The sequence below is a fragment of the Amblyraja radiata genome, chromosome 18 (genome assembly GCF_010909765.2).
Source record: "Amblyraja radiata isolate CabotCenter1 chromosome 18, sAmbRad1.1.pri, whole genome shotgun sequence".
Taxonomy (NCBI): domain Eukaryota; kingdom Metazoa; phylum Chordata; class Chondrichthyes; order Rajiformes; family Rajidae; genus Amblyraja; species Amblyraja radiata.
The window spans coordinates 36,641,143-36,756,293 of NC_045973.1; the positions used below are offsets into that span (position 1 = coordinate 36,641,143).

At 42.3% G+C, this 115,151-nt stretch overlaps 3 protein-coding genes across 6 annotated transcripts; 1 reads left to right on the forward strand and 2 right to left on the reverse strand.

The window, feature by feature from the left end:
* Positions 1-4,129: 4,129 nt before the first annotated feature.
* LOC116983406 (tubulin monoglycylase TTLL3-like) lies at positions 4,130-69,858 on the reverse strand. The gene is made up of 17 exons (XM_033037165.1): positions 69,264-69,858; positions 58,581-58,733; positions 57,593-57,682; positions 53,385-53,448; positions 50,306-50,366; positions 48,559-48,663; positions 44,731-44,840; positions 42,234-42,417; positions 41,458-41,516; positions 40,305-40,424; positions 34,274-34,388; positions 30,279-30,404; positions 17,685-17,874; positions 15,711-15,859; positions 13,226-13,469; positions 8,551-8,986; positions 4,130-6,704 (listed from the first exon to the last, which is right to left on the reverse strand). Exons 3-17 carry the CDS (start codon positions 57,655-57,657, stop codon positions 5,037-5,039), a joined length of 3,696 nt encoding a protein of 1,231 aa, XP_032893056.1. The 5' UTR covers positions 57,658-57,682; positions 58,581-58,733; positions 69,264-69,858; the 3' UTR covers positions 4,130-5,036.
* Positions 69,859-71,435: 1,577 nt separating this feature from the next.
* Positions 71,436-89,776, reverse strand: arpc4 (actin related protein 2/3 complex subunit 4). Of its 3 annotated transcripts, none has more exons than XM_033037168.1 (6): positions 89,708-89,776; positions 87,279-87,394; positions 85,937-86,048; positions 82,942-83,037; positions 80,831-81,001; positions 71,436-72,956 (listed from the first exon to the last, which is right to left on the reverse strand). In XM_033037168.1, the coding sequence occupies exons 1-6, from the start codon at positions 89,759-89,761 to the stop codon at positions 72,951-72,953; spliced, it is 555 nt and encodes a 184-aa protein (XP_032893059.1). In that variant the 5' UTR covers positions 89,762-89,776; the 3' UTR covers positions 71,436-72,950. The 3 variants fall into 3 exon arrangements, with proteins under 3 accessions (XP_032893059.1, XP_032893060.1, XP_032893061.1); XM_033037169.1 differs by lacking the exon at positions 89,708-89,776 and adding an exon at positions 89,429-89,555 and having other exon boundaries at positions 72,632-72,956; XM_033037170.1 differs by lacking the exon at positions 89,708-89,776 and adding an exon at positions 89,066-89,434 and having other exon boundaries at positions 72,632-72,956.
* Positions 89,777-89,894: 118 nt separating this feature from the next.
* On the forward strand, positions 89,895-113,457 carry tada3 (transcriptional adaptor 3). Of its 2 annotated transcripts, none has more exons than XM_033037167.1 (9): positions 89,895-90,050; positions 93,092-93,326; positions 96,500-96,750; positions 102,238-102,343; positions 103,599-103,740; positions 105,216-105,313; positions 107,841-107,950; positions 109,980-110,165; positions 111,488-113,457. In XM_033037167.1, the coding sequence occupies exons 2-9, from the start codon at positions 93,120-93,122 to the stop codon at positions 111,678-111,680; spliced, it is 1,293 nt and encodes a 430-aa protein (XP_032893058.1). In that variant the 5' UTR covers positions 89,895-90,050; positions 93,092-93,119; the 3' UTR covers positions 111,681-113,457. The 2 variants fall into 2 exon arrangements, with proteins under 2 accessions (XP_032893058.1, XP_032893057.1); XM_033037166.1 differs by lacking the exon at positions 89,895-90,050 and adding an exon at positions 90,060-90,290.
* The last annotated feature ends 1,694 nt before the right edge of the window (positions 113,458-115,151 follow it).

Below are 115,151 nucleotides of genomic sequence, written 5' to 3' on the forward strand. Positions count from 1 at the left end.
TAAGGGGTAGTCCATTTAGGATTGAGATGAGGACATTTTTTTCTGTGGAATTCTTTGTCACATAAGGCAGTGGAGGCCAATTCACTGGATGGTTTCAAGAGGGAGTTAGATTTAGTTCTTAGGGCTAACGGAATCAATGGATATGGGGAAGAAAGCAGGAACGGGGTACTGATATTGAATGGCGGTGCTGGCTCAAAGGGCAGAATGGCCTACTCCTGCACCTATTTTCTATGTCTATGTTTCTATGTAACACTTTCTGGGGGTGGGAAGTTCAGATGCCTCCAGCACTGGCTGCAGGAGGTGCCCCCGAGATACAAAGGCGGGAGAGGGACATCGGTTCGCGGGCAGAGCCGGTGAAGGGCGACGGAGGCGGCCCCTCAGTTGCCTGGAGCTTACCTGGGTCAGGAGCTGCTCCAGTACATCTAGCGTGTGGACCTTTTGTAAATGCTGCCAAAATATGGCGACTTATGCATGTGTGATCAATGCAAAAAAGAATTTCACTGTGCAGTGCACGTGACAATAAAGCACATCATAAAGGATTACATCACTGATGATGTGTTCAGGAGCATCAATAGATGTATTTTTAGCAATCTATTGAACCATTGTGTCCTGTCTACCAGGGTCAAATGGAGCTCGTTTGCTGGCCACTTCAATTCCCCTTTCCATTCCTGTACTGACCTCTCTGTCAGCCTTCTCCAATGCCACAGTGAGGCTACATGCAAACTGGAAGAAGAGCTCCTCATATTCCACTTGTGCAGTAAACAACCCAATGGTATAATATAACCATATAACCATATAACAATTACAGCACGGAAACAGGCCATCTCGACCCCTCTAGTCCGTGCCGAACACATAATCTCCCCTAGTCCCATATACCTGCGCTCAGACCACAACCCTCCATTCCTTTCCCATCCATATAACTATATAACCATAACCATATGAACATTGATAGACTCAAAGTGCTGAAGTAACTCAGCATGTCGGGCAGCATCTTTGGAGAAATAGGATGGATGATGTTTTGGGTCAGGACCCTTCCTTAGACTCATTATGAACATTGAATTCTTCAGTTTCAGGTAACCCCACCATCTGCCCACAGCTTTATTTCCATCTCCCCTGCTCACTTATCCATCAGTACCTTTCCCTCCTCTACCTCCCCCATCCGCACATCACCCATCCATCCTTGCTCACCCCATTTTACTCATTTCATGCCATGCCATTGGCATCCTCTGGTTTTCATTTCACTGCATACCTTTTCTTATCAGGTTCCACCAGTTGCATCTTGTTGGCCACTGACAATCTATACTTCAAACCAACCAACAGTATTACTAAGGATAAATCTCTCGCTCAATGATGACAAACTAAAACATGGTTTATGCATGCTTTATCTGAAATTGTTGACCTCCAAGTCAAACTCCAAGTTGACAAATAACATATTGACAATTAATGGTTAATTGCAAATAATCTGAATGTTTATTATCAATTATCAAAGTAATAATTATACCTAATAATGTCCTTGGTGCACAGAGATTACATTAAATAACACATTATTCTTATTCTTTTAATCGTCTATTTTCTGTGAGTTGAATACATTCAGCCGATCTACAACCGAGGTGTCAATAAAAGTACAAAAACATATACAAGTTCTCCCTTTGTAAATGAACACCACCCTTCAAAAACAGTGCAGGGGAGAGTCAGACAGTTTTAAAACAATGCAGGGATTTGATTAAGAGGATACAAGGATCAAAAAACAAGCAGGAGAAATGTGCATTGAAAAGAGCATCAAGTAAAAGGCTTATTGTAAAGAATAAGAAAGGCAAGAGACTGAAGGTAAAAAGTGAGAGAGCCAGAGTTCACAGTAAGGACAATGAGAGAATGCACTAGAGACAGTAGATGCTGGAGTCATGAGCACCAAACAGACTGCTGAAGGAACTCAGCAAGTCAGACAGCATCAGGTCACTTCTACAGACTTAGTCATATCTTTCCACTTCATTCCACATATACTGCCTGATTCGCTGAGGTCCTTCAGCAGCCTGTTTTGAGCACTAAGGGAATACACCTGCAGCTGTTCTTTGGCAAGATTGTTCTGAGTAAGATTGTCCGGTCTTTGGAACTGGGTCAGTCATGAATCTTTGCCTAAAGTTCACAGAGCTGCAGTGTTAATTGGGGACTGACATAAAGAGAGACAAGGAGAATAGAGTGTGCAATGTCAGTTTAACAAAGGTAACAAAATCCCGGCTAAAACCTCAACTACAATACTTTGTTTCCTCATTAAAGCTTTTTCCGCTTTCAATTAAGAAAGACAGTGGCAAATTTAATTTTAAGTGTTGCCGCAAACAGAATTCCATCTTTGTTTTACGTATTCTCTGCAATGATATGCAAGCTATGATTTTAACCAATAGGTCGACCGTGGACCCAGATATAGATCAAGGAATATTTTCATTCTTCTGTGGTGCTATGTTGCATCTCACCTCTAACATGCTCTCCACTGGAATGGAGCAACTCTACACATTGAGAAGATAAATGTTCTCCCTTCATGGTCTCCACCTGAGCACCTAATCGTTAATGTAACCAATGAGGCCGCATGGATCCTGTTCATACTTGGAGTATGAGCTCCAAATGATCATTGGCTTATTTACTGAAGCATATGAAGAAATTGGCCCTTGCTCTAAACCAACATCTTCTGTCCTTTGGCATACTGTTCTCAACAACAGAGATCGCATTAAAACAGGTAAAAATGTCCACATTATGGAAGCTGTGAGTGTAGATAGATATCAATTCACTGTTGCGTTCAGTACACCAGCACTGTCTTTAGTTGTATGAGGAACGGAATTTGAAAATCGGGGCCTGAAGATGGGTACTAAGCTTGTGGTCCGCTGTGCGCAGTGGTCTATGCCCTTCTGTGTGTGTGAAAATATGAACTATTGATCACAGGCACTTCAAAGCTATTTGGCCCCTCAAACCTAGATCTGCAAATAAACCCCAAAGCCGTTAGCAGAATAAGTGAACGGATATCACCTACCTCTTCCAAGCCAACACCCCCAATATAACAGCTCTAATTACACTCAGCCAATTCTGTGGGTGGCCAACATTGTTCCAACAAGCCCAACACCAGATTTGTAGCTCCCTCTGGAACTCTTTTCCTTGAAGGTCACTGACCAGGGGTTTTTGAATGTTTTAAGAGGGATACTTGATAAGGAACAAAGTGAAAGGTGACTGCAGGTAGACAGTAATGTGAAGATGAATTCGCCCATGGCCTTTATCTAAATAGTGGCATCTTTCAATGACAACCATTTTGTGCAAGGTGCAAGGTCAGCCAATGTCTTGGTTTTCTGTGTTTCCCATTAACTAGCCAGGGCTGTCATGCCATTCAACGTGAACATCTACCTTAATGCCAAGAGCACTCACTCTGGATTTGGGGTCTTTTGTCCTTGGTTGGACAATGGCTGCACTGAGGTCTTGTGGCAAATAATTCTGGCAGAACCCAACTGAAAATCAGTGGATAATTTGGTGACCCCACTATCACTTGAGTAATAATGGGTGCGGCCTCATTGGGTTACATTAACTATTAACATTTTCAATTATCTGGGAACAGTATGCACCTTGAATTTTTCAATTTTGGTACTTAAATGTTATTGCTATACTGGCTTCCACTATTAGCTGGGAGGTTGTTGGGCCATGGACCCTTTCCAATGTGCTTAGCCATTTCTTTATGTCACATGGACTAATTGAAAAGTCAAATCTAAAATGTTCGGGACATTGGAAGGAAACTAAGATGGATGACTTGTTCAGCACTTGTAGCTGAAGAATGTTGCAAATGCTTCAGGTTTTTTTCATATCATTTGCTCCGTCGGGTTGTGGTGCAATAACATTCCACTACAAATGATTCACAGGTTCTCATGATAATCGTTGCGGGTTACGAGATCTCTTCTGTATCAATCCCATTTGACCACTACGATGCATTGCCAAGAAAGCACATCAGTGCCTCTACTTTCACAGAAGGCTAAGGAAATTCGGCATGTTTCTGCAGATGCACCATAGAAAGCAACCCACCCAGTTGCATCACAGCTTGGTTTGAGAACAGCTCTGCCCAAGACCAGAAGAAACTACAAAGAGTTGTGAACACAGCCCAGTTCATCAAATGTAATAAGGTCCAGAGTCAAAGTTGAGCACTCCCGCAAATTGGCAGGGATGCTGATAGATATGTGATAACACTGGCTGAAACACTTGATTCTGTGATTATGAGCACATCAGTGTTTTATAACTGTGGTTACAATAGTTTACCATGGCGAATGTTGGGACGGTGCTATGACAGTAACCAATCAACAGATATTGTAGTTTTGAAAACAGAAAATAGAAAATATTAATAGATGGTGTCAGGTCCATACACATTTTACCACATGGAACAGTATTTGATTCCTTCTTATCTGTTATATTAAGTATCTTTCATACCTAATTATTTACATATATTTTGTTATTTTTCGTTGCATATTTCAATTTATTTGCAACATTTTCAGTTTAGCTGGCCGATTACTATATGTAAAAGGAGGTAGAACTTTAATAAGACAAAAACAATAGTCTATAACATACCAATGATAATAACAAAATGTCTGATTCATTCATTATTAAAATGACTTACAATTTCCTAGATACAACTATATCACCTGAGATGAGCACAGTTGTCTTTTAAACTATTACAAAACATTATCTTTTAAAAGAAACAAATTGCTTTAGAATATGCAAGTGCTGTCTACTAGCGTCAATGTTCAACAAGATAAAAGCGTTTTATACATAAAAATGATCTTCCAGGGCATAAATATCCGAAGAGAACTTGCAAGAAAAAGCATCACTCTTTTTCTGGTGAATGACCTGGAAAGAATCGATCCGCAAAGATGGCCTCTTATGGAAGCAGTGCAAAGGGTCTACTGGGATGGACCTCAAAATACTGGAAGGGCTGCAGAGGACCTGCCAGCAAATACTCAAATGATTGAAGAAGCCCAGTCCTTATAATGAAACCAATAGATAAGACAACAATTGTGTTACTGAAAGAGTGGGAAGTAGCTTGTCAGCAGATGTCTGTTCATCAGATTGATGGTTGCGTTCTGTTGGGTTTCTATATACTTGTTGTTGATGTCGCTTGATGCCTTAAACTGAGGATGCAAACCAGTAATATGAAGCTGTGGAATATTAGTGTCCGTCAATTGTAACCGTGGTGTATTGTACGAGTAACGCAATGGAATAGACTTTTCGTGAAGAGCCCTGATTTTGTTTGCATCTGTGGTACTTGAAGCTCTTGGGTGCTGCGAATCTTTAAAATGCAACAGGTCTAAGCTTAGATAGTTCAACTTCACCCGGAAGGGGTCTCTGAGTAACTGTTGACCAGGCAAGAGGAGGTTCCTCACAGATGTGCTCACCTGTGAAAATTTGGTCTTAGGTGGCAATTGCAGTTTTCCAGTTCCTTTGTTTCCACCTGCCTTGCTAAGCTTTGACATTTCATTTTGCTGCTCCACTTTGTCACAAGACTCATCCTTGGTAACGTTTTCAGTTGCACCTTCCTGAGCTGTGTCAACAGTGTTATTTTTGGTTTCTTCCAGATCATCCAAAGCCTTTGCAGAACTTGAGTCCAGAGCACTGCCGTCACTTAAATCACTTGCCGTCTTATCGGAGTGAGCACCACGATTTCTTATTTTGTGGATATTTTTGGAAACATGTGAATTCTTTGCCCTGTGGTTTTTGGAAATGTTGTGTGTTTTACATTTGCCATAATGATTGGGACCATTGTGATCTTGGAGGATATTGTTGGAATCCTGAGAAAGGGTGGAACTCTTTGAAGTAATGGGATTGGGCAATGTGTTATTTACATTACTAGAATTATTGAAAAAGAAAGGATATTTTTTGTTGGTCTTAATGGGAAATGGAGAATTGTTTGTAATGGTAACGTTACTGGTTTGTAACTGACTGTTTGTGTTGGTGGGATCAGTGGCATTTAATGTAGTTTCTGTATTTCTGGAAATGTTTGGATTTAAAGGATTGTTTGCAGTATTGGAGTTTTTGGAATTCAATTTTTCTGTTGTGATACTGGAATTAACAACATTCAGTGAATCCTTTTTAATGCTGGAATCATTAGAATATGATGCAATCTCTGCAACGCCACAATTATCACCGCTTGATGTATTTGTAGTGCTACAGTTACTGGGAGTTAAATGTTTAGTGTTGTTCGAATTTTGCGGGATTGGGCAATGGTTTGTGTTAGATTTATTGGGGGCTGAAGAATCATTTGCATTGCTGGAATGAGTGAGTTTCAATGGCATTTTTCCAACATTGTAAGGACTGGGAATTAAATGATTTTTTCCATTGCCAGAATTAAGCATAAAAGGATTCTTTGCATTAATGAAATTATTGGGATTGAGCAGATGGTTTGCAAGTTCATGTTTTCTGCTAATAAAGGAATGTTTTGGTTTGCTTGGGTTGATGGACACTTTTGAAGCGTCTTTATTTTTGGCATTTTCAGTTTTGGCTGATCTGTTTTCGTCGAGGTTCAGAGAATTTTGGTGGTTCAGAACTTTGGCAGCAATAGGTCTTTGCGCAATTTGAGAGAGGTGCATCCCTGAGCTATTATTCCTCTGAGTCAACAGGGATGGTTTCTTGATGTTTGATCCTTCAACCAGCAAATTTATTCCAAGGTACAGAGGAATGTTTGTTGTATTCTGTTTAAAAGGGAGAGTAAATCAAATTAGAAAACCAAATATGGCAAAACATAATTCTTATGGTTATTGCAAATTATTTAAATTATTTAGAATACCACCACAGAGTTGCAAGGTCAGAAGTCTGACTAATTGGCACAAAACATAGGATGGTCTTCTTCAACCATAAGCGGGTGACTTTCTCTCACCATGAAAATCATATAAAACTCAGAAGAAATGCAATCAACTTTGAGATGGAGAGTGGCGGGAAGAGGGCACAGAATAAAGACATGAAAGGCACGACTGGACAGAAATTTAATGCAGAAAAGTTAAACGGACATCTTTGACAGGAAGAATGAGATACACCATGAAGTAAACCACGCAACTTTAAAGAGGTTGCAGAAGAGAAACTCTGATTTTTTTTTTGTCTAAACTTTAATGGTGAAAGTTAAAATGTTACGTTGGATCCTGGACTTTATCAAAGAAGGGTCAAAATACAAAAAGAAGGAAGCTTTGCTAAATCTTTATGAAAAACTCTTTAAGCATCACCTGCAATACATTGGGGACACAAGAGACTGTAGATGCTGGAATATTGAGGAAAAAACAGACTGCTGGAGGAGCTCAGTATTTGCACAAGGAAAAGAACAGATGATGTTTTGTGTTGGGACCCTTCTATTGACTGTTGGAGTCTGAAGAAGGGTTCCAACCTGAAACATTGTTTGTCCATTTACTTCCACAGAGGCTGCCTGACCCACTGAGTTCCTCCAGCAGTTCGTTTTTAGCTCTTTAGAGACATGCCAAAGCCTTGAGGAGTATACGGAAATGTAATTAAATAGTACCTCGAATGTGGAGATGTTCACCTTAGAGAAGGATAAGATAACATTTTATGGAGTTGGCCAAGGTCATGAACATTCAGTAGATTATGAAGGAAAAAAGATTTCGGAAACAGATGAAGCAGTAAACAGAGGCTGAGATTTAAGAAGATGGGTGAAAGAAACAAAAGGAACAAGGGGATTGTTTTTAATATCCTAATGAGTCATTGTAATCTGAAATGCAGTGCTGAAAAGATTAGTGGAAGCAGATTAAACAGTTTCACTTAAAATGACATGGATTAGTAATTGAAGGCAAAATAATAACATAGCTGTGGAATTCTCTGCCTCAGAGGGTGGTGGAGGCAGGTTCTCTGGATGCTTTCAAGAGAGAGCTAGATAGGACTTAAAAATAGTGGAGTCAGGGGATATGGGGAGAAGGTGGGAACGGGGTACTGATGCAATGTAGCAAAATACATCCTCTCTCTCTCTCTCTCTCTTTTTCTCTGTTGTAAATATCTGGGATTCTGAGTGGCAAACATTGCGTTTTTTATTTTCCTAATAAAAATTGAAAATGGCAGACATACTCAGCACATCAGGAAGTATCAGTGGAAGGAGAAAAATAGTTAAAGCTTTAAGTCCGCTATTTTCATCACATCTTTTCCTTGTTCTAAAGAAAGGACATCAACGTCAAATGTGACTGCTTTTCTCTCTCCACGGATGTTGTCCGACATACTAAGTATTATGGAGTCATAGCACCATAGAGTGATACAGTGTGGAAACAGGCCCTTCGGCCCAACTTGCCCACACCGGCCAACATGTCCCAGCTACACTAGTCCCACCTGCCTGCGTTTCGTCCATATTCCTCCAAACCTGTCCTATCCATGTACCTATCTAACTGTTTCTTAAATGTTGGGATAGTCCCTTCTTCAACTACTTTCTCTGGCAGCTTGTTCCAGACACCCACCACCCTTTGTGCAAAAAAATGTTACCCCTTAGATTCTTATTATATCTTTTCCCCTTCACCTTAAACCTATGTCCGCTGTCCTTTACTGCATTACCTGTTTATATAAGAGCTCGAACTGGCCTGTGTCACACGTCTTCTCATTCTTCCGATCAATAACTACTTTGATGGTGTCCTCTTGAACGCTGCTGCACAAAGCGGCGGTGACTGGTGTAGAGGCTGACATGGTGGGACTACAATTAATCTCAATCAGCCATGGTTTGAAGTCCTCTCCCAACAGGAAATCAGCTCCATACAATTCAAAACTGTTCTTGCGTGGTTTCACAACATCCTGCATAATCTGCATGGTATTTACAATTGCCTTCTTCATGCCTGGGGAGATTACATCCTCATAGGTATTTGTGAAGCCATTTTTGCTCAAATATTCCTTGAACTGATTGCTGGACCACATGTTATCTTTAGGAACTAATGGGTGGCGGCTGGGGGAGGTCACATAATGTTTCTGGATTGAATTGTTACACAAGTGAATTGCTCTAAAGGATGCAAAGAGAACAATGTTAGTTGTTTTCAGATGGATTACAGTTATATTTTAACATTTGTATTCTGTTATCTGCAAGGAATCACACCATACCACTTTATCATGTAACATTTGCTATTTGCTTTTCTTATTAATTAAGTATGCATGGAAGACAGATTATTTACCTGATAGAATTATATAAAATTATGAGAGGCATGAAATGGTAGATAGTTAGAACCTATTTCCCAGGATGGAAAGAAATATCAATTACAAGAGGCCATAGCTTTGAGGTGAGAGAGACAAAGTTTAAAGGAGAAGTGAGAGGTAAGTTTTTTTTTTACACAGATGGTGGTGAGTACCTGGAATGCATTGTTATGGGTGGTGGTTGAGGCAGATACAATGGTGGCATTTAAGAGACTTTTCATGTCATAGGAGTGGAATTAAGCCATTCGGCTTAATCAAGTCTACTTTACCATTCAATCATGGCTGATCTATCTTTCCCTCTCAATCTCATTTTCCTGCCTTCTCCCCATAACCTTTGACACCATTACTAATCAAGAACTTGTAATTCTCCAATTTAAAAATACCAAATGACTTGGCCACCACAACCGTCTGTGGTAATGAATTCCACAGATTCACCACCCTCTGACTAAAGAAATTCCTCCTCATCTCCTATCTAACGATACGTCCTGGTATTCTGAAGTTGTGTCCTCTGATCCGAGACTCTCCTACTAGTGGAAATATCCTTGCTACATGCACTCTATCCAGGCCTTTCGCTATTCAGTAAGTTTCAACGAGGACCCACCACCTATTCTTCTAAACTCTGGCGAGTACAGGCCCGCTGTCGTCAAATGCTCATCATACATTAATCCAATCATCCCCCGGATCATTCTCTGGACTCTCGCCAACGCCATCACTTCTCTCCACAGTTATGGGGCCCAAAACTGTACACACTACTCCACATACGGTTTGACCAGTGCCTTATAAACCTCAGTGTTACATACCTGTTTTTCATATTCTATTAATTTTGAAATAAATACTAACATTGCACTTGCCTTCCCTACTACCGATTCAACTTGCAAATTATGCTTTTGGGAATCCTGCACCACCATCCCTTTGCATCTCCAACTTCTGCATCCCAGATAAGCACATGGATATGCACAGAATGGAGGATATGGATTATGTGCAGGCAGATAAGGGTTGGGCTTGGCATCATGTTCAGCACAGACATTGTGGGCCAAAGGGCCTGTTCCTGTGCTGTACTATTCTATGTGCATATCAAGCTTACACTTTAAGTCAATTGGTTTTCCATCCGTCTCTGGTCTGGGAAAGGTTCTGACCTCTCACTCGCCCCACTTTTGCAAGGTAGTTTTGGAAGGTAGTTTTATGAAAGAAACAGCTTCTGTGGAATGCAGAGTTTTTTTGGAAACATCTATAGGGATGAAGAAAAGGTTCTGTCTCTGTGGTTGAATGCTGCAGAGGTGCAACAATGATTTACACTGAAAGTGATTGGTTTCGGAGCAGTTGAGAACAGAATGGAAGTGCTATTAATTGGAGAAACAAGGAACTGCCGATGCTGGTTTATACCAAAGATAGATGCAAAGTGCTGGAGAAATTCAGCGGGTCAGGCAGCATCTCTGGATAAAAAGGTTCGGGAATATTTCCGGTCAGAACCCTTCTTTGAGTAAAAGTCAAAACGTCACCCAAGCCTTTTCTCCAGAGATTCTACCTGACCCACTGAATTGCTATTGATTTGAGTTTAATTTAAATGAAAGTTCCATAAAAAATAACCAGAAAGAAAAAGCTCAATTGGCCACTTCAATCTGAGACATAATCTAACACATTTTGACAGACTATATCAACACAATCCATGTTGCACACATTAACACCGACAGGACACAAAATGTAATTTTGCTGTAGAAGATCATGAATTTAAAGCATAGGTTTAGGTTTATTATTGTCACATGTACCATGGTACAATGAAAAGCTTTATTTTACATATTATCCTGTCAGATCAGGTAACACTCTTCATAAATACAATGAAGTCGAACTCAAGTACAATAGAAAGTGCAAAGGACAAAGAGTGCACAATATCGTTCTCAGCCTTGTAGAGAATCAGTTCCATAGACAATGTCCACAATGGAGTAGAGGTGAATCGGACAGTACCCTAGCTTATGGAATGACTGTTCAGAAGCCTGATAACAGCGGGGAAAAATGCTGTTCCTGTGCCTGGTGTTGCGGCTTTCAAGCCTCTGTACCTTCAGCCCGACAGGAGCAGGGGGACGACAGAATGACCAGGGGTGGGACAACTCTTTGATTATGTTGGCTGCTTCTCAGAGGCAAACCTTTTACTGCAGAATCGCAGAGACATTTTTCAATTTATATAAATGTGGAACTGACTAAATATCATGCGGCTGATATGAAAGTTATTTAACAAGCCTCTTCAAAATGGGTAAACAAGAAGCAGAAACTGCATCACAGGTCACATTTCTTTTTTTTTTAAATTGAGTTCCCTCTTAATGGTGTGTAGGGTTTGATTTTAAGTCCGGGTGCAACATGTTACAAAGCACACGGTGTGTCTACTGACGGGTAACACCAGTCTCTATAGTATACAATTAGCCAATTATAATAGTTGGGATGGCAACAAGAAAACAGCTACAGTACATCTATCTATATAATATTAAAACTCTGTGGCTGGCTGGTTGTGTGTGTGTGTGTGTGTGTGTGTGTGTGTGTGTGTGTGTGTGTGTGTGTGTGTGTGTGTGTGTGTGTGTGTGTGTCTGCCTGACTTGTGGGTGCCAGCCTTTGATTCGTTGCTACGCCAACACCAGACCTAGAAACGCCGAAATGTTTTCCATTTCGGTAGAGATTTCACTTTTCATTCCAAATATCCACTCCTCATTAAATTTTGTCGTGTTTAATAAAATTCTTCTCCCCCCCCCTCCCCCCCCCCCCCCCCCCCCACTCACTCATTTTGTCATCTCCTGCTGGCCAGCGACCATAACGGCTGCTGGTGCCCGCCTCTCGCCTCAAAGACGCCATTTAAAAACAGCCGCACTGCTGAGTGCTGGAATCTTATGTTCGGGAACGGCTTGTTGGAGGACCACGTCTCCCGTGGGAGCTACGGGTAGGGAACGGCTGCGTTGGGGGAGCAGACCCAACGGGTCTGCACTTGGTCTAGTAACCATTAAAATCAGGTTACCAGAGGTGAGAACTGATTCTAGGGGTGTAGACCCCTGTGCAAGATGAATGGGAGATTGGTTAATCCCAGGGCAGAGGAAGCTTTGAGTTTTTCTCCTGAGACCCAGAGGTGCACTTGTGTTTCTCTTGGCCCCTGTTTAGGAAACCAGGAAAGTTTTTGAAAAACGTAACTTACTTTGGATCCAATCTGGTATGTTAATCTTTGACAGCAATAGACCCAATCTGTTTATTCACAGTGTATTCCGGCAAGTTAGGCCAGGTAGCTGCACCCTCATTTTAAAATTTTACTCATTCAAACTGGGCCAGGAATAAAGAGGCCAAGTCCCACAATTAATTTTAACTGCCTCTAAATGCCAAATCACAATTTTATGGAATTGATGCTGAAAGAAACGAAGTAGTGGCAATGCGTTGAATTGCTAAATAATTGCATTGTTATATCTGTCTGTTTTACATGTCTGTCAGCATTTTCAAGAGTAAATCAAAAGACCATATAAAGTGCCATGATCTCTAAGACCATGGATCAAAAGCTGGGAAGTAAGATTAACCTCAAATCCATCAGGCAACGGAATCATCCTACAACAGCCAGAGAGCGGTGCTGAATAACTACCTACCTCTTTGATGACCCTCGGACTATCCTTGATCCAACTTCACTGGCTTTATCTTGCACTAAACATGATTCCCTTGTCATGTGCCTATACGCTGCAAATGGATCGATTGTAATCATGCATTGTCTTTCTGCTGACTGGTTAGCATGCAAAGCTTTTCACTGTTCCTCAGTACACGCGACAACAAACTAAACTGAACCGAACATCTCTGGCCTAAGCAGAGATGTGTGTGGTTGCCTTTCGTGTTGTTTCTGATAAGTTTCTGATTAGTGATCATTGCAGTAACTTTTGCAGGAAAAAAGAATGAAATGTATTCCCTGCATTCATTGGGCTAATTGATCAACATACCAACTCTGGCACTTGATAATTGGTTAATTCTTGCAGTTAAAATGATATTCTAAGATAGATAATAATTCTGAAATGCTTGAGATGATGGAACAGATACATACGTGTCTAGATTCTCCAAGGAGAATGCTTGAGTTGAGAAGCGCAGGTAACAGTCCTTATAGAACCAGATGGTCACAGGGTTCCAGTCTGTCACCAGGAACCATTGGCGCAGGTCAAATTTTGTCCCATAAATTAGTAGCGGATGTTCAATGTATTTCTGCACTACCCATTTGCCATCTGTAAAGAGAGTTGGGTGGCCGTAAACTAGCTTCATGATCTGCTCCAATCGGTCCATACAAGTGATTCCTGCGGAGATAGGCAAACAATGATCAGTCTTTGCAGCCCACTGTTACAATTCCATCAGCTTATGGTGTCACAGTTTGAGAGCAGTAGGGAATCAAGCACACTGATGTATTGAGGAGTCCACTGGTAATACTAACTTGAATAACATACTGAGAAACGTAACTGATGTCTGTCAAAGAGCACTGGGACCTTTGGGCCAGTGCGTCTATGCTGGATACGTTTTTGAGTTATTCAATTAATTCCACTCCCCTGTTCTTCCCTATAAACCTGCAATTTTTTTCCTTTTAGATAATTATTGAATTTAAAAAAAAATTACAATTGAATCTGCTTCCACCACCTTTCCGGCAATACATTCCAGAGCCCAATAAATGGTATTAAAAAGAAACAAACTATCTCATGTTGCCTCAATTCATTTGCCTTAAATTTGTACCATAGGAAACAATTTATTTTTATTTATTATATAAAAAACATTCAATTGAACACCTCTTTTCTCTGAATCTCTGTTTTTGTAAGATCAACGCCAAGGTTCCCCCGTTTCTCATGCTGTTGTAATAAAATAACTTCTGCACTTTCTTTAAGGACTTATTGTTATTAGAAAAGTCTGGTGTATAAATTAAATATAATGGATGGATGCATTGTAATCTTCAAGTCTGAGTGGAGTGGCTTTTTAAACAATGAATACCTCAATTTTAATCCTGTTTTTAAAGGAAGTGAATTGGAGGAGGTTAATTTCCCTGCTCCACCCATCCCTGACAATGACATAAAAAGTGATATGAAACCCCATATCTTCATGGCTCCTTCCAGAACTTCATATCACATTATTCCCAGACCCTTCCAATCTCCATTCGACTCTATGACTATGGAACACAGGTACAATCTATCTATTACGAAGTAGGGGCAAAACAAGGTTAATCATGTTCTGCAACTAAGTTCACTAGACTCAAGAGAACCATGTTCTCAAGGGTTTCCTAACATTGAATCAGTCTCCCCATCTTTGAGCTAACAGTGCCCAAAAATTCAGTTGAAGGATGACCAGTATTTGTAAACGATTCACATAACTTTTTGCTTTTACACTCTTTATATAGAGAGCTAAGTATCCCATCTTTTATCAAACAGCCTTCCTGCCACCAGCTATGTTTGGTTTATGTATATCCACGGTCTTTCTGTCCATGCACTCCCTAACATTGTACCATTTAGTTTATATTGTCAAATCTCATTCTACTTAACAAAATATATCATCTTAGTTGTGCTGTAACACCTATCCCTCCAAGAAAATCTTGTGCAGTTAAATCAGACAGTCACCTGTACAGAATAGCTTTGAGCAGGTGAATGGAATGAAGATGGTGGATCCTGTCAGGCAGTTCCATGAACAAACAGTCAGAGTCTTTTGACTTCAGAATGCCTCTGCACCGGAACTTTCAAACAAGCACCAAGATCTTTCTTGTGTAGGAAGGAACTGCTGATGCTGGTTTATACAGAGCGATTACTCTGTCTGCCTTGGCCTACGCAATCTCCCGGTTGCCAAACATTTTAATCCACCCTTCCCATTCCTAAATTGACCTTCCTGTCCTGGGACACCTCCACTGTCAGAGTGAGGTCGCACGCAAATTGGAGGAACAGCACCTCATATTTCATTTGGGCAGCTTACAACCCTGTTAACATTGTATGAACATTAACCCTTGCATTCCCACTCTCCTCCACCCTAGTCGTCCTAGTTCCACTGTTCGCATCCTTGTATCCCTTCGTCGTCACCTCTTCCCCAGCCAACAATGGGCCATTATGGGCTCCACCCTTCCTTGGTCATCTGTTCCCGGCCCTGGTTTGTTCTAGCCTTTTTCTACCTCCAGTTCCCCACCGTCTACTTTCAGTCTGAAGAAGGGTTCCGACCATAAATGCCACCCATCCTTTTTCTCCAGAGACGCTGCCTGACCCACTGAGTTACTCCAGCACTTTGTATCTTTCTTGATTGGTGGTGAGAAAGACCCTCCATAACATATGCTTCATGCATGGTTTCAGTCTCAGCGCCACTGCATGTTGCGTTGGAGGTGGCTGCAGTGGGGTGAGACCATCATCTATTTCTGTCCAGAATATATTTGAAGTACATTGATAACCTGGCAGAGCTTAATTTTAAAACTTACTTGTTTTCTCATGTTCAAATCTTAACAGAAAGCACAACAAACTATTTTTTTCTAACTTTATTTCTAGCTGTCCAAGTTCTTTGGATCACTGACATTGTTCCCATACCTCGACCACGAGATTGGGCTCCAGGTTTCACTATCCAGATGTTACGCATTCCTTCGATCTTCAGCTGGGCGTTCACCTTCTGTAGTTGCTGCAGCATTTGTTCACACATATCAGCATAAATATTCCAATTTTGAATTGTTGCTCCATCACTAAGACAAAGGCACATGACAATACAATACAAAGGTACAATTATCACAAACCAGTTCAGGTACACTACCAAGACATGCTGGGGTACAGAATTCGTTGTTTTTAAACTGCACATATCTTGAAAGAAACGACGTTATTTATCTTAAAAGTAAATCAGATCAAAGACGAGGAATTGTTTTTAACTTAGTGAGTGGTTAGGATCTGGAATGCACTGCTAAAGGCAGAGGTGGAGGCAGATTTAATTGTCCCACCCAAAAGGGTGATAAGTATCTCAATGTAAAGAATATTCAGAACGGGAGAGTGTCCTTTTGTAATGTGCCCTGAAATGGCAAAATGAGATTCATTCTTGCAGCAGCAGCAGCATGACAGAGTTGTACACACAGTACTCAATAATTAACACAGCAAACAAACAAAAAGTTAAATACATTTTAAAAACAGCGCAATCCAGGCAGTTTGTAATTCAGAGTTTAATTGGAGTTCATTGTGTTCAATAGCCTGATAGTTATGGGAAACTGGTACTGGCATTTATATAGATGTATAAGAAGGAACTGCTGAAGCTGGTTTAAACCGAAGATAGACACAATAAGCTGGAGTAACTCAGCGGGTCAGACAGCATCTCTGGAGAAAAGTATTAGGTGATGTTTCGGGTCAAGTTGAAGAAGGGTCTCGACCCGAAATGTCACCAATTCCTTTTCTCCAGAGATGCTGTCTGAGCCACTTACTCCAGCTTTTTGTATCTATCTTGCATTTATATAGAGCCAGTACTGACATGATGGGCCAAACAGCCTCTTACTTATTGTAACTATTCTTGGATTTTATGAATTTTATACGCAGGATGGAATGTGATGTTCTATTAATTGCATGTTTTGAAGACTTAATATGCACAAACGTTTTGAAAGACTCTGTTGTCTTTTCCTTAAAACAAATAGTATGTGGTTTGGAATTCTTGCCTGGTTAACCCGAGTGCTAGGTTGGGTAGAGTTTATTTTATACTACATAATCATATTATACTAAATATACATAAATATACAACATGGGAGTTAATGTCACAGTGCTCTTACTCTTACTTGAATCCTGGTTTAAATTCATCAATGTCATGTCTGCACCAATCTCACTGATTTCCTACGCCCTACAAACACCACCAACGTCTCAGGTCTCCCAGTCCTCCCTTTCTTTCTCAAATTATCCTCTGAACATTAATATATGATTTATTAAGAGGTTAATAGGCATCCACCCGATGTAACAGAAGTAATATGTAGGAAAGAACTGCAGATGCTGGTTTAAACCGAAGATAGACACAAAATGCTGGAGTAACTCAGCGGGACAGGCAGCATCTCGGGAGAGCAGGAATGGGTGATGTTTCAGGTCGAGACCCTTCTTCAGACTCGTCAGAAGTAATGTATCTTGGATTGCTAGTCGTGGCTGAAATCCTCTAGGAATGCTGAAAGTTGTGAATTTTACTCTGAGCAGTTAGATCAAATCTCTAAGAACGGGATTGGCAACTTGGAATTTCATGCTCACATTAATCGTTTTATAGCCTATTGGAGATATCATGTTTGAATCAAAAGCGCGATGGGATGGCACATTGGGTAGAAGATTGCAACAGGGTTGGCAGCAATGTACTGCACTGAAATTCAATCTCTGCATTATATTATAATGACAAAATTAGAGTATTGACAGTTGTTTGTTGCCAACGTATTCAAACTCCATCCCAATAGAAGCACCATAAATTTCCAAAGTTAGTCTGAAAATTTGTATTAACATCAATAAATTAATTTATCTGACATTGAACACACTGACCCAGATGGATGAATCAATAGTACTTACTGAATAACCCTGTAGTACTGCTGTATAGCTTCTTCCCAGCATTTTTCTGTGACTGCTGGTGGCGTGTCAAGACTCACATCAATATCCTTGTGTTCCATGGTGTTTAAATACTCTTCACAGGCACGGAGTGCTGTCTCAATCAGCGTGACAGAAACAATCCCACGTTTTCTTTGCGGCTCTCTTTGAAAAGCTGAGATAAAAAGTCCACATATCATTCTGTGTGATATGAGCCACTAGTTTGAGAATTATATTTACTTTAAGTTTTCTTTTCCAAATATACATCAAATTTCCTATCCTCCTTCCTTTATGTTGGGAAACAATTTCATAAGCACCAAAGCCATGCTCTAAATACTTAATTAAGGCAATCATTCTTGAGTAACCTATACCGTTTACACTGTGAAGCTGTTACAGATACCACTGTTGAACTCAATCTTCTGTTTGTCGAACATCCTCATGAGAGAATTTGCAATCGGGAGTCAGTGGCAGCTCAGCAGTGTTCTGTATTCTGTATTTATAACACTGCCAATTATAGTAGGGATTGTAATATCAAGTCCTATTAGCTTAACTATAGGTTAACTAGCTTCACAATATTGTTTAGATTGTTTTTAGTTTAATTTATTACTGTCACGTGTACTGAGGTACAGTGAAAAGCTTTTGTTGGCGTGCTATCTAGTCAAAGAAAGAAAGGACTAAGCACGAATGCAATCAAGTCATCCAAAGTGCACAGATAAAGGGTACAACATTTATGGCAAGATAAAGTCAGATTGAAGATAGTTGAAAGGTCTCCAGAGGAGTAGTTGGGAGGTCAGGACTGCACTCTGGCTGATGAGAGGACCAACCAGTTGCCTGATAAGCAACGCTGCGGGAGTGGACATCACTACATCGCTTGGCCAGGACGACCCCTGCAACTCTGACCCTGTGCCACCACCAGGATAGCGGGCCTTTACGGTAAAGCTAAGCCTGCAATGTTTTTTTTAAAAATTTTCCACTTGCAGGTTATAAGATGGCACCTAAAACATGGTGGCTCTTGTGCACTGACAGTGTGGTTTACTGTCTTACACTCTTACACTTGGTATTATTGCGCCTAAAGTATTTTAGGATTGTGACTGAACTCTATGCTAAAAAAGAATGTCACTGTACTTAGGTACATACGACAATAGCATACTGTAGAACCAGTGTTCTCTACTGTAAATGTAAGAGGAAAAATAAATAGAAACCATGGAGGATTGGATGTTTGAAGTTTTAGGGTTCAATTAATTTTCTTCAATTAATTTCAAGCAATATTTAAGTGCTTTGAGATAAAGTAAACCATGAGCTTTCAACATCGGATGAACAACACCTCACATTCTGTGAGGGTAGCTTATAACTCAATGATATGAACATTGAATTCTCTAATTTTAAGTAATACCCTCTCTACTGCCTTTCTTTTTTCTGCACCCCATCCCAGCGGCACCCATTTCTCCCATGATCTCCTACTCTTCCAGTCACCTTGAACCTTTCCTTGTCTTCGTACATGCATCTCCCATACCTAGGCCCTATATTTCCCCTTTATTCTCCCTCGATCCCCTCCCCTCATCCCCTTCCACCTTCATCCTTCCCTCTGGCATTAGTGCAAATTCCATCATCAAGTTCGCCGACAACACCACCGTTGTTGGGCAAATTACAGATAGTGATGAGTCAGAGTATAGAAGTGAGATTGACCGATTGACCAAATGGTGCCAGCACAACAACCTGGCTCTCAATATCAGTAAAACCAAGGAATCAATTGGAAGAGGAAAGATGAGGACCCACAATCCTATTTATATCAATGGGACAATGGTGGAGAGTCAAAAACTTCAAATTCCTGGGCATGCATATTTCCTGGATCCAGCACACTGATACAATGATAAAGAAAGCACATCAGCGCCTCTACTTCCTGAGAAGATTATGGAGATTCGGTATGTCAAAGAGGATTCTCCTGAACTTCTACAGGTGCACAGTAAAGAGCATATTGACTGGTTGCATCATGGCCATCTTTGGCTGGAATCATTTGATCAACATGAACACTTTTGATCCTATCCCCAACTTCAACTAAGTACCTTTTTGTTCCACACACTTCCACTATTTTCCCAACGTCCCATTTGTCTTGACTGGACTTGTTGGAAGGACTGAGTGACGAAGTATCACTACTAGTGGCTTGTGATCAGTCACTAGGTTGAATGGTCTGCCGAGAAGAAACTAATGGAATTTCTTAATTCCGAACACGATGCTGCATGCTTCCTTTTCTATCTGCGCATGGTTGCGTTCACTCGGTGACAGGGTGCGGGATGCAAAAGCAAATCGGCCTTTCCTGTTCGTCATTCATTACTTGGGAGATCACTGCACCTACACCATAACTTGAAGCATCACAAGCAAGTTTCATCTCACGTGTCGTATCTTAGTGAACAAGCAGTTTATCACTTGTCAAGTTTTCCTTGCAAATGTCATATGCACATTGCTGTTCCTGTCCCCACGTCCATTTCACATCTTTTTGTAGCAGATGATGTTGTGGCTTTAGCACAGTTGCTAAATCTGGGAGGAATCGTGCATAGAACTGCACCATCCCAAGGAATGATCATAGCTCTAACACATTGTTGGGTTTTCTAGCATGCACTATTGCTTCAACTTTCGCCTTCAAAGGGCGAAGTCCGTTGGCGTCTATTTTGAATCCAAGGTAGACCACCTCTGACTGCACAAATGCACATTAACTTTGTCACAATTTGACATTGTGGCAGTTCAATCGTATGAGAACTTGCTCAAGAATTTCCAGATGTTCTACCATGCCCTCTGTGAATATCAGTAGATCATCCTGGTTGCACACACAGTGCGGAATGCCTTGTAACATTTTGTCCATGACAGACTGGAAAATTTTAGGGTAGGATTTCACACCATAGGGCAGCTTTTTATATGAATACAGGCCCTTATGTGTGTTGCTAGTCAAGTACTGCTGACTTTTCTTATCGACATGGAGTTGGGCGTAAGCGTGAGACAAATCCAGTTTAGTGAAGACTCTAAGTTCTGCATATAGATCTTACAAGGTTGGTAACGGATATTGTTCGTCATCAACAGCTTGGTTGATTGTGACTTTGTAGTCACCACATAGGCAAACAGTTTTGTCGGCCTTGGGTACAGCCACAATTGACGTTGCCCAGTTACTCTGGTCTGTCTTCAAGAATACTCCATTCAGCTCAAACCTGTCGAGTTTTACCTCCACTTATTGCTTTAGTGCATATGGTACAGGTCTTGGTCGACAATAGACAGGTCTCACATCTTGCTTAAGTCGAATGTGTGCAGAGTACCCTGATATTCCCGTGTAACTGTCAGCAAAAATGTTTGTTTGTTTGCTTATGACGTTTTCCAGACGTGATTTAGACAAATCGACGCTGAAAATGTTCTTCCAGTCTAACACTATTCTACTCAGCCAAACATTTCCAAAGAGGGTTACTTTATTTCAGTAGCTGGCCACTATGATGGGCTGTGTTACTGACTGCCCATTATGCTGAAATTTACAGTTCATTTGTCCACGTCTCCAAAACTTTTCCCGAGTAGGTTCTCAGCTTGACCTTACTCTCAAACAATGGTATCTGTGGGAACTTTGTTTCTTTCTTTGTTGCCATCTCCATTGTGGTAGCAATCTTGCATGCTTTGCTCATGACCGAACAATCTGCTGCCGTGTCAATACACATATCGATTAACTGTTCATTTATCGATAGTTTAGTTCGAAAGCCCTTGCCTTGGCTGGTTGTAGGCTTATCGATGTTGGTTGCTTAAATGATGTACAACCCAAGTTCATTTCCATCTGGGTTCATCTCCAAATTGCGAACTCCTCTCTGGTGTTGTCGCTTGATTCCCGCAGATTGTTGGTTTCCTGTTTTAAGCTTGGCCCGCCATGCTGAGGCGATATGGCCTTTCTTCTAGCAGTTATAGCACTTGGCCATTTTGAACTGACAAAATTGGGATGAGTGATTACCGTTGCAACGATGACAACTGGCTGAACTTGGCTACCTGCCATACTTTTGGTTTTGGTTTAGCGCCTCTTGGTTTGGCCATTGGTACTGTCTTGTGACTGTAAACGGCCACTGCAGTCCGTGTTGGAGGAAACTCGCGAGCATACTTTGATGCCATCTCCATTGTGGTAGCAATCTTGCATGCTTTCTCGAACGTGAGATCTTGAATGTTCATGAGTTTGGACTGAATTCGTTCATCCACTAGACCACAAACAAGTCTGTCGCGTAGTGCGCGTCCGAGAAAGGTTCCAAAGTTAAGTTTTTCAAGGCAACAATGTACTTATGATTGTCTCATTCTGCTTCTGGTTTCTAGTGCCAAATTTATAGCTTTCTGCAATTTCCAGAGGCTTTGGGTCGAAATGTTTCTCGAACTTCTTCCTAATGTCATTGAATGGCACGTCTTTTGCCTTTATGGGCACAAGGAGATTCACGAGTGTGCCGTACACTTCAGGACCGATCGCTGAATCGCTTTCATGCGTTCGCAAACGGCCTTATTTGTTTCAGTCACTATCTCTCCTTCACCACTAATCTCCATTATGTTGATTGCCGTGAAAAACATGTTTGCTCTCTCCATATAGGAGCTGAACCGCTCTCTACTCTTGTCAATAGCGCCAAGGTTTCTGATGTAGCCCATGGACGCTACCCATCATGTTGTTCTTTTTTTTTTAAAGTTCGTTCAAAAACCCCGATTTCCTGTCTGTTCTGGTGTAACAATTCACCTAAAACTTAACTGTACAAAGGCTATTCAGCTTGAGGAACTCGACAAAAAAAAAAATCTTATACAATCCCAAGGACGGCATCTTGCCATGTAGACACAACATAGAAATAGCCTGACAAACTCTCGACGATTTGTCCAGCTACTGTTTTAAAATACAGTCCCCTGCATAGAAGGATCTGTGGCCTATCTTGTCCAGCTCACGAACAACTGTGACGCAGCTCCGTATTTACTGATTAAAATAGTAAACAATATTGCATGTTGCAAAACAGTCCTGCACTGTATTTAAAGGATGAGTTCACAAACTCTATCCCATCATCGTCGCCAATTTTGTTATATTCCGGTCGGCAGAATGAATAACAACTTACATGCAGGTTGCCTGGATCACGAGCGAGAGATTTATTACACAACATTCCCTGCTTATATTGAACACCAACTCATTAACATACACATGAATATGTATGAATACATTACACCCTCCATCAAAGGGATTTATCGTAGTTGCCTCCTCAAAAAGGCAGCCAGCATCATCAGAGACCCGCACCATCCTGGCCACACACTCATTTCCCCACTGCCATCGGGAAGAAGGTACAGGAGCCTGAAAACTGTAAAGTCCTGGTTCAGGAACAGCTTCTTCTCCTCAGCCATCAGGCTATTAAACACGACAACAAATAAGCTCTGAACGACAACAATTATTATTGCACTATAATTGTTTGTTTTTTGAGTATGTGTGTATGTGTATATATATATATATATACACACTGAACTTTTTTTCTCTCGTTTATGTACTATGCTTACATATTCTGTTGTGCTGCAGCAAGTAAGATTGTCATTGTTCTATCTGGGACATATGACAATAAACCACTCTTGACTCTTGACATTTCACTCCTTTCCTTATCTGACGACATCCATTGTTTCCTCTTCACCTTTGTAACTTACTTCACACACCAGCCCATCAAAACGCCCGTCCCCTGTATCCACCTATCACTTACCAGGAATTGTCCCGCCCTCACCTCACTTTTCCAGCTTTCAACACCCCCCCCCCCCCTCCCCACACCCGCCACTACACTCAGTCTGAAGAAGACTGCCCACTTGAAACGTCACCTGTCCATTTCCTCCACAGATGCTGCCTGTCCCGCAGAGTTGCTCCTGTACTTTGTGCCTTGCTCAAGGTTCCAACATCTGTAGTCTTTTGTGTCTCAAGCACTCCTACATTAAATATTGTGCAGGTTAGAGACAATGTAAAACTGTATACTGCTCCCTCAATTATGTCTTTGGCCCAATCTGAGAACAACTGCTACTTTTGCTGATTTTACTCACTTAACAAAGAGTGTATTTTCCACAAAGTGCAATTATTACCAAGCTTAAAGAATGGGATTCTGATGATAAAGAATATTTGGTGAAAAAGATGGGAGGGGTGCTGGTTTTAAAAAAAAATGATTAAATTAATTAGAAAATAACAATTATTTCTTCACTTATTGAAATATACCTTTAATAGCAGAATAATAATTAAAGTAAGAATGGTGTTGTTTATTTAGGGGTAACAAATTAATAATAACCATAGCTAAAAAGGAAAATGGAGGGGGAAATACAATGTTTAGACACGTCAAATTTACTGCCTACAATTCCTGCACCATGAGAATCATGTGTGTAGAGAGCGCCTCCAACTGGTCACGCACATCTATCTATCTATACATGACTAAAACTCTGATCTTGTGCTAATCCAGTTTGCGGGATTTTTCTATTTGCGCAAAAACGGTACGTGATAGTGCTAGTTTTTTTGCCAGGTTACTCATCGTTCTCCTGTGCTGCGAGTGCAGCAAGTTTAGTTCAGATCGGTGGTATATTGTAAAAGTTATCGAGGTTTAAAAATCTTAAAAAACGCGCGTGCGCAGATTCCTTCAGTCAGTGCTACACAGATTGGTCTCTTCTCCTGTCAGTCAATGCCACGGCCTTCCTGCCCCACCGGCGGCAGCTTGTCCCGCCTCACTCACAAACTCCTCTCTCCCCTCCTCATAGCAACTTGTCTATCGTCTCCCCCCACAACCGGTGGCGGCCGCAGGGAGGGGGGGGGGTTCAGTGGAGGCCCAGTGGAGGCCTTGGTCCCGTCTCTCTCTCCCTCATCACTCACCCCATCCCCCGCTCACCCTCTGCGGCAATAGCGGTCCTATCTAGCTGACCCCCCCGGGTCCGTCGCCTCCACCGCCGCCATTGCGGTAACTCACCCTCACGGCCATCTCGGAGGAGATCTTCTCCACCAGCTCATTGAAACTCGTGGTGCCCAGCCTGACGACCACCGACTCCATCCCCCCCCCCCCCCCCCCCCCAGCGACAGCAGCGAGCAGCCTGGCAGATAGGCGGGTGGACAGGGCGGGGACGGGCCGAGCGTCTGAGCCGGAGTGGGCAGAGGGAGGGAAGGAGAGTCGGGTTGCAGGGTGGCCAAGCAGTTTTCACGGAGTTTGAGTAACTCACACACACACACAATGCAAACACGTCCAATCGTCAAGTCAACAGGATCTAAACCACAGCTAACAATGAATGACCTGTAGAGGAAGGAACTGCAGATGCTGCTTTTTATGGAGGGAGGGAGGGAGGGAGGGAGGGAGGGAGGGAGGGAGGGAGGGAGGGAGGGAGGGAGAGGGGAGGGAGGGAGGGAGGGAGGGAGAGGGAGGCATTGGGGGAGGGGAGGAGGAGAGGGGAAAATCCTGGGGAGGTAAGGAGGAAGAGTGGGGGGTTCGAGGGAGAGGAAGGGGTAGGGAAGAAAGGCGGAAAGTGGGGAAGGTAGTGGGGAGAGTGGAGGAGGAGGGGGAGGTGGGGGGAGAGGTGGGGGGAGTGGGGGAGGTAGGGAGTGGGGAATAGGAGAGGAGGGCAGTGGGGGAGACCAGGAGGGATAGTGGGTGGGTTAGGAGGAGGTGAGGAGTGGGGGATAGAGCGATAGGAGGAAGGTAGGGAGGGTAGAGAAGTGATGGAGGGAGGGAGGGTGTGACTGAGGGTAGGGGAAAGGAGAGGGAGGTGAGGGAGGGATTGGGGGAGGGGAGGAGGAGAGGGGAAAGAAGAGGGAGCATGAAGACGAGGGGGAGGGAGTGCTGGGGGATGAGGGGAAATGAGTCGTGCCTGCGCAGTTGGGGGCCATGCGTGAGTGGTGCAATATTGCATTGGGGGGATGGGTTGCATTGGGGGAACGGGTGAGTGGTGGAATATAGCATTGGGGAACGGATTGCGTTGGTGAACCAGGCCTCCCGTGTGACAGGGACCCAACGGGTACCACTTAGTCGAGTGTTTATGATAGTTCAGCTTAAAGAGCTACTAGACTGCTCACCCATAGCTCCCAACTGTGCAGGCGCGCGCAGCTAACGGGTTCCCGTTGTGACATAAAAGATGGAGACATTACTGTGCAGGCTAGATTCCACCACTCACCCGTTCCCCCAACGCAATATTGCACCACTCACACATAGCCCCGAACTGCACAGGCACGGCTCATTTGTCCTCATCCCCCAGCACTCCCTCCTCTTCCTCTTCCCCCTCCCTCTTCAATCCCCAGAGAGGGAGGGGGGGTAGAGAGGGAGAGAGAGGGGGGTAGAGATGGAGGGGTAGCGAGGGAGGGGAATAGAGAGGGAGTGTAGAGGGAAGAGAGGATGAGGGGCAGAGAGGGTGGGTGGTAGAGAGAGGGAGGGGGTAGAGGGTGAGGGAGGGCAGTAGAGGGAGAGGAAGGGGGCTAGAGTTTGGGGTAGGGAGGGTGGAGAGGGAGAGGGTGAGGGAGGGAGAGGGAGGGGGGTAAAGGGAGGGGATAGAGTGGGGGGAGGGAGAGGGAGGGGGATAAAGAGGGTGGGAGTGGGGACAGATAGGAAGGGGCATCTCCATCTCCCCCCCCATCTCCTTCTACCACCCCACTCCCCACCCCATCTCCCTCCTCCTCATTTCCCTCATCCTCCTCCCGTCTCGCCCCAGGACCTACCCAGGTCGTAGAGCAGCGCCAGGGCCTGGAACTCGGCCTGGTTCTCGTTGTCGGCCCAGCCCTGACTTGGTTTCAGAGCTGGCTTTTTTTTCGGCCCTGGGCTTGGCTCCCACTCCTGCTCGAGCACCGGGCTCGGGTCCAGCCAGGGCCCGCGGCTCCACCCTCGCCACCAGGTGTCGGGCGCCGCCAGTCGCCACCACGCGAGTGTGCTGAAATGCCCCTCCCTCCCGGAGTGTCCCGCCTCGTACAGGTTTGAATGTGGTGATTTGCAGCTTAGGAGGTCCCGGGGTGCTTATGTTTGGTCGCGAGTCCGGATGTTGCACGATTTGGACCGCGTCTCCCCCTTTTCCATGTCTCTGGAGAGTTCAGAGGCCTCTTTGGAGTGCTCTTTTACCGGGGGAGAGCATTGATCATAAACCAGCTGGTGGCCTCTATGTTGTGGTACCGGCTAACCACTCTGGTCTCGCCCTCTTTATGTCATCATGATCTAGAGGAGGTTGGTGAACTTCTTCTGGGAAGAGAGGAATCATTGGGTCTCTGCTGGGGTTCTGAGTCTCTCGTTGAGTTGCTTGCGGATGATGGCTCCTGTGTCACAGATCCAGAGAGCATCGGTGCCTCGGTTCGGTCTTTCTCCAGGACTCTGTTCTCCGTGGGTACATCTAGTGGGGATGCGCAGGGGGTTCTATGGGAGGGCTTACCCGTAGTGTGCAAAGAGGTGGCTGAGCGCCTTGATGATCCCTTAACTCTGGAGGAGCTGACTGCTACCCTGCATCAGCTCACGGAGGGCAAGTCTCCAGGACTGGATGGGCTGATGGTGGAGTTTCTGCGATGTCCTGGGGGGTGACTGTATGAAGGTCCTGGGGGAGAGCCTGGGGGAGATCCCTTCTAGTGGCGCAGGGCAGTCGTTGTCTTGCTAACCAAGAAGGGCGATCTCCGCCTTTTGAAGAACTGGTGCCTGGTCTCGGTCCTCAGCGCAGAATACAAAGTCTTTGCACGGGCAATGGCGAATAGCCTGGGTCCCGTGCTGTCCCAAGTGATCCACCCGGACCAGTCCGACACAGTTCCGGGCCGGTTCATCCAGGACAATATCCATCTGGTTCAGGACCTGATCCTTCTGTCCCAGGGGGCTGGACAGTCAGTAGCCTTTCTCTCCCTTGACCAGAAGGCATTTGACAGGTTGGATCATGACTTCCTTCTTGGGACTCTGCAGGCGTTTGAATTTGGACCGCACTTCATGGCCCGAGTCCAGCTTTTGTACGCTGCTGCGGAATGCCTTGTTATGGTCAACAGCTCTTTGTTGGCCCCCATTCACTTTAGGAGGGGGGTACGTCAGGGATGTCCCGTGTCTGGCCAGCTGTATTCCATCTGTGTAGAGCCATTCCTGTGCCTTCTCCAGAGGCGGTTGGGAGGCCTGGCTTTGCTGGGGCCAGGGGTGGAGGTGGTTCTCTCGGCCTACGCCGATGATGTCCTTCTGCTGTTCACCGACCCTGTTGCCCTGCGGAGGATGCGTGAGTGCCAGCAGGTTGCAACCTCCGCCAGGATCAACTGGGGGAAGTGTGCTGGTCTCTTGGTGGGTCAGTGGGAGTTGGACTCCCTGCTGGAGGAGATGGCAATTAATGCGTGGAGCATCATGCACCTCCTCTACCTGGGGGCTACCCGAGTCCCACTAAGAGCTCTTGGCTGGCAAACTGGCAGGAGCTAGAGGCGAATGTCGTCGCCCGGCTAGGGCGTTGGTCAGGCATCCTTGGAGTGCTCTCTTACCGGGGGGGAGAGCATTGGTCATAAATCAGCTGGTGGCCTCTATGTTGTGGTACCGGCTGGCCACTCTGGTCGAGTGTTTTGTTGATAAAGTTGCCGTTATATTAATTTGATGATCGTTTGTTTGCAAACTGTCAACATAGGCAGTCTTTGATTGTGTTAATACTCTATGTTTACTTTTATTTTTTGAATTAAACTATTTGTATAATGAAATCTTTTTTTAAAGGAGTGTCCCGTCCTGCCTTGCGAGTGTATTGTGACATCACTCGGGTGAGCTGGAGTGCCCCTCCCTCCCGGAGTGTCCTCTCCTGCCTTGCGAGTGTATTGTGACATCACTCGGGTTTTCTTACCGAAATGGGTGAGTTTTATGTGGGGTTTTTTTAACTTTAAACGATTAAAAAGTGCGGAAATATAGGTGTTAATGCGACGGGAAGATGTTTATCGCCTCAATGGGAAAATTGTGAGTAGAATGTGTGAAAATGGGAAGGCTGTGGCCAAGTTTGGAAGAAAATAGGACAATAGAAATTGGCACGCACACATACACACAGACAGCCACAAACAAGACAAAGCGTTTTAGTGATAGTATAGATAGATGGCGCTCATTGAAGGGTATCAGAGAAGCTGAACCCGGTCGGGGGAAAGGGAAACGAGAGATATAGATGGTGATGTAGAAAGACTTAGAACAAATAAATGAAAGATATGCAAAATAGTTATGATGATAAAGGAAAATGGCCATTGTTAGCTGTTTGCTAGGTGAGAACGAGAGGCTGGTGCAACTTGGGTGGGGGAGGGATGGAGAGAGAAGGAATGCAGGTGTTACTGAGATAAATCAATATTAATTGAATATTAATTGAATTAATTGAATGATTCCTGCGATGAGGATAGTTATTTTGATAGAATAGTGATGCTAATGTTGTTTTCCTAACAGACAGACATGAAGAGATCTAAACATATTTGAAATCACAAGGATCTAAATCTAAATAGATGGGGAGAAAGTAGAAGTAGAAGTAGAGAGCACAGTATGAAGGTGATTAGCAAAAGAACCAAAATGACATTAAGGAATCTTTTATGCACAATAAGAATTTGGAAAGGACTGCCAGGAAGATTAGTGGAAGAGATTACACCATGGCATTCAAATAGCAGTTGTAAGTCCTTAAAAAGGTAAAAACGGGTAGGCTTTGGCAAAATGGCACGGTATTGAGACTAACTAGATTGTTCTGGATGGACCAAATGACCTGTTTCCTTGTGATTCTGCTGCATAACATCTCTAACAGTCTTTATTAATGTTTATGATTTATGCCAAATTATGAGTAGTCTTTGTGTTCTAGGCAGTCCAGAGAAACTGGATTAAGGCTATTCAATCACCCTGGCGAAGAGAGGATGGAACTGAAGAAGCCCATCAAATTTTATTTTGCCTAACATTGCAGTATTTTGCCACTCTGAAGCTATGTTTGTAAGCAGCATTTTGTAAGCAGCTCCCTTTTATCGAAGATAGGCACAAAATGCTGGAGTAGCTCAGCGGGTTAGGCAGCATCTCTGGAGAATAGGATCGGAACTCTTCTTCAGACTGGAGAAGTCTGAAGAAGGTCCGAAGAAGGGTTCTAACCTGAAACATCACCTATTCCTTTTCTCCAGAGATGCTGTCTGACACGCTGAGTTAGTCCAGCATTTTGTGTCCATCTTAGGTATCGGCCAGCATCTGTAGATCCTTCCTACACATTTTGTCTGCTCGTTTTTATTTTCACCTCATAACATAATGTAGTTAACTTAGGGATTGCTCTGAAGACACAAGGAACTGCAAATGCTGGTTTACACAAAAAGACACCAAGTGCTGGAGGAACTCAGATGGTCAGGCAGCGTCTCTCGAGAACATGGATGGTGACATTTGGGGTCGGGACTGTGGAGAAGATAACGTTCTAAAATGGGTGGGTCTTGGTCGTTACCCTTCTGAAGGGTCCTGACCCACATTGTCACCTATCCATGTTCTCCGGAGATGCTGCTTGATCCGCTGCATTACTCCAGCACTTTTGTCTCTTTTTTTAAGGAATTCACTTATTTTCTACATTTGGCATGAAAGCAAAGGTGTTTTTCTGCAAAATATTTCGCATCACAGCATCTTATAGGATCCCTTTCTGTACTACCTTCATCAGCAGAGGTATTTGATGTCATCTCTTTGTTTTCTTGGTCCTTATGCATACTGTTAGTTGCCTTCTTCAGTTCCACAACCCACTTCAGAATATTTCGGGCTGCTGTCAGTCTGAAATCCTCTGAAGAAAACGGAAGGCAATAATTAAGGTCTTTCATTTCTTTAGAAGGAAACAATTGAATAGGGACAAAGGGTCACCTTACATCACACTGTACATTCAGTAAACCTCCATTATGCACAATTAAAAGATTACTATACATAAAAAGCATTGTTTTAAGATGCAATGCAGTGGAGAGGTCAGATCAGAAGGCTGTGATTTTTGTTCCAATATAAGGGGTTGAACATAAAATCTAGCCTGATATTCTAGTACTGTACTTAAGGGCATCAGAGGTGCAATCATTTTGGAGAAATGTTAAACCAACTCTGATTCATAGGGCGGTCAGACATAATCAAAGAGGAATAGGGGAGATATCCACAGTATCCCTCGATCTGCAATATTATCAAATCAGTAAAAGATGTGCTTACATCGATCTGACATCTGCTGGTCTTCCAGCACAAGGAGCTTTTCACAATGAAATGTCACAGACGGACAGATCCCAGGATCCAGAACTATGTGTTAAAGGGCACATTTAAATGTATTACAAAGTCTATATGGGGGAATGCCACGGTTTAATAAATTCCCACCATTAAACACTCAGAGCTGGAACCTAATAAATACCAACTGGTCATCAATCATTGAATTTTAGTTTAGTTTAGTTTAGTTTAGAGGTACAGCACAAAAACAGGCCCTTCAGCTCACCATGTCCACGCCAACCAGAGATCCCCATAAACTAGCACTACCCTACACACTAGGGACAATTTACAAATTTTACCAAAGCCAAATTAACCTACAAACCTGCACGGCTTTGGAATGTGGGAGGAAACCGGAGAACCCAGAGAAAACCCACGCGGTCATAGGGAGAACGTACAAACTCCGTACATACACCACCAGTGGTCTCTGGTGCCGTAAGGCATCAACTGTACCCCTGCGCCACCGTGCCGCCCAAAATGTGTGTAGAACAAAAAAATGTCATGCTAATATAACATAAATCTTGTAAGCAAACTTGAATTACCACTTTGTAATATGCTGTGTTATGTTTATTTGTACATTTAGAGAATATAGTGTACTTACAAGTGACTGACTTTTAAAAGTATATCATTGGCTGTGAAGTGCTTTGTGAGTTCCCGAGCTTGTATATCGTCTAATTCTTTTTTTATTGTTTGTTTATGAGTCATTTTGGTCAAGCATTGGGAAAATCATGAGTCAGGCTGCCTGTTCCTCAGCAGTTGCAACACTGGTTAGTCAGTCTGCTTTTTCCCAACCAATATTGTTCGCTTACATAAGTCCTCTCCCCAAAAATATGAGCATGTCATCTGCTGCCTGGCCTCCATCAACACTAATTTGTCAAAAGGAACAGCAAATGCTGGTTTACACCGAAGATGGACACAAAGTGCTGGAGTAGCTCAGTGGGTCAGCCAGCATCAGCTGTGTAAGAGGCTTTTAGATTGGCACGTGGATATGCAGGAAATGGAGGGATATGGATTGTGTGCGGGTAGAAGAGATTACTTTAGCTTGGCATCAGGTTTAACACACACATTGTGGGCTGAAGGGCCTGGTACTCTACTGTTTTATGTTTTACCTAATTAGGGTGCATGTAACTTTAACCCACAAGAAATGTTTGATTCCAAGGATGGAACTCGGGTCTCTGGCACCATAAGCCAGCAACTCTACCACTGCACCACCGTATCGTGTCTAGGTTTACAGTTAATGGCAAAACCGTTAACAACATTGAAGTACAGAGGGATCTTGGGATCCAAGTCCAAAGCTCCCTAAAAGTGCCAAGATAGAATGGTAAAGAAGATATATGGCTTAATTGGTCGGAGCATTGAGTGTAAGAGTCAGGAAGTCATGTTGCAGTTTTATAAAACTTTGGTTAGGCCCCATTTTAAATATTGTGTTCAGTTCCGATCGGCCCGATATAGATGTGGAGGCTTTGGAGAAGGTGCAGGAAAGGTTTACAAAGATGCTGCCCTGATGAGCGGGTATTAGCTATAAGGAGAGTTTGGACAAACCTGGATTGTTTTCTCTGGAGTATTGGAGGTTAAGGAGACACCCGATAGAAGTGGAAAAAAATCATGAGAAGCATATATAAGCTAGATAGTCTGAAACTTTTCCCCAGGGTGGAAATGTCAAGGACTAAAGGGCATAGCTTTAAGATGAGATGGCAATGCTTAAAACAATGTGCAGGGCAAGTTTTTTCTTAAAATGCAGATAGTAGTGTGTACCTGGAACAAGCTGCCAGTGGTGGTGGTAAATGCAAATGTATACTGGAGGAAAGGGTGGGTGACGTTTCGGGTCAGAAGAAGGGTTTTGACACAAAACGTTAGCAGTCCTTTTTCCCCAGAGATGCTGCCTGTCCCGCTGAGTTACTCCAGCACTTTGCATCTACCTTCCATCAATACTAGTTCAAGAATTTATTGTATCAATTTAGCTATTAGTTTTCAAAGAATCCTATGCCTCAGGAAGCCAGAAAATGGGAGCAGCCAAAGCTTATTTTGTTGTTTTAAAGACTGTTGCTTGCAGCCCAGTTATCAGCAATACATGCGGTTACTAGGAAGTGGAAAAGATTGCACTGAGGGTGATTTGCATGTGGGTCTCAAAATTCAGCCTAGATATTTGACAAAGACCAAAACGGTTCTGATTTGCAAGAATAAAAAATCGATATTATTAGTGATAGTACGGGGGAAAGGGATATGTAGGAAGGAACTGCAGTTGCTTGTTTAAACCGAAGATAGACATAAAATGCTGAAGTAACTCAGCGGGGCAGGCAGCATCTCTGGAGAGAAGGAATGGGTGACATTTTGGGTCGAGACCCTTCTTCAGACTCTGGATGAGACTGCACTGAGATACATAACAATTCTTACTGGAGAGTGAATTATGCTTGTTTTTATTAGTCCGCATGTCAAGTAGCAATGCACAGTGACTGCACTAAATCTTTTATGAAATGAACTAATGCATTAATAATGTACTATCAATAACAAAAATTCAAGGGATATGTGCAGGAAAGTGATGCACTGGTAAAATGCAGTGGTGCTGGTGAGGGAAGCAATGGCCTCCTCTGCTTCTATGCCTTATTTACTTTGGGTTTAGAAGCCATGTGAGACTTGTATACATAGTTACAATTATACAAACACCTGGCCAAACCACATCTGAAGTACATGGCATTACATCTCAAGAAGAATGCATTAACTTTGGAAAGGAGCAAGAAGTTATCCGAATAATTCCTGTACAACAGTAAAACCATGAAGAAAGATTAGGAAAAACAAAGCTTGTATTCCTTGCATTTTAGAAAGCCAGTCAATAACCTAAATAAAGTTTCTATATAATTAGGGGAACTGATAAAGTCACAAGATACTATTCCCAGCTCAAAGCCATCAGTCTTTGCTGCCTCATATTGAGGTTCACCATCGCAACTCTGTAACTTTTATATTCTTTAAGATATTACTACCTGTATCATAAATATTCTTCCCTGCTAATAAATAGCTTTCACAATGATAGAAGCAATTTACTAAATTGATCCAGGCATATTGTTAATTTTGGTTAAGGATTTTTTTTATTCTGTAAGTCAGGACAAATTACTGATAATGATTGAGGAAGATGTGGGTATAAATTCATTCAGGCAGAAATTCCATGTATTGCTGGAAAGGGATAAAATAATATTGGAGAAGGAGAAAAGTATTTATCCCTCAAGACTATTTCATCATTAAATGAAAACAAAAATCTATTTCTATCCTACTTTAATGATAAGGAAACAAATACTTGGTTCATTTAACCAAATGATTAACCTCAATGAATCTAACAAACTTTCATGTTTCTTAACAAAAATGAAGTTAATTACAGTGCTAATTTAGGAATATTCTGCATTGGAGCCAGTTGACTAAGTAACATACCAATAAATGATTGCTTTTCATCTTCCACTGCAATCCTGTAACATCGTGGGAAAAAATTGTCTGGATTCACCCCATGAAACCACTGAAAGTTTCTGAGATTTACACAAAGTCCAGCCTGGAAAGAAGTAGAAGTTCAACATGTTATTTCAAATGTACCATGTTTTATATGGTTTGGGTTGATGTAATTTTTTTCTCCTTACAAAGAATCTAATCAACATGTAGAAACACACAGACATAATGTGAACACTCTCCAGAACTGTGGTTGTTTATAGTAGATTGAAAAAGTACAACTATAACGCAAAATAGAACGGACTCAGCTTAGATCTTGCAGATTAAACTGTAAACCGCGGGACTGATACCATCGCCCAGTGGGGTATCGCCTCGGCGCAGAGGGAGAAGAGGAGGGAAGAGACAGTAACTCTAAGACTTTTGCCTCCATCACAGTGAGGAGGTGTTTGGTGAACTCACTGTGGTGGATGTTAATTTGTGTTTATTGTGTGTTGTTATTATTACATGTATGGCTGCAGGCAACAGCATTTCGTTCAGACCGAAAGGTCTGAATGACAATAAAGGAAATCTAATCTAATCTAATCTAATATCTATGAGATACTGTGGATAATCAACCAGTGCAAAAATGTACACAAGCATAATTTGTATTACTATCAAACCAAGGTATTAACCCTCCTTCAACGTGGAGTATGGATGAGCATGATGCTGGAATCAGCACCAGCCATAACTAATAGTTAGTGACTTGGTGAAGCTGCCACACAAGATAAAATCCATGCCCTTCTGCAAACCTAGCATGCAACAGATAGATCTAAGCACTGTTGCAACTAACACATCGATTCAATGCTCCACAGTCTGCTTCATCTGGTTGCGAATACATAATAAAACAGCTGATGAGAAAAGGAAGCTCCGAAAACATCCCCATCTTCAATGATATTGGGCACCAGCATGAGTGTCCAAGGCAAGACTGAGCCATTTGAAACCACATCAGAAGTGGCGAGTAAAAGATCAATCTTGGCTCTTCTCTACAATATCCACCATATAAAAGCATGTCTTCAGACAATTTAATTCACTCTATGTGATGTCGGGAAATGGCTGGGAGCAAAAGACACAGTAAATAACATCCTGGAGAGAGAGAGGGGAGAGAGAGGGGGGGGGAGAGAGAGGGGGAAGAGAGAGGGGGAGAGAGAGGGGGAGAGAGAGGGGGAGAGAGAGGTCAGAGAAGGGGGGGAGAGAGGGGGAGAGAGAGGGGGGAGGGGGAGAGGGGGAGAGAGAGAAGGGGAGAGAGAGAGAGAGAGAGAGAGAGAGAGAGAGAGAGAGAGAGAGAGAGAGAAAGTCCACTTCTGCACATTCATGTACCTATCTAAAAGCTTCTTACACACTATTGCACTGGCTTCCACTACCACAATAAATGAATATTTACTAAAATCTGAAGAATGACATTGGTGAGGAAAGGGATGTAGAATACATTTATAGTAAACTATAAAGGAACATAAAAAACAACCTTAAATGTTGCTATAGAAATGTGAAATTATTTTCTATGGTTTTATAGCTAAAATGACATTGGAGAAAAATAAATGGCATAGAATATTTTCTTAATACTTAAACAAGTATTTTCTGTTTGTCCACACAGAAGAAAACACAGAAAAAGACCTAGAATTAGTGGAGAGTCTAAGAGTCAATGGGGATACAATTAAATTAGTGTTGCTAAAAAAAATGAGTACTGGAGAATGTATAGCAACTGAAGTGCTGTAAGTCCCCAAGATTTCAGCATAGCATTGTGAAAGAATCGGCTATGAATATTGTGGATACATGCTTGTCCAAAATTCCTCACATTCCAGCCTCCAGAGAGGAACTCAAAGTTGTTTAATGTTCAAACACTGACTGCATTCCTTGGGAACGGATTGAGAAAAACATGATAAATGAACTGTGTAGAAAGGAAGCTACACAGAAATGCTGGAGAAAGTCAGCGGGTGCAGCAGCATCTATGGAGCGAAGGAAATGTGTAGAAAGGAACTCTGGATGCGGGTTTATATCGAAGATAGACACAAAGTGCTGGAGTAACTTTGCGGGTCAGGCGGCATCTCCGAAGAAAAAGGACGGATGACATTTCTGGTTGGGACCTTTCTTCAGACACTTCAAAGTCTGAAGAAGTGTCCCGGCCCAAAACATCACCCATCCTTTCAGGGCCGGCGTTAAGCCGATTTGACCGATTGCTCCCAATTGGGCCCCGCGCCTAATGGGGGCCCCGCACTAATGTTCAGTATTTCGTACGGAAATACGAATTCTCTTTGTTAAATAAAGATTTTTTTAAATTCGCCATCCGTATTTTTTTTTAACGAACATGCATAACAACCGCTGCACGGCCATCATACACAAACGATTTGTTAACTAGTGCTGTTAGCACTTCTTAACGGTAAGTAGTTAACACCTTGTTATGCGATGTCATGAACCTGCATCTATCCACATTCCTCAGTAAATGTTATAGTGTTTTGAACAAGTATTAATGACGCCGTGTTCAAAAGGGAACTGCAGATGCTGGAATATCGAAGGTACACAAAATTGCTGGGGAAACTCAGCGGGTGCAGCAGCATCTATGGAGCGAAGGAAATAGGCGACGTTTCGGGCCGAAACCCTTCTTCAGACTCATTTAATGACGCCGTGTTCCTTTGAATAAAATTCACGCGGCGTCATTAATACTTGTTTAAAACACAATTACATTACTGAGGAATGTAGATCGATGACACGTTGAGAATTTCATTTAACTCACCATCATGAGTGAGGGCCCCGGACCGCGAGAAGGGGTTCTTCCTGGTGTGCAGGTTAGTCATTCACCTATCGACCCACGTTGCTCCCTCCCTCCCTCTTTCTCTCGCGCTCTCTCTCCCGCTCCCCGTCTCGTCTCTCTCTAGCTCTCCTACTCCCTCTCTATCACCCTGTCCCCTCAGCATTCCCGGAATCATTGATGTTTAGCGGTAGACCAAAATGCTGGAGAAACTCAGCTGGTGAGGCATTCGCCTGACCCGCTGAGTTCCTCCAGCACTCTGTGTTTTTTGTTTGGCTCTGAAATTGAAGGTGGCTCAGCGGGACGGGCAGCGGCTCTGGGGAGAGGGTTGTGTTTCTGATCGAGACCCTTCTTCAGACAATCACAAGTACTCTCACCGACGCGAGTTCAGTTCAGTCTGAAGAAGGGTCTTCTCTCCAGAGTCGCTGCGCTGCCTGTCTGCTGAGTTACTCCAGCTTTATGTCTATCTTCAATTTCAGAGAAATACAATTTCTCACGGGGGGCTTATAACGTCTCTAAACCCCTCTGGGACCCTCTGAACACCTCTAAACCCCCTCTAGCCCCCCTCTTTCCCTCTATTCCCCTCTAAACAATTGTAAACACACCTGAACCCATCTGAAGCCCTCTAAACATCTCTAAACCGTTTAAACCCCCTAAGGCCGGCCATGCACGCACACACACAGACGCATACACACAAACACACACACTCAGTCACACAGACACAGAGACACAATCGCATACACTCATAAACACACACACACACATTCAATCTTTCAAAGTGCCGCTCATTTTATTAGATGTGTGACACTTTCATATAGTTTTTCAAAATTTTAGTATATCAAGCATTTAATGTTTTTTTTGGTTAAAGACGAGCATACTACACGAAATATAAACATACATAAATTTTTACTTTTCTAGAGTAGGGGCCCCTCCATCAATTTTCTAATTGGGCCCCGCAATTCCTAGCACTGGCTCTGCATCCTTTTTCTTCAGTGATATTGCCTGACCTGCTGGGTTACTTTAGCACTATTTGTCCATCATGATAAAAAGAACTAGTGGACAAAGGAGACATATGTTTACACAGTGAGTTGTGATCTGGGGCCCTATTTGAAGGGAGGGTGGATGCAATTTCAACAGGAACTCATGGCTCTGTGAAAGACATTACACTAATGCAGAAGACTCTGGACACAAATCTCCAGCTGTGTTAAGGCACAAGGCACAGGATTGCAGTTACTCATTGAGTCTTTTATAAAATGCCATTGTAGAACACTGCAAATAATGTGTTAAAGATTGGAATTGTCTCTTTCTAACCTACTGTAATTATTCATGTTCTTGGATTTGGATTTCTGAAATGCGAGAGTATTTAAAAGGTATTCGGGTGGGTGCTTGGAATGGAATGTGGGAGAGGCACACGAACATTATGCAGGGAAACGAGATAAGAATAGGTTAGCTTCATGGATGGAATGGGCAAATTAGCCAAAGGACCCGTTTCTGAGCTGTGCAAGTCAAGAGAGTTGAACTCTCATATGTCCAGGGAACGGAACAATGACTCGCTGCAGGTTTACAGGCACATTAATCACATTAATGAAACAACATAACAAATAAATATACAATAATGAATAGAGTCATACAGTCGTGCAGCACGGAAACATACCCTTCAGCCCAATTCATACCTGCCGATCAAGATGCCCCATTTAAGCTCGTTTCATTAACCCATGTTTGGCCTATATTCCTCTAAACTTTTCCGATGCATGCATGTGTCCATGTAACTCTTAAATGTTATTAGTACAGTGCTGACCTCAACTACCTCCTCTAGCAGCTCATTCCATAAACTCATCACCCTCCGACTGAAAATGATGCTCCCCAGGTCCGATTAAATGCTGCTTCTCTCACCTTAATCCTATGTCTTCTTGATTCCTCTAACCTGGGTAAAAGGCTCTGTGCATTCACCCTATCTATTCTCCTCGTGATTTTAAACACCACTATTAGGTCATCTCTCAGTCTCCTGCATTCCAAAGAATAAAATCCAAGCCTGCCCAACCTCTCCCTTTAGCTCAGGCCCTCGAATCCTGGTAACATCTTCATGAATCTTCACTGCACTCTTTCCAGTTTAATAACATCTTTCTTACAGAACTGAACATGGTACTGCAAAGGTGGCTTCACCAATATCTTGTGCAATTGTAAGTTCTATACTCAAATACCCTGACTGATGAAGGTCAGTGTATCAAAAGCCTTATTTGTCACCCTATTGTCCCTTTCAGGAAATTATGTTCCTCTACTACTAGATCCCTCTGCTCTACAAACTCCCCAGGGCCCTGCCCAGTTTTGAGTTCCCAAATATGGCACCTCACACCTATCTGCATTAAACTCCAAGAGCCATTTCTCAGCCCACTTGTCCAGCTGATCAAGATCCTACTGTAATGTTTGATAGCCATCTTCACTGTCTATGATACCACCTACTTTATTGTAAACTGCAAACTTACTCATCAAGCCTTGTACATTCTCATCCAAATCATTAATATAAACCAGTAACAGCAACGGGCCCAGGTGATCTCTAGTCCGCCTCTAGTCCGAAAAACACCCTTCCTCCACCCTCTGCTTCCATGAATACTACAACAAATTATCAGTAATACGAGGTAATCAGACAACAATAGTCCAAACAAAAATATGTAGTGCAACCTGACAAAGTCCATAGTAGATTGTTGCTGAGATAGGGTTGTGACTCTATGTCATTTAACCAGAGTTAGCGTTTTATGGCTCTACAGCATTCAAGAGGAGTTCCTAATCCCCTTGAGTGAATGCATGAACTGCCTTCCTCTCCTCCCCAGTCTTTGAATGCTCCTTGATAAGTATCATCAGCTAAATCTTACATATGTTCAAATAACTGTGATAAATGTTGTTGCATTGCTGTAACTTCAGCACATCTTACCTTCATTGGTGAAGCAACAAGCTGCAATGCAATTGGAACCTGACTTTCAATGTGAAGAAATTAAACCCTGTAGAGCAGGGATCACAGTTTATTGATAAAGTAGTGAGAGATAATATAATGAGGAGCCTTACCTTGCAAGCCTTCATCTTAATATACATTTATTGTGAAGTCAGCAATGTAACTGAGGTCCTGTGTTTGTGATGAAGGAGTCCTCCGTGTAATGGATTTTCTACTTTGGTACAAAACAGCACTTGCCACATATTGAAGACCACATTGTGAAGAAAGAGTGAGTCTCATGAAGCATAGCCTACCTTTGTGGTGAAGGAACCAGCCCCCAAAAAATGGTTGAAAATCTGATCTTTTAGCAGGTTCTGCCCATCAATTCCATTTGTCCAGAGAAAATGTGGCATTTCATTCTTCAATAGTCGAGACTGCAACATAAAATTAAATGTACAGACATTTCAATATAACGAGTACAAATGTAAATGGCTAACACAATTTCTTTGTAGTATGCGGCACATATTACACTAATGACTAATGGAATAGATGACAGATGATCATAAATGACATTGAAAATTATCACAAATAAAACAATGGTTCTCCCTTCTGTTGTCTCTTTCTACTTGGTCATAAAATGTTGCAATTCAGAAACGGGCCATCTAGCCCATTAGGTCTGCAAATTTATCCGCAATTATTTATAGTTCCTTTTCTTTCTAACTATTCTTTGTTTTTTTTTAAAGAATTAAAGGATTTTTAGCAACCTTTTCCTAATTCCAACTAGAGTAAAATGTTGTCTTTGATCCCTCCAGTTTAATTAAGTATAACCAAAGATCATCCTTTTCACCCGTCCTGTTATATTTTAATCTTCTTTATTCTCATGGAAAAGAAGCCACCTTGAAGTTCTTCGTTACTGAAACTTCTCAATTTTGTGATTAAATCCTATTCTGACCATGGTCACATCTAGATGAATCTTCATTGCAACCTTTCTGCATTTGATATCCTTTCACAAAGAACATGAAACTTAGTTTATTTGTTTTTTACCTCCTTATACACAATTTTGATTTCCCAAGCTCTATCCCGCCTTCCCCTTCAATACTCCCAAAACTACTGTGGCACAGAACTGCCAGCACAAAACGTTTCACCAAGTTAGCTTGCAACCTAAAACCAAGCTAGAATTGTGTATTTAGTCATTTATCTGAAGTTCCATCTTGCAGTCTGAGCCATTCCAAGATGGATACCTTTACTGATACATTGCATGCTTTTGGTAGTTCCCTCCAATCTAAGAAACATTGTTGTATAGGATTTTCTTTTGGTTTTATATGCATGCTGTTAAAACTGCATTAAATGATGCAGCCACTTCGAAACTGACCATTATATTGCCAGGTTTTATCCAGATGCTTCCATTCTTCAAAAAAATATTATTGACAGTAAACTTTAATAGATTAATAACTGTACAACACTAACCACAATGTCATGGATGCTATCTGGATCATCAGAGAGGTCTTTCTCATCACCCGCTTTGTCTGCATTGTTAAAGAAAACATCACAGCTTAAGGTCAATCACATTTAAACTCCAGGGTTTTGAACAAATCAATTAATGAGATGTAGGAAGAAACTGCAGATGCTGGTTTAAACTGAAGATAGACACAAAAAGCTGGAGTAACTCAGCGGGACAGGCAGCATCCCTGGAGGGAAGGAATGGGTGACGAGACCCTTCGTCAGACGTTCTGATGTAGAGTTACAGGAATATATTTACTAAAATGGGATTCGGGTGCACAGTTTAATATCGCTGTAAGCTCCTCTTTTATCCTGTTTTGTAGATTTTCCTATAACTATCATGATTCCCAGATCTTGGGGACAAACCTCTGGGTTCCCTGACCAAATGTAACCCTCCCAGCTATCTGTGCACCCCTACAAGGGACATTATGCTCAAAATGCATATAGGATATTGGATATGTGAAGCTTCGTGGTTTTGCATTGTGTTTACATCATGTTGTCTGCTAATGTGTTAATCATGCTGTGCCTACAAAAACTATTTATGACATCAAGTGTGAAATACTCACATGGTAATTGCATGAGTTAGTGCATAGATCTTCTTGTTAATGCCATTTACTTACAGAATGCTGTGAGAAAGCCCAAGATTGTGCAAAACAAAGGAAATATACTAAAATTTGTATCAATATAAATTGCTGAACCTACACGCACATACACATCTAGTTTAGGATTAAAAAACTGCGTACCGTCAGAATCACACCCATCAGAATCACCAATTCCATCATCTAGATCATTTTCCACAAACGTTATCTTCTCCCTTTTCTGAGGGCTTTTTGGTGGTTTCGACATCTTCTTCTCCAACCAGCCTCTGTGGCGTAGACACTGTCTGATTACTGGATATGGTCCAAAGACGGTAAATATCTTTTTTAGCTGAGGAATAAGGACGTTGATCAATTATTTATTATTTAGTAAAATTACTTTCAACATTTTTGCCGTTCAATAGAAAACAACAAACTAAATTCGAACAAGTCTCAACCATAACTTTGCCATCACAGATGATATTGAAAATCTTCCTGCTCCCTTCCCATCACAAGGTTCTATCTGCCCATTGTTTTTTTCATCATGTTTCCTTATCACCCACCACCCTGTCTCTTAACCCCTCCGCCCTTTCCCCACCCAGTTCCACCATACCTCACTTTCTTCCACCTATTTCTTACCAGCCCCTGTCTCACCATGTTGTGACTCCCAAAACCAATCAAGGAAAATGACAAAGTTGAAACAAGGAGCTGCATATGCTGGTTAACAGAAAAAGACACAAAGTGCTGGAGTAACTCAGCGGGTCAGGCAACATCTCTGGAAAACATGGATAGGTAATGTTTCGGGTCGGGACCATTTTTCAGACTGATTGTAGGTGTGGGGGTGAGCGGGGGAGAAATCTGGAGGAGAGGAGGGTCAGGACAAAGCCTGGCACATAATATGTAGGAAGGAACTGCAGATGTGGTTCATACTGAAAGTAGACACAAAGTGCTAGAGTAACTCAGCGGGTCAGGCAGCATCTCCGGAGAAAAAGAATGGGTGACATTTCGGGTCGGAACTTATAAATACTGTACTTATGAATAGTGTACCAAGCGCGGACTCAGCGACCATTTCGCTGAACATTTGCACTCAGAGCTTTCCTCCAGAGATGCTGCCTGACCCGCTGAGTTACTCCAGCACGTTGTGTCTATCTGGCACATAATAGGTTGATACAGGTGAAGGGGGGGGTGTTGATGGGCAGATGGTTGGAAATAGGCCAGAGATGAAAAGACAGAAGATGAGGCAAAAGGATTGTAGAGTTGCAAATTGTGAAGCTAGAGGAAGGAATGTAGAAGGAAGGGGAGAAATAGGTGCAAGTCTAGATGTGGCACAAGGGAGAGGGGGTGCAATGGGGTGGGGGGGGAGGCTTGAAGGAAGAAATGAGAGGAGGAGGTTTATGTGGTTACCTAAAATTGGGGTATTCAATGTTCATACAATTAGGTTGTAGGCTGCCAAGCAGAATATAAGGTGTTCCTCCAGTTTGTGTGTGGCCTTACTCTGACAATGGAGGAGCCAGGACAGAAAGGTCAATGTGAGAATGGGAAGAGGACCGGTTAGCAACCGGGGGGGGGGGGGGGGGGGGGGGGGTCGTTGAGTCTGCGCTTGGTCTCGCCGATATACTGTATTAAATTACAATATTAACCAAAGTCTAAAATTCACATTGCTCTGCATGGCTGGATTTCACCAATGATATTCCCATAATTTTAATAGTGTTGAAATGATGGGATTCTGTATTCCAGAAATTCAATCATGCATTTCTTTGGTTGGCTTCATGAGCTTTAAAGAAGAAGGGTCTCGGCCCGAAACATCACCTATTCCTTCACTCCATAGATGCTGCTTCACCCGCTGAGTTTCTCCAGCAATTTTGTCTACCTTAGATGCTTTAGAAAGTCATTTCTAATAGATAAAATGGAATATCAACTACACAGACACATTTTCAGCAAACCATAAAATGCACTAATATAAAAATATGGGTTCCGTTGACCTTGAAGCAGAGTGATGCTTATGATAGTGCAGGAGCAGAACCAATTTGGGACTTAACTATAGTGTTGCATATATTCTGCAGCTGTTTGTTCTGAGACGGGAAGCTGCAAGATGGATTCAAACCAAAGAGTATATTTTTCAGGCAGAGATAGATAGATTCTTGATTAGTACAGGTGTCAGAGGTTATGGGGAGAAGGCAGGAGAATGGGGTTAGGACGGAGAGATAGATCAGCCATGATTGAATGGCAGAGTAGACTTGATTGGCCGAATGGCCTTATTCTACTATTCCTTCTGACCTTATGAATACACCTTTAAACCTATCTGGCTAGTATTGTCATGGTTAGCCTTATGTGAAAAGAGCATGTAAGAGATAATGTAAGTTTATCACGTCTTCAGGTGAAGTAAGTTTATCTAGAGCATGTTCAGAAGGTACAATTAATGGAAGACTATCTAATTTGAGGAGATAAATACATCACTTCAACCCAGGCTCACGTTGAAAATAGATTATGTACAGTTTTTTTACCATCTTAGAATTGCAACAAAATAAAAACTGAAATTCCACTGTTGGTGTGCACCTGAAACCATGTGCGTTTCAAATCCTCTGACTCCAGCCCTTTACTTTAGGGTAAAGAATGCTCTACTCTGAACAAAAAGCAGCTTTAAATGTTTGATAAACATTTTCACCTTAATTGCTTTCTCCACGAGGAGTTTGCAGTTTCTCAGTCGGTCGGACTTTATCTCTGGTGCAATTGCTTGAGACCTGTGGAATTTTATATCCTTTATAACCCATGACTCTGTGGAATTAAAGAAATATACTTCTAAGACACATTTGCTTCCAATTGTGCCAGCAAATTGTTTGAATTAAAGTCAGTTATACATTCCTCTATGAATGAATAATCATAAATAATTTCTACATGTACTTCAAAATATCTGTCAATTTATAACCTCAGCTACATTATGCTGTTTTTAGCCACACTTTATACTATCTTTGTGAGATATATTAAAACATTGAATTGTGAAAGCTATTTGCAAGAGTAACTGCAAGATTATAAAATCTATACTATTACTAAAACTCTCATCTTGATCACTTCCAGTTTGCGTTGTTTTTAAATTTGCGCAAAAATGGTACCATATATCGCTAGGATTTTTTCGCCACCTTACTCACCATTCTCTGCTCCAGGGCACCAAGTTTTGTTCCGATCGGTGGCAGATTACTAAAGTTATGAAGGTTTAAAAAATTGTAAGATCAGCAGATTGGTCTTCTCGCCTGTCACTCACCATGAAGGTAACGCCCCTTCCGGCACCCTCTGGAGAATAAATCCCCGGAGGCGGGGCCGAGTCAGTGAGCCTGTCCAGGAGCCACCCTTCCAGGATCCACTCGCCCAGGAGCCGCCCGCCCAGAAGCCGCCAAGAATAAAGCTGAAGCAGCGGAGTGTGGGCTGTGTTCCGCGGGCGGGGGCTGTGAGCGCGACAGGCGCTGGGGACGGGAGCAGCTGAATGAGTCCGGAGCTGTCTCCTGGAGCCAGGAGTACGGTCGGAGCCGGGATCCGGTGAGCCCACACCCCCCCCCCCCCCCCTTCCCCCACATACACCCCCTCCCCCACACCCCCACACCCCCCCCCTCCCCCCCCCCCCCTCACCCCCCCCCCCCCACCAGCCCCTGACAGGCCCCACCCGAAGCCGTCCCACTCCCCCGGCTGCAGGACGCTTCCCGCCTGGTGGTACAGCTGGTAGAGCTGCCTCACAGCACCACATATCAGGGTTCGATCATGACCTTGGGTGCTGTCTGTGTGGAGTTTGCATGTTTTCCCTGTGTCCACATGGGTTTCCTCCGGGTGCTCTGGCTTCTTCCCACATCCCAAAGACATGTGGGTTTGTAGGTTAATTGGCCTACATTTGGTATATAGGGAGTAGATGTAAAAGTGCGCTAAAATGGAACTCATGCAAATTTACTGAAATAATTTCTTATCTCTGTGCTTAATTGGCAGTCCCTTATCCTGATACAATGTTTTGGTCATGTGGAAACCTTGACTTTAAAGATCATGCATATCCAAGGAACAATATTTTAGCCCACGCTCAAAACAACATCTGCAATTTAACTGCACAGACACTTCACCTATGCTTCCAAATAAGGAAGAAGTGGGGCACGATGCACAAATGAGATTTCTGGTTAATAATACTGTTAAGGATAATAAATTTATAAGACAAAGCTGAACTAGTGTGAATCGTATTGCCAATATATAGATATAAAATATGTGTAATGTGAGAATGATATTGGTGCAAACGATGAGAGTGAAATGTGCAGAGTGCATGAATGCATGTGGCCAATGTGGGAACACAAGTGCTGAGTACGAGAAGGAAAACAAACGATTGTTGTCAGCTACAGTACATAAGTAACATGAATTACTTCTGAAGAAACATCATTGACTTAAAATTTTAACTCTGTCTCTCCTTCCATTGATGCTGGTTATAGAGAGAGATTAAAACAGCATGGAAACAGGCCCTTTGGCCCGACTCACCCATGCTGACCAAGATGCTCAATTAAGCTAGTCCCAATTGCCCGTGTTTGACCCGTGGTCCTCGAACCTTCCCTATCCACATACCTATCCAAATGTCTTTCGCTATTGTTATGCCTGAACCACTTCCTCTGGTAGCTCATACAGGCTACATCCTTGTGAATCTTTTCTGCGCTTTCTTTCAGCTTCATGTGTCTTAAGTGACCAAAACTGAACTCAAAACCCCAAATGCGGCCTGACGCATGTCTTGTACAACTGTAACAGAACATCCCAACGTCTATACTCAATTCCCTGACTGATGAAGGCCAATGTGTCAAAAGCCGTCTTTATCACCCTATTAACCCGTGACACAATTTTCAGGAAACTGTGCACCTGTACTAGATCTCTCCGCCCTACAATATTTCATGTGTGGCCTTTCCGATGTCTTGTACAACAGCCACATAACATCCCAACTTCAATACTCAATGCCCTTACTGATGAAGACAGCTTCCCAAAATTCATCTTCACCACCTTGTCTACGTGTGATGTCATTTTACAAGGAGCCATGCACCTGTACTCCATGGTCCTCTGTTCAACACACTCCCCAAGGGCTTACTGTTCAATGTGAAAGTCCTACCCTGGTTTGATTTCCCAAAATGTAACACCTTGCACTTATCAGAATTTAACTCCATTTGCCATTCCTCATCCCACTTACGGAGCTGATCAAATGCTGCCATTATTCTTGGTAATCTTTTTCACTTTCTATGACATTTGGGCGGTACGGTGGCACAGCGGTAGAGTTGCTGCCTTACAGCACCAGAGACCTGGGCTCGATCCTGTCTACGGGTGCTGTCTGTAAGGAGTTTGTACGTTCTCCCAGTTGATTGTGTGGGTTTTCTTCGGGATCTCGGTTTCCTCCCACACTCCAAAGACATACATGTTTGGAGGTTAATTGGCTTTGGTAAAATTGTAAATTTCCCTAGAGTGTGGGGATCGCTGGACAGCGTGGACTCGGTCGGCCGAAGGGCCTATTTTAGCGCTGCACCTCTAAACTGAACTAAACTATTTTATTTATTTTTGTGTCATGTGCAAACTTAGTAAAACCATTCTCATCAAAATCATTCATATAGATGAGAGTCAACAATGGGCATAGCACTAATCACAGGTTTCCACTCTGAAAAACAACCTACCACCGTCACCCTCTATTTCCTACCATCAAGCCAATTATGTATCCAATTTTCAATTTTCTATCTCTTCCTGGCTCATAGGCGATTCAACCTTTTAGAGCAGCTTATCGACCAACCTACCTGTCCCTGCCCTTATTGACTTTCTTAGTTACTTCTGCCAAAAACTCAATCAAATTCATGAGACGCAATCTTCCTCGCACAAAGCTATGCTGTGTATCTCTTGCAATCCCATGTCTTCCTAAATGCATAATTTCTAAATTATCCCTCAGAATTCCATCCAGGAAGTTACTTACCACAGATATTAGGCTTACTGGTCCATTCTTCCCTTGTTTTTCTTTGCAACCCTTCTTAAATAAAGACATAATATTAACTACCTTGCAATCTTCTGGCCTCTCATCCCTGACTAACAATAATGCATAAGTCAACCAGGGCTCCTGCAATTTCTTCTCCAGCTTCCCACAATGGTTGACTTGAGTATTTGCAACTTTGTCTGTTTTTATTTATACATAAGGGTATCTTGTGCAATTATTTACATAGTGTTATCAATGGAATTATAAATGAGTGTGAGTAGTCCTCATTTACAGTTGGAGTGATGGCGGTTTGTTGCATTTATTGTTCGATTAATACAACCTTGAGTGGCACCATTTGAATTATAAACACACTGCAAGATATTTATGATACAACTTTGAATATCATAAAGTCTATGCATTTAAGATACCTTGTTAGTGCAATATATATACAATGTAAATCTTAAAAGTGCTAAGAATTAGATGCCCTGCAGATACCATAGTACAGCTGATAGACCTGTACATACAAATTTATTTTCTCACCTGGTGACTTGGTTATCTTTTTGGCTTCATAGTATTGGGATTTGAAATTATGTTTCAATCTGATTCCTTCCATACTCTGAACTGATTCATTCTGTTTCTCAGAAACTGGGTCAACAAAAGAGAAAATCTAATTATACCATGGGTTCCTAATTCTATAAATTCTAAATCAGCTAGAGAGGAATAAAACATAATTCCTCTGACTTTTTAATCTGTAGTACTTACTGGCAGGAGATTTTTATTTATGTGGGTTGAGAGAGGTATATTATTTTGGCAGACATGTTTGAAACCTGTGCCGTGACCTAATCAGAATTAACTTTTTTATTACTTACAGTGTGCATCCTATTATATTTGGTGCAAGAATAATCACACTATTTTTGCTGTATACTGGTTCAATAACAAATGGCAACAGAATGGACAGAAAAGGTGAGGTGTGTCTGTTCGGACTGTCCACTAAATATTTACGTGTGGCCAGCACTAAACTACTTCCTTTATTTGTCCCTGTTCTCTATTTATAAAGAAAAATGAATAGATTGCAGAAACAAGGAACTGCAGATGCTGATTCATATCAAAGATAGACACAAAGTGCTGGAGTAACTCAGCAGGTCGGTCAGCACCACTGGAGAAAAAGAATAGGAAATGGATCGGAGGAGTAGTAATAGATTGCAATTAGCAATTTAATTAAATCTGATTCAATTTAATTTGTCATTATGTCAACATGAAGTGGATCTAGTTTGTGACACTTTTTGGAATATAACATTAGCTGCCACATTGAATACTGGTAAAGCAACCAGTTCCCTGGCTCATGTCCAATAAGCACACATACTGGATTAGCCATCTGTGGAAACCTTGTCTTGACCAAATCCTCATGATTGCTTTTTTTTTAAATTTTTTTTTTTTTAATAATTTATTTTTGTTAGAAGTAAGCACAATAATGTGGTACCAAAGTACCTAATACATATTGACATGTTACATTTCATGTACAACATCTTATTTTTAATTTAACAATAAAACAGGAGTAAGGAAGGAAGTAGAAAAAGAGAAATTATCATAGAGCTTGGTGCGTGAGATAGTAAGGTAGTCCGAAAGAAGAGAAAAGTAAACAAAAAGGTACCGATGAATGGAGAGAAGAAAGAGAGAGAAAAGAAGAAATAGAGAATTTTTTAGACGATGTAATTAAAATCTACACAGCTGTCACTGGTTGACAGAAGAAACTGCAGATGCTGGTTTATGAAAAAAGACAAAGTGCTAGAGTAACTCAGCGAGTCAGCCAGTCTCTGCTAATCCACTGAGTTACTCCAGCACTCTGTGCCTTCATCAGCTGTCACTAGTGCTTATGGAAAGCTGTCATTATCACTGAAAATGTATAATGGGTTGATGGTAGAGTTAGCAAAATAATGCATAAACATTTCTCTCCCAAGAAAAAAGCAATGTTATATAAATATGGAGAGTGACAATACCTGCACTGCAACATAAGGTCATAAGGTGATGTGATAGGAGCAGAATTAGGCCATTCGGACCATCACGTCAACTCCGCCATTCAATCATGGCTGATCACCTAACCCCATTCTACTGCCTTCTCCCCATAACCTTTGACACTAGTACTAATCAAGAATCTATCTATCTCTGCCTTAAAAATATCCATTGACTTGGCCTCCACAGCCTTCTGCGGCAAAGAATTCCACAGATTCACCACCCTCTGACTAAAATAAAATCTAAAGCAATAATTCCACAATGCTTTACATCTTACCATTGCCCTTGGGACAACTGCCACCAGCCATTTTGTTCTTGATCCTGCAGGTATCTTTGCTCTATTGTAAGAGTAACATAACAGTTAGTCACAGTAATTAACTAACAGCAGTCAGATAGTATTAAAATGCATAATCTTGTGGCATTCAAAGTTTTGCCTTCAGCCAAAAAATAACTAAGGCTCCTTAGATGTAATTATTTTTTTCCCCTCATAGATCTAACTACTTTAAAATCCCTGTTTCAATATATAAATACTTGGGTAGTGCTCCAGATATTATTTTATTAATTGTAATGATTATGTTGCAAACCTATTTAATATTTGTAGATTCAGTTTTCAATTCATTATTTCACCATTGATGAAATCAAATCTATCCTCATAATCGAACTCCACAACTTCAAGTAACTCACTTTCTCTACATTAGGATGGGCCAGGTTATCCCTAGGTCTTCGCTTAATTTAACTTTTAACACGACCTGACCTGCTGGGAAAGACACACAATGCTGGAGAAACTCAGCGGGTCTCTGAAGAGGGGCATGTTATGAACTTTGCATTTTACAATAGTTACTTTCCTTTGTTTACGTTCCCACTCTCTAACTGCCTGCATTCCATCGGTTTAAAGAACAATGGTGCATCCTAGCCCACAGCTAACAATGGCCAGTTTCCTTGACCGTAACTTTTTTTGCATATCTTTCATTCATTTGTTCTATATTTCTCTATATCACCATCTATCTACATCTCTCATTTCCCTTTCCCCTGACTCTCAGTCTGAAGGGTCTCGACCTGAAACTTCACCTATTCCTTTTCAGCTGCTTGACCTACCGCAGCTTTGCGTCTATCTTCGGTTTAAACCAACATCTGCTGTTTCTTCCTACACAATGCTTCATGTTCTCTCTCTCTCGCTAACACATGTTTCCATTAACACATTGACCAAATAACTTAATTAACAATTATGCTTCGGGAAACCTCGGCCTCAACATATTCCCTATGTCCTATCCATATTGACATTACACACCCTTGTCCTATTCATGGGCCTTACACTCGCTGACAATGGGTCTTTAACCTGAACATTAACTCTGCTTCTCTGCCCACAGATGCTGACTTTATCTTTGTTTTTACTATAATTACATTCAAACATTTTATGATTTTGGCAGTAAATTATCTTGATTACCAACACTTAAAATCGAATAGTTTTAGTCTCTTTGTGGTATTTGTGTACATTTCTTCAGATTTGTCCAAGGTGCTTGCAGGGAATGTTTCCCAGATAATAACTTACTCATACGTTTTCTAGGAATGTAACATTTTAAAAGATTTAAACATAATGTGCTGGAGTAACTCAGTGGAGTAGGCAGCATTGTTGGAGAACATAGATAGGTGATGATAGACATAACATACTGGAGTATCTCAGTGGGTCAGGCAGCATCTCTGGAGAAAATGGATAGGTGATGTTTCTGGTCGGAACCGAAATACAGTGAAAAGCTGTTGTTGCGTTTTATCTAGTTGTAGTAGGGAGAGTGGGAGAAGAAACTGGATGTGAAGAAAAAAACAGGACAAATCGGGGCCGGCAACAGATGACCTCAGGCAAGGAGGTTTCCTGATAAGCTGACTGTTGGCTAAAGGCAGGTGTGAGCCCAGGAAGGATACATAATTGTGAAGAGTGGAGCTAGGGGATAAGGAGGAAATGAGGGACTTGGAGATGGGAGATGTGTACGAATTAGAGTAAATAAGCAAGGCGACAGAGTGGAGATAGTAGGAGAAATGAACATGTTCCAAACCAGGGCATCGGAGATGTCCTAATTCTTCACGGAACGGGGGTTCCCCTCTTCGACTATAGACGAGGCTCTCACCAGGGTCTCTTCTACATCCCGTAGCTCCGCTCTCACTCCCCCCCCACTCGTAACAAGGGCAGAGTCCCCCTTGTCCTCACCTTCCACCCTACCAGCCGTCACATACAACAGATAATCCTCCAACATTTTCGCTACCTCCAACTGAATCCCACCACTGGCCAGATCTTCCCATCTCCTCCTCTTTCGGCTTTCGGCAGAGACCGCTCCCTACGTAACTCCCTGGTCAATTTGTCCCTTCCCACCCAAACCACCCCCTCCCCTGGTACTTTCCCTTGCAACCGCAGGAAATGCTACACTTGTCGCTTTACCTCCCCCCTTGACGCCATCCAAGGACCCAAGCAGTTTTTCCAGGTGAGGCAGAGGTTCACCGGCACCTCCTCCAACCTTATCTATTGCATCTGCTCTAGGTGTCAACTGCTCTACATTGGTGAGAACAAGCGCAGGCTTGGTGATTGCTTCGCCCAACAACGCATTAACCAACCTGATCTCCCGGTGGCTCAGCACTTCAACTCCCCCTCTCATTCCGTATCCGACCTTTCTGTCCTGGGCCTCCTCCATGGCCAGAGTGAGTCTCACTGCAAATTGGAGGAGCAGCACCTCATATTTTGCTTGGGTAGTTTACACCCCAGCTGTATGAATATTGACTTCTCCAATTTCAGATAGTCCTTGCTTTCTCCCTTCTTCCCCTCCCCTTCCCAGCTCTCCAAGAGCCCACTGTATCCGCCTCTTTCTTTCTTCTTCCTGCACCCACCCCCCCCCCCCCCCCACTCCCACATCACTGAAGAAGGGTCTCGACCCGAAACGTCACCTATTCCTTCGCTTCATATATGCTGCCTCACCCACTGAGTTTTCCATCATTTTTGTCTACCATGTATTAAGGTGAGGGCGGGGCACAGGAAAGAGAGAGGGGATGGGGATATAATTCAACTGGTTGAGACCTTGTCTCTGTTTCCATCTCGGGTGTCATCGTTCATTGTTCCACATTAAGTTTCTGCCTGAAGATCGTCTAGCGAAGTCAATGGATGAACGCGTGTAAAAGATGAACAGACTGCAACATACATGTTTATAATGGCAGAAGAGAAAAGTGTGTGATTCAGGCAGCGGTTGTTGATAATCCTCTTGCTTCAAGGTCAGGAGGTCTGAGTCCTGAGTTCTACATTAAGTCCTGAGCACATTACCAAAAACAATGTTTCTGTGTGTTAGACAAGGAATTGTTGCATTTTCTGTGGCACTGACCTCAAGATTAAAGCCTCCCTCTGCCAGTTCCAATGTGTTAACTAGGCACAATGATGCCATGGCACTGTTTGAAGAATAAAGAGTTCCATAAGTACATTCTGTTTTGTTCCTCACGACTCAGTTAGCTTCAGTTAGTGTAGGGCTGGCCTGATTGGGATAGTACTACTTAAGCAAGTTAGAAGGAATTATCACGTTGACTGAGTTAAATATACCAACAATTGTATAAATGATTTATAATTAATAACATATCTGGGTAAATTAAGTAATAATTTACACAGAGTAGGGAAATCAAGAACCAGAGGACAAAGGTATAAGTTGGGAAGGGAAAGATGTTATAGGAACCTGTGGGGCCATTTTTTCACAGAGCTTGGTATGCGTATGGAATGAGCTGCAGGTGACGGTGGATGAGACAGTTACTATAACAGTTAAAAGACATTTTAACTCCTGATCCAAAATCACTCAAAATGGAGGCAAGGCACTCAGGATGGCAAGGAGAACATCTAATCCTCTCAAAGGTACACAAAATTGCTGGAGGAACTCAGCGGGTGCAGCAGCATCTATGGAGCGAAGGAAATAGGCGACGTTTCGGGCCGAAACCCTTCCTTCTGAAGAAGGGTTTCGGCCCGAAACGTCGCCTATTTCCTTCGCTCCATAGATGCTGCTGCACCCGCTGAGTTCCTCCAGCAATTTTGTGTACCTTCGATATTCCAGCATCTGCAGTTCCCTTTTGAACATCTAATCCTCTCAATTAGGAATATATGGGTGCCCAGCAAATTTTTTTAAAGAAGCGCAGTATCTTCCATATTACCCACCCGGTGGCTATCTAATTGAATCTATCTCCTTTCCTCAAGGTCGTTATGTTTCTGCTTGCATGCTCTTCTCTTTCAAGATGTGGGAAATGTGGCTCAGAATTTGTGAAAAAATTCCCTCATTTGCTGACTTATTTGTTGCATCGTATGAACGCCCCTTCTTACTGCTCTTTACTGAGGCTCATTGTGCGAGAGGAAGAGAATATTGTGATTTGTCATCCAGAAGTAAAATATACTCTGAGTCACACTAGTTTCAGGAGGCTGAGATGAGGGAAGTGAATAACCAGCCTCTTATGACCATGTTTGGCTCGAGGTTAAGGTCCAGTTTGCCTGTGGTTTGCTGATGTGCTGCAGCATTTGTTGTAATGAATTTGAATGTAACCAAATTGTTCACAGCTCTGGTTAAGTGCTAAAAAAAAGCACAGTACAAAGTGAAAATACGACAAAAATTACATAGAAAGAAATGGACACAGTTAGCAATCTAAATAGCAGCATGTAAGTGAGTTGAAATTAAGCACACCCCATCTCAGTAAGTAAGCTTATAATAGACCAAAATTTCCAGTCATACTCAACACAGTTTTGGGATAAATTACTACTTATCGGAGCCATCATGTTCTCCCATCACTTTTTGTGTAGGAAGGAACTGCAGATGCTGGTTTAAACCAAAGATAGACACAAAATGCTGGAGTAATTCAGCAGGATAGGCAGCATCTCTGGAGATAAGGAATGGGTGACGTTTTGTGTCAAGACCCTTCTTCAGACTGAAAGTCACAGGAAAGGGAAACGAGAGATATAGATATAGACGATAATGTAGATCATTGTCCATATCTCTCGTTTCCCTTTCCCGTCACTTTCAGTCTGAGGGGTCTCGACCCGAAAAGTCACTCTCTACATCATCGTCTATATCTCTCGTTTCCCTTTCCCGTCACTTTCAGTCTGAAGAAGGGTCTCAACCCGAAACGTCACCCATTCCTTCTCTCCAGAGATGCTGCCTGTCCCACTGAGTTACTCCTGCATTTTGTGACTATCTCCCTTCACTTCTTCCTCATTTAAAAACCCGGCTTCACATTAACTATTCCCCCACTCTCTTTCCATCTTGCTTCTACCCTAAACGTCAAGAAATGGGTGCAGAATTTAAGTCAATTTATGCGTTTTAACCAAAGTCTTATAAAGCTGCATCCTGACTTCCAAGACTCTTATAATGCCGCAGATGCATTCTTTATTACTCTATCTACCCATGTTGCCATTTTCAATGAGTTATGGAGAGACTGTTATGTTATGGAGTGCTGTTAAAGGTCTTGAAATGAATTGCATAATTTCATCTTGCATTTGACCTTCCAAAGTGCATCATCTCACACTTGCTCAGATTAATCTCCATCTGCCATTTTTCTGCCCATTTCTGTAGCTGATCTATATCCCTCTGTATACTTTGACTGCCTTCCTCACAGTCAGTGACCCCAACAATTTTGGTGTCATCTGCAAACTAACTAACCAACCCATCTACGTTTATGCTTAAGTTATACATATATATATCACCTGACTCCAAGCACAAATTCCCTCCTTTATCGGTCACCCTTTATCCACATGCTCTAGAGATGCTGCCTGACCCGCTGAGTTACTCCACCACTTTGTATCCGCATTTAAACGTCAGTTTCAAATCTTCTCAAGCAAGGAAGCCAGCTTAATTTATTTTATACACCAGGTCCAAAAGTTGTGTATGTTTAGAAGGGAATCTTCCCTCTGGGATTTAGTGCCATCAGAGAATTGTGATTAACCTCCAACAGCTTTTTGTTGTCATTAAATATATATTGTTCCTTTTATGAGGTGGTGGTACAGGATTTAATTGTTAAACCTTCCTGGCTGTGATCCTGGATGGGATGGAGCAGGTTTGAAAACACAGGACTGAAAACATTGGTGACACCATAATGCTAGTGGATAAACATGGATATGTGCCTGTTATTAACAGGCCTCCCTCATTTACTTTGCGATTTTATACTGTTAAAAAGGTGTTGATAACATCCACTAACCCAGCAGCAAAACCCCTATTTATTTGAGATATCCACTAGCCTTTTGGTCGTGCTTTTGGTGTTGTATAGCATGCAAGATTCTTTGCAGGAACATTATTTAACAAAATGTTTGACACCGAGACACACAATGAAACATTAGGATATGTTGCCAAAAGCTGATCAACAATAACATTAAAGAACATTAAGGCAATAAAGAAAAATGTGACGTCGGGAGAGGGCATTTCAAAATTTCAGGCTGCGGCAGCTCAGTCTATGACAATTAAAACCAGGCATGTGCTAGAGGCAGAGTGGAGGGGGCAGGGAATGGAGAGGACACAACTAAGTATCAGTTTCAATTATTGCCATTGATAGAAGATTCTTTAGGTTAAAAACAGAATGACATACAATATCGGTCCAATAAGCAAACTCAATTGACTACACTGCGTCGGTCGCCAAGGGCTACTGGATCTCCCAGTTGCTAACCATTTTAACTTCTCTTCCCTTTCTCATTCTGACCTTTCTGTCCTGGCCCTCCTCCATTGCCAGAGTGGATGAACAAGACCTCATATTCCGCTTTTGTAGCTTACAACTCAGTGGTATAAACATAAACCAATTTTAGGCAATTACATAAACCTCCCCTTTTATTTTCTTCCTTCCCCCCGCCTCCCTCCCTGCCCAGTGCCCCATTTTCTGCACCTATTTCTCCACTCCCCTTCCCCTCCCTCTCCACCTGCATTCCTTTCTCTAGCTTTTAGGGTAGAGTGGATGTGGAGAGGATGTTTCCACTCGTGGGAGAATCTAGGACTAGAGGTCATAGCCTCAGAATTAAAGGACGTTCTTTTTGGAAGGAGATGAGGAGGAATTTCTTTAGTCAGCGTGTGGTGAATCTGTGGAATTCTTTGCCACAGACGGATGTGGAGGCCAAGTCAGTGGATATATTTAAGGTAGAGATTGATAGATTCTTGATTAGTACGGGTGTCAGAGGTTATGAGGAGAAGGCAGGAGAATGTGATTAGGAGGGAGACACAAATCAGCCATGATTGAATGGCGGAGTAGACTTCATGGGCTTAATTCTACTCCTATCACATGATCTTATGACCTTCACAATTTTCAACTCTTTAATCGTTTTGTCCCATCCCCTTTGTCTTTTCATCCCTCGCCTTTTCATGCCCCGACCCAAAATCTCACCTATCGATGTTCTCCACAGATGCTGCCTGACCCATTGAATTACTCCAGAACTTTGTGTCTTATTTTTCCAATTTAAGAAATTCAAGAAACTTAAAGGAGTCTCCCAGTACCCAGTGGTGACTGTTATTCCTGGTTTAATGTCCCTTTTTATTCTAAGAACATTCTAAAAATTGTCAGCATACACAGTTTCCAAAACGAGTCTCACATTTTAGATTTTTGAAAGATTTGCTTCTGTGTGTCTGGTGGTGGTGTCCAAAATGGCTGCAGCATTTCATTTTATCTCCTCACTGGCATACTAAGTAAAAATATTAAAAGGTTTACGTTTTTAGAATTATAAAACTATTTCAGAGATAAAGCTTAATTTTTATTTAAAGATTACAACCAGTAAAATAATTTCATGACTGTCAACCTCTTAGTTTTTCTTTTGGCTTAATAAAAAAACAATTTAAACTCATCCTGAAATATTATAGGAGAATTGAAACAACATTAAAACCGGAAAATGAAGCACAAAACTGGTTCACTCAGAATGACAAGGTGGACATTGAGAATCTGGAATCGGGGTCAACATCTAAAAATGCATGTCATCCTTTTATGACTGAGACAAGGCAATTTATTTTCCCCTCAGAGGTTTACAAATCTTTGGAATACCTTTCCACAAGGTGTGGTGAAAGCAGAGTCCTGGCATATCTTTTTTAAGATAAGTAGATAGATTCATGATAAGCAAGGAGGTAAAATGTTATTGAATGTAGGTAGACAGATTGTGGTTACAATCAATTTAGTAGATGTGGCTGCAGATTTAAATTTTAAGAGGTCAGAATGTGTACATGGGTACTGCTGCATGCAGCTTGCAAAATGTCACAGTCACTGACACCATGTGTTAATTATCTTATTGAATGGTGGAGCAGAATCAAGGGGCCATCTGGGTTAAACCTGCTTCCTAATTCATTTCTTCCTCTCGCTTTACCCAGATGTATTGATGTTTGTTTAACACCTTGATCTATCTGATATCCTTATTTTCTTTTTGTTTTAAGTATTTCATACTGGTTGGCCAGTTTGAAATGATGACTGCCTTGACTAAAGGAGAATTCCCTCCCAGCCTTGATAAACGTCTGTTCCCGAAAAGTTTCACCCCTCCTGAAAGGAATGAGGAAAGAAAATACCAATGTCAATGAAAAGAAAGGAGGAAATTTTACCTGTGGTTGGAAATTAGCCAGAAAATTTACTCAGCAGGCAACCCGTTCAGACTTGATAGAAGATAAGCTCTTCAAACACTGACTCCAATAGATCCTCGTGAAGTTTCATCCTGAACGCTGATTCCAGGGGGTTTGTCTGCAGTTACTGTTCAACTAACAAAGGATTGAATGTATCAGTTTTGCTGCCTCCAGTATTCTTGTGTGCTATCTTGTTACATAATTTCCTATCCTGTTTCATTCTATATAACACATGTAAACGTGCCTCCTTTCCAAACGTAAAAGGCATCGGCGGGTATGGAGAGGGAGTGAAATTTTGGAACTGAGATGGAGAATTAGCCATGATCATATCGATTAGTGGTAGACAAAAATGCTGGAGAACCTCAGCGGGTGAGGCAACATCTATGGAGCGAAGGAATAGGTGACGTTTTGGGTCGAGACCCTTCTTCAGACTGATGTGGAGGTGGGGGAGGGGTGGGAAGAAGAAAGGAAGAGGCGGAGACAGTAAGCTGTGGGAGAACTGGAGGAGGGGAAGGAGGGAGAAAGCAAGGACTACCTGAAATTGGAGGTCAATGTTCATACCACTGGGGTGTAAACTGCCCAAATCTTAAACATATCGATTAGTAGAGTAGCTTGAAGAGCCAAGTAATTTAGTTTAGTTTAGTTTATTGTCATGCGTACCGAAGTACAGTGAAAAGCGTTTGTTGTGTGCTAACCAGTCACGGCCTGCTCCTACTTCTGTTTTTTTCATGTTCTTTTTGGGATTGCCGCGATGTCTCCACAATTTAACCTGAGTTTTGGGCCATTGTTGACTTTCCATTATCTCTCTGTTCTTAATTTTCCTTTTGCTTATTCCATGTTTTTATCATACAATATAGAACATAATAACACAGGAACAGGCCCTTCGGCCCATTAGGTCTGTGCTGACCATGGATACAAATACAACTAAACACCATCTACCTCCGCATGATCTATATCCCTCCAATATCCTACCTGTTCATGTGCCTGCTTAAATGCCTCTTCCATGCCATTATTATGGAAGGCTATGCAAACCAGACACTCACCACACTGTAAAAAAAAACTTGCTCTCCACATCTCATTCAAATTGTTCTCTTTTCACCTTAAAGCACTCTAGTCTTTGACATTTCCACCCTGGGAAAATTACATTATCTATGCGTCTAATAATTAGATAAACTTCTGTCAAATCTTACCTTAGCCTCTAATGGTGTAGAGAAAACAAAGTTGCCCAATCTCCCTTTTAGCTAATTCTCTCTAATTCAGGCACTCGCTCTCACTTCCTCTCCCACTCCACATCCTTCCTGTAATTGGATGGCCAGAACTGCACATAATACTCCAAATGGGGCCTAACCAAGTAAGAATTTATTTTTCTATATAAAACACTCTTGACTCTTGACCAGTTTTGTAAAGCTGCAGCTGGAAGAAGGTTCCTGTCCCAAAATATCATCAATCCATTTTCTCCAGAGATGCTGCATGACCTGCTGAGTTCAACCAGCATTTTATGTTTATCTTTTGTAAAGCTGGGCATGATTATCTGACCCTTGTACTCAATACTGCGACTCATCTCGGCAAACATGCCGTTGGCCTTCTTTGCCACTTTATCTACTTGTGTTGCCACTTTTAGGGAGCTATGGACTTCTGACCCCAAACCCCTCCATATATTAATGCTCTAAAAAGATCCTATATTTTACTGTATACTTTCCTGTTAAATTTGATTTCACAAAGTGCAATTGCCATTTCTCTGCCCAAATCTGCAACTGGTCAACCCCATTATATCCTTTGACAACCTTCTTCATTGTCCACAACATCACCTATTTTTATGTTGTCTGCAAACTTACTAATCTGCCCATCTTTGTTTTCCCCCCCAAGTCGTTTATAATTATTACAAACAACAGAGGTCCTAATACTGTGTAGGAAGGAACTGCAGATGCTGGTTTAAACTGAAGATAGACACAAACTGCTGGCGTAACTCAGCGGGACAGACAGAGAAGGAATGGATGGCGTTTCAGCTCGCGATCCTTCTTCACGTCCTATTACTGATCCTTGTGCAACACCACTGGACACAGACCTCCAGCCAGAATAACACCTCTCCACCACTACTATCCTCTGTCTGTATGAACAAGCCAATTTTGAATCCAATTGCTCAGTTACTAAGTATTATTTGCTACTTAATCTGGATCAGCCTCCCATGAGAGAACCTTATCAAATACCTTGTTAAAGTTGTCACTAATGTTTATTAGTTTTTGTTCCTTTTAAGATCTGTATTTACATTATTTTTCTAAATGCTACAAAAGAGGCAGCTTCTCACACCAAGGCCTTGTAGATATAAAGATGGCCATGTGGTTAATGAACTCACAGTCAGTGGTTTATTTGTCTGGGCTCTGGAATGTCCTGATCTGTGAATACCAGGGAAATTTATAACAGAGTGTTTCAGAGATCTCGGTTAAGCTACATGATGAGGGGAAGAGTTAGGGAAATGAAGACCTTAGCTGAATGAACTCTGCTTAGCAAATGCTCAAAAGGGCTCATCTAAGTCAGACAAGGAAGAAGGGAGCCAAAGGGCAGGATGCATGCAAGAGATAGGAAGCGGTATGTGGATCTGAAGGAGGACGGGATGAAGTTAGACAGCGGAACTCTATAGGAGAAGATCAAGGATGAGCAGGCTCATGGTGACGTGGGTGGGGAGATGAATTATTGCAGCGTGTGTGTATGGGGCAGAGCCCCATTCCAATGGCTCTAGTCATTATTCTGTAAGGCCCTGCACCACTCTAGTATCCAGTCTTCTCACCATCTTCTTCTGACTCTCTAGTATCCAATCTTCTCCCCATCACTCCACTCCTCCCTCCTTTCTCCTTTAATTACCAGCCCTAAGACAAACCTTTGGAACAGTTGCAGAGAGGCATTAATTCAACAAGAGTCCATCTTTTCCCTATCCTGCCCCCATCCCGGCCTCCTCCAACTTCCCAGTTAGTGTGCAAGTCATCTCACGTTAAAATATGTCACACATGGACAGCTTCTACACCTCCGTATGAAGTTCACATCTTGAACATCAGTATCCTTCTCACCAATCTCAACAGAGCCAATCACTGCCCAGGAAACAGTGCCTTGATAATGACATAACCTTTCTGATTAAGAGAGGCAGGAGACTAAATCAAACAACACGGCTGTGGGTGGGCCATGCTCTAGAAGGGAAACTGGAAGAGAAATACTATCCTGAAGGGATTTGTATTGCCGTTAGGATAAGCAAGCCGGGCATCTGCTAAATTATGCCATTGTTATGCCATAAATTATGCTATAAATTATACCAATTATGTCCCAATGAGAAATGGTAAGGATGCCCTGAAGATAGACACAAAATGCGGGAGTGTCTCAGTGGGACAGGCAGCATCTCTGGGTGGAAGGAATGGGTGACATTTCGGTTTGAGAACCATCTTCAGACTGAGAGTCAGGGGCGAGGGAGTCATAGAGATAAGGAAGGTGTGAAAATGAGACATCAATAGAGATGCAGTTTCAAGGATAATGTAGAATAGATTATTGTTAGCTCGGAGAAGATAACAATAAAGTAAACAGAGATTAAATGTAATCAGGGACTGTCAGACTGCTCGGAGAACTGGGAAGGGGGAGGGATGGAGAGAGAGGGAAAGCAAGGGTCACTTGAAGTTAGAGAAATCAATATTCATACCGCTTGGGTGTGAGCTGCCCAAGCGAAATATCCTGATGCAGGCTCTCAACCTGAAACATCAACAATTCTTTTCCTCCCACAAATGCTGCTTGAGCCGCTGAGTTCTTCCAGTGATTGTCCGTTGCTCCAGATTTCAGCATCTACAATCTCTTGTGTCTGCTGGGATGTCTACCTCAATGCGGGTCCCGGCAGGACAAAGAGGGACCCGGGAGAGTAGGCGGGGAGAGCTGCTTTCACGTTAAGGTGGCAGGTAGTAGATTGGGATGTTCGGGTGAATTTGTATAACTTTGTTGGTGCCAAAACATGGCGACACTTGTGTACAGCCCACATGAGGTCTGCTACATGATTTTATCGGATTGTATGCAAAACAAAGCATTTCACTGTACCTAGGTACATGTGACAATAAAGTATCATTGAATACCTGTTATGTGAGGTACAGAGGACTGTTGGACTGCCCGCTGACTAATCTGTTCTGTTATCTCCATTAGTCTGGTCCAAAAACAACAGCAACACTGCTACAAGAAAGTCAAGTTTCAATGACTCAAGGGCAGCACAACACTAACCTGATGGCTTCCCAATTGACTGAAGCTGCAGAGTGTCCACATTATCTGGTTTGTCCTCAAGGCCACTATAATTAGCATAAATTAAAACTCTTGACTTTCCTACCAAAAACACCACGTCTAGTTGGATGAGAATATTATAAGTTCCAGAAGCTTATTAAACATAAATTTACAATGCTGGCTTCAAGAGTTTGTGGAAGTCAGGATTGTATTCTTGAAAATGTAGAAGAACGAGATGATAATCTCATAAGTCTACAATATTCCTATAAGGCGCTACAGGATGGATGCAGGGAGGATGTTTTCCTGGTTTGGGACTAAGGGGCAGACCATTTAGGACCGAGATGAGAAGAAATTTCTGTACTCAGAGGTCGTGGATTATTGGAATTCCCTATTCTGGTAGAGTGTGGATACTCAGTCATGGAGTTCATTCAAAACAGAAACATAGATTTCTTGATATTGAGGGAATCAAGGGATATATATAAAGTGCAGGAAAATGGCACTGAGGGAGACAGGCCACAATCTTGTTGAATGTTGCAGCAGATTAAAGAGCCAAAAGGCCTATTCTTGCTCCTATTTCCCCAATGCTCTACATTGCACTAGGCAACTTATGTCACATCCAGTCAAGAACCGAAGTATCTCCAACATCTATCATCAGGCTACTGTATGCTCATGATGCACATCCTATGAGCACATCCAGCTTCCAAACTCCAAAGGATCATCACTGAAGCAAATGAAAGGATGGGCCTACATGGGACAATCACAAAACAGGGGTCTTCCACCAACCTGTCCAGTTATACAGCTCTTCCAACAAAGAGGTTACATGGCAAGTCTTTGGAAAAAATAGGCCATTTTTCATTTTTTAAACGATATCACTCGTCAAAGGCGGACACCAATGATGAAATTAACAAGCATTCAGTGCCTTTCACCATCCACTTGGATTAAGACCACAAACTTGGCATAAAACATATAGATTCCCAGGCAGCAGTGTTGATCCCTGCTCTTCTATATGTTTCTGAGAGATGAACTATATACACAAGGCAACTTGAAGTATTGGAGAGATGCAACCAATGCAAAATCCTCTCCCTGATCAAATCCCCAACATTGGGCTCCTAGTTACACTCAGTTGGCTCATTATTTGCATGCAGAAAACTAGCAAACACTCTGTTCTAAGCTGCATGATGACAAGAGATTGCCAGATGGAGATCGGAAAAGCTTTTTTGAAAATGTGTAACATCCTCACAAATTAGTGGGTATCCAACACTCAAACTGGAGCAGGTGGATTGGGATGCTTCTCAGGAGTGCATGAAATTCCACTATTTAAATTGCCTTCTTTGCCATCTATGGGAGAGTCTGCGAGTCCCACATTGGCCTCATCGGCTAACTCGGAACCCACAGAAATGGAGGGTAGGACGTCATCCTTGTGCCTGAAGGATTGCATCGTAAGAAACAGAAAACATCTTATCATCTCAGTATTTTTCCATTATTCTCTCCTCACATGCCCATCATTTTACTTTAATCAGTGCTTGCATGTCCCCAAATCGTATTAATATATAATTTGATAGTGAACCAGCTATGCTAATTAGGTTAAATGTTAAGAGAGAAAATGCGATGAATGCAAGTGATTCAACATACTTTTAATTTAAAGTTGCTTTATGCAGATTGACTGATAATTGAACCATTTATAGACAATAGACAATAGGCGCAGGAGTAGGCCATTCAGACTTTCAAGCCAGCTCTGCCATTCAATGTGATCATGGTTGATCATCCACAATCAGTATCCCGTTCCTGCCTTCACCCCGTATCACCTGACTCCGCTTTCTTCAAGAGCCCTATCTAGCCCTCTTAGGCAGACAATTCCACAGACTCACAACTCTCTGTGTGAAAAAGTGCTTCCTCATCTCTGTTCTAAATGGCTTGCCCTTATTCTTAAACTGTGGCCCCTGGTTCTGGACTGCCTCAACATCGGGAACGTGTTTCCTACCTCTAGCGTGTCCAAACCCTTAATAATCTTATATAAGTTTCAATAAAATACCCTCTCATCCTTCTAAATTCCAGAGTATACAAGCCCAGCCGCTCCATTCTCTCAGCACATGACAGTCCCGCCATCCCGGGAATTAACTTTGTGAACCTACGCTGCACTCCCTCAATAGCCTTCCTCAAATTTGGAGACAAAAACTGCACACAATACTCCAGGTGTGGTCTCACTAGGCCCCTGTAAACTGCAGAAGGGCCTCTTTGCTCCTATACTCAACTCCTCTTGTTATGAAGGCGAACATGCCATTTGCTCTCTTCACTGCCTGCTGTACCTGCATGCTTACTTTCATTGACTGATGAACAAGGACCTCCAGGTTCCGTTGTACTTCCCCTTTTCCCAATTTGACACCATTTAGATAGTAATCTGCCTTCCTGTTTTTGCTACCAAAGCAGATAACCTCACATTTACCTACATTAAACTGCATCTGCCATGCGTCTGCCCACTCACCCAACCTGTCCAAGTCACCCTGCATTCTCATAGCATCCTCCTCACAGTTCATGTCCCCACCTAAATGTATAATTTATTTACCAATGTAAAGTGTTATTGGTGTATCTTAATTCAAATTATTGTATAATTTACTCTTTATACAATTGTGAATTATCAGCACCACAATGTGTTTTAATTAACTACTCTGTAAGTGGCGAGTCATACTTGAACCAGACTCTAGCATAACAACAGACTATTAATAGGGACCCACCTCAGTGGCACAGCTGATGGAGCTGCCAGCTCTCAATTTCAGCATCTGAGGTTCAATCCTGGCCTCCAGTGCTGTCTGCATGGAGTTTGCATGTTCTCGCTATGAGTACAGTTTTTATTTTCTTGTGCTCTGGTTTCCTCCCATATTTGTGGGGTTAATTGGCCACTACAAATTGCTGCTTGTGAATAGATGTACAGGAACCAGCGAAGAGTTGACATGAATGATAAAAAAAACGGGATTAGTGTGGGATTAGTGCTTGATGGTTGGCCAAAGCGCCTGCTTCTAAATTCTGGCGTCATCTTTTTAAGTTATATGGAGGAATTAATTTTCCTGTTACAATTGGCACATGTCCAGTCACGTTTGCTGTCAATACATTAAGTACGCCCACAGGGTAAAAGAGCTCCATGTATAAATGAATAGTGCTGAATCTATAACACTTTTATCCAAGGATGTGAATAGCCAAACATGAACTCTCAGCCAGTGTATGAAAAAGATTTGGAACCCTTCTGCAACAATCATAATAATACTTGCATGGAAATCATGGTTTAAGGTTGCCTTTAAACAACTATTTTAGCTGTCATTCTTCGTGCAATTAGGAGACCGCAAAGTGCAATAAAAGAGATTTTAGTCGACATTTATACTGTTGCCAGATAATGTTATTTTATAATCTCTGGGTCCAAAATATATCACATGATAAGGTACAGACTATAGAGTACTGGGACCATCTGCTGAAGTGGTAAAAGATGCAAGGCGTGATAACAGATGCCAAGATTTCATGAAAATGTATGTTGGACGGCACTTATCCATTCTACTTGTTACATCCTCAAAAAAATCCAGAAGAGTAGTCAAGCATGATTTCCCCTTCATAAATCCATGCTGACTTTGACCAATCCTGTCACCACTTTCCAAATGCGCTGCTATTACATCTTTAATAATCGACTCAAGCATCTTCCCCACTATCAATGTAAGGCTAACTGGCCTATAATTCTCAGTTTTCTCTCTCCCTCCTTTCTTAAAAAGTGGAGTTATGTTAGCTACCCTGCAGTCCACAGGAACTGATCCTGAGTCTATAAAACATTGGAAAATGATCACCAATGCATCCACGATTTCTAGGGCCACCTCCTTGAGTAATCTGAGATACAGACCATCAGACCCTGGGGAATTATCTACCTTTAGTCCCAACAGTTTACCTAACAGCATTGTCTGACTAATGTGGATTCCCTTTAGTTCCTCCCTCCTGCTAGATCCTCAATCCCCTAGTATTTCTGGGAGATTAGTTCTGTCTTCCTTAGTGAAGACAGAACTAAAAGATGAAACTCCCCCCTTGACTCTATCCAAGGACCCAAACAGTCTTTCCAGGTCTTGCACCTCTACTGTATCCGCTGTTCCAGGTGTGGACTTCTCTACATCGGCGAGACCAAGTGCAGACTCGGCGATCGTTTCGCTGAACACCTCCGCTCAGTCCGTCTTAACTTACCTGATCTCCCGGTTGCTCAGCACTTCAACTCCCCCTCCCATTCCCAATCTGACCTTTCTGTCCTGGGCCTCCTCCATTGTCAGAGTGATGCCCAGCGCAAATTGGAGGAACAGCACCTTATATATCACTTGGGTAGTTTACACCCCAGCGGTATGAACATTGACTTCTCAAACTTCAAATAGCCCTTGCTTTCCCTCTCTATCCCCTCCTCCTTCCCAGTTCTCCCACCAGTCTATCTCCGACTATATTCTATCTTTGTCCCACCCACTCCCCTGACATCAGTCTGAAGAAGGGTCCCGACCCAAAATGTCACCCATTCCTTCTCTCCAGAGATGATGCCTGTCCCGCTGAGTTACTCCGGCATTTTGTGTCTACCTGCAAAGTACTCGTTTATCCGTTCTGCCATTTCCTTGTTTCACTGGATTTCTAGTGGCTTTCATGATCAGGGATTGTCCAAACTGCTTTCAAAGAAGATCCTTTGAAAAGTAGTTTAGATACAAAATTAGATGTCACTTGAAAAATGTAGATTGATTAGGAAAAGTCAGCATGCATTCATTAAAGGGAAATTGTATCAAAATGTTTGATGAAGTAACATAATGGTTTAATGTAAGAAAAATGGTGATGTGATATATTAACTTCCTGCAAGGATGTGATAAACTACCACAGAATAGACTTGTAATTAAGATGAATTAAATAGGACTGCAGCAGCATGGAAAGAAAATTGGTTATGTAACAGAAAAAAAGAGGTCATTAGTAAAAAACAATTTATTCTATAGTACCCTGGTTTAGTAATTTTAACTATTTTTTTCTAAATACAAAATTTGAAGGCATAGTGAATTGTGAGGAGGGTAGTTACAGACTTTAAGAACATACATAAAGCTGGTGGAACAGGCAGATTGGTTGCAGATAAAATTTAATGTTGAGCAATGTAAAGATACATTTTGCTAGGGAGCTTAAGACAAAACATAACCAAAGAAAACAACTATAAAATTGGCATGCACCCGAGAGATGGGGAATAAATGTGCATTGTTCATTTAAAGTGGCAGGAAGTTTGAGAACATGGTTAAAACATGGTAGTGTACAAGATCCCGAGTTTTCTAAATAATGGTGTGGAATACAAGTATAAGAAATTCAAGATGAATTTTTGTGAAACACTAATTCACAGAAGGGCCTTACAGAAATTATTCCAGGGATGAGTTCCTTTTGTTATGTGGATGATCTGGAAAAGCTGAAGTTGTTCTTCTTGGAATGGAGAGTGTGAAAGGGAATCCCTTGTAAAATTATGAAGAGTATAGAGAGGGTATATAGAACCTGATCTCACTGTGGCATGGTCCTGAACTACCATCTACCTCATCTGGACAGCACACGACAAAAGCTTTTCACTGTACCTCGGTACACGTGACAATAAACTAAACTAAACTCATTGGTGACCCTTGAACCATCTTTGATTGGACTTTACTGGCTTTACATTGCACTAAATGTTATTCCCTTATCATGTATCTATACACTGTAAATGGTTTGATTGCAATCGTGTATTGTCTTTCCACTGACTGGATAGTACGCACAAAAGCTTTTCGGTACATGTGACAATAAACTAAACTGAACTGAACTGAATGCTCAAGAACCAGGGACCCAGAATAAAAGTGATTGGCAAAAATAAAAATGCAAGTTACGAGAGTAACGGCCTTAAGCAATTATGATCAGGGATGCACTAATATGGATGGTTATGGAAATAATGTAGATTTCAAAAATGTGCAAGAGAGAATTTGCAACCTATTGGCACTGTGCAGTGGAGTTTGACCATCTGATTGCTCTTTGCACTTGAGACGTCAAATGGCTTTCTTGCCTAATGCAACAGTTGCATTATTCCGCAGTCACATGGAAAGCACGACAGCTAATTGATGCACAGCAAGCTCCCAAAATGCTAATCATTATCAATGCTGGTTGATGAATTAGGACATCAAAGATCTTCAGAAGCTATTTTATGGGTTTTTCAAAAAAAACATCCACCTGAGAGGTCAGAGTGTAGCACTTCACTTCATTCTGTACCGAGATGTCAGGCTAGATTTTTGGTGTTCAAATCTCTGGAGGGGGACTTGAACACACAAACAACCCTTGGAAGGGTGAGTGCTAAAGCGTGAACACAGCTGACACCATTCATGCCTCCCGTCGCCTTGGGAGTGCTGGTTCCCCGTTCCTCCCACTGGCGGTACTCACTCAAGCTGATGATTCTTTGCTGCCCCCCAGTCTTTCTCTCTCTCACGCACACACACTGCGGTGCCTCTGGCCCTGGCCCTGGCGCCAGAGCTGCCCCGGGCTGCTCCTTACCACCGCCGTCCGGCGCAGGCCCCGGCCTCGTCTGTTTACGGTTACCACGGCGACGATTGCACGACGTCAGGCGCCATCTTTGTTCGGGCCGCGGCCTCTTCAGTCAGTCACCGCGAATTGTCGCCGCTCAGCAACCGGCCCTTTGTCCACGTCAAACACACAACCTCTCTGTCTGCAGTGTTTGCACGCAAATAGTATTTTGATCTGCATCCCGAAATTAATCGCTGAAACCGAATACCGGAGGCGACTATTTCCATTCCTTGGTCACCGCCATTCGTTCAATGCGAGCGACGGGTCAACCATTCGTTCATTGGGAATAGACAGTCAGCTCGACCCGTTATAGCGACTGCTGCTTCTTTCGGCCATCGTTGCACAATTAATCCCACTTGTTGGAAATTTGAAATTGGCAGGAACAGGAGTGAGCCATAAACACCACAGTTCACCACATCACTGCTGATCCTCATCCAGTTGCCCACACGGTCAACATGACCCCACTCACATTGCCCAAAGACCTATCGACCTCTGCTTTTTTGCATGAACTCAACCACTGAGCATCTTTGAGGGTTGAGAATTCGAAAGACTTACCAATCTCTAAAAGCAAAAACAAGGGTGAAATTGCTGGAAATCTGTAAACACTGGAAATACACACAGGTCAGTCAGCATCTGTAAAGAGAGCAGATGAGTGGAGGTTTCAGCTGTGGTCTTGAGTTATAACATCCTTGTGATTGTGGTCATCGCATCAAGGTAAGCAAATGCCAAACAGGGTTACATTGTAGATACGACCGGATTGCGCACACACACTCAAAAAAGCACAATTGAGGATTATTGATTTCACAATTGCCGGGTTACGGTAGTGACAGCAAACAAGGCAAGTAATATAAAGGGAAGTGAGCTGACTATTTTTCAATGTGTGGACTCCTGCAAATAAACTTAAATATGATAAGATTTTATCATAAAATGGGGTAGAAGTTACGCAGTATGGTACCTGTCCAAGATGGTTGGGTAAAATTTCTACAATGAATTGCAGTTGCTTCAGATGTTCAAGATGAAAGTGAGTTTGTCCTGTGTCTGCTTGGATAGTTCCATGGATATTGCTTGGATCCAAGCCATCGTTGTAAAAATAATCCTCCTTGGGATTTTTCAGCACCTCACCAAGCAGAGATTTCACATCTGAATTTGAACTAGTTCTCACAGGATCAGTTGTCATAGCTCCAATGGTCTCATACTCAAATGATAGATTCAGCAAGTTATTGGAACATTCCAAACCCAATTTATCATCATCCTTCCTCATTCTGAATCGTATGTTTATTGGAGCAGTGACACTTAATTAGCTGTAAGGCTCTTTCCAATAACATGGGGCCCTGAACTATGTTTCAATAAATACACCATTGCCCAAATAATTGCTTCTACTGAGATCTCACTTAAAAAAAAAATCAAATAATAATTGATATCCATTTAGTGAATACAAAGTCAATCAGACCTTGCTACCAAATACTTATCTCTATTTGTTTACCACCTTTGTTCATATTGCATCTAATTCTTGCAATTTTTTATTTTCTCATTGTAGTTTCAGCCTCTGAATATTTTACCCGTTACAATCATGCAAATACCTCTATAAATGTTTTGGTGAAAAATATAGGTGCTTAAAAAGTAGATTGTCTATATCGCAATACTGCTTAAAAGGAAATCAAAGGTCTGACTGAAACTTCTCTATTCAACTTCAGTATGCACATATTTGAAAGTTTTTAATCTTTTTAGAAAATTCAATATATTGCTTCATTTACTGATGGTTTTCATTAGGATAAAAACTTAGGTTATTTAAAGATGCAAACGCTGGAGATTAAAGGTGACTCAAAAGAGCTTGATAAATTAGTTAATTTTGTACGTTAAATTGTCAAACAGAAGTTTCTTATTGGACAAGGAAAAAGTATGAGATTGGGCTGCTGGACATCATTTACAAATTTTCTTGGACCTATTACAACTTTCTAATTTGATGATTACACAAGGTAGTTTGGTACAGAAATAAAACTAAAAATAATCTGCAAGAAATAATTGGGTAGATGAAATGCAAAAGGTTTTTAATATTGAAAAGCATAAGTCAATACATATTAATTGCAACAACAGCAGTAAGATTATGTACCCAAGTTTAAATATACCATTCGTTACTTTTAAGAGTTTATTTTCAACTGAGAACGCACCAAGCACATGCGAGAGCCAGCATCGTACCTCAGTGTGCTGCTCTAGAACATCTGTTACAAGAACGCTATTGACCAAACTAAAACAAACAGTTCTGCAGTTTGCACCCTGACCATTCATTACCAAAATGTTTTAGGCCTGTACAGCATTTCCGTCAGCTACATCCATAAAAAGTTAGAAGCAGCAAAATCTACTCATTTGCAGTAGAACAAAACTTGTATAAAACAGAAAAATGAAGAAAATACTCAGCCAATTAGGCAGCATTTGTGGAGAGAACCAGGTTTACATTTTAGTTTGGTGACCTTTCATAAGGACAATTCTGATGAAAGCTCATTAGTTCTTTCACAAGTTGATCTCAAATTGAGTTAACAATTCAGATCAACAAAACTTCCATCCAAACCATTTTGATAAACGGTCATCAAATCCAAAATATTAACTCCACTTCTCAGATGCAACCCGACCTCCTGAGTATTTACAGCATTTTGTATTTTTTTCAGATTTCCAGCATCTGTAGTATTTTGCTCTTGGGTGACAAAATCCATTATATGACTTCAGTAACAATATTAATTTTGACAAAAAATCTCATTCAGAAGCTATTAGAATAAAAACAGAAGTAAAAGAAAGTCAAAGAATGTGGCCCTTCTTACTAATTGACAGTGGTGGAGATCAAATAAATGATAAATTACTCACCGTTTCAAATAGGATTATAAATGTTATCGAACAAGTATCAGTAGAAACCAAAACAGCTAGGAAATTTAACTGGCCTGGCAGTCTTTTGAAGGAGTATCCACTAATTCTTACTAAAGGTAGTAACTTTTTAACTAACCAAAACCTGTCTGACTTGCAAAGTGTTGTCAAAATTTATTATTTGCGACGCCCAGCATCTGCAATATTTTGCTTATCGTTTCACTGGGTAGAGTTATTTTCCTAATACTGTCCAGAGCTAGTTGGTCAGTGATAGGTTTTATTGCATCAATTAAATCCCCCTTAAAATAAAAATGGACTATCACTTAAACACATGTAGTAAGAAGGAGCCAAGTCAGAGACAATATGACACAAACTATGAATGAAAGTTTTTATTTTTCAAAATACAAATGTATTAGCTCAGTCCCTTCAATTTGGGAAAGAACTAATGACAGCAGGTATTAAGCTGCTGTAAATACAGTATCAATTGAAAAATGATTTGTTAATACTAAAGCCAGCAGTCTGGTTTGGGTTATTATACAAGCTCCTTCCAGCAAGCTGGTCAGGATATTGTGTGAGCCCCCTTTCAGCAGATGATTACACCCACCCCTGCCCCAAAGCTTCTTTCCAGCATTGCAGTTTCACATAGTTCCTCGTAACCTTGGTCTTGACAGTCGATAGCAAACACAAGCAGCATCAGAACTGTAAACAGAAAGAAAAATCAGATTTTGTATACAGTAAACCCTTGTTTTAACAGCCCCCTTTATAAAGGATTTTGGTTATAGTGGACAGACCAGCCGCAGCCACCCCCGGCTCACACCGCTTCCCTGACCACTTGCAGCCCAGTCTTCTGCTGCCACGCCCGGCTCACATGGTGCACCAGTGAGCCCTTCTTCACCCACTGCATGTGGGTTGACGACCCATTGTTACGCCTCACATTGTGGCTCCTAGCCATCAGCGCTTTCTTCAGGTCACTGTGAACGACAGGACGCGCTCCCGGTCACCATGGGGCTTCCTCCCCTCTAGCTGGTGCGTTTTCCAGTCGTCCGTCGAGTTGTCTCTACTACCACCGCCTCCTCCTCCCCCATAGTCACTAACATACTCCACATTAATAATTTTAAGCTGTATGCCTACCACCAAATCAATGAGACTTTTCAAGTAGCAATTTTTGGCAAGCTCTCAAAGAGGTCACAAGATAACTGCACCTCCAATTTTTCCTTCAGCAAAGCATGTAGTATGGGAAATCAACAATTTCTGAAACCCATAACTTCCTGGCATTCCATATCCTTGCATATCTGTTGACCCTTAAATAAAGCTAATTTTTGTTGGTGGAGAGGAATCCAAGATGGAAATGAAGTTGGGTAATAGGGGAACGAGGATTGCAACATCTGGAAACACGTAACCATTTCAGTTGAATAGAGGACATAAATGTATGAAGAAATAGAAACATAGAAATTAGGTGCAGGAGTAGGCCATTCGGCCCTTCGAGCCTGCACCGCCATTCAATATGATCATGGCTGATCATCCAACTCAGTATCCCGTACCTGCCTTCTCTCCATACCCTCTGATCCCCTTAGCCACAAGGGCCACATCTAACTCCCTCTTAAATATAGCCAATGAACTGGCCTCGACTACCCTCTGTGGCAGAGAGTTCCAGAGATTAACCACTCTCTGTGTGAAAAAAGTTCTTCTCATCTCGGTATTAAAGGATTTCCCCCTTATCCTTAAGCTGTGACCCCTTGTCCTGGACTTCCCCAACATCGGGAGCAATCTTCCTGCATCTAGCCTGTCCAACCCCTTAAGAATTTTGTAAGTTTCTATAAGATCCCCTCTCAATCTCCTAAATTCTAGAGAGTATAAACCAAGTCTATCCAGTCTTTCTTCATAAGACAGTCCTGACATCCCAGGAATCAGTCTGGTGAACCTTCTCTGCACTCCCTCTATGGCAATAATGTCCTTCCTCAGATTTGGAGACCAAAACTGTACGCAATACTCCAGGTGTGGTCTCACCAAGACCCTGTACAACTGCAGTAGAACCTCCCTGCTCATATACTCAAATCCTTTTGCTATGAAAGCTAACATACCATTCGCTTTCTTCACTGCCTGCTGCGCCTACTTTCAATGACTGGTGTACCATGACACCCAGGTCTCGCTGCATCTCTCCTTTTCCTAGTCGGCCACCATTTAGATAATAGTCTGCTTTCCTGTTTTTGCCACCAAAATGGATAACCTCACATTTATCCACATTATACTGCATCTGCCAAACATTTGCCCACTCACCCAGCCTATCCAAGTCACCTTGCAGTCTCCTAGCATCCTCCTCACAGCTAACACTGCCCCCCAGCTTAGTGTCATCTGCAAACTTGGAGATATTGCCTTCAATTCCCTCATCCAGATCATTAATATATATTGTAAATAGCTGGGGTCCCAGCACTGAGCCTTGCGGTACCCCACTAGTCACTGCCTGCCATTGTGAAAAGGACCCGTTTACTCCTACTCTTTGCTTCCTGTTTGCCAGCCAGTTCTCTATCCACATCAATACTGAACCCCCAATGCCGTGTGCTTTAAGTTTGTATACTAATCTCTTATGTGGGACCTTGTCGAAAGCCTTCTGGAAGTCCAGATACACCACATCCACTGGTTCTCCCCTATCCACGCTACTAGTTACATCCTCGAAAAATTATATAAGATTCGTCAGACATGATTTACCTTTTGTAAATCCATGCTGACTTTATCCAATTATTTCACCACTTTCCAAATGTGCTGCTATCCCATCTTTAATAACTGACTCTAGCAGTTTCCCCACTACCGATGTTAGACTAACTGGTCTGTAATTCCCCGTTTTCTCTCTCCCTCCCTTCTTAAAAAGTGGGGTTACGTTTGCTACCCGCCAATCCTCAGGAACTACTCCAGAATCTAAAGAGTTTTGAAAGATTATTATTACTGCATCCACTATTTCTGGGGCTACTTCCTTAAGTACTCTGGGATGCAGCCTATCTGGCCCTGGGGATTTATCGGCCTTTAATCCATTCAATTTACCCAGCACCACTTCCCGGCTAACCTGGATTTCACTCAATTCCTCCAACTCCTTTGACCCGCGGTCCCCTGCTATTTCCGGCAGATTATTTATGTCTTCCTTAGTGAAGACGGAACCAAAGTAGTTATTCAATTGGTCCGCCATATCCTTGTTCCCCATGATCAACTCACCTGTTTCTGACTGCAAGGGACCTACATTTGTTTTAACTAATCTCTTTCTTTTCACATATCTATAAAAACTTTTGCAGTCAGTTTTTATGTTCCCTGCCAGTTTTCTTTCATAATCTATTTTTCCTTTCCTAATTAAGCCCTTTGTCCTCCTCTGCTGGTCTCTGAATTTCTCCCAGTATGCTGCTTTTTCTGGCTAATTTGTAAGCATCATCCTTCGCTTTGATACTATCCCTGATTTCCCTTGTTATCCACGGATGTACTACCTTCCCCGATTTATTCTTTTGCCAAACTGGGATGAACATTTTTGTAGTTCATCCATGCAGTCTTTAAATGTCTTCCATTGCATATCCACCGTCAACCCTTTTAGAATTAATTGCCAGTCAATCTTGGCCAATTCACGTCTCATACCCTCAAAATTACCTTTCTTTAAGTTCAGAACCATTGTTTCTGAATTAACAATGTCACTCTCCATCCTAATGAAGAACTCAACCATATTATGGTCACTCTTGCCCAAGGGGGCACGTACAACAAGACTGCTAACTAACCCTTCCTCATTACTCAATACCCAGTCTAAAATAGCCTGCTCTCTCGTTGGTTCCTCTACATGTTGATTTAGATAACTATCCCGCATACATTCCAAGAAATCCTCTTCCTCAGCACCCCTGCCAATTTGATTCACCCAATCTATATGTAGATTGAAGTCACCCATTATAACGGTTTTGCCTTTGTCGCACGCATTTCTAATTTCCTGTTTGATACCATCTCCAACTTCACTACTACTGTTAGGTGGCCTGTACACAACACCCACCAGCGTTTTCTGCCCCTTAGTGTTTCGCAGCTCTACCCATACCGATTCCACATCCTCCAAACTAATGTCCTTCCTTTCCATTGCGTTAATCTCCTCTCTAACCAGCAACGCTACCCCACCTCCTTTTCCTTTCTCTCTATCCCTCCTGAATATTGAATATCCCTGGATGTTCAGCTCCCAGCCTTGGTCACCCTGGAGCCATGTCTCCGTGATCCCAACTATATCATAATCATTAATGGCTATCTGCACGTTCAACTCATCCACCTTATTACGAATACTCCTTGCATTGAGACACAAAGCCTTCAGGCTTGTTTTTACAACTCTCTTACCCCTTATACAATTATGTTGAAAAGTGGCCCTTTTTGATTTTTGCCCTGGTTTTGTCTGCCTGCCACTTTTACTTTTCACCTTGCTACCTATTGCTTCTACCCTCATTTTACACCCCTCTGTCTCTACGCTCACACATTTAAGAAACCCTTTCCCTTTAACTCCATCCTCCACTATCCCATTCGACATCCCACCCCCCTTATTCAGTTTAAAACTACCCGTGTAGCAGTGGCAAACCTGCCTGCCAGAATGCTGGTCCCACACCTGTTAAGATGCAATCCGTCCCTTTTGTACAGTTCCCCCTTACCCCAAAACAGATCCCAGTGATCTAAGAATCTAAATCCCTGCCCCGTGCACCAGTTCCTCAGCCACACGTTCAGGTCCCGTATCTCCCTGTTCCTGCTCTCGCCAGCACGAGGAACTGAGTAATGAAAGAAGAGCATATTGCAAGAAATGGGTGGATGGGGCTAAGAACAGAAGCGAATGGAAGAAATGAGGAAGACAGGTTAGGAAACTGGGGAATTGAAGGAGAAAGAATGATTGGGATGGAGAAGTGGAGCGTTGAATGCATAACACAGAGCTGCCAAGTAGTACGGATTTTCCATATTTTGTACGGAAATGCAATTAGAATGCAGATGTACGATTTTGTGTTGTTAAATACGGATTTTAAATACGGAGTTCAGTTCAGTCTGAAGAAGGGTCTCGACCAGAAACATCACCCATTCCTTCTCTCCAAAGTCGCTGCCTGTCCCCACTCCAGGTTTAAACAGAGCGCTGTCATTTTAACGCGTGGGAATTTAAACGAAGAGCTGTCAGCTACAGCGCTATGGGTTCTAAAAATAGCGCTACCAGCTGGAGCGCTATGGGCTTTACACATAGCGCTATGGCCACAGCGCTACGAGTCAGACTGTTCAAGAAAATTCCCGTAAAATAATGAGTTTTTGTAATTCTCTTTCTCAGTGGTAGTTGAGCCTTTTATTATTTTTCAGGCAGTGGTAGAATTCTGGATAAGCCTAGTGGTGAAAGAATTGGCCTTGGTTTTACAGAACAGTGGGTGGGCTCAAGGTGGAGAGAGGGAGGGAGGGAATAAGATAGGGAGGGAGGGAAAAAAAGGAGAGGGCGGAAGAGAGAGGGAGGGTGGGAGAGGGGGAGGGTTGGGGAGGCTTCCAAAACATCTGGTGCTAAAATCAGGAAGCAGCCATTCAAACAGCAGTATACAAAGAGATGGCAATTAATGCTCGGTCAAGTAAGGTGCGTAGAAGACATGTCAATTGGTAGCAAAGTTATGCATTCTTGAACTCTTACATGGGTATGACTGCACTTAAAAAACATTTTTTTCAGCAAAATGGTACTGTGTAAAAATACTGATTTCCGCAGCAAATACTGATTTTCAGGTACTAAAATACTCTGACAAAACCTGGCAGCTCTGATAACAACTTTGATGTGATGCTTTAATAAATGCTTAACATTAAAGAAGTCTCAAGAGGAACAATGCTACTGATGAAATAAAATTCAGGAAAATATCTGATTCACATCTGCTGCATTACAAGTATGTTCCTAGGGATAATTGGGTTAACATGTGATGAGCTTTTAATGGCACAGGGCCTGTATTTTCTGGAGTTTAGAAGGATGAGGGGAACTATGAAACTTACCGAATAGTGAAACGCCTGGATAGAGTGGATGTAGAGAGGATGTTTCCACTAATGGGAGAGTCTAGGACCAGAGGCCATAGCCCCAGAATAAAAGGATGTACCTTTAGAAAGGAGATGAGGAGACATTTATTTGGTCAGAGGGTAGTGAATCTGTGGAATTCATTGCCGTTGATGGCTGTGGAGGCCAAGTCAATGGATATTTTTTACGGTGGAGATTGATAGATTCTTGATTAGTACATGTGGCAGAGGTTATGGGGACAAGGCAGAATAATAGGGTTGAGAGGGAAAGATAGATCAGTCATGGTTGAATGGTGGAATAGATTTGATGGGCCTAATCTGCTCCTATAACTTATGAGTAAGAAAGAACTGCAGATTCCAGTTTAAATTGAAGGTTTAAGGAATGGGCGACAATTAAATCGGAGGTTAAAGGAATGGGCGACATTTCGGGTCAAGACCCTTCTGACCCTTCAACCCAAAACGTCGCCCATTCCTTCTCTCCAGGGACGCTGCCTCAATCGCTGAGTTACCTCAGCATTTTGTGTCTACCTGGAACATGAACTATCTGAGCAATACACTGCAGCACTGCTGGAAAATTGACGTTGAATTAAGGAGTAGATTTGTAAAACACGATGAATGCACAAAATAAGCAGTACGATGGCTGTGGCCAGATGGGGCCATGGCTTGCAAGACCACCAGTTATTTCATGCTGCTATCAAGTGTCCTAACCACACGCATTCATTCCTTTAACCTGCAACCTGAATGTCCATCTTGTCAGCTACAAATACAACTGAACAGACAGGTAAAAGAATGAGGGAAATAAAATTGCACTACGAGCAAAGCAAAATACAGCAAACAAAAGCAAAACAAAAATTGACAGGAAAGGTAAAGAGTTAAAAGCTTGATGCCACAGAGGTAAAACAGTCTACATCCAAGGCCAATGCTTTGGGAGATCTACATTTAACATCTAATTACATGGACAGGGCTTATTTATTATGTTATATATTATCCCTTGGTTTGTACCTGGATTTTTATGATTAAACTAATCTCTTCATGGAGTTGTAAATCCTAATCAAAGGGATATATACTGTTCAAAAGTGAGACACACAACTCGTCTTGCAACACATTCCTGCGATACTCAGCCACTACTTGACACCATTTATGAGAAAGTTAATTGGATCAGTGATCTCATGAATCCGTGAGGCTGGATATACTGCAACAACTTACTTTATCTCAACCTGCCACTCTAGAATTCACAAAGTCAGAAGTTCAATAGCCATCATGTGTCTCAATGGCTACAACCATCAAAAAAGTTCAACCACATCCATTACACAAGTTTGTTTAATTATCATCCTCATCATTGATTAATTGGTCCTCCAGTGGACTGTGTGTAGATTGCATTATAGTATCTCAAAGAATCTCAGTCTTAAAATGTTAATTTGGCCTGACTTAAGTTTTTGTTTTGAGTGTTCTAGATATATACTCCCCTTTTAAATCTGTTATTAATCTTTAATAAATTAATTACAGCACCCCTTAAATACCTAAGGAGTCTGCAAGCCTATCCTATGTAATCTGGTCTTAAATTCAATCATTTTGGCCCCTGTATCAATCTGATGGATCTGCACTGGATTCTTCCTGGGTTGCAATGTGCAGAGGAGAAACATACTGTCCAGATATGGTTCGATTGTCAGATAAATCCATCCCACTATCTTCTAGCCTCCTTGCATTGAAAGATAATAATCTATTAGTATTTAACCTTTATGTTCTTATCCACTTTTTGTAGAAATATTGTGGTATTCAATGTCATTAGAAAGTTTCACAGAATTCCCCAACCAATATGATTATTAGAGAACAATTCCCAAAAGACTGCTGTACTACAGATGGTTCGTTAACATCACCCTTTCAGTATAACTATACATTGGGAATGGATGCTGCATTGTCAGTTATAATTTTAGTCATACATAAAATATAGAACAGTACACCATAAAAACAGGTCTTTCAGCCCAGAATGTATTGTGCCAAACATGATGCCAAGACCATCTCTTATCGACCCACATGTAATCCATATGCCTGTCCAAAAAAGTCACTTAATGTCACTATCGAATCTGCTTCTACCACCACTCCCAGCAGCATGTTCCAGGAATTCTGAAATTATTTGCAACCAATAATGGAGTATGTTCACTTCGTAGATATAACAAAATCCCAAAAGAGTAATGTCGTAATGACAACATTATGTATTTTAATGAAAACACAACAAATAAAAGAAAATAGTGATAAGTCAGTGGGCTATTTTAGGACACTTCCTTTTTAACAGTATCACCATGTATAAAAGTAATGCCAAAGGACCAGTTTCCACTAAAGGGGAAGTCAAATACATTTCAGGAACTCATTCCTCTGAGAAGCAAAAACCACAAACAGCAGAATAATGCCAGCACAAAGATAGGCTCAACATAATTTATGCAATGCTAACCAACCCTGCCGTTGCAAAGGATGCAATTTTCTGGCATCCTGATAGATTTAGCAGCTCAGCAATGTACTGCTAATCTCTTAGTTTTCGGGACAATGAGAAAGCAAGGTAAACTCACATTTTTGAGAAACTCCTCTGCAACAATGCGAGCTCTGGCATTTAATGAGAGTTTCATTTCACTGACTTCCTTATCGATCTCTTCCATGAAGTGGATGACAAAATCAACCAGCTTGTGTTTATACATTTGCTCAGTGTGGAAGTTGGTGATCAGGAAGCTGATATCATAGCCCTGCAAGAGAGGAAACAGTGTTTAATTTATTGCAGTCACTGACATAGTTGATTATCCAGCAACTCTCTATGACAAACATTTTCATACAACCCATTCACCAGATCTGAGCTGAAGCTCTAGATTTTTCCTGTCAGAAAGCTCTGGTATTCATACCATTTTCTTGTTAAAATCCTTGGTAAATGTTATACTCGATTACACAACCATTACATTTTGGCTGAAATCCTTTTCCAACATGTGAAAAAAGTCTGCCAACTTGCTGCACCGTAACATTCCCATCAATTATATTTTCAGTAAGACAATCACTATGCATACATAAAGGTTTATCACTTCAACATGCAGAGTATGCAACACCCACATTCTCCTGTTTGAGATATCAGTGCATACGTTTCAAATTTCACATATGTTTAATTTTCTCGGACAAAGATGATGGAGAGAACTAAATTCAGTTTGTTTGTGGACTAGTGGATATAGAATGCTTTAGATAAATGGCTGCCTATTTGGTCAAAGAAAGCCTAGCACTAGACTCCCAGAAGGACCTCAACACAGATGGAATCAGAGCTATTCTGCTTTACAGCAGGGGAACAGGCCCTTCTGCCCAAATCACTTAGCAGCGTTAGTCCCATTTGCCTTGGTTAGACCATATCCCTCCAAAACTTTCCTATCCACGTACCTACAGGTATTGTTTAAATGTCATAATTATTTTTACTAATTCCTCTAGCAGTTTATTCCATATTTGCACTGCTCTATGTGTGGAAAAAGTTGCCCCTCAGATCCCTTTTAAATCTTCCCCCTCTAACCTTAAATCTCTATAGCCCCTATTTTTTTACTCCACAGCTCTGGGAAAAAGACTGGCTATTCACCTTATCTATGATCGTACTTTTGGTATACTTCAATAAGGTCACCTTTCAGCCTCCTCAGTGCCAGGGGAAAAAAGACCAGCCTACCCTATAACACAAAGTGAAATACTTGCAAATCTTTTTTGCACCATTCCACTTTAATAAAATCCTTCCCTCACAAGGTGACCAGAACTGTACACAGTACTCCAAATGTTAACTTAAGGGCCTGTCCCACTTACCCGATTTCTTTGGCGACTTGCCGGTACCCTGTCATAATTTAAAATGTTGAAAATCCAGCAGCGACCAGAAAAAGGTTGACTCTTTAGGCGACTACTCACAACCATACAGGCGATATCCCGCGACCAATTCCTTTGACCAGTGCCTTAATGTCTTGTCAATTAATTTTCCCAACTCTTGCCAACCTGACCTACTTCATGTTTAAATGCCTCCCACTTACCAGCCATTCCTTTACTTGAAAGAACCCTCTCCTACAATCAACTTTTGAAAGTTCCAATCAATAACCATCAAAATTGGTTGTATATTTAATTTATTATATATCCCAATTTAGGACTTTTGGACTAGTCTTACCTTTGTCCATAACTATTCTTCAACTAATAGAATTATGGTCAGTGGTTCCAAACTGCTCTCCAACCAACACTTAAGTCACCTGACCTGTCTTATTTGTCAAGAACGCACATTTTATCCTCTCTAGCAGGGCCACCTACATACTGATTGAGAAAACTTTCTTGAAGACACTTAAATTCCAGCCCCTGCAAGCCCATAGCACTATGGCCGTCCCAGTCAATGTACGGGAAGTTAAAATCCTCCCTTACTATAATTTTTTTAAATAAATTTATTTTACAAGATAGAACACAATTGGAAGTAAAAGGATTTTCTTGTGATGGGATGAGCAATATTCATACATGTTCAGCTTTAACTTATCTACATTTGAGCAGCTGAAAACTTCCCAAGACGAGTACAGCAGCTGTGCAATGTGCAGACTTCCTGAGATAGCTGGTTTTCAGTCTTCAATTATTTTGTCCATCTGACATGCTTCATAGAAAAGAAACCAAATAAAGTGGCAATTCTAAGCAGTGCCATTACCTCAACAGCTTTTCTCCGCAGGATGAAGAAGTTCTCTGCTCGCATCATCATAAATCTCATGAATTTATGGCAAAGAATCTTTTCAATCTCATCTGCCTGAAATTAACAATATGAAACTTTAACATGTACATACTTCAACCTGTTTAAAACTAAAAAACAGAGTATTTAGGAGAGTAATAGCTATACAAGGATAATTTAAAAAAACAGGGAGATCACATGCACAACTGTCATTGAAGGCATTTATGGGAAAGTACAGAGAATTGAGGATTAAACAGTCGTTCAAAATATCCTCAAGCTCTTGTTAAAGATGCATTGTCTGCTGCTGATCAAAGTTGAAGTATTAATGAAATGAGTCAGCAGGAAATGTAGTGGAAGAATGAAACATGCAAAATCCCCTGGTTAAAATTACTTCGGGTTTAACAGTCATGTTGCTACATTATGGAATTAATGTAGAAAAAGTAAACAAACATAAAACTTAAAGAGAATTAAAGTAAGTTACCAAGGACGACCATCACAGGCTGCCAGTTCACAGCGTAGACCATTTAAGTGATTTGCTCTGGAAACTGACAAGCCAATCACTTCTATTTGGCCTTGTACAACAATACTCTAAAAATCCAACATTCATTTCCAGTCCATTAAAAAAACCCAACCCTATCTCTTTTTGCCAACAATACAATCAAAATTATCTTGCTGATAGACCTTGCATTATTTTTGACAGGAAATGTGTTCAATCTCGATCCTGGTACTATCTGTGCACTTTGCACTCTCCTTGGCCAGGTCTCCAATATTCCAAAGACAAGCTGGTAGGTTAAATATCTACTATAAATTACCCCTTAGCACAGTTTAATAGCAAAAAACATCAAAAGAAGATGACAGCCCTACGTGTTAGAAAGAGAAATTGCAGGAATACAGATAAAATAAGGAGGGAAAATAGGATTGGTCTCCTAGGAGTCAGCATGGCCTTGTTCTGTCATTAAATAGTAGGAACATGACACTGGAGGGAAGCATTGAAATACATTACAAACTGAGGGACTAAATGCAATGGTCTAATGCTATTTGTGAAACCAGAGAAAAATGATAGAATTACAGACCAGTTAACCTAACATTAATTGTTGGAATCGATTATAATAGAAGTGCAGAAAGGCAAAGATGATCTTCATCTGTTTAGCCAAAGTACTGTTTAATGAAAGGAAAATCTATTTGGAAAATACATCTAGCCAGGAGAAAGGAGGAGAAAAAATAGAATCAGTGGATGTGTGCATCTGAATTTCAAAATCCATCAGTAAAGTGACATATGAAAGGTTGTCCAAATAAACCTGCCTTTATATATGAATGGTCACATGGGATAGATAACCTGGGAACTACAAGCCAGTGAGCCTAACAACAGTGGTGGGTAAATTACTGGAGGAGAGATGGGATTTACAAGCAAGGACAAATTAGGGATAGTCAGCATATCATTGTGCTTCGGAAATCATTAACTCACAGCAATGCAGTGGGCGTTTTCTATGTAGACTTTAGAAACGCCTCTAAAAAGGTACTAAGTGGTAAGCTGGTCCACAAGGTTAGATCACATGCAATCAAGGGTGAGTTAACAGATTGGACACAAAATTGATTTGAAAGTAGGTAGAGTGATGTTTTTCAGACTGGAGGCCTGTAAAAGTGGTGTACTACAGGGATCAATGCTGGTCCACTGTTGTTCATTATTTATATTAACAATTTGGATGAGCATGTAGGTGACATGGTTAATGAGTTTGCAGAAGACTAAAATTGGTGGTATAGTGGACAGTGAAGAAGTTATCCAAGAACGCAATGGAGTTTTGATCACCTGTGCCAATGGGCCAAGGAATGGCAGATGGAGTTTAATTCAGATAAATGTGGCGTAAAAATAAGATGCAGCTGGGATTTCTACAAGCAGCTGGAAGTACAAGATTAAGTCTTTCTACAATTGCATAAGACTTTGATAAGACCACACCTGGATTACCGAGGTTTGATCTCTTTATCAAAATGAGATCATACTTGGTCATGAATGGGCTCATATAGATTCACTAGTGTAATTCTATGGAAGCAGGGCTCTCCCATGAGGAGATTGAATTATCATGGGCACATATTTACTGGTGTTCAGAAGAATGCAAAGTAAAATGTTGATAATTCCAAGAGAATATGCAAGAGTAAATGTTGTTTCCTCTGTCGGGGCAATAGATCAAGAAGGCAGAATTTCAAAATAAAGCTGTGTCCCTTGAGGTCTAAGCCAAGGAGAAATGTCTTCATTCAGATGAATGAGAATCTGGAATGATTCAAAGAGGCCTGTGCATGCTCAGCTGCTGAGTAAAACCAATATCAGCTGCTGAGTAAAAACAAGACTGATTATATGTTTTTTTGGCCCTAACAGTAATAAATTATTTGGGGACTGGGCAGGAAAGCAGAAGAGACTCTTACTAAATGATGTGTAAGGAGTCTGAAGAAGGGTCTCGATCCGAAACATCACCCATTCCTTCTCCCCAGAGATGCTGCCTGTCCTGCAGAGTTACTCCCGTTTTTTGTGTCTATCTTACCAAATGATGTGGCAGACTTAAGCAGTTATATGCCCCATATGATGTTTGTACTTAAACTTTTGGAATTGACAGAATCTTGGCACAGATTAATCATCAGGCTCAGTCAAGTTGTGCATTACATGTCTGAAGGGAATGTGAATTCGACAAAGTAGTGGGAGAAGCCAAGAAATTCTAATTGTGTCCATTTCTCCTAGAATGCTAGTGGCACCATGAAGGTGGCTCTTTTCAAATCTGAACGAGACAAAGTTACAGCAACTATTTCCAAGAGAAAATACACATTTCCCTGAAAATCTACATTAACTAGATGAAACTTTCCAAACTTCAAGTTGCACATTATTAGAAGGGAGGGTCTGCTTGATCATTCAAGGGGAAAACAAGATTTAATTTGCAATATTTGGATTACAATGCCAAATATGCATTGACAACTTTAAAAATGTACAGACCTGTTTGATTGCGATGCTGACTCGTACAGAGTTTATTGAGCCCTCAATAAGGACCTTCTCCTTCTCATTTCTGCTGATGATCAAAGGCTGCAGTAGCAACTCTTTACTGCTCCTGTTTTAAATCAAGTAAACAGTTGTTTGTTACTATACAGTATCCAAAATCATCTGACGCTCTCTCCACTCTCATCTGAACTCTTTATCCACTTATTTTTGAAAGAATTGATATAAAGACATTCTCAAGAGTTCCATGGGGATGGCATAATCCCAGACCTATATGTAGCATTGAGTTTAAGAAGAAGCAGTTTTAAGATTTAGGGTTGGCTTTTTACTTAAATTCGTTTTTGAAACGGTATTGCCTCAGAAATTATTCCACATAACAATTGTGATGAGGTGGACTAGTTTTGAACGCTACATTACGTTGAAAATACAAAAGTACCAATGACAGTAGATAGTAACCATCAATATTTCAAAATTGCCACACAAATCATTTCCAAAAGGGTTATTTAAAAAAATGTTCTCCTGGTCATTTGCCCACAGTTGTAAAAATATACTCCGACATATACACTCGGACGTGTTCGGCTGGCACCGGAAGGTAGCCGGTTCGAATCCCGCTTGGAGTGCATACTGTCGTTGTGTCCTTGGGCAAGACACTTCACCCACCTTTGCCTGTGTGTGAATGTGTGTGAGTGATTGGTGGTGGTCGGAGGGGCCGTAGGCGCAGATTGGCAGCCACGCTTACGTCAGTCTGCCCCAGGGCAGCTGTGGCTACAGAAGTAGCTCACCACCACCGAGTGTGACTGAGGAGTGAATGAATAATGCGATGTAAAGCGCCTTGAGTATTAGAAAGGCGCTATATAAATCCCATCCATTATTATTATTATATACACTCAAACATAAAGCTTTAAGTTTACTTTATTGTCACGTGTACCGAATGAAAAGCTTTTGTTAAGGAATCACAGCTTTCTGTGGTTTTTGATTTCATCTAGTGTAAAAAATGGGTTTACTCACATTCATTTCCAAATAACTGAAGGATTGGTAATGATTTATTATTACATGTACTAAGATATTATGCAAATCTTTGTTTACGTGCTATCCAGGCAAATCACACCAAAGTACAAGGTAGTGCAAGAGAGAAAAAAACAGGATACAGGTATAGTGTTACAGCTGCAGAGGAAGTGTAATAATAAAGTGCAAGGACCACAACTAGGTAGATTGAGGACTTGGAATTTGTCCTTGGCATACGAGAAGTCATTCACGAATCTGATAGCAGCAGAAAAGAAGCAGCTCAAAGCTGCATCTGAACAAACTGAAAATTAAAAGCAGTCGGAATTCCAAATCCTACCTCACTTCCACTTCTGGTTTATTATGACGCTCCACAACCTGTGACGAGAAATTTTCCAGACATAATGCTGCTTGAAGAGTGGCACGAACTGCATTCAAGTATGGCCGAAGCGTCGCCTTTTCAAAAGGAGAGAAAAGCAAAGTCAAGATTATATGGCCAAGAATGCCTTTGGTGGAGCCCCTGAACAAACTAATAAAATGTGGTTCAAACAACGCACGACTGAATAGTCTAGAGCAGGGATCGGCAACCTACGACCCTCAGACCGAATGTGGCCCGTTACCTGAAATCATCCGGCCCGCATGCGTATTTTTCCCCCCGTAATCTTCCGGCCCGCAGACTTTCGTCATCTCCGGTACTCAGGTGCGGTGACGCAAGGACGCCTGCGCTGGTGGCCGCAATGGCGGAGCCGCCAAGCGCCGAGCTCTGGCTGTACCGCATCCTGGGCAAAGCCGCCGGCACGGCCACGCACCTTCTGTGTCTGGACTTCACTGTCGGGATCGGGATTGTCAATAGGCCGGGGAGGAGTGAGCCACCGCCTTCAGGACAGAGCCAAGGCAATGGTCCATAAGTGCGCCATGTTCGTGAGCGCCCGTAACTAGGGGCCAGTGCTCCGGGTAGCGTCCTCGAAGGGGCAGGATCTAGGTGAACAAGTGATTTGTTGCCTGCCATCCGGGACAGGATCCATATGTACACGTGATAGATGTGGCCCGCCATCCGCTTACAGACATGCGTCCTGGCCCCAATGCAGAACAAGGTTGCCGACCCCTGATCTAGAGCTAAAACAAATATGGATACAACAACTAATTTGGTAATTTGGATAATATGTAACAGTGAAGTTATTTGTGGGTGGTCAATGATAAGAGGAAGTGGTAATCCTACCTGGAAATTGGGTACAAATACTAGGCCACACATATCCAACATTATACCCTAATGCCATAACATAACTTTGATGGCAAACAAGGCAGTCCATGTACACAGTGGTCCACGTAAGAGAGTGTGGAAGAAAATTGATCAATGCTGATAAAATCTCTGGTTTAAACAAATAATTCACTTAATATTAATTTGGATTTGTACGAGACCAGATTATCCACATGGGCATTAGTGAAGGACAATAACTTTAACTGGTACCAGAAAATATTTACTTTTCATTTGTATTTTTTCAAAACCAAATTCAAATTCTCGAACTTCATTGGCAGGATTTTATGTTAGAGCAATTATATGAAATCCAAGCACATAGTACATATTGGGAAATTCCAAATACTTATGCAATGTAACTGTACATAAAGTTACTCAAGTCCATAATCAACTTTAATTTATAAAAAGTTAAATAGATCATAAATATTGTACCATAGAGGATTATTAAATATTGTATAGTAGAGTATTTGAAAAATAATTGGAAGTTAACCACAGGGTATTCAACCTCAAAGTTTTACACCCAAGCCAGCGTGTCAAATAGAAAAGAAACTTGTTAACTAGATTGTTATTTCAAACTAACAGATACTAAATGAGAGAACTTCTGAAAAAGTAACTAAATCAGAAACATACTAAATCAGTGAACCTCTGAAAAAGTAAGGTCCATATAAATTAATAAAACTAGAGATCTAGTGACAATTTCTCATTCAAAGGTGCAATAAGGTTAGGCTGTGACATTCCCTCAGATTTTAAAAAGCTGCACGTCAAACAACCTCGAGTTTTAGCCCCTATCCCTCCCTTCCTTACCCATCGCCCTCCCCTTCCCTCTCTCCCCTGATGGGGCTGTGCGGACGAGTAGAAAATGGTTCCCTAACCATGCATAGATTTCAAAGAGGACACACAGCAGGTGCGTTCGGTGGTGGTCGTGTGATAAGAGACACCACACGGGCTTTCGTGCAGAACCCGATGCGCCTCAGCCCGGCCCAAACCTCAGTGGCTTTAACGTTGGCTCAATGACAGCCTGAAGCAGGAAGCACTGGGTGTGGACCTCTCCTTGCCCTCGGGAGGAGGGCGGATGCGGCTCTGCTGACACTTTAACCTCGCTGGCCACACCGTAAGCACGGTACCGGGGCCTCACCCTGTCTGAAGCCGGACCTTAACCTCCCCCACACCCTGGCGGAGTGTGTGTCCCCCCGCCCCGAGCTGCGAGCCGCCCGGCGCTGTCTCCCCCCGCTTACCATCTTGTCTCCCCGGAAGGCGGAAACGTCGCTGGCGCGTGCGCATGCGCAGGCCACTGCCGGGTCTGGTCTGGTCTCCCCCCCGCCCCGCCCGGGGAGAGCGAGTCCAAGTCCATCCCTAGCATCACAGAGACAGAGAGTGGCCGCCCTACACCGGCCTTGTGTGCTGATCACAAGTTAACACACTATGTTTTCAAATAGGAAGCCATTGCATGCATTTTGATGTTGCTCCTACAATAAACATTAAATTATCTTTCACCAGTCCTGTTTGGAATGTACCATGTTTGCATGAGAATGGGGGTGCGCATTGTGCATGTAGCTGATTCTATGCATTGAGCGGCTTTATTTTTTGCACTCTGCTGTGCAATCATGCAGGCGGGTAGTTGTTAAGGTTTGGCTGTAAGCGGGGTATCCCCGCGGTTGGTGCCCACAGTGAAGCGCTGATCTCTGCTGCATCTTCCTGCACCGGCGCCGGAAAGGGCCGCGCACTGCCGCCGGGCGCTGCCACCGGGCCGGACAGCGGGGGGAGAGGGCGATGGCTTAGCCTGTGGATGCCGCTCTACCCCGGGCGCTCTCCTCTCCGCGGCGCACACTCACTCAATCACACTGCAACAGGTGCACGGTAAGCAGCGGGCTGAGGTGAGGGCCGAATGCACATGTGGTGCGCGGCTTTATGCCATGCAGGCATCCCCCACCCCCCTCCTCCCCACATGCAGCCCGGGACGGAGCTGGGTCTCCCGTGAATGTAACAACCTCGCCTTTGCAACAATGTGAAACAGCGCGGCGCCCAGTAACAAGCTGGCCGCTACCCTCACCATCCCATTGTTGTTGGTTCTCTCTCTGCTGTACCTCAACACCATAGGTATGCTGTGCCTCAACCACTGAGTATTTGGGCTTTATTTCACAAGGTGCAAAAAGAATTGTTAAACAAAGGAGGGCACAGCTAACAATTCTGGAACTGCTATTGATCCCAGGACTTGCAAAGAAATGATGCATTAGATGCTAGGATTAGATATATATTTTTGACATAACCTATCTTGAGTCTATGTTAATCCTGTGTCAGGTGATAACTTGGTCACCTATTTGATGGCAAGGTGCATACTGTGTTGAGGCGACATTGGTAACTGTAAATTAGTTTTTAAAATCCAGATCTTGAGCTACCCAGCTTTTGTCTATCAATGATTCTGATCACATAATGGTAATTTGTGTTGGTAATGGTAAGTTGATTATCCGTAGCAAGAACGTTAGGATGGATGTTATCCCTTGATAGGGTAGAATTACTAAATGCTGCATATAACATTGTACTGTACCTGGTGGATAGTTTGGGAAGAAATCAAATCTTTAGAATTCTGCTTGTGATTGCAAATTGTTTTCAACATTACTGTATTCAATAAAAGCAAAATATTAGAAATACTTAACAGGTTAGGCAATATTTGTGGAAAGAGGAAAATTATGTTAAATAACGTTTCAGGGGCATACCCTTCAGAAGTGTAATCATCTGTCATATTAACCAATTTGACTTGGACTTGTTCTATCATAGATATAACCATATAACAATTAACCATATAACAATTACAGCACGGAAACAGGCCATCTCGGCCCTACAAGTCCGTGCCGAACAACTTTTTTCCCTTAGTCCCACCTGCCTGCACTCATACCATAACCCTCGATTCCCATCTCATCCATATGCCTATCCAATTTATTTATTTATTTTTCCCATCCTTATCCAGTCCTCCTGTCAGTTTCTCAGTAATTAAAAATTGCTTTTATTAGATCTTTCTTCCCTATTTCTGATAAAAGAGTCTGTACCTGAAACAGTAACTCTGTTTTGCTTTTCAAAGATGCTGAATGTTTCCTGCATGTTTTGTTGCCTATATTAGATTTCTATCATTTACAATTTTATTTTTATTCCTTTAATCTGAGTTTTCAATTATGGTATTTTTCAGATTGTGTTTTAGACTTATGAAATTCCAGATTTTAAGGTGATCACCTGATTTTTATTAATTGGTCCTGAGTACAATGTCCTTTCGTCTGCCTTAAACCCAGCTCACTGCAATGCATTAGAATCCCTTCCAGTCAACTTTCAAGTGAAATGACCCAAAATAGACTGTTGGAGGAATTTAGCAGGCCAGGAAGCCTCTATGGAGGGTAATGGACAGACTGAAGAACAGTCCTGTCCTGAAATACTGTCTGACTATTTCCCTTCATAGATGCTGCCCGGCCTGCTGAATTCTCTTGCGTCTTTGTGTGAGATGAGTTGCTGACACTAATCCTGAATTTAATTTTAAAGCATAAAATTACCCAATTTACTTCAACATTGCACAAGATGCTCACAGGACATGGGTGTAATGTGGAACCAGAGCACTTGTGTATCACCTGCACTTTTTTAGACTGCATTTCAATTCTGTTTAATCTTCTATTAATAATGTTGCCCCGTCAGTACATTTGTACTCAAGCCAAAAGTGCTGAGGGAATGATCCATTTCTGCTTCCTCCTGACATTCCCACTGTCACAAAATCCAATCTTTAATCAATTTGTTTCACTTCAACGCAGCAAAAGTTATGGGACCAGATGGCAACTCAGCTGTAGTACTTACGACTTACATTCCAGATCTAGCTGTTCAAACTGTTGTGGTGCTGGTACCTACCCAACAATGTAGTTTATTGCTTCAATTTGTACAGTGACAGATCCAATTTGATAAGTCACTACTCTGTCAGTCTGTGCTCAATCAGCACATGATTGCAATAGCCTACTCATCGATGCTTGTTTTTTATTATGGTCATGATTATGGCACCAAACCTCTGGTTTTGGTCTAAACAAGGACCAAAGAGCTGGGTTATGAAGGTGGGGTGAGAGTGACTGCCATTGACATCAAGGTAGCAATGACTATCAAAAAGCCCTGGTAAGAATGAAATCACTGGGAATTGAGGGTAAAACAATGGTTCAAGTCGTGCCTTGCATAGAGGAAGACGATTATTGTTGAGGGAGGTCAATTATTCCAACAGCACACATTGTTGCAGGAATTCCCTTTGTTCTGAACACTAGCATCCTCACATGTTGCAGCAATACCTTCTTTCTACTATGAGGGTCAGAAATGGGGATGTCCTCATATGGCACCAAGTAGGATTCCGTTAGCAATTTGTGAAATGAAGTCAGGCAACATGCAGATAAATTGTTCTTGTGTTGCAAATAGCAATTGTACCGCAAAAGGGCCAGACAATGACCATTTCTGATGAGGGAATCTAGCCAGCTACTTGGCGATGGTAAGGTCAGTTCCCAACATTGACCTCCTGTGCCATCACCTTTGATTGGAAACCCCGTGGAGAAGCTACATAAACACTGGCTATAAGAGCAGGTCAGAAGTTGGGAATGCTGGGCAGATACCAGAGGATGACTTATCTGTAGTTTCCCTACAAGCCACACGCTATCCTATCTTGGAAATATATTGCCACTCCATTGTTGCAGGGTCTAGATTTTGGACCTCTTCCCCCAAACAATGTTATCGGGTTAGCTTTACCAGAACAATGCGGGTCGTCTGAGATAGTGACTTACCGTTATCTTCTTGAGGGTGGTTTGGGATGGGCAATAAATGCCACCATTGTCTGCATTCTTACAAAAATTAGTAAATGGAGCAGAAAACTGATTGCCTGTTTTTTCTCGCAGTTTTTAGAGAGAAGTCCACTGGTTCAAAATGAGCGAACTAAAGGATTGCCCACTGCAGTTCCATGACTTCAAGCCAGTCGACCATGCAAAGATGTGTCCCCGGTATGCTGCTGTACTATCTCGTTCAGAAGATGATGGGATTGGAATTGAGGAACTGGACACGTTACAGTTGGAACTGGAAACACTGCTTTCCTCAGCGAGTCGACGACTACGCATCCTAGAGGCAGAGACGCAGGTTGGAATTATGCTAGTCCGTGAAGTTTGGAGACACAGTGAAAATAGCCCTTTGTCCCACTAAGTCCACGCTGACCAATGATTACCCATACATTAGTTCTATCCAATTTCATTTTTGCATCCTATACACTATGGGCAATTTGCAGAAACCAATTAACCTACAAACCTGCATGTCTTTGGAATGTGTGAGGAAACTGGAGCTTCTGGAGAAATCCTATGCTGTTACAGGGATAATGTGCAAACTACGTACAGACACCACCCATAGTCAGGAATGAACCCGGGCCTCTGGAGCTGTACGGCAGCAATTCCATTGCTACGCCACTGTGCCACCCTTCAAGAAACTCTTTTTTCCCATCGAGCCTGATTCATTCATAGAAATGCAAAATCTGTGTGTGCAGCATTGACATGTATATTTGATATTATTACTTTCAGAAGAAAAAATATCACTACCCATGTCTTGTGTATTAGCAGTTAAGCGTTATGTGCAGTGAGGTTTTGTTACCTTGGGTCCCAGTTCTGTTTCTATGACTCTTGTTCTCCTTTCATCGACAAACATGGTCCTGTTAGGTTATGATGTATTCTTATTGTTAAAACAAGACATGGACATTTTCTTGCAGTTGAGTAACTGCAGGATTTGACCTGTTCAGAAGGGATGTGTGTTTGATGTAAGTTGGTGGTAATCATGAACATAAACATTCGACAATAGAGTATCTTATTCCTATATGCCTTGCAGGTTAATTTGGCAAAACTGCACACTTAACATTTTTTGGGGGGAAATGGATATGCAGATAGATGTTGCTTATCCTCTGTCTGATACATTTCTTTAACTCAGTGCATGAGGCAGCATCTCTGGAGAGAAGGAATGGGCGACGTTTCGGGTCGAGACCCTTCTTCAGACTGATGTCAGGGGAGGGGGGTGGGACAAAGATAGAATGTAGTCGGAGACGGTAAGACTAGTGGGAGAACGGGGAAGGGAATGGAGAGGGAAAGCAAGGGCTATCTGAAGTTAGAGAAGTCAACATTCATACCGCTGGGGTGTAAACTACCCAAGCGAAATATGAGGTGCTGTTCCTCCAATTTGCGCTGGGCCTCACTGACAATGGAGGAGGTCCAGGACCGAAAGGTCAGATTGGGAACGGGAGGGGGAGTTGAAGTGCTGAGCCACCAGGAGATCAGGTAGGTTAAGATGGACTGAGCGGAGGTATTCAGTGAAATGATCGTCAAGCCTGCACTTGGTCTCGCCGATGGAGAAATGTTGACACCTGGAACAGCGGATACAGTAGATGAGGTTGGAGGAGATGCAAGTGAATCTCTGCCTCACCTGATTGGGTCCTTGGATGGAGTCGAGAGGGGAGGTAAAGGTAGATAAAAGTGCTGGAGAAACTCAGCGGGTGCAGCAGCATCTATGGAGCGAAGGAAATAGGCAACGTTTCAGGCCGAAACCCTTCTTCAGACTAAAGGGACAGGTGTTGCATCTCCTGCGGTTGCAGGGGAAAGTACCTGGGGAAGGGGGTGGTTTAGGTGGGAACGGACGAGTTGACCAGGGAGTTTTGGAGAGAGCGGTCTCTGTGGAAAGCAGAAAGGGGTGGAGATGGGAAGATGTGGCCAGTGGTGGGATCCCGTTGGAGTTGACGAAAATGTTGGAGGATTTTATGCTGTATGCGACGGCTGATGGGGTGGATGGTGGGGGAAAAGGGGGACTCTGTCCTTGTTACGAATGGGGAGAAGGGGTGTAAGAGCGGAGCTGCAGGATATCGAGGGGACCCTAATGAGAGCCTCATCTATAATGGAAGAGGGGAACCCCCTTTTCTTAAAGAATAAGGACATCTCCGATGCCCTGGTGTGGAACACCTCGTCCTGGGCGCAAATGTGGTGTAGACGGAGGAATTGGGAGTAGAGGTAGAGCCTCTGCAGGAAACAGGGTGGGAAGAAGTGTAGTCAAGATAGCTATGGAACCTGGGGAGGGGGTGATTTGGGTGGGAAAGGACGAGTTGACCAGGGAGTGTCGGAGGGAACGGTCCCTTTGGAAAGCAGAAAGGGGTGGAGATACCTTTCCTACCTAAGAAAACGCCCTCAACAAACGCTTCCTTTCCTACCTGAGAAGCAACACCTATCGCTTTACCCCCCCTCGACTCCATCCAAGGACCCAAACAGTCTTTCCAGGTTAGGCAGAGGTTCACTTGCACCTCCTCCAGCCTCATCTACTGTATCCGCTGTTCCGGTGTCAACTTCTCTACATTGGCGAGACCAAGTGCAGACTCGGCAATCGTTTCCCTGAACATCTCCGCTCAGTCCGACTTAACCTACCTGATCCCCTAGAGGCTCAGCACTTCAACTCCCCCTCCCATTCCCAATGTAACCTTTCTGTCCTGGGCCTCCTCCATTGTCAGAGTGAGGTCCAGCACAAATTGGAGGAACAGCATCTCATATTTCGCTTGGGTAGTTTACACCTCAGCAGTATGAACATTGACTTCTCTAACTTCAGATAGCACTTGCTTTCTCTCTCCATCCCCTTCACCTTCCCAGTTCTCCCACTAGTCTTACTGTCTCCGACTACATTCTATCTTTGTCCCATCCCCTCCCCTGAAATCAGTTTGAAGAAGGGTCTCCACCGGAAACTTCGCCCATTCCTTCTCTCCAGAGATGCTGCCTCACCCGCTGAGTTACTCCAGCATTTTGTGTCTACCTTCGATTTAAACTAGCATCTGCAGTTCTTTCTTACACATTTCTTTAACTATTATGTACCAGCGTGACACTCAAAATGCAGTAATTGCTAGTTTTTTTCAAGATTTGTGACTTTGGCCCATGGTTAGTTTCAGAAGAACATTCCCACTAGCATCACTGTGACAGCTCTAGCTTCCATACATTGCTGTTCTCTGAGTGAGGAAACGCTGATCCATACATTGCTGTTCTCTGAGTGAGGAAACGCTGATGCTGAACGTTTTTCCTTCCGCCCACAATATTTAATGAAAAAGAATATGTGTGTGTTTATGATTGTGTTTATAGTTTGTTTGGTTGTTTGTTTGTTTGTCTTTTTGCACAAAGTCCGCGAGCGTTGCCACTTTTCATTTCACTGCACATCTCGTATGTGTATGTGACGAATAAACTAAACTTAACTTGACTTGACTTGAAGAAGTGCTTTTTTTTTGAAGAGCATTTAAACTGTGATTTCAGATCCTCACAGACTGGCAGGATAAAAAAGGTGATAAGAGGCTGTTGAAATTTGTGAAAGAACACGAGCATGGAACGCCACAGAAACATGGGAAACCGAAGAAGCAGAAAATTGATGGAAAAGGAAGTCATGGAAGTGGACCTGGTCCTGGGCGCCCTAAATCCAAAAATGTACAGCCCAAAATACAGGAGTATGAATTTACAGATGATCCCTTGGATGTTCCCAGAATTCCAAAGAACGACGCCCCTAACAGGTAGGATCTTGCTTTACCAATAGCCCGTAGCTTTGTCAGGCGAGGTCTGTAGGTCAGGAAAGGTGCGGCACCTTCAGGCTTCTGTGGAGCTTGTTGTAAGTGTAACAATGTTTTCTTTTGTACCTCTTATCAGATGGTAAGAATTCTTTATTGTACTCTGCCCCACCTCCCACGAGAAGTGAGTAAACAGAAGGGAGAAATAAAACAATGAAGTTCATTAGATTTGGCCTTCTGCCTCCTCGGCCTCAACTGAGGGCCAGACAGTTGTGTGTAACATTGCAGTCTGCACATCTATCGAGCTGGGGTGACCACCAGGTTCAGGAATAGTTTCCTCCAACAAGTCTGAAGAGGGTCTCGACCCAAAACGTCACCCATTCCTTCTCTCCAGAGATGCTGCCTGTCCCACTGAGTTACTCCAGCATTTTGTGCCCATCCTCCCAACAACCATCCTTGAACACTACACAACGCTAGCCTCAACTATCAGCTGTGGATAGTCCTTGATTGCACTGAGGTTTTTTTGCACAAGTATTGGGGTCATTAATTTATTGATTTTTTTTGGTAATATGTTATCAATGTGTATTCTGTTTGCAGGCCTGTTATGCTGCTGCAAGTAAGAATTTCAATAGACAATAGGTGCAGGAGTAGGCCATTCGGCCCTTCGAGCCAGCAACGCCACTCAATGTGGTCATGGCTGATCATCCACAATCTGTACCCCTTTCCTGCCTTTCCCCATATCCCCTGACTCCGCTATCTTTAAGAGCCCTATCTAGCTCTCTCTTGAAAGTATCCAGAGAACCGGCCTCCACCGCCCTCTGAGGCAGAGAATTCCACAGACTCACAACTCTGTGTGAAAAGGTGTTTCCTCATCAGGCCCGTACGAAGCTTTTCAAAAAGGGGGGTGGCATGACAGGATTACAAAAAACGTAATGTGAAATAATGTGCGCGCTGCGCACATCACGTGCGCGAAGCGTGAAGTCCCTCAATGCCAGGGTTTTTAAATGCTCTCTGACGCATTCTGAGCCTTATTTTGGAGCATTTTTGCACCAAATTTATGACCAATATTTCAGAAATTAACAGGAACCTGAGAGGTAGCTTTTACACACAAAGGGTGCTGGGTATATGTAACGAGCTGCCAGAGGAGGTAGTTAAGGCTGGGACTATCCTACTGTTTAAGAGACATTTGGACACGTACATGGATAGGACAGATTTAGATCGATATGGGCCAGACGCGTGTGAGTGGGGCTAGTTTAGATGGGACATGTCGGTCGGTGTGGGCAAGTTGGGCTGAAGGGCCTGTTTCCATACTGCATCATTCTATGACTAAAAAGTGAAGAAGAAAAATGCATGTAGATAAGTAGAGCAGATTTGAAAGAGGAGTGAAATGTAAAGGCAGAGAGAGGTTTATGGGTGGAAAAGAACATAGGAAGAGTGGGCTTGGGCAGATGGGTGAAGGCAAAATAGTCACAAAGTGCTGGAGTAACTCAGTGGGTCAGGCAGCATCTGCGGAGAATATGAATAGGCGACGTTTCACAGAGTGCTGGAGTAACTCAGCGAGTCAGGCAGCATATGTGGAGAACATGGATAGGTGACATGTCACAGAGTGCTGGAGTAACTCAGTGGGTCAGGCAGCATCTCTGGAGAAATGGTATAGATTATATTTCGGGTCAAGACCGTTCTTCAGTAATATTCATGATGTGACATGCATAGACATTCCTGAATGTTACCCAAACCATCTGAAGCTACTTTGTTACGGTGCTTGCCCTCTCCTATAACATCTCTGCTGCCTTGGGTGATGCAGGACAGGACACAAGCTTTGGGACACAGTGTGAAGCTGTTGCCATCTGTCCCAGCCTGGTAAAAACCTGGATGGAGTGGATGTGGAGAGGATGTTTCCACTAGTGGGAGAGTCTAGGACCAGTGACCACAGCCTCAGAATTAAAAGACATTCGTTTAGGAAGGAGATGAGCAGGAATTTCTTAAGTCGGAGGGTGGTGAACTGTGGAATTCATTGCCACAGACAGCTGTGGAGGTCAAGTCAATGGACATTTTTCAGGAGGAGATTGATGGATTCTTGGTTGATACGGGTGTCAGAGGTAATGGGGAGAAGGCAGGAGAATGGGTTTGAGAGGGAAAGATAGTCATAGAGTGATACTGTGTGGAAACAGGCCCTTCGGCCCAGCATGCCCCATCTGCACTAGTCCCACCTGCCCACGTTTGATCCATATCCCTCCGAACCTGTCCTATCCATGTACCTGTCTAACTGTTTCTTAAATGTTGCGATAGTCCCTGCCTCAACTACCTCCTCTGGCAGCTTGTTCCATACACCTATCACCCTTTGTGTGAAAAACATACCCCACAGATTCCTATTAAATCTTTTGCCCTTCACCTTAAACTTATGTCCTCTGCTCCTCGATTCACTTACTCTGGGCAAAAGACAACCATATCTATTCAAATCATGATTTATACACCTCTATTAGATCATCCCTCATCCTCCTGTGCTCCATGAAATAGTCCCAGCCTACTCAACCTCTCCCTATAGCTCTGGCCCTCTAGTCCTGGCAACATCCTCATAAATCTTCACTGTACCCAGTTTGATTACATATTTCCTATAACATGGTGCCCAGAACTGAACACAATACTCTGAATGCGGCCTCACCAACTTCTTATGCAACTGCAACATGACCTCCCAACTTCTATACTCAGCCTGGCCCGCTGAGTTACTCCAGCACTCTGTGAAACGTCACAGAACAGGGCAAGATTAGCAAGTTTGCTGATGATACAGAAGTGAGTGGCTTTGCAGATAGTGAAGATGGTTGTGAAAGATTGCAGCAGGATCTGGATCAATTAGCCAGGTGGGCAGAGGAATGGTTGATGGTTGCATGGTTCCTTGAAGGTCGTGTCGCAGGTATATCAGGTGGTCAAAAAGTATTTTGGCACTTTGGCCTTCATCAGTCAGAGTATTGAGTATAGAAGTTGGGAGGTCATGTTGCAGTTCTATAAGACTTTGGTGAGACCGCATTTACAATATTGTGTTCAGTTCTGGGCACCATGTTATAGGAAAGATGTCAAACTGAAAAGAGTACAGAGATCCCATCCTGGATCAGTCCAATCAGGGTTGTGTCATCCGCAAACTTGAGAAGCTTGACAGAGGTGTCTGTGGAGGTGCAGTCATTGGTGTGGTGAGAGGAGAGGGGAGAGTATGCATCTTGCGGTGCTCCTATGCTAAGCGTTTGCGGGTCCGAGATATGCTTTCCGGCCTTTTGGGTACAAGGACAATAGTGGAGACTTTGAAGCAGACAGGGACTGGTTAAAAATTAGTAATTGGGTGTGAAGGGGTGATTGGAATGGGATGGGTGTAGAAGGGCCTAGTCTTTGCAGACTGAGGTCAGGCTGTGAGTAGGTGTGAAGTGTTGGGTGGGGTGGGAAAGGGTGCACTCTTTTCATACTGGAGTCTTGCCTTAAGTAGGTGTGAAGTGTTGAATGGGAAGGAGAGTGTGCAGGGTCCATTCTTTGCAGACTGGGGTCTGGCTGTGTTTGTTGGGGAAGGGGTACCAGGGTTATGTTTCTGATTTTCAAACCTGCAGTAAAACTCATTCAGGTCGTTCGTCAGCTGACGATTGTCCAAAGAGCGGGGGGCTTTCCTCTTATAGCTGGTGATTTCTTGCATGCCCTTCCAAACTGAAGAAGAGTCATTAGCTGAGAACTTGCTCCTCAACTTCTCAGAGTACCTTTCCTTGGCAGCTCTGATTGCTCTTCTCAGCTCTTTATCAATTAGGCTATCTTTTAACTCTTTAATGATTAGGCTATCGGCTTGACGCATATTTGCCCCCAACAACCCCCCCTCCCCCCGATCTCGAAATTGAAATGTTACATCTGTATATAATGATCCCATTAAAATGTGTATTTATGTCACAAACTATGGAATTCATATTTTTCAGTATTGTTATCAAGGAAAAGAAAGCAGTTCCAATTGTTTGATATTATTTGATATTGTTTAATATTATTCATATGGTGGAGAAAATATAATAGCTCTAAAACCTACCTTAATTTTGCAATCTCACTAAAGATAATCCCCCTTTCCCTCTCCCCTCCCTTCCCCTCTCTCTCTCCCCCTCCCCCCCTCTCACATCCCCCCTCTTTCTTGCGGGGGGGGGTGAAGATGAAGATGGCGTGGGCCCAGCGGGTGGGGGGATGAAGGTGGCGTGAGCCCAGCGGGGGTGGTGGGGGCACAGCGGGGGTCAGTGGGGGGTGGCGTGGGCCCAGCGGGGGTGGCGGGGGCACAGCGAGGGTCAGAGGGGGTGGCTTGGGCCCAGCGGGGGTCAGCGAGGGTGGCGTGGACCCAGCGGGGGTGACGTGGACCCAGCGGGGGTCAGCGAGGGTGGCGTGGACCCAGCGGAGGTCAGCGGGGGTGGCGTGGGCCCAGCGGGGGTGGCGTGGGCCCAGCGGGCGTGGCGTGGGCCCAGCAGGGGTCAGCGGGGGTGGTGTGGGGGGAAGGTGGCTTGGGCCCCGGCGGTGGGCGGAGGCGAGGGGAGCGGGCTCTGCCGCAGCGACGTCTGGTGTTAGGGTTACAGCCGTTGGGTTCAGATACAACCACTCTTGCCCAGCGACGGGAGAACAGAGAACTGGCCGTTTCCAAAGTGGAAACGTTGATTTTCCGAATTATTTTTTTTTGTGTGAGTTTTTTTCTTAGGGGAAAAAAAGGGGGGTGCAGTCGCACCCAACGCACCCCCCCCTTCGGACGGTCATCTCCGTTCTAAATGGCTTATTTGGCTTTCATTGTTCTGTTGTCGATACATATGACAATTAAACACTTTTGCTGCTTGAATCACAATGTTCACAAATGTAGGCTCTCAACCTCATCACTTTTAAGGAAAACAAATGCTTTATTGAATTGCTGATATTCACCAAACATTTTTCTGGTAAATCACTGTATCTAGGTTATTTGCATCTGAACCACTTTAAAAACAAGTATTTATTTTCCATAATCTACTTTAATCAAAATTAGTTCAAACGTATAAGCTTTTGCTGTTAGCTTTAAAACCCCTGATATTGTCCTTGACACTCTTCTTTGAAACCTTTTTATCAACTGCAGATAATATTGGACACTATTTATACGTTATTGATCTTACTGATTTATTATTGATTGTAAGCAGATTATTTTAATTTTGTTTCAATCTAACAATTTTGTGGTGCATCCTGAATTTGAAAAATTTTAAAGCAAAAAAACCCTGCAGATGCTGGAAATCTGAAATAAAAAGAGAAAATCATGGAGATTCTCAGCAGGACAGGCAGTAGTTGCAGAGAAAAAAACAAATTGATAGACAACACAAAGTCTTTGGCATTCAAAGACTCTTTTCAGAGTACTCTTTCAAATTCTGCTATTTGACCCGCTGAGTATCTCCAATGTTCCCTGTTGTTATTTTGGTGTTTGAGTTCTCTTGTCCACAGTTGCTACATGTTCATTGGAGTAATCGTCTTCTGCTGCAGATTCTGGGCATCAGTGGAACCGTACTGTGCTGATATAACTAATGAGGAGATCCGTATCCTTGAGGACCTTCTGAAACCCCCTGAGGATGAAGCAGAGTATTACAAGGTGAAAGTCGAACATTGACCAACCTGGGGAGTGAAACTAAAGAATGGGTTAGAAAGCAAAAAAAAAACGCAAGCAAAGGGAATGTCATTTTTAGGAGACACAAGAAACTGCAGATGCTGGTTTATCAAAAAAGATCAAGTGCTGTGGAAGCAAGATAGACACAAAAAGCAGGAGTAAGTCAGTGGGTCAGACCGCATCTGTGGAGAAAAGGAATAGGTGACGTTTCAGGTCGAGACCCTAAACGTCGCCTGTTCCTTTTCTCCAGAAATGCTGTCCGATCCACTGAGTTACTCCAGCTTTTTCTGTCCATCTTTAGTTTAAATCTGCAGTTCCTTCCTACGCAAGTGCTGGAGTAACTTAGCAGGTCAGGCAACAACTCTGGAAAACATAGATAGATGATGTTTCAGGTTGGGACCCTTCTACAGACTCAGTCTTAAGATCATGAAAAAGGGTACTGACCCAAAACGCCACCTATTCATGTTCTCCAGAGATGCTGCCTGACCCATTCAGTTACTCCAGCATTTTGTGTCTCTTTTAAGGAAGCTTTTGAAAGCAACATAGATTTGATTTTGTGGGAAGGATGATGAAGATTGAAAACGAGGGTATGAAGCATTACGCCAAATTCATATCTATGCTTTGTGCCTATAATGGTTTCCTTGCCTAATGATGCCATTGAGCATAGAACCTACAACCTTTGGTAGAGAGACACTGTTATGATCCACCACCTAGAAGGCACGCCCACGACACAGTCATTTTATGTAACCAGCTTGATTGTCTGTTTGGTAGACAATTGAGGCTGTGTATAACAATGCCACATTTCTCTTTGCAAAGATCATAGCTCTCGAATATTAAATTATGTATTTTATTCCAATTTTAAATTATGTATTTTATTCCAATTTTAAGTGCCCTGTTCGCTGTGGTGTAATCTGAACTCCTATCTCTATAAATTGGTGCACATCTCTGGAATATTGAGATCCCTGATGGTGCAGTACAGCCCTGTTAATTTTAATTATTTTTGAAATGGGACGGCCAGACACATTCACTGGAAAAGCAGGGAAGATTGAAACAGCTGAGCACAAATCACACCTCTGAGTGTGCGAGAGTAATGCATTCTAATGGTTGCAGTCGATAGGAAAGAAGCATTGATTGTGGCGGGGTGGTGTTGCTGTGGACATTCTGTGGAAGTGAGTAATCCTTAACCGTTTATCGCCTTTCTTACCTCCCATCATTTCTCATTATGTCCTTGTGTGTGCAGATCCCTCCTCTGGGCAAACATTACTCGCAACGTTGGGCGCAAGAGGACCTTCTGGAGGAGCAGAAGGAAGGTGCACGTGCTGCGGCCGCAGCAGAGAAGAAGAAAGGAGTGCTTGGAGCTTTGACTGAGCTCGACTCGAAAGGTGAGCTGGACTTCACAGTGCAATTCACTTCACTGCAAGTAGTGTGTTTGTTTTTTTATAATAAAGTTAGCAGATTGAACAGTCCTTCAACTTTTTGCTTATTTTACTCTTTAGCCTACTTATTCATTTAATGTTTGTTTTCAAGAAGGCTTTCTGGAGATAGACACAAAATGTTGGAATAACTCAGCGGGTCTGGCAGCATCTCTGGAGAAAAGGAATAGGTGATGTTTCTTCAGACTTGAAACCTTTCTTCAGAGACTGAAACGTCACCTATTCCTTTTCTCCAGAGATGCTACCTGACCCGCTGAGTTAATCCAGCATTTTGTGTCTATCTTCAGTGTAAACCAGCATCTGCATTTCCTTCCTACACAGGCTTTCTGGAGCGTTGCTCCATCTGAGAAAGATCTGTTTAATGTATCTGATTTGACTGGCGGACTGCCACTGATGGAGCAGGGGTCAGAATAATTCCCATCAAAATTACTAACCACTGGTCTTAACCTCTGGTCCACCCGTCCTCCAAACTTGCTATCCTCGCTTTCTGTTCTTCCCGTTTCCCAGGAGCGGAAACCAGAATAAATACTGTTTTGGCACTGGATACATAACTCCAGCTCATTTACATTTCAAACAAAATTGTACTCCTCATCTTGAAGTGTAAAATATCTAATTTGCCCCCGTCACCTCCAATCCAGCTAATCTGCCAAACCCCTGTGCAAGGATTCAAAAACCCAATTCTGCAACTTAAAGTCCCTTCATGATCTCGACTTATCCTTTCTACTGTTCTCCAGATCTATGCTGACTTTTACAAATTGCGACATGTATGGAAAATTGTGCTTGCTTAGAGAATGAAGGCAGGGAGAGACTTGGTGATATTTGTAAACAATGAATCTGGCGCTTCAATGAAAAAGAGACTTGGTAATCATGTTTAAATGATGAATTGAAACAAAACAAAATAAGGCAATCTGTTCTGTTGGCTGAAGGGTTCTAACTAGAGGACACAATTAAGATGATGGCTAAAAATCTGAGTTGACTTGCAGAAAAATATAATTGACTGCAATGGTTATGATTTGGAGTGCATGCTTATTTGATGGATACAGATTTTACAGTGACCTTTGAAGGGGATCTGGATAAATAATTTGAATGAGAGAAAAAAAAATGCAAGAATGAGGGAGAGTAGGATTAATGGAATATGTTTTGATAATGTCAGCGCAGCTCAAAGTGCTGTTTGACCTCCTCCTGAACTAAAAGAGCAGTTTTTTTTTCTGCTTGAGATTCTATTACTGATATCAGCTGGTGAAAGTTCTCAATGTTTCTCGCTGCCTACCTTTTCTTTAACCTCGACTACATTTATGGTCACCCTCTTGCTTGTTGGCTCCCTTTCTATTACCTTGCCCATTTTGTGACAGGTTGTATATGATTTCTTTAAAAAATCGTGTACAAATGTATGCATTAGTTGTAAGTGATTCTTCTCTTGTTAGATGTGGACGCAATCCTGAAGAAGGAACAACATGATCAGCCTGAAGACGGCTCTCCTTTTGGACCCCTTACACAACGATTGCTCCAGGCTTTGGTGGAGGTGAGACTGGAGTATTAGGGCAGGTCATAGACTGCTAAATTTCTCCAAGATATTTCAGATTTATCTATTCTGCTCCATTTTATGTTGGGTGTTTCGCAACTGATCTTTTTGCACCTCCATGCTAACAAAATAATGCATTTACCTACTGTGCAATTGGGGCAACAGGTGGATTGGCAAGTTGTTTGGCATGGAGGTGGGTGGACAGATATTTCGGTTTCATTGTGATTTAAAAAAACAAAATTCTATTCAATTCGAAAGGCAGATTTGAATCTTTTTGCCGTAAACTTTAGCTTAGTTTATTGTCACATGTACCGAGGTACAGTGAAAAGCTTTTGTTGCGTGTTAACCAGTCAGTGGAAAGACTATACATGATTACAGTCGAGTTATCCACAGGACACAGAATGATGAAAAAGGATCAGAGGGATATGGGTTAAATGAGACGAGCATAGATGAGTATCTTGGTCAGCATGGACGACTTGGACCGAAGGGCATGTTTCTATGCCATAATGACCCTGAATCTATAATGTACAACAGAGAACGATACAGCACAAGATCAGGCCCTTCAGCGCACCATGTCAAAAACCAACCAGTATGCAGTCTAACCAATGGCATCCGTTGCACACGGTGTATATCCCAAGCACCCACCATTCTCTGTGTAAATAAGAAACTTGTTTTAGATAGCTCCTCTGAATTAGCCTTCCTCTAATCTTAAACCTATGCCCTCTAGCATTCCAGAAAAAGACTATGTACCTATTTCTGCCTCTTGATAGTTTTATATACTTCTACCAAGTGGACCCTCTGCTGCCAAAGCTCCAGAGAAAACAATCCAAGTTTGTCCAACCTCTCCTCAGAACAAATATACTCCAATCCAGGCAATGTCCTGCACCCGCTTCAAAGTCTGCACATCCTTCCTATGGTGTGGTGACCAGAACTGCACCCAATAATCCAAATGGGACCTAACGGAAGAAGAGTTATCAACGCATTTTCCCGTGAGATCACTTGATTGATTAGTAAATCTAAGGTAAAACAATTTCAGTCTGAGAGGTTATGCTGCGGCATCTGCATAAGTGAAATATTGTAATTCCGTCTTGGAGGCAGGTTCCTCAGAACAAGTGAAAAAATAAACTGCTGGAATCATACTATAAGTTGTTCATTTGGAAAAAGAGGACTAGGCGCACGATGGCTGCCTCGCCAACGGCTGTCTATGTCCTTTCCCTTCTTTGTGTTTTTAATTTGTTGTAAAATGTATGTTTTAGCTTATCTAGTTTTGTATTTGAGGAAGGTGGCGGGGGATACTTTTATCTCTTACCTCGATGGAGAAGCAACTATTTCCGTGTCGTATCTCTGTCTGAACTGCGGCCTAACATCATGTAGTTGGCGGCCTCTTGCTGGGACTTTTAGAGTTCCAAAACCGCGGAGCCTGTGGTCTTTAACATCTCGGAGCGGGTGATCCCTTTGCCAGGAGTCGGTCTTTGGTGCTCCAACCTGCGGGAGCTGCGGACCTTAACATCATGGAGCACGTAGTCTCTGGTGAGAGACCAACTTCGGGGACTCCAAGCCGCAGGAGTTCGACCGCCCGAATACAGGAGCTCAATTGCCGGCTGCAGTTGGTTCAACTCCCCCGACCGCGGGAGGAAAGAAGGAAAGAAGATAAGACTTTATTGTCTTCCATCACAGTGGGGAATGTGGAGGAGCCGCTGTGGTGGATGTTTATGTTACATGTTTATGTAGTTTTTGGTATGACTGTATGAGAAACCAAATTCCTCATATGTTGCAAAACATACTTGGCGAATAAATTACGATTATGATGATTATTATTATAAAATCAATTACTGTGGATGCTACAAATCTGAAATATGATTAAACAACTCTGGGAATCCTCAGTGTTTCTCTGTTCAAGCAGCATCCGTGGAGAGAGCATTTGCGCTCGATGATAGGATTTCAGTGGACCTGTCTGCATCTTGCATTCCCCTCTTGTGGGATGCTAGTAGCCACACATGCCACTTGTGGCCACACGCCTCCCAGCTGACTGCATCCTTGCTGTGCAGCTGCACCATCGAACAACAGCCTAGATGCTGGCTATGAACTGTCCTGAGGGCTCACTGACAGCTTTTGCTGTTGGTGGGTCCTTTCTAATGTTTAGTAAATGATCCAAAGTATTTAGAAACAGTTGAAAAACATTTACATTAAAAAAAAATAATTATAGAGTCGGAGAGCTGTAAATCACAGAAATGGGCCCTTTGGCCCATCCCGTCAAATTCAAAGGAGTTTTGCAGGGAAATTTTGTTCTGACATGGAACACCTTACCAGGGGTGGTGATGGTGGCAGATAGGATCGAGGTGTTTAAGAGGCAAACCGATATTGAGGGATATGGATGATGTGCAGGCAGATGAGATTAGTTTATCTTGGCATCGTGTTCAGCACGGATATTGTGAACAAAATGGCCTGTTCCATTCTATGTTCTAGACTGAACGGACTAGAACAGAGTTCTCTTGGGTATCTCATGCCTTTTTTCCTTCCTTCACAGGAGAACATTATTTCACCCATGGAAGATTCCCCAATACCAGAGATAACGGGGAAAGACGCGGGAACTGATGGAGCAAGCACCTCTCCTCGAAGTCAGAATAAAACATTTAGGTATGGTGCCTGGACAATAGAATTGCACTGGCTACAAATGGGAAAGATCAGTGTAAACATCTGCCCTGGAAATGTGAGATGCTAAGTTAATTTGCACTCTTAAGCTTTATCTCAGGACATTAATAAATGAACAGATTGTGGAATGAAGAATATATCATAGATTGTATACGTCATTGTTTAGGAAAATTATGGTCTTCATTCACACAGGTTATTGGAGTAGGTGTTTGTATGTAAAGGGGCATCTGAAAAATGGGATGCTTTTAAAAGGGTGATCGTGAGAGTTCAAGGTTTGTCATTAGTGTGATTGACAAGATAGGTAAGGAAGACTGGATGATGAGTGAAATTGAAGCACTGGTCAGGCCAATCAGGTGCGGGCCAGTTATGGGCAGCTGGAATCAAGTGTATCCCTGGAGAACTATAGGGGATTGAGGAGTTTGCTTATGAAGGAATCGGGAGAGCAAAAGGGCGGCATGAGACGGCTCTTGAAGATGAAGGATAATCCACACATTTTATGTATTACAGGAGAAAGGGTAGCTAGAAAGAGAATAAGGCCCCTTGAAAACCAAAGCAGTCATCTATGTGTGGAGCTGCAGGAGATGGGCAAGGTCCACAATGAATATTTCTCTTCTAATTTTACTGTGGAGAAATACATGAATATGCAGGAACTTGGGAAAGTTAATGAAGATGTCTTGAGGACTGTATTACAGTTGAGAAGGTGCTGCACATCCTAACGTGTTTATGGTAAATACATTTCCTGTGCCTAATCAGATATACCCAAGCACTCTGTGGGAAGCCAGAGAAGAAATTGCAGGCATCCAGCTGAAATATAGGAATGATCATTAAGAAATGGGTGAGCTGCAGGAAGATTGGAGAGGGCTAATTCAAGAGGGGCTGCAAGGAAAAGCCTGGGAACTTGGGAACTATAGACCAGCAAACCTAACATCTGTAGTAGAAAATTTACTGGAGGGGATTCTGTGGGATAAGATATACAATCAGTTGGAAAGAAAGATTTATTAGGGGTAGCCAGCAAGGGAGATCGTGTCTCACAAATTTGATCGTTTTTTGAAAAAGTAACCCAGAAAGTCAACGAGGCAGTAGATGCAGTCTACATAGACTTCAGCAAGGCTTTTGATAAAGTTCTGGTAGGTCGGTAGCTCTGGGAGGTTAGAACACATTGGATCCAGGATTAGCTCACTAATCGGATACACAATTGGTCTCATGGGAGGAAGCAGAGGGTGATGGACTGGAGGCCTGTGATTATTGGTGTGCCTCGGGGATCAGTGCTGGGCCCATTTGCTGTTTGTCATCTATGTAAACAATTTGCATGAGAATGCAGAAGACATTAGTGAGTTTTCAGATGACACTAAAATAGGTGGTATTGTAGACAGCGAAGACAGTTGATCTTAATCAGCTGGGCAAGTGGGCTGTGGAATGGCTGATGGAGTTTAATGTAGAAACATGTGAGCAGTTGCATTTTGGTAAGTGAACAGTGGAGCTCTGGGGAGTGTTTAGAGCATCAGTCAGGGAATTTAATTTTGAAGATAGGATGTTATATTACAGTTATATGAGATGTTGATCAGTCTGCACTTGGAGTATTTTGTTCAGCTTTGGTCACCCTACTATGGGAAAGATGCTATTATGCTGGAAAGAATGCAGAGAAGATTTCCAAAGATATTGCCAGGTCTCGAGGGCCTGAGCTGCAGTGAGAGGTTGGAAGGGTTAGGACTTTGTTCCTTGAGGCACAGGAGGTTGAAGGGTGATCTTATAGAGGTATATAAAATCATGATGGTAACAGCAGACAATTGGCAATAACTGGCACCATTTCCAAACAGGGCTTATGTGTAGTTATATAATAAATGTTTATGTATCCTTTTCAACTAAATTAGCTCTTGACAATCTGCTTGTCCACATTTTGTGTCTAGTGTTCATTAGTTGTGAGCCGTTGTGATGGCCTTTTTAAATAATGATCATTTGTCATAGTTCACTGTGTAAAGCTATTAATTTAACTGGTATCGTTTATCTGGTGCAGTGTTCCTCACACAAAGTCTCTGGAAGCTCGAATCAAGGAAGAACTCATTGCACAGGGTCTGCTGGATTCTGAGGATCGTCCTACTGAAGACTCCGAGGATGAAGTCCTAGCAGAGCTCCGTAAACGTCAGGCAGAACTGAAAGCCCTCAGTAGCCACAATCGTGCAAAGAAACAGGAACTTCTCAGGTAGCGTAAATGGGCTGGGTTGAGGATTATCTCTCGATGCTAGTGGCTTAGGGTGAAATGAAAGACAAGATTTGTATAGCACTGGTCTGAAAACTGGACTGGTGACATTTTATATTCTTGTATTCAGATTTTAAAATAAATAAACATGTCCTAGAAAGAACATAGAAGTGTACAGCAGAGGCCCTTTGGCCCACAATGTCCATGCCGAATATGATGCCTGGTTAATCTAATTTCCTCTGCCTGCACATGATCCCTGTCCCTCCATTGTCTTCAAATCCATATACCTATCCAAAAGCCTCTTAAATGTCACTATTGTATCTGCCTCCGCTACCACCCATGGCAGCGCATTTCAGGCATTCACCATTCTCTGTTTTAAAAAAAAAAACTAGACCCGCACATCTCCTGTAAACTTTTCCTCTCTCACCTTAAACTTGAAAATGCAGATGAATGATTTTCCAAAATTAGCGATTCTGCTGGTTGACCGGAGATAACTGAGCAAAGCCTTCGAAAGCAAAATGACAATACTAGAAGTTGTGGTGGCGGTGTAACCAGGGGGGGGGGGGGGGGGGGGGGGGGGGGAGATAGGATGGAGTCGAGGTATGTGGAAATAAGTTTGGTAGGGCACAAACAGGCAGAGACAAAGGGTCTACCAGGACAGTCTGAAGAAGGGTTTTGGCCCGAAACGTTGCCTATTTCCTTCGCTCCATAGATACTGCCACACCCACTGAGTTTCTCCAGCATTTTCGTCTACTGACAATACTAGAAAATGTGCTTAAAGCTCGGTGACACATATCACAAGTTTGAGCTTTACAACCATGGAACTATTCTTTGGCTTTAGATTTGAGGCAAGGATGGTTCTATTTTATCCATATTGCGAAAATGCTGTCTGTAGAACAATCATGTTGTTCTACAGGGTTTATGAAGCCCTTATCCATCTCTGACCACCACCATACATACCCCTGCGTAATAATTCATGTTCATGTTATAGCAGCAGAATTGGGCCATTCATAGAAACATAGAAAATAAATGCAGGAGTAGGTCCTTCGAGCCATACGAGTCAATATGATCATGGCTGATCATCCAGAATCAGTAGCCCGTTCCTGCCTTCTCCCCATAACCCCTGACATCTGTACTAATCAAGAATTTATTGATCCCCGCCTTAAAATATGCATTGACCTCTTCTACAGCTGTTTTTGGCAATGAATTCTACAGCAAAATAATTCTGGTATGGCACTGAAAGAAGTGCGGCTGGGGAGTGATGACTGTCCTCAGACCTTCTTTCTAGTGATAATAACTTACTTTAACCTGCTGTTTAAAACCAGGCTTGCCAAAGAGGAGTTAAAAAAGCAGGAGTTACGGCAGCGGGTGAGGATAGCAGACAATGAAGTCATGGACGCCTTCCGGAAGATCATGGCAGCGCGGCAAAAGAAACGCACACCTACAAAAAAAGAGAAGGATCAGGCGTGGAAAGCCCTAAAGGAAAGGGAGAGCATCCTAAAGTTGTTGGACAGTTAAAAAAAAAAGTGCCAACACACGAGTTACTCTGTTACTTCAGAAATATTGGCAAAGCGATTGTCACTACCGAGCTGTTTGGACTTGAACTGACGGGAAAAAAAGTGAAATTGAAACCTACCTGTTGTGAACGGGTAACATTCCACTGCAGCAGGCTGTCTCTGTTGCAACTTGCTTGTCCTGTATGTCGACGATGGATGTCTGTCATTTAAAACAATCTGGTTGTTGTGCTTTGCTAGTCTGTACTGTATGTAAGAGTAATGTTTCTGCCATGTGATCAGAAAAGAGTGTAACATTCACATGAGAGTGTGCCATTGCCAGTACTTCAAAATGTGACATTACCAACTGACACTTTAATAGTTTTGAGGAAGAATGTCTCTCGCTTACTTCCTCACTCCAATAAAATTTTACAGTAATAATGTGTCGGGTTATCTCTATTACCCAAACCTGTCATTATTCCTTTAACTACTTTTTTTTCTGTTTTCACTCCCCTCTCTGTCAAGCCAATGCACAGTGGATCTCTTGTAACTAATTTAAATCTTCCTGCTTTTCAAAATACTGCAAAATTCTAATGTCAAAATATTGGAGGAGAGGGGGAAGGGAGGAGAGGAGAGAGAGAGAGAGAGAGAGAGAAAAATATCTTTTCACGGAAATGGAGGTAGCATAATCTTTATGGAACCAGAACCCTTGACCAGTTCCAGGGTACCACTGCTACAAATGTCCTTGGTGCTCTGCTGTGGAGCCTTTGGGTAAATACAAAGCTTGTAGTTTCCTTCTGGAAACAAGGAACTGAAGGTACTGGTTGATACAAAAGCACACAAAACACTGGAGTAACTCGGCTGGTCAGGCAGCATCTCTGGAGAATATGGATAGGTGACGTTTCTTTGAAGAAGGGTCCCAACCTGAAACGTTGCCTCTCCGTGTCTTGAGAGATGCTGCCTGACCTGCTGAGTTACTCCAGCACTTTGTGTCCTTTTGTAGTTTCCTTGGCAATTTAGAATAATCCCTGATTCATTCTCTGAAGTTAGCAGCTAGCAATGATAAATTGATCAAGAAGTTCAATGCACCTTTGGTTAGTGATAATCAGTGTTCCTACATCTATTCCATGAATCTCATCTAACACTGAACATTTTCTAAGATGGTTGCTATTTCTTTTAAATTTAGCTTTTGCATTGTTTGGATGGGAAGCAATCTGCAGGCATTTCTTTGGAACAAAGTGGTGCAATTTAATGCTATATTTTATAGTTGATCAAAGACATGTAGCAGACAATCCAGCTCATTTTACAGCTGGATCATTTGCTAGGAAATGGGCCAGGTTTGTTAGTCTTCCACACTCCTGTGGATATCTAGAATAAGATGAGATTGCTGATGCTTGAATCTGTATTGAGGAAGAACAAATGTGGGAGGATTGAGGGTGTGCTGTGGAAATGTTTTGCAAAATACTATTCTATCACTACTATTGTATTAAAGAAATGTTTTTAAAATCATATTGCTAAACATGCCAATCATTTTAAGGAGTCTTGTTGTGATTGTACATAATTTCGTCATCTCTTCTGTGATATCAGCACTGTGATCGCCTGTCTATCAGTAAGTTAGACAAGGGGTGGCACAGAGGTACAGCTGCTAGTGCTGCTGCCTCACTGCGCCAGAGATGTGGGTTTCATCCTGACCAAATCATGACCTTGCATGTTCACTCTGTGACCATGTGGGATTCCTCTAGGTGCTCTGCATTCCGCCCACATCCAAAGATGTGCATGTTTGTGGGTGAATTGGCTTCTTTTACATTTTTTTAAAACCATGATGCGTAGGGAGTGCTGGCTCAAAGGGCCGAATGGCCTCCTCCTGCACCTATTTTCTATGAGTGGATGAGAAAATGGGAAAACCTAGAACTAGTGTTAACAGGTGATCGATGGTCAGCGTGGATTTGGTGGACTGAAAGGCTTGTTTCTATGCTCAATCTCTAAACTAAACAATGTCCCTTCAAAACGGATCATACAGAGTCACTGATCTGAATTCCAATGATGACCATCAATCTCTGATATCTCAAACCCAATGTGCTCATGCTAATTTTTTGGATTGCATCTGAAGCAAATGAGATTCTTATCAATAGTGATGTTAAATCCTCAATAGTGTACTGGTCGTTAACTGGGACTTAATAAAGTTTCAATAAATGTCAACTGATTATTTTAGATCTCAGTGTCAAATATGTATTTAGTAGCCAGCCTCGTGTTTCCTGAAAAACCATTGCTTACAAATCAAAGAAACTTCTTGACTTTGAACATTGGAACTCATTAACATAAAGTAGGAATCTGCTCTTAAGAAGTTCTGAAGCTATTTTCTTAATAACATTCTGCCTTCCCATATAAATGTTTAGAAGCCCCATGTTTTGTTACTGCATTCTTCAATATTCAACCAAGACTAACAATAACTTCTGGAGCCACCAGGGAAACCTATTTCCCACAAAATGTCACTCACTTCACTATTTTATTGATTTAAAAAATACAGTATGTCTGCATTAGCCAATTGGAGGTAGGTCCAAGCTTGTGACTGGATTCTCAGGGAGCTATGGATTATGCATGAAGATGGACACAAATGCTGGAATCACTCAACGGGACAGGCAGCATCTCTGGAGAGATGGAATGGGTGACGTTTAGGGTCGAGACACTTCAGACTAGAGTTGGTGGAAAGAGAAGTGAGCGATGACTAGTCTGAAGTTGGGTCTCGACCTGAAAAGTCCCCACATTTCTTCTCTCCAGAGATGCTGCCTGTCCCGCTGAGTTACTCCAGCATTTTGTGTCTACAGTTTAAAGCAGCATCTGCAGCTCCTTCCTACACTTATTGATTATACATCACAATTAACTTTCAATCTAAGAATGTAATATTTCCTCATAAAAAGTAATTTTCCAGTAAAGAAAATGCTGCCAATGCAGTTAGTGGATATTGCATGCTTAAAATCACTTTCAGCACTTACAGCATTGTGGACTTGATCAGCAGGGATATTACCCAACCTGGTTGAGAATGATGTTTCATTACCAACAATCTTCAAACCATGTGAGTTCCTGTAGGTTCTTTTATAAGATAATCGGATTTCAGATAATCAAGTAATTGATTCTTTCTTTGAGACTGTGACTCACAATTCATCCAATCTTTAATGAGGATTATCTCATTAATTGCTTCCACATTGCTTCTGACAGGCAAAGCGGTCTGGAGATTTTGTTGAGACTTTAGTGAGATTTTACCAGTGTCGTAATACATTAATGCAGAAAGGAAAAGGGAAGCAATGGAATAAGACCCCCATGTGTTGTAAATGCTGTAAAGGAGCATCCATGGAGAGGGTAACAGAACAGTACATGACATTGAAATTCTTTAGTAAACATAGATCCCCCTGCTATTGTGGATGGATCCCTCACCCATGTCTCTTATGTGTCCAGAAGTTCTGCTCTTGCTCCCCCTCTCCCCAGACAAGAAACATTA

What these genes read in the sequence shown, in the direction of transcription:
- LOC116983406 (XM_033037165.1), bottom strand. Translation starts at nt 57,657, where the DNA reads ATGCTGCAGCCATTTTGGACACCACCACCAGACACACAGAAGCAAATC. An exon ending in ATAGCATCCATGACATTGTG is followed by an intron (nt 40,425 to 41,457) that starts GTTAGTGTTGTA and finishes TTTATGTTGCAG; the next exon opens with TCTCGACTATTGAAGAATGA. An exon ending in CTGGTTCCTTCACCACAAAG is followed by an intron (nt 34,389 to 40,304) that starts GTAGGCTATGCT and finishes ACTTCTTTCCAG; the next exon opens with GCTGGACTTTGTGTAAATCT.
- arpc4 (XM_033037168.1), bottom strand. Translation starts at nt 89,761, where the DNA reads ATGCATAGAATCAGCTACATGCACAATGCGCACCCCCATTCTCATGCA. An exon ending in AAACCAGAAGTGGAAGTGAG is followed by an intron (nt 86,049 to 87,278) that starts GTAGGATTTGGA and finishes GATTTAAAACAG; the next exon opens with GAGCAGTAAAGAGTTGCTAC. An exon ending in TGCGGAGAAAAGCTGTTGAG is followed by an intron (nt 81,002 to 82,941) that starts GTAATGGCACTG and finishes CCTCTCTTGCAG; the next exon opens with GGCTATGATATCAGCTTCCT.
- tada3 (XM_033037167.1), top strand. Translation starts at nt 93,120, where the DNA reads ATGAGCGAACTAAAGGATTGCCCACTGCAGTTCCATGACTTCAAGCCA. An exon ending in GACTGAGCTCGACTCGAAAG is followed by an intron (nt 103,741 to 105,215) that starts GTGAGCTGGACT and finishes TTCTCTTGTTAG; the next exon opens with ATGTGGACGCAATCCTGAAG. An exon ending in AGTCAGAATAAAACATTTAG is followed by an intron (nt 107,951 to 109,979) that starts GTATGGTGCCTG and finishes TATCTGGTGCAG; the next exon opens with TGTTCCTCACACAAAGTCTC.